This window comes from Leptosomus discolor, chromosome 2 (genome assembly GCF_034619465.1).
Source record: "Leptosomus discolor isolate bLepDis1 chromosome 2, bLepDis1.hap2, whole genome shotgun sequence".
Lineage (NCBI taxonomy): Eukaryota > Metazoa > Chordata > Aves > Leptosomiformes > Leptosomidae > Leptosomus > Leptosomus discolor.
This window is the reverse complement of record NC_141392.1, coordinates 89,688,857-89,833,035: the sequence shown is the minus strand read 5'-3', so window position 1 is coordinate 89,833,035 and position 144,179 is coordinate 89,688,857. Positions and strand designations below refer to the sequence as shown.

General features: G+C 39.9%; 1 protein-coding gene across 1 annotated transcript in view; it reads right to left on the bottom strand.

Annotated features, from left to right (window-relative positions):
* Positions 1-142,091: 142,091 nt before the first annotated feature.
* TENT5A (terminal nucleotidyltransferase 5A) overlaps positions 142,092-144,179 on the bottom strand; it is a 2,219-nt gene continuing 131 nt past the window's right edge. The window contains exons 1-2 of the mRNA XM_086461438.1: positions 143,876-144,179; positions 142,092-142,871 (exon numbers count right to left, since the gene is read on the bottom strand). The exon at positions 143,876-144,179 is cut by the window's right edge and continues 131 nt beyond it. Coding sequence (XP_086317564.1) covers positions 142,092-142,871; positions 143,876-144,179 — 1,084 coding nt within the window. The remainder of the gene's footprint in view (positions 142,872-143,875) is intronic.

Genomic DNA, 144,179 nt, shown 5'->3' with positions numbered 1-144,179 from the left:
CCCTTCAAACAGTCAGCTTTTTTTTTTGCAAATATTTATTTTTCTCATCTTGAGGCCTCCAGATATGTTTGATTTAAAGTACTGAAAAAGCAATCATTCCAGGTGGTAGAAACTTTTTCACTAAGTAAACAATCACAAGGATTAGAACCCTAAATGTGTTAATGTTGCATTATACTTGGTGGTAGCTAAAATCTCCCCAGTAACTAGTTCAAATGAGTTGTCAAGTCAGCTGGGCAATTTCACATAAATTTTTGTGACATTTTACTAACAACTCTGATAAAGAAATGGATCTTGTTAGAAAGTGGGTGTCGATTTCTAGTGACAAATTTTGTTAGTATGAGAGACATTTGCAAATATTGTCTGTTGACTTATTTTTATGCAAAACCTGCTCTGCATACACACGTGCTTTGTGCAAATAAAAGCTATTGAGACATATACATTCAGATCTTGGTTGCAGAGTTGTGCAAATGCCTTTTTAAAGCCTAAATAAACATCTTTGCACACAGTGGGCACAAGAAAACGATAGAGGTACCTGTTCTACCACAGTAGTGAGTTCTGGGGGTCTGCACGACGTGTTTTAGCAATGGCATTCCAAGAAGAGGCAACAGTAGCCTACAGCCAAAACCCTTTGAAGGATTTATGTGCACAGCTCATTGAGAAAAACAAGTGGAAAGAACATGAAAGAAAATCCCATAAAAGCTCCCTGTTAAGTGAATGAAAGTGTATTTGTTCCAGGAATAAAAATGACACTGGTGCCCTCCAGTAGCACAAATGGCCCACAATGTCAAAAAAGTTGATATATTCTGGTTTTATTTTGCAAAAGAGACACATGTATCAGAGGTGTGATACACCAAGACCTAGACAGACAGAAGGGCAGCAGTCCTTCACTCTCCATTGATACTAAAAACTAACAAGATGAGCTTGAAGCTCAAGCGTTCCAAAACAGTTGATCCTTCACCTCTTTGGTTACCATCTTCATTTCACAGTCTTACCTGATTAACTTCAGCTCTTGCACAGGAAGTAGCAAATCGCTGCAAGATCCAACCCAGTATAGCTGGCTTTTTCAAAATACTCTGCTAAGATCAGCTAAAGCTGTGCAAAACTTTCTGTAAAAATTTAAAACCTTAAGCACTGACCTGATACATTCCTACCAACCCAACAATCTGAACCAGTTTTAGGGAAAACACATCAACTCCCGGAGAACCTTTATCCATCCAGAAGAACATCAATACTGAATTGGAGCCAGGACATCTAGTAAAGGGAATTTCTTACAGTGATCATTTCAGACTCTATAACCATGCCCCATTCTGTGGCTGCAGTGAAGGCAGAGTGCAGGACAGCCCAAATTTCTCAGACTCATGCCCAAAGCCAGAACAGTTCTCAGAACCTGAGAGACTTAGTGGCAAAGAGTGTGCCAAGCCACCTTTTATTCCCATCACCCCCCTCACATCTGCTGATGCGAATTGAGAACGTGGCCAGCATCTCCATTCTGGAGTCACCTCTCATCTCAATGAGATGTTGGCTACCTGATGAATGTTTCACAAAGAGCCATTACTTATGCACTGTAATATTATGCATGTTTTTCTTGAAATTTCATCATTTTGGGACTTCTAGCACACTGTTAATGGACAATGTTTAGTTATGTGATAAAAACCTTGTTTACATCCCGAGAAAGGAGTACAGAGAGATGGAGGTGAGTGGGGCAGGAAGCTCAAGTAATACCCTGCCAGGCCCATCACAGGAGCCATCAGGCCACCTCACCAGAGAGGACCTAAAAGTGGGGAAAGGGGTGGATCTAAATGATTTGGGGAGGAACAACTGCAGGAAGATGGAGGAGCAAGGGAATGAGAAAGGGCTGCTCACATGTAAACAGCTGCTAGTCGATTCGTTTCTCTGGCCATGCCCTGCACCTGGTCAGAACAGTCTCTCCTATCTTCTTATTAAATTCCTTTCTAACTCTTCTCCTAGGTAAGGAGTCTCTATTTGATGTGCATTTATACGTTTGGGGGGTGAGTGTAGCAACCAGGATCAGACCGCCGGCTGGGTACACACTTGTATATGTGTATGTATAGGTATTCTCACTAGTGGACCTCCATCCTGGTCTGCTGGCAAGTCATGAAGGATGAAGTCATTAGTGCTGTCTGTGTTTCTCTGAGTGCTCTGAGTGTCTTTTAAAATAGAAATTTACCACAGGAAATAGTTACTATATGCTTTGTCCATTAGAAAAAAAAAAAAAGGCAAAATCCAATATTGTATTATAAACAATACATTTAGCTTTGGGTTGGTGTTAACCAGTGATACTGTGTAACACCACTTCCAGATCATTTGCATACTTGCTGTTTACCACGAGCCCAGCTCATCAGGCAAAATACCTCTCCCATAATGCATCCCAGTGTTTCCCTGGATCTGTAAGGCTATGATGACCTTTCAGACAGTCTTCTCATCCAAAAGGGTGCTCAGATGGTCAAATAAGAAGAGAGGTTTGGTTATTCTTTGACTTGGGTAATAATGTGGCTCTTATCCCTCCAAAGGTGACTACTTCTAATATCTTTCAAATGTATAGAGAAGTGACCTGGAGAAATGTGATGGGTTACTGCTTTTCTAAACTGAAACTATTACTGACAGTAGTTTTAAGCAGCACAGGATTTTCTAGGCAAAGAATAAAGTATTCCTGTTCCCATCCTATACAAAAAATTCGACTATGTGCTTAACACTCCTAAGAAATTCACTTGAATTCTTTGAAGACTGACATCTTGTCCTCCTTTCTGCACTAAGAAAATAAACCAAAAAAGAGTTTGAAATCTTACAAGTTGTAAAAGCAAGATATTTCTTAAGATCCCTAAAAGCAGGAAAAAGTCTGATCCAGCAGCATTAGGCTCCAAAACAAGAAAAATTTTGCAATACAATTAACTGTTCTTTAAATCCTTATCCTTTTGTTTAGGGCGAGCTGAAATTATGCTTTTTCTCAAGGTTTGGTTGTGAGTTTTTTTCAATAACTGGAAACGATGGATGGAATTTTTAAAGCAAGAGTTGGAGGGTTGTAAGATGTGAAAAGCAACAAAATATGGCTTTGATATGGCAAAATTTTCACCAGGGAGACTAGACAGAAGCATACTGAAAAATAAGTACATATTGTTGGGTGATGAGCAGCACAGTCCTGTACTTGCTAAATAATATTCTCAGCCATCTCAGTAACATTTGGCTTGCAAGAAGCAGCAGTGATTTGGCTACAGCAGATATGCAGCAGAAACAACATAGTTGGTGGTCCTAGCTTTTACAGACTGTTTCTTTAACACAGTCAAATAGAATAAATTCTAGTGATTTATTGTTGGACTAGATTTCACTCTCTGGGCAACATGCCATGAAGTTGGGGTCAGGGCTCTGTAGGCTGCACTAAACATATCTTTTTCAAACCAGCAGGCACATCTGACTGCTAATCTTTATGCACTATCCATTAGAGTCTTACTGGCCCTACCCTACCCGTTATTTACTGCAAGCCTCTAAGCATTAAGAAAGTAAAAACCAATAATTGTCTACCAAAAAATCTCACAGAGTTTGTTCAGCCATGGTCAAATGGATAGCTGGCACTGAAAGTCAGAACCATGTGAGAGGGAGCAGAAAATACACCATTACTCATGGGTTTAAAATAATATGTCTAGTTAGTATTTCACATCACAAACACCAGTATCTTAAAATGTTGGGACATACTCCTGTGATTCAAGTATTCTCCCCATGTAAAGGCAGACCTGACACAATGAACAAGTTGCCGGCAGAGTACTGTGCTGAGCCTGTTGCAGCCCTGCCTGCTCTCCTGAGGTAAGGCAACAGGCAGCAAGTTCCTTTGGAAGAGCAAATGTATTCTGAGGTGTCTCCACAAGGGTCAGAAAACAGAGCAGAGAAAGCTGTCACTTCAAAAAATGACCATCAGCTCGTACTGATTGGCTTTACGGTCATTGTATAAGGGAAAAGAAAAAAAAAAAGACAGAAATCTCTGCCTGTAAGGAATAAATTAATAGCCTTAACATCACCAAACTAGGTCTCCTGGAATGGCAGATTAACTCAGCACTGCCCTCTGAATAATTTTGGTGCCAAGATGAGATAAAACAGCTATCTGCATAGCAGGCAGCTGTGCATAAACTGTCCTCACTGGGCACATCAAAACTACCTGGACTGCAACTCCAGAGTTTTGGCTGGAACTTTCTACTGCTCTAATTACACTCACTAATTTATATCAATAGAGAGCTTACAATAATAGCAAAGAGTAAGATGCTAGCCAGATTTCCAGCTACAATCCTTATTTGACAGGAAGTTAATATGATTAGATTCAAATTATTGCAAAGCTATGTAAGGAGTACTGGCAGCATCGTGTAAAGCAGAACTGTAGTAAATGATGTGAATAAGAAGAGGCTCAGGCTCCACACAGCAGCACTTTATCCAAATACTTGTGATCAATTACCTGGATTCTGCAGTCATCCAGCTACTCTGCCACAGACACTCAAATCCACTATCACCTGCTCTATCTCCCAAAATAATTAGCACCATCAATCACATCTTCTGAAAACATCTTCTTAAAAAGAGCAAAGGAACAGGGAGTTTTATAAAGGAAGTTATTATGTGTAAAAAATATCAACTCATTATAGTATGTAATTCCAATGTGTTGTACACTATTCCTTAATGTGTGTGAAAGAGCCATGGGAACCCACAAGCAACCTTTCCCCTTCAGTTTTTCTTAAGAAGTGTGACATTGAAATCTTCTCCCACACCACTGTGCTCGTTAGGATGAGGAAGACTGCAGCCAGAGGGAGTATTGGGGCTGGTTCTCTAAGAAAAAAGCAACCCACACTGGTATGGCAGCAGCTTAGCAAGTAAACAGCGTTAACACACAGACACTGCAAAGCAGCTTAATTCCAGTCTATTCCTGGTACTTCGTTGGTGTGTGGTGGCAGCTAAGGCTAAATATTTTTCATACCAGTGCTTATATCAGAGAAGATACGTTACAGTTTAGGAATTCTTTAGGAATATATTAGTACCAAAATACCAGAGATAGAAACATGACTTGTAAGTAAAAAGACGAATGAATTAACATTGCACATAGTCAAAACATGATAAGATAAGACAAATGTGGCACCTAAAATCAGGCCAAATTCGGTCCCAGAAAAAGGTACTCCGTTTTAATCTTACACTTTTTTCTTCAAAACTCAGCATATTCACAACTGATACTTTACCCAAGAATTTAGCTATTTTCTCCTAGCTGGAAAAACTGCCAGCAAGCTTTGTTTCCTGAAAATTATCTGACAAATATTTTCAGATCCATTTTTTGTCTTTAAATATTTGTAGACCTGTGGAGCCACGAAAAATATTTAATATTAATTCTTTAAATGTTGTTGACTAATACAGCGAAACTGATCAGAAACTCTCTGTGGCATTCTCTCTCTCCTCTCCAGGGGACATGTTCAGCCCATTCTGACACAAAAGGTGTAATCTGCTACATCCTGAGAACTGTTTTCCGTTAATAATCCTAACATCACTTTTTCGAAGCATCTCATGCTGTAAGACAAAGAACAGCCTTGACAGATTATCATGATACCAGAAATGATAAAATAAGGCACAATTAACCGAAAAGCCAGAGAAAAGACTTGTGAATTGTTTTACTTTTCTTTATGCAATTTTCTGCTCAGCAGAATTTTTTTCTATTTTTCCCCCTATTAGGAAACTTCTATCACCACCACATGGGAAATATCTTCCTGGGTAAAGAAAAATTGGTATATGCAAGACAAGCTTGAGATATGTAGGAAACATTATCAAAACCTTAAATCAATTTAAATTAAAAAAGTTATTTTAGTTATCACAGATCACAGAATGGTAGGAGTTGGAAGGGTCCTCTGTAGATTGTTTAGTCCATCTCCCTGCTAAAGTGGGTTCAACTAGAACAGGTTGTACAGGACTGCATCCAGCCAGGATTTTAATATCTCCAGGGAAAGAGTCCCCACAACCTCCCTGGGCAGCCTGTTCCAGTGCATCATTTAATGCTGTCAGTAACACAGCATCATGTTAAATTTGAGAATGAAGGAATACAGAAAGTAATAAGACACGTAGGTGGCAAAAATATAACTAAGACAGAAGTAAAATGTGAAACATTTATGATTTTACATCATTCACTGCACAGAAAGTTTTGAGCTTTGTTAGAAATAAAACTACTGGAGTTATGATTAAAATAGATAATACTAGTCCTCAGTAAGAGAGGCTAAACAAGTGTCTGGAGAGTGAAATAATTTACAGGTTTGACCTTTAGATTTGTACAGCTGTTAGCATTCAAGAATAAGGTTACTCATGTGCTATAAAAATATTCTAATGAACTCAAATCTGCACTGAAGAAACTCAAGGTAACAACCCCTAGTTGTTTTAAAATGGGTCCTCTTTGTGGATAAGGCTTTAAGACGTTGATCAGATCGCTATAGACCTTTTAGAACTTTTGCCTTCATTTGGTAAAATCAATTTTGCAAAAATACTCTTGCAATATTTGAGGCAGCACAGAAAACGTTAGTAGAAATCTGGAGGAAGACCATCTCAGCACTTTCTCCTCTGGGCATTTTACACTGTGATAGGAGGAATATAAGCATGAGAGGAGAAACCTTCAAGGTGTGGAGCAAAGCATGAAAGGTGTGGATCTGCACAGCCTTGTAGTATTATTGACTATAAAACCAGAAGAAAGATATCTACTCAGCCGCAAAAAAAACAAGGTAACAATGATAATCAGAATCTAAAAGATAGTATGTATTGGCCTATACATAGAGAATTCAAAGATAAATATTTGAGACTGTTTTTTCTTTCAAGTAGGCATTAAATAGCCACTTCGGGGTCTTGGAAAAGTTGCTGTAGATGAGGCAACTCCTAAATAAAAATGTAGTCTCTTTTCATGAGGAACTTGCAGTGTTCTCAAACAAATCCTTTATCTGAGATAATTTGTTACAAAAGTGTATTGTTAATATTATTCAGACAGAATTCATATAACATGTTTTATATCTGACATTTAAACGGAACACATGAATTATGATGGAACATAAAGATTTCATTATAACTTTTTAGCTCCCTGATAGCTTAAGACAGCTGTTCATAATAGCAAATCTTCTTGAATCTGAAACTTGCTTTCCCTAAACTTTCATCAGTGAGTTTGTTTATGTTTTAAATTGACTGTTTCCACAAACATACATCCCAAACTTTGTTACCTGCATGCTCCTGAAAAACAAACATGAAACAGATGAAAGTGGAGGTAGAGTTTTATTCAAGGAAATAACTGTAGGATATCACGAGTTTCCACCTCCCAAAGGTTGAGTGGTTGAAAAGGAAAGATTAATTACCCTTCAAAGGTGCCTATTTCTATAAAGGGAGCCAAGGGTAACAAGCTTATACTTAACTTGTAAATATCTGAAGGCAAGTAAGAAACACCTCACGGGACAGATTTTAACCCTTTGTTGTAACTGCCTTTCTAGTGTGGCATGCAGGAGTTGATTAAGGACAAGACAAACACAAGATACCTCGGTAAGAACGTCATTTCTCAGTACTTTTGAAAGAGGTATATAACAAACTTAAAACCTTCCCCAGTCTTTTAAGCAGGAACATAATAAAACACTGTAGTAAACTGCCCAGGAAAAGTGTGAAATCCTCCAAGATATGAAGTCAAGCAAACATCTCACTGGAACACCATAAGTAGTGCTAATCCTGCATTAAGTTTGACTGGATGACCCATTAGGCTCCCTTCCTTGCACGGAAGAAAAAAAAAATCAAACATAAATCATTAATTTTGCCAATCTTTCCAACACCTTCGGTTTCAATAGTTACCCTGACTATTCCAGCTAGAGCACTGCAGATCTTCTCTAACCATATACAAGCCTGTATCTACGCAGATCTTATTCTACATCTCTGGTCTCATTGATAGTTTTCGTAAGAGATTTACCTTTTGGTATTCAGAAGTTTTCTGAAGGGGAACCACCCGTTTCTATTCCCTGTTCTACATTAACCTAAAGCAGTGGGGACCAAACTCTCCACCTCCAATACATATCTGTGTTGGTATTATAGAAAAAGAATGCGCTTATTGTATTTGTTTTTCCACTGTGTGCTTTGTTAGAAAAAGTGGTAGCAAGACTGTCAATAAAATATTTATGTACAACGACAGCACGCAACATTTTCTATTCTACCTTCTAGAAGGGAATGGCACTTTCTAAAGCCCTGTTGGAGGTGTCTTTGACTCAGACTGAAAGAAAGGCAAAACTGTGGTTTTTAGGTCTCTTAAAAAGATGTATCCTGTACAGTGAATAAGTTGGATCACCTTTCTGTAACCAGCTTTCAGAAAAGCCCTGTTGTGCACTTTGCTCATAATAAACCACAAGAAAATGCTTGTTAAATTACAGGTGTGTTTATAGATATTAGGTAGATTATTGCTACATTTCATTTTCTGCTTCTAAAAGTTGAAACAAGTTTACAGCCCAGGAGCTCTAGGGGTTTGTAAGTCAAAATATTCCTTCACAAAACATGGCATTATTAAGCTAAATTTTCTAGAAAACTTCTGAGCTTCAAAATCCAGCAGGAGTAAAGGGATGACAAGAAAGACTATTCCCACTTTATGCAAAAGATATACAACAGATATGACTCACTAAACTGTGTGAAGGATTATCCATAATCAAGATTCATTTACAAGTGACTAACTGCTCTTCATGTTTGAAATACCCATTGCTGGCATCACATGCACTTGTGATCAATTTGCAGCAGATAACAGCAGCAGAAATATCAGAGTAAAGGTATTTTAAAAGGATCTTAAAATCCATCTCTTCAACAACAATTTGTCACCTGAACACTTCTGTATTTTGTTCTATATTCTCTTACAAGATTTCACAACACTGTCCTAAAATACAGCAGATCTAACTTTACTTTGAAAGAAGAAAGAGGTTACTGGAGTACCTAAGCTGTCCCATTCAGGTGCACATTTTGCTAGTGCAGAGATTTCTGGACAGCTGGTGTCCACATAGAACATGCTTTCATAGGATTTCTGTGCCTCATATCTAGAGCATAAAGCATGATGCAGTTCAATAGTCTGCATCTTAGGACTGCAGGATGAGTCAAAGGACAGAGGACAGACAGCATATCCTTCGGCATTTCTCTCTCTACAGCTAACCACTTCCCTCTCTCCTTCCAGCAGCTGTCTTTGCAGAGAATGCTAGCTGTGATCCCACATCACAGTACCACTTCAGGTGGTCATGAAATGTGACCCAGATTCTCAGGAGAATGACTAAAGCACCAAAGTATTGCCTCTACTGGGAGGATAGTTCATATAATTGTGAAAGGTGCTCCAGAGGAGCATCTTGAAATGTGACAGTACATATGAAAGTCAGATGGCCCTGTCGTCTCCGTGGGGTCTAACGAGCTGGTGTGACAGGCAGTGCGGAGGCAGCCTGGTGCTGAAGAGAATACAGAAGAGCACAGGGCTGCAGAGTAAGGGACTAAAGATCTCAAGACTGATATTGTCCACATACACTTATCAAGCAGCAAAAATGAACTCTTGCTTTTTTTTTTTTGGGTTTGGATCTTGATGAGATAAAGGCTATAAGATTTTCCTAGGCCATGGGGACACATTAAGTATCCATCTGTGGAGTGGCCTTTCTTCAAGTGAGAAATCATTCAAATGCAAGCTTTCCTAAAGTCAGAACACTTAGAAGCAGTTTAACAGATCGCTAATGGACAATAAACTAAAAGCTACTAAAAACCAGGCTAGCACAAGGATTAAGAAAAAATAAACACAGAACTCCAAGGGTTTTTCTGGCAGAGTGGACTGAAAATGTAAGGAGCTCTAATCTGAGTCACAGCAGCAGTTGTGCCGAATCATAGGCTAGGTGAGTCAGTAGAGAGACTAGAAGCCAAAAAGTGTGCACATGCAGGTGAACACATGCACACATGTGGAACAAATGCAGAATCATAGAATCATAGAATGGTTTGGGTTGGAAGGAGGACAACCATGAAAACAGGAGACTTAACTCAAGGAGAATCTTAGTTTGTAAAAATGAAACAGAAATTGAGTAAGAGAGGAAGAAGAAAGAGAAAGGGAGTGGCAGGTCTATACAGCCATCCTCTGACACCAAACCCAGTCTCCCTTTTTCTATCCAAATACCCTGCCTGCCTGTCTTCAGCCTACGGTGTTTGTGTGTCTGTCTTTAAAGTGCACCTCCGCAGAAGGGGCCTGCTGCTTCTTTTTTGTTTTGAGGTCTCTCAATACACAGGTGTCCCAAACAAGCCCACACTCTATTGGATCAGGAATCCCTCCAGTGCAGGGAGCAGATGTTGGGGTCGTTTTTTTCCTTTGCTTCTTTTTCTCTTTTTTTTTTTTTTCTTCCTTTTTTTCTTCTTTTTTTCTAAAATAAGTCAAAACAGATTGAAAAGGAAAGAAGTAAAAAAATTAACAAGCATGAAAGAAGTTTGCTTTCTTCTAAAAGCCATTCTGGACCAGTCTACATCAGAACAATTTATCTTTTAATCACTAATTAATTTGAAACTTACTTTGAATTGTAAGCAAATGAATAATAGGAACATACGAACTTTGCAGCTTACTCCTATGTAGAAGGGACAGGTTGAGTTGGATCACATTTTCCCTGGTCAAAATAAAGAGCAGCACAAATGCAAATGAAGAGTATCGATGTGAAGTCAAAATTACTGCCCCAGAAATTCTGTTCCTTTTTCAGCTGTTTCAACCTTCATTCAATCCTACTGTTTGGTTTGTTCCTCACTATCGTGAATGGTTGGCTTGTAAAACAGAATTTCAGGGTTTGAGGATTTTTTTTGTGTTCTTCATAAATAAACAATTCTGAATGACCATTTCAAGTGTTTTGGAGAAAGCTTGGAGTAAGCCAGCAGCTGCTCTGTCAAATTTATTATGAAGCCAACATGCAAGCTTTTCTGTATATCAAAGCAGGAGGATTTGATGAAGTCTCCAACTGTCTTCTTCCTCATGTCAAAAACGTAATTTTATTTTCAGCTGCTACAAAACAGCCTCAGGATTCCCATCTCCAACTCCAGCTTTTGCACAAAGTACTTTTTACCAATATATTTTTCTTTGCTTGTGACTGTCTTTAATGACTTTTGTTTTTCTCCAGTGAAGAGAAGGAGGCAGTGAAATGACAAACTTCAAAACAAAGGCATCATTTATATATGACATATTATATGTTAGAAGAACCTGAAGACCTCTTTGATTCAAAGCCAAGCATTCAGAAGTCAAGGAAGGACAGAATGAAAATTGCATGGGCAAATTTATTCAGGCAGTACAGGTTTTCACTACCTGAATGCACACAATCATTTTCTGTTGGACCCCTATTGTCACTTGTCTATTGTGTTGTGCTTGTTATTGTGTGCTATGCACAACCTGGTTTTAACTCCTTAGAAGGAAGTTCCTTTTGGGAATGTTTTGGTGGTGTTTCTCATGTCTTTCCTCCTCACTTCAGCTTTCCCCCATCTTTTTTGGTCACACCAGACAGATTCTGCCTCCACAATGTGCAGGCACTAGCAAGGTGGTTGTGAGTAGGCACTAGTTTTATTTTCTATCCCAGTAACCAAATTGGAAGCAGGTACTCATGCCCAGACCACACGTGATGTATCATGTTCAAGAGGAGCATGACCTCAGTGCACCAGATGAATGAAGTACACCCAACCGTCCTATGGAAATAACAAGTGCAAAGTCTGGCTCTTCCTAGGAGCTAGGAAAGAACTGAGTGAGATGAGTAAGGACAGACTGCCGAGCTCTGGAAAGTCTCCCAGCTGTGTGTAAATTGCAATATTTCTGAGGTGAATTGGGTTAGATAATCATGAGGTGTATGGCAAAGACGAGTTTCAAGCCTCATTATCAAAGTATAGAACTGTAAAAGTTCCCAAAAGAAGGGAAATACCAAAATCATTACCTTACCCTCAGACAAGGCTGTTTTTCTCCAAATATAAAATATAAAACAAAACTTGAGGCAAAAGTATGGCAAGGAAAGTTTTAGTCCTAGCTTGGCAAGATTAAAAGCAACTTTAAAAGCAGGGTTAAAAAGAGTTTGATGATGGGAAATATCAAGCAGGCTTAACCATATATAATACCACTAAGTTTGCCTGCCAAACGCAGAGATCTTCTTACAATACCTCTTGTGGCAGGCAGATACTGCTTTTCTAAAACTCTTTAGGGTGTTTTAAAATAAAATTGTATTCAAATCAAACAGACATTTTAGTAAAAGCAGTCCTCTTCTGCATGTTTTTCTAATTCCTAATCAACTCTGCATGTCCTATGAAAGTCCAAAAGCAGAAAAATGTGTTGGTTTAGCAGTGAGTAAACATGTCATAGACTTTCACTTTTTGAGCTTATAAATCACATAATATACTCTATTTCTGCAGCGTTAGAAGGTTGCTCAGATCTCCACAACAGTAAAGTAGACCTAATCTGTGCCCCAAAGACTGCGCAGTCTGGGTTGGCCCCAAATATTTTTCCAGCGTGTGAAAATCCTACCTAACAGAGTGATATCAGCACATCTTTCCAACAGAAAGGAGAAAGTGCATTATCTCACCAACATACTTGGGTATCTACATTTATATCAACCCTGTAGGTTACAGACCAGTTGAAAATCTGGCACTTCAGCTGGAAAACCAAATCTGGTTGACATAACGAAGATTTAAAATCACAAGAATTTCACTGTCAACCTCTGCTTCCATTTTTCTTGGGCTTAGCAGATTCTCTTGCTTTTTTCCTGTTTAGTCTATAAAGTTTACTGGAATGTCAGGGTGGGGGGTTGTTAGTCAGAATCAAGTTGCATGTCAGCCAGAACAGAATATCATATTGCTTGCTAGGTAATGGCTTGCTCTCTTTAGTATTTCTATAACGCAGGCAGGCTTTCGTTTCTGACTGCAGTTATCTTCAGTATGAGCCAAGTAGTCTTGTGGCCTTTTTTAGGTGTGAGGCACAAAAGTCACAGGCATCCATTGCCATTTATTCCTGTTTGTGTAATTTTCAAAGAGAAAAGCAGATTGTCCTGGAGTCTCAGTGCACTAGATGCTACCGTTTCATGGCCATTACTCAGCACATACGGGGCTCTGTAAAATCCTCACAGTGGCAGGACCAGCCATTTGACTGCTTGTGGTATAACTGCAAAAGATCCACCTTTCAGAGAAAGCACTCATAAGATTTGAACTGGAAAGTCTTAACTGCATAAAACCAGCACACCTAAACAGCTCCCTGTGGGGAAGAGAGCAACGAACAAGGGACGCCTTAAGATAAAGCACAATGGTACTGAGCCAAATCTTACTGATTGTGCTTTAAAACCAGGCAAACTAATGCTTGAATTTGTTTTATATTCTTTCTGCACACCTGTCTTTAAACATAGTCTTCTGCAGGAACAAGTCTAAAATACTTCAATTTTCAACTAGCCATGCACCCTACAACTCAGCTGGGCATAAGGAAAATATGTTTTATTGATGATGACCCACATTTTCTGAAGAAGAATTTTTAAAGAAAAGGGTAGGCTAAGACAAATACTATTTTTTTTTCTCACCTGCCCAACAGTTATCGTAGCCTTCTTTTGCTTAGTCAGCTTGGCTTCTAATAAGAACAAATAGGAAAATTTGTAAATGACTGCTTTATCAGTGAAGCTATCAGCAGTAGAGTCCTAGGGAGAAACTCTCCAAAACCACAGTGTAATGCTTAGTTTTTTGCAGCAATAATGGAGGCACATCTTTAAGAGAATCTGCTTGAATTAGTTTATTGCCAATGTTTGTGAACCACAACTACAGAGCTCAGCATGTAACCTCCATTGTAAAGTGAACACTTCAGGGGGAGTACAGACCTACCTAAATGGCATACAAAATTATTGCAATTTTTTAAAGTTCTAAGCCTTCTTGAGGAAGCAATCTCCTCAGCTTCAAACACTGTGCATTTTATATCCTGTAGCAATAAATTCTGAAAGATGTCAATAGTGACAGAAGTTTTTAAACTGTCACCCTAAATGTCCTCAGTGTGTTACGGCAGAAAATAGTGCTACAGGTTGGGTTCTATGAGGGAAATTTTCCTTGGTCACTCTCTTGCCAAGAATAGATACAAAACAAATATTATTACAAATATTTCTTCTGAAGCTGTTTCCCAGACTGCCAAAAGATTTATAGCATTTTCCCCATTGAGAATGGCTCATGTATAAAAACATCCCTATTCAAGCAAGTCAAATGAAAAGATTTTTTCTATATGAAATATACATTGCAAAAATGCCTCATATTCATAAAATATAAGTATTAATTTTCCAAGAGGAAGAGATGGTTGACACATGCCATTCAGCTGAACAGGCAGTGCTAAAGGCATCAGGGTGCTTTGCAGAATACAAGCTAAGCAACCTGGCACAATACTGGAGCAATTAAAAAGTTCACCTTAAAGGACCTGTTGCTTTTACCTAGCTCATGAGTAGTGCATTTTCTTTAAAATTCCTTCCAAATATTTTGCATTCTTCCTGTTTTACAGGTAAGCAAACCAAACTATATGGAAGGTAGAAAGACAGTCTGTAAAGATCAATCTAGTTGAGCATACACTGCATGGCAGATGCAAGCTGGCAGGTGCAGCAGATCCTGTGGTCCTGGTCTCCTGTGCAAACCTTAGTTGCATTCTGCCTCCATGTTTGGCCATGACCTGCCCATGAACCATCCCTTTATCCCAAAGTTTTGCCTTTGGAAGAGAACAGTGGTACAGGATCAGGAGCTATAGTGAACTCCAGTAGGTCCCTGGGCTCCAAGGTCAAGAGAGAATACTGAGATTACCTCCAGGGCTCATCTACCCCACAGTTCAGACATAGCCACTATCCGTGTTAACAGCCCCATGCTTGGCACCCTCTTCAATTTTATGGAAATAAAAAATATTCTTGATTTCCACCAAGATGGAACATGCTTCAAACATTTCCTTAAATTGAATGACTACAGTAATTTCAGCAATGTAAATCAGCCCTGCTAATCAGACTATTTTCCACAATCTTTCCACAAGAGTAATTTCATATCACTAACTTTATTCCAGTTTCTGTTTTCTGGTTTTGTCCCTTAAGATGTATACCGCTCCCCATACCTTGCCTAGTTTTAAATTTCCTAACATTTCCCAGTAATCTTTGTTTCCACAATTCACTAGAATGTAACATTTTCCTCTTTACAACAACTCTTCATGAAATATGAATGCTACAAATCAGCAAACACTTCAGGCATTTTGGGAGATGCACTGTTTGGGCATGGTATTTGGAATGAACCCAGTGAAATCAGAGCATTTTGCAAAACTGAGTAGTTCTAATGTATTTATGCTTTGGCTACTATAAATCATTTCATTGATTTGCTTCTACATGAAGGAATAAGCTTATATATATATGTACACACATACACACACACACATACTCCTTGCTAAATCCTCTTAGGAGGAAAGAACCTCTTCAGGAAGATGTAGTAGTTTTACAAATAGAAGTCTATGCACAGTCTCAAAGGTGCAATACTTTGTCATCAGTGTGGTTGTTTTTTTCCTGCTATGAAATGTTTCTGTCATGAAAAACAGAGTGGAGTGATATCATAACACATCCCCAGGGCATGAATCGCACCACCAGCTATTTCTCCACCAACTGTTACGTGAGAGAGCAGAAAAAAAAGATCCTTGGACCACATGGCAGCGCCCACTTAATATGGAAGTCTAGTATAATGTGAGATGCAGTAAACAGTGCCTTTTTACCCCCATTTTCTCAGTGGAATCCTAAATCTTTGCCTTTCCTAGAATCTCTTTCACTGTATGCTCTATGTAACCTCCATGTACTGCTGATCACCACAGCTCCCTCTCGCCCAGACCTAAGTGCACCTGTCTGGAGAGACACATAGTGCATGTGCAATTTTTATCCTAGCCTTATCAATACACAATTTAGACAGGAAATTATGCATTCAAGATCACCAGGGACATGTCAATACACACTATTTGTGCTTTAGAATATTGAATTTGGTATGAAATTTCAATGTCACATGTCAAGATCCTGAAGTTGTGGAAATGTTCCTTGAAGGATTGCACTCATCGTTCTTAGAGCTACGTGTGAGTAAAAATAAGAGACGTTACCTTATTCAACACAGAAACTTCGTTTCAAACGAATGCATTTTTAAGTGCACAGCTCTGACTTTTTCTATTTCCCTCATGAGTTTGCCAGGGCATCCAAATAAGGTGACAGTGAGTCAACATTTCACAAATCTCTCTACCTCTGTGTCTACATTTGACTCATGTGGTATCTCTAGGACTGGGAGCAAAGGTTGAAATCTGAGTCCTGCTTGCACTTTTGCTGTTCAGTTCCCAAACTTCAGCTTTTGACGTTGATCTGTGTTGCAGAATCCACCATAACGGCACATCTTAAACCAGCAACCCAGATGCCTAACATATCTGCTTTTTGATTGTAGAATAAATGTGCCCAAACAACATACGCAGGACTTCACACACATTTCTTGTTAAATTCCCCCGCTTTATTTTTTATCTCAAGGAAATACTGTCATTGCTTGAACTGCTGTGAACGCAAAATAATCACAGATGGAAGAGCCACCTGAGTACACATTGTCTGTGATAGTTTTTGTTGATATGAAGTACCTGACCTTAACTACAGTAAGCACATTTTCTTACCCTCTAACAACAACAGGATGGGTTTACATCTTCACTGGAGTTTGTCAGCTCCTGATGCAGGTAAACTGGTTTAGCAATTTCACCTGAAAATGCAGACATTGCAAGCACATAACACATTGTGAAAAGATATGCATATTTTGACAGGAGGGAAAGAAAATCTTAACTGGAGTCTCCCTATGTGTGTAGATGTCTGGAATATTTAATGTCAGGTCAAATCTTTAAGGATAAATTTCTGCAAACTGGATGGAAAAGCATTAGGATTGTCCAGTTCTCCATGCTCTGAAGCATTTGACAATTGTGAGATAAAATCATTGTGACACCCCAAGCACTTTTTTGGCAGGTGCTGACAGTTCCATAGTAACTGGGAACTTAGTAAGAAATCCAAAACTTGTATAAACATAATCACACAAGTCAGACTGCTTCTTCCTTCAGTAGCTCTATGACTGGTCCCATTCATTGAATCTGTATCATTTTTGTTTTGAAGGTAGCCAGATTAGTTCAGGCTCCCTGTCATTGTCACAGGACAGAAAGACAGGATTATATGATGTGGTGGAAAGGGTTATTTCACATCCAGAGCTTAAAATTACTTCTAGCCATTCTTGTGTTGTTTAATTGAATTATGAGAACAAAATATTTTTAAGGTGTTTTGTTTTTCCTGTGATGTAAGACAATACTTTCTATATTCTTATTTTATCATTACTACTGCACACTGGATGTAGCCACTAAAAAAGCTCATGTCATTCTTTACATGACATCATCTGTAAAAAAGCAGAAGTCTCAAGCAGCTATTTTTAGCAGTAAAGTTTTTAGCCAATCAGAGGACTGCTGCAAATTATTAGATAGCCTCTGTAGTCTAAAAAATTCTATCCAGGATGACTTTTATGGCCTTTACCATTCTCTTTCCTACCTGCTTTGGAAAGATAAACGAAAGAGGTGGAGCAGATCATTCAGATTTTCTTGCAGATTCCCAGGTAAGTCAGATCCACACACAGTCCTAGCTGCCTTAAACACAACAAACCTGCATCTCTACCTGTTGTGTGAATGACGACCCTGACCAACACCTCTCTTTTTGAATTAGGACCAATATTTTTTGGCTCTTGGGACACCAATTTTTACTCCTGAAAAAGGGTTTCCCTTTTGCCTGTCTCTCACCTCCTATTTTGCTCCTTTCAGTTGCTGTTGTGACCTATTCAGCCTGCAGTCTCTTGCCTTCAGCAGTAATAGCCCAACAAAACTTTTGTCCTCCTTGGTCTTCATTTAAACAGGCAAGCCAAGAAAAATACTTCTTCTCACTCTGGTGCTTGCTAGAAAATAGTCTTCTCTCTATCACCCAGTTTCAGACTCACTCTAATGCAACTAAGAAGTTACTTAAAGAGGCAATTCATTCTGCCTTATTATTCTCCCTCAGATTTCTCCAAGGCCATTATCCCAATGCTGGTATCCACAGACCCAGTTGTGTATTTGTTTATATACCGTCATGCACCTCTTCACAGAAAAAGAGGTATGATTCCCAGCAATTTCTTCATAGAAACTGTCTTCTCTGCCTAATTTCTCATGTCTTTAAGAAAATCATCCCAGTAATCTTCCTAAAGGTTTGACTTTGACTGTCTGGTGAATCAAAACAGTGGGAACCCGATGGAGTTGTCCCTTTCTGAATGACTGAATGTTGCCTTACAAAGTGTGATTTGTAAAGACATTAGGTAGTGTTCGTATGTTTCTGGTTCCTTCGGGAGTGAAGCTCTTAACATTGTGGTGTGATAATCATCACTAAGAAGAGGTGCTTTTTCAGTGACATATGTAAGGTTCTTAATTCATTATTTGCTGTAACAAAGCAAAAACATATTCTATCTGTTCACTGAAAGACATAGGGAAGGACACTAGTCCATACTACCTTCAGTTAAAACCAAGAATCTTAAGACTGGGATAAGAATGAACAAAGGCACAAAAAAAATGTTCTCACATCAAGCATGCTAGTATGACGTCCAAATGACTTTTATGAGTACTTTAAAGTGTTTGCTCTCTTGTGCTTTACCCAGAGCAACGATCACACAGAATCAGGTGTCAGTTTTGTTTGGGATCCGGGTTGGTTTTGTAACAGGCAGACCTGTTGCTAGGCATTTCTGTATGAGGGAGAGCAAGTTTAAAGAAACATGTCATGCACATGGAGACGGACTGGCAAGATTAATAATGTTGGATAGACCCTGCAAATCCCATTGGGGAAATTCTGCTAAAGGGGGAAAAAAAATCCCACACTGACATTGGTGTGAGAAGACACAGGAGCTATCAAAATGAACATAAGAAATGCCCCGTGGGTCAAACAAGTGGTACATTGGATCCAGCATTACTTCCAAAAGTAGCTGAAGGAGATGCCTTACAGAAAAAGCATTCAAGCTTCACCCTTATCAGTAATCCATTCCCTTCCTGCTCTCACAGCACACATGGTCATTGGGTTAGGGATGTTGTTGTACAGCACATTCCCTTCAGTATCTGTTTATGGACTGGTTGTCCAAACAGTTAACCTTCACACACAAACAGAGGTTTGCTGATGACCTCTTAACTGCCATCTCTACCAATTATTACGAATGCCCTGAAGGTAAAACTACCCTTATCACAGCAGTAAGCACTTCTCCATCCACAGGACCACAGGATGGTGTCAGTGATTCTCACACGCCTGTCTGTACTCCTCTGGGAAGCGCTGTCTTGGCCTGTCCCATAACTTTACTATCTGTGCCCACTAACGTGATCTTAGCCTTATGCAGTGGCTGAAGAGGAGAGACTTTAAAAAGGCTGATCAAGTCTTCTGGCTTCCTTCTGCTCTCTATTTTACAAAATACTTTCCACGAATGGGAACAACCTTGTGCTGTCAGGTTTCCATGTCTTTTCCCACTCAAGAGAAAAAGCCCCACATTAGTGCTTGGTGGAGGTGAATCAAAATGTGGCTGTTAAGTAGCAGCTGTGTGCCCATCTCTCAGTTCATTATCATTGCCCTGTCCTAAAGTCTATATACTTCAAATTAATCTTACAGTCGTGCCAGCAGGATCTGGGATTAAGTTCTGTGCCAGTCAAGTGTATAACCAGTGTAAACACACTTTCCCTTTTCATTGATGGATAAGAGAAAACAGCTCCTTCTTAGCTTGTGATGCTGCCCATCTGGAGTTCTGGATAAAGAGCTTATTCAGGTGAAAAAGCACCGCAGCCTTTCCTTCTCCTGATGTCCAGCAGCAGAGACCCAGGGACCCAAGGTCCATTCTGTAGCATTCCAGACAGGAAAAACATTTTAAAAGATTTTTTTTTTAAAGAAAGTTCTTCCTACAAGCAAAAGTTTGAATTGCAAACCAATCTGAACACATTTTATGAACATGTTTCAAAATCTCATCTAAACACAGGCAAGGCATTAAACAAAGTATCTTACCAAAGCAGGCAGACAGAATATTCAGGAGTCATACACTTACAGAAAAGGAGAAACTGCCAAATAAAATAGATCAATAACCTGTACATATGCATAATGATACAATCTACTTGTTAATCTTAGATACAATTCAAGGCTTCAATTTGATTTTCTACAGTCATAAGCAAAGTACTGGAATAAAAAAATAAGTTGAATATGTTTGTTTGTCTAATGAGATGTTACACTAAACATGCCTCTAGATCTAGGCTACTGAAGAACAGAGCACCTAAAGTGGCCTTGGGAGGTTTGAATCCTCCCATTTGTTTCTACTACATGTGTTGGCATCATAAGGGACAATCACAATTCTGTCACTCACAGCACTTCCTTTTCTCTGGCTTTAAGGTATTCAGTAATGCTTATATACTTCTAGGATGGTATTCAAAATACTGTTTTCTTCTCTTCATGTCCCCTCCCTTTCTTTTTCTACGTCAGTGTAAGCTACTTCTCTTTTATTTACAAGCTCTTCACAGCATATTGGTGTGGTGTCTACCACTTCTTATTTAGTAACCCCTGAGATCAACTGGCTTACAAACCTAAACCCCATTACCCATTTATCAAATTTTTAAGCAGGAAAGGTTCTGTTCACTTTGGAGGATGCATCAATAAACATCTGAATAGACATGCCAACTTTCTTCAAAGCTTTATCCCGTATATCTCTTTTGATGTGAGGTCTTCAGAAACATTGATAAGGGCACTTTGAAGGCTGACTGTCATGACTGTCTCCCTGATTCTGTTCTTGGCACAAATGCGGACTTTTAGTAATGCACACAATCATATAAAACCTAATCCGTAATAGGAATTCCAAGTTAATTAGCAATACAAACAATCAGAAGTTCAAGTTTGAAAAAGAAACCAATTACTTTTTTCAGTGAAAAGTACTGTCAGGTAAAGATTATGACTTGAAATATATTTCCTAAAAGAGTATAATGACTTATTTCTTGCCTTGCTAATTTCTCTAGGTAGCAGTGTAGGTGTGTTATACACACCACTTTTTTGTAAGCATAGCTCAAGAACTTAATTTTTTAATTAATGTTCTAGACCCTATTAGAAGGTGGATATGAATATCCATCTCTATTTTCACAGACAAAGAAACTATAGCAGAGGAGAAATGTTTCCCCTCCAGTTGCGTGGCAGAGCAATGTAAGGGTCAGGAACAGAAGCTCTGTCCCCTGATTAGCCATCCTGTCCTCTGCCTGCTGTGTCATGCAGAGATATATCTGTATCCCCGTTGTAGAGCATGTATGCTAGAAAGGATGGATGTCTTTTAGCTTCAAATTTTGAATAGTGGGGTTTGCCATAAATGTCATACAGAAGTGTCTTTTCAAATCTAAGGTATTTCTTAAGAACCAGAAAAAAAATACTTTTGGTTTCCAAATAATGAAAGCTGGATTTGAGCCTTCTATGTTTTTTTTTCTAAGAAGAGAGTGGATATTTCCTGGGACATAGTCCTTATTTATTAGGTCTGTCAGGCTGAGGTAAAAAGCTCCCAGCAATAGAATCTGAAATGACTGAGTGAAACTATTGAGAACTTTCAAGTAACCTTTTTAAACACTAGTGGCTTACTTTCATGACCAAACTTACTGAAGTATTTACCTAGTAAGTTCATAGTACATTTTGGACTATGTACCTTTTATTTTCCTTCAAAAAACATTGAAAACGAATGCCTTCACCATATCACAGACCATACAAACAAAACTGTGATACAGATAGAGATACAGTCTCTGAGGAACTTTTTTGTTTTACTTAATTTATTATCTCGTATCTGCAAGATATATGCCGTTCCCTGGATGACTGGTTTTAGAATTAGGTAAGCAAAACCTAAAGACAGTTTTCTTGGCTATGAAATAAGCAGCCAGAAAAAAAACCTCTGGGGTTTGTGCAGATAAAGTGCTTGAACTGGCAACTTGTGTTGTTACTTCTGGAACAAACCTAGGCAGGAAGGAAGACTAGTTGTAATTAAAGGTATTTTGTACTCTAATAAATAGGGCTGCATATATCATTACTAGCAATTGCCGTTGAAAGGGTGTCTATAGTGAAGGAAGGGTAGGTCACTGTGGAGCCAGGAGAGTTTAGCATTTGGCAGAGATTAAGGGCCTTGCCTTCTGAAGTGGGTAAACTAAAAGATTTCTAATTTTTAACAGATTTCTGAGTTTAAAATATATAACATTATTTTATTTTATTTATTTTTTTAATGCCATAGGTTCAGGTTTAGTGATCATCAAGGTGGAGGTCTCCCAGGACTGACCACACAAGCTCAGTTGCTCACACTCCCAGGATGGTTAACAAACAGCAAGGTTTTCCAGTTAGACATTACAGTGTGTAGTAACTGTATGCTGTAGTAAGCACCACACTTCTTACTGTGGAACCAGAAATGGAACTTATTATTGAAGGGAAACAGAATGGCACATTACTAAAAGGCCACAGGGCTGGATGTGCCCTTCCATTGATACCTACAAAAGTGGAGAGAAACTATTCCAAATCGTAGCCTTCCCCATATGTCTGCAGCCCTTCTAGTTTCTCTAGGTGGCCAAAACTGTCAGGCAGAGGCAAAGGCCCAAGCTCTGATCTCTTTCTAGCCTTAAGGTCACATTCCCATCTTGATAAGTGTAAATATCCAATAATCCCAGCACTGGTAAAAGCTCTCTGAGCTTCTGCTAAGACATGGTCCTAAAATCTCTCTCACAGATTCTCTGTTGGATGTATATGGATGTGTCTGACACTCTTTGGACCCTGAAACTGATTTTTCTAGCATAATAATCTTAATATTATAATAATAAATCACTAGCTGCAGAAAGGTTCAACTTAGATAATATGATAGATTTTCCCTCTTTTAACACGTTAACTAGGTGAGTGTTGTTGTTTTTCAGTGCTAAACAGCCATGGGGATATTTTAGAGGTGCCCACACACATGAAGACAAAGAGTGAAGCTGTCTTGTATTTAAATCTCCAAGCAAAACAATTCAGTATGAAAAACCTTCAACAAACCTTGGAAATGAACTTGCTCAGTGTTTCATGTAGACATGAAGCCATCAACAGCAGCAGTCTGGAGTTAAATTTTTATTGGCATTATTTTCTTATCCATGAAGTTCAGATAGGTAGCTAAAGACACAGGAGTGGATTTATGCCAAAGTAATAAATCAGTTGAACAGATAACGAAGAGATGTTGGGATATTAGGTAAAGTCTACATCACTCAACTCATGAGGGAAGCAATCACACGTGCTTTCCTTGGGCTAACTGAACCGTAATATTATGTTATTTTCGAGGATAATACTTTAACATTCCCCTTTAGCTTCATTATGAAACGCTTGAAGTCTTTAATAATCACTCGGTGGGAACTCAGGTAAAAAGCAAAACATAGCGAATTCAAGCTAAAAGCTGATTTATACAGTCAGGTTTTAGGCTATGAATAAAACATATAATACAGCACAGCAAGTTTGCTATCTTAAGCATTAACTTGTTATGGAACATTGTCTTGAGTCACCATCTGAACTTAATCTGAACTTCCAAAAATCATTTTAATATAGATACAGTAATTTATAGCTCTTCATCTCTTGCAAAAAAAAAAAAAAAAAAAGCAAAGCCCAGCCCTGGAGACCCTGAGTTGAGGCTAATACACTTACTTGTGTCATGGATCCTATCCAGCTAAACCCCCTCCTCTTTACTTCTGTAATAGTAGCCAATTGGTGAGCTTTGACAGCACTGGTTTTGTTGCGCTTTGCCATAATATATTTTTGCTACAAAAATCACTCTAGCAATGACAGAACCTTCCTATGTATTTACACCAGCCCACGTTATGTTTATATGTATTTGTAAATACGAACAGTGCCTGGGAGGTGAAATAATGCCACTGTCAAGACAAAGCACAATCTCCTCACCCTTTCCTACATGGGGGTTGGTTAAATCTAGAAAGTTCCTTCCAAATATTCCAAGGAATGCTACAAAACATCTGGTGAAGAAAAACTCTGACTGGAAATCACAAGAAAAGACATACATGAAGCAAGTAGACTTGTCTGCCATGTGCTAGAGAGGACTAGGATGTTTAAAAAAAGGGGGACAAGTTTTCCTAGCTTCTACTACCTTGAGTTTCTCACAGGATCTCTCCTTGTGAGTTGTTTAATTCAGCTTGCAGAAAAGCATTTCTTGAAAGTCATAAAACTATGTGGCTTTCCAAATAAGAACTTTTTCTTTTCTTTTCTCTGAGTTGTGCATGAAAACTTGCAGTGCTGCATGGATTTGATGACGAAATAAGCTAGAATTTATTAGATGACAGAGGAGCTTGAAATCACAATAGCTTGTTCTTACACACAATGATAACTCTAGATGAGTCAAGCTGATGAGCACAGTAGTGGACGATCTCAGGTTCAGCTTTTCATTTGCTATCGTATAACTGGAAGCAGTATTTGGATTCATCATGCTGAACAGGCATAAATATTTGAAATTATAAACAGCTTTTAGACACACTCCTATTGGACAGGCATAATGTTTGGGCTATTTTTTCAGCTAAAATACCAAAACTGTGTAACCATGTATCACCTTCCAATGGACTTCCCTAAAGGACTGGGCATCATTACACTAGCTCCCATTGCAAGACTGGGACGTAAACATAATAACCAGTTGTTCAGACAGATGTTGCAATAAAAACTGGAATCATATATGTCTTCAGTCAATTTACAAATCACTTATAAGCATGACCAGGTTAACTATTAACCAGCATTCCACTTGAATTTCATGCAATATAAAAGGGTGCATTTGTCTTTTTCTTTTTTGTTTTGTTAATCTCCAGCCTCCTTTCTTTTACAAAATGATGCCAAAAATCTGTTTGTTTAGCTGCTTGCATGATTCTTTAAATTCCACTCAGTAAACATTGCACATGGAAAAAGTATAACATTGAAGACAACTGTAATAACATCTCTGCAGTGCATCCACCCATCTCATCCGTTTCATAGCTGTATTGCCATGACTTGCACTTTCTTTGTAACTTGAAAATGAAGCATCTTTATCTGCTAGCATTGCTCCATTACTCCCACTATCCAAGTGGCTTATTCTTCAGGTTCCACTTTCAATGTCCAAAATAAAAGAGACATAATGGAATCCCTCCTCCCCAGTACAAAAGGCTGCTTCTCTTAGGTGTCGGTTCCCATCTCTGAGTTTGCTGTCAGTACTCCAGACAGATAAAAAATGGAAGTTACTCAACATAGTCCACCAAAATATCAGGATACTCAACAGAACAAAGGACATACTGGGTTCATCCATGATGATCCAAACCTTTCTTCACTCCTTATTCACTTTTAAAATAGAGAATTAAATAGCAATGATGATTTTGTATGTTATTAAATCCATTTTCTTTCAATAGGATCTGTTTGAGACATTCTGAGTTGGCGGTTTCATGTGGGATCTTTCAACAATACTAAAATCCATTTCTAATAGACAGGAGAGAAGGGGCAGGGAAAAGAACATGCAGAACTATTATTCCATCATATTTCAAGGACCAGCTATGACATGAAAGGAAAGGGTGGGGACAGGATCAGTGAACAGTCTTTCATTTCTCCTGCAAAGCAAAACAATTAAAATCACAAACTAGAGCTGGTGAGAAAGGGGGAAAGGAGGCAAAGAAGAAACAGGAGAGGGTACTACTAATAACATTTTTAGGTGTTACTTGTAAAAAACTGAAACAAAGATCTGAAAACAGAGTTTAGGTGGACCTGGGAAAGGGAAATGGTAACAGTAAACAAGAAACAGACTCCGCAATATGAATAAAGGCTGGTAAACAGAGGCTTTACATCCCTTGCAGAAACGGTCTCCACAGGGATCATTTGTGTGAGGAACTGCCGTTCCTGCCCAGGACATCTCCTCTGGTTGGTCTGCCATGCCTGGAGAAGAGGGCAGGAGTGCACACGGACCTGGCTGCTCCATTTCCTTCCCCAAGGCACCTCCTTGAATGTAAGGCTCACCAGTTCCACAGAAGGAGGACTCAGATTCAGTAGGTGTCTGTGTCCCAGGCAAGGGTGGCCTCAACTGAACCTCTGTTGTGTAATACACAGCTAGAGCACAGAAATAAGAGAATATTGAGGAATTAAAAAGCCCATCACTGATTTATGTTGCCTGAACACATGTCATGAGCACCCCCCTAGCCTTGATAGAGAATAGCCAATTGGAAGATTGGCACCTTGTTCACCCAAGCGACACTCCTGCCTTTTCCTGGCTGGAGGTCTCTGACAGAAGACAGCAGTTCTTGTCAGTGAAGGTAAAAGAACACTCCAGCATGTGCTGGATTCTTTTCTCAAACAAATCTTGTAGATATCCCTAACATACAGGGAAAATGTCTGAGATCAGCATGGATGAAGTGGAGCCAAGTTCTGCTACATCTTATCCTAACAAGTCACTTCAGCAAGTGGACACATTGTTATGCTCCCTTTCCCTGGGCAAGGCTACCTGAGAGCAAAGATGTGAACTGTTCTCATCTGGCTGCTGTCAGGTATCAAGGAAATTCTGAGATGAAAAGAGTAGAGTTTATCACACAGAATCATCTGTGTTGGCAATGCCCAAAATCAAGGTATCTTGCTAAGAAAAAAAAAAACAGGTTAAGGAAGGAAATGTTAAAAGTAGGGATAACGCAAAGCATGCAAGGCAAAGATAGCTTTATATTCCGTGTACTTCCTATTTTAGTGTCAAAAACATTGGCATCCCTGGTGGCCCCCCAGTTAGTTTTCTGATGTATCCGCCCAGACTGAGGACAGTCGGCATCTCAGTTCCTTGCTCTCTGCCACTTGGCTAGTGGCTTTTGTTTCCGGAAGAGGAGCTGCACGCAGTTTGGCCTGGAGTACTTGACACATCACTGGGAAAAAGACCTTCTTACACAAAGCAGTGACCCTTTGAAGTGGTTCTTCACTCCTCCCACTGGAATCCTGGCCCTAGAGGAATTTGAGGGGTGACACCAGCTGACTCACCATGCTTTGAGTGCATGGAAGTACACAACATATTCCCCTGAGCCTGAGAGCTGCACTTGGAGAAACAGCTCATCTCTCACTGAATGCTCTTCTGTCCAAAACCTTGTTGCTAGCACATTTCCAGCACTCAGCAAGGCTGTTCACAAAATAATGGAGGAATTCAAAACTGTGGTTGTGTGAGCAGGGTGAAAGACGAGCTGTTGACACTGAGCAAGTGACATAAGGATAAATAAGATCTATTTGCCACTTTTGTAGAAGGGAGTAACAAGATGATGGACATGAATAGAAATGATGTCCTTCATAATTCAGAGTTTTACGCTCACTGCCAAGTGCTTTGACTCTCAGAAAGCAAAGCCACAGGGATCTCTGATCTGCTGTCACTGCCTGTATGCTGCAAGCCCATCCATATCACCCCACTGTTCTCCAGCAGAGCGTAGTTACTTCTGCTTTGCTGAAGCACATCTCACAGGAAGGCAGTTTGCATCTGAAGACGCAAGAGGTGGAAAGCCTACCACTTCTCTTGGTACCTAATCTGTTGCTCTTACCTCATGTCAAAAGGTACGTGCCTCACTTCCTGTTTGAATTTGTCTGCCTTTGGCTTGAAAGCATCCTTGTTATGGCTTTTTCTTCTAAAGAGCCTTTTAACGCCTGCTGTTTTTTTGAACATGCTTATGCACCAGTCAAGTCACCTCTAAATCTTTCTGTAATTAAAAAAGACTGTACACTAGTATTTTCCAGTCCTACTGCCATTTTTAAAATCTTTTTTCAAATTCAATACCAAATCTGCAGACAAAATTCCAGACTCTTTCTCATTGATGCAAAGCACAAAAGACCATTTACTTACTCCTACCACTCTGTCCTTTTATTTTTTTTTTTTTTTTGCTGTACCATCAGGGTGGACAAGTCACATCACTTTACGATTTGTCTGTTCTCATCCCTAAACGTACTACTGGCTGCCAAACCAGTTCCCTATTAGTCTGTATAGATTACTTAACAAGGTCTTAGACAAAAAATTTTGTACAAGTCTAGGTTAAATTTTTCAGATTATTCTACCTTGAGTCTTATAAATTTATCATTCCGCCAGTCATTTTTTTGCTAACCACAGCAAAAATAGCAGATCATGACAATAATGTTTTGTCACTTAACAAAGACAACTGCATAAGCCTTTCATTGTACACCTCGAAAAAGAAAAACACAGCTGAAAGCAGAGCACTTGGACAGCAGTGAGAAAATGACTAGTTAATATTTTCTTTAATACAAAACCCAGATAACTTTAGATGCTACAAATCATGAGGAATATAAGTAAGCTGGGTAACATTCATTTTGCTCTTAACACAGATACAAACCTTAATACTAGATTGGATTAAAGCAATTTTTGAGATCTTCATGAAGTATGAGAAACAGTTTAGGAATGGATATAAGCTTGCTCATTCATTCTTTTCAAATTAAATATCTTTGTTAGTTTTGTTATAAATTCCCCCGTTCCTTTCAGGAAAAAGAAAAGAAAAAAAAAAAAAAAAAAAAGGCAGGGAAATAGTATATTAATGGAAAGAATTATCTCATTTTGTCAGAGAAAAAATTCCTATGATGTCCAACTACAGTATCTTTCTTTTCATCCATAATGCAATGTTAACTGACTTTTTGTCAACGTTGACCTTGTTAAAGCTCTTGAATAAAGTCCTCCCTGGGCTATATGGGCTATGGGAATCCGAACTCAGATCTCTACTGGAGTGACAGTTAGCAAAAGCCTCATAAACAAGTGTGAGACAAGGCTCTAAATTTGAACTTAGGAAATAAATGGGACAGAAGCACATAAAATGCAGAGCTAAGCATGCTTCACGTGTGTCTTCTAAACTTTTCTTTAACTGTCCTAACGTTGTGTTCTTTGCAAATGCTCTTTCCACATTACATCTCACAGACAGCTAAGTAACATTAAGCTGTAACTGAAAACAAATTTGGTTTGTTTAGTCTACAGAAGGGAAGCCTGAAGACCTGATAACAGCCTTTAAGAACAGAAAGGGCTGCAGCAAAGAGCAAACAAATAATCCGTTCTTCACCTCCTTGGAGAATGGACAAGGCACAATACATTTGAATTATAGCTAGAGAAATTCAGGTTGGATATCAGGAAAACCTTTTTATCTGTAAGAATCATTAGGCGTAGGAATAGATTGCCTTGGGTGATTGTGACATCTCTGTCACTAGGAGCTTCTAAGGAGGGGTCAGACAAATGTTTGCCAGGGGTAGCAAAGGCAGAGTTGAATTCTTGAGGCTGAATGTAGACTACATAACCTTCCCAAACCTCAGCCAACTCTATTTTCTGTGATCTTTTCCTTTACTCTGCCCATTTATATAAGGGAATTCTGCATAATTATAGAAACTTACCAGTTCCATAAATCAATTAAAATGTGTCTTTATTCACAAACTTGCATGAAGAGAGAGGAGTAAAAGAACAAGTCTTGGAAAAGCATATAAAGACTAAAAGTTAATAGTATATTGCATAGGCATGACATTACTGTTAATAGCACCAACCCCAGAAACTCATAATGCAACATTACAATAAATATTCTTTGTAAAAAATATTTCACAACTCTAAAGCAGCAAAGGCATCAAAACCTGTGGCTTCATACTGTATATGTACAGCTTTCACTTGTAAAGCATAATATGTCCTGTACTCCACACTTTCTCTAGACAAAGCTTAAAAGTTCATAATGAGGAGAGAAATAAATGTGCTGTAGGTATCCAGACCAGATAACCGACTTGTAAATATGCTCCTCTCCCTCCCAATCCAAGGAAAAATATCTATAGAGCTAAAGCTAACTGTTTTAAACATGGTAACTTTTTTTTAAAGCCACAAACCTGATTTACGATTCAGACAGACATTATTGCCTGAAAAACTAGTGCACAGTCTTCTGATGCAAAATTCTGCAGGAAGGTAGTCAAACCAGTCCTTTACTCGTTCATTTTGTAGTCTTTCTAAGTAAACAATTAGACCATTTCTCTTTCTCCTCAAATAGCCCCCAGACTGTATCACTGCCACGTTTGTATCGACAGTATCATAATACTCAGGATTTTTTCTCAGAAACATCATTTTACGCTGACCGGTGGCAACCAACCAGTTCTACCTACTTTTGTGTTTGTTTACAAAGCCTTCAGATCCAAACAGAATTTCTATAAAGTCTATCCTAGAACCAAAGGCAACGAATGCATAGGCATACTAGTACCTTTTATTTGGGTAGCTGAATCAACTTTCTTTGATGACAAGCTTGCTTTTGGCATTAATGAAGGCAAGTATAGTCCCAAATTGGTCATTCACAGCACCAATCAATGGCAGTTTAGTGAGAACAAGGACTGCATTATAAGGACAAACATTTGGTATGATTCACATCTTATGCAATATAGAAATAAGCTTAAGGCAAGATTGCTTTTGATGCCTTAGCCAGTCATCCCTATAATGTGACTTGTCATAAATCTTCCTTGCAGAAAACTACACTAAAGTAAAAGCAAAGGGAACATGAAAGTAATGGCTACATATAACATGTGAAAATCAAATATATGAAAATTTAATAATTCATATATGAATATACCTGCTACATTAAGATTTTTTTATATTAGTTTCAAGTCCTTGCCATTCAAACCTTTTTATGTAACAAAAAGTGTCTACCTAAGACGAATTTGGTTTAATTTCCAAAATAAAAATAAAGTCTATCTTTAGGAAACATATTAGTTAAGCACTCTGCTCCAGCATTCCCAGAAATCTACCCAGCTGCCTTCCTCACTGCTCTGAATGCAACTGTGTATGCAAGTTTCCTCACTTCTTAGTTAGCTCACTGGAGTTATAGACAAAAATGGCAGTAAACAATTTTAAGCTTTGTATTCATTAGCATTAAGATGCTTATACAACTTACTGTGTAGCTACTTAATACTATTATAACCCTTGTCTTTCGTCCCCCTTCTATCAATTCTTTTTTTTTTTTATTTTATTTTGACCCTTATCCTTATCTTCTAAATTCAAAATGTGCCTTTATTTATACATGCAGGGGTGTAGCTCAGTTTTTGCATCTGAAGGTAAGGGATTAGCACAAGGACTCCAGTGAAAAATCTGTTCATCTTGTGGGAAAATACAAAAAGTTTCACTTGTCTTCTTTGTGAGCTGACATATTCCCTTAGTGTCTTGGTGGTTGGGTAACAGTACTTCATGCATCTGGCTTCATTTTCTAACCTTTAGGCCTTTGATACTGTTGCCTGTACTTTTGCCAATGTTTTAAAACAATAAAGAAACTGGAACATCCAAAAAACTAAATACAAGCCATGTTACTAATGTTTGCAAACTGCACCTGGCCTGTGTTTTGTGCCACGTGAGTCTAGGAGCTATGCAAGTTTGAATTTATAATCTAAAGCATATAATTCTTACACTAAATAAGGAAAAATAAATGTGTTCAATGTTTGCAGTGAAGTGTAGATGGACTTGCGTATAGAAGCATTCGCTGAGTGTAGTTACATGAATAGGCCAGCCTTAGGGTCTCTACAGAGGCATAGTCCTGTCTAATGTCAGTGGAAAAGTATTGGAATATTGGAATAATCATTGCAAACTATACTGGAGATGATTTTATCGCCAGGAAGAATATTTTCAAGAAACTAAACCATACGGTCAAAGAATATGTTTCATTGAGAAGCATATAGTTGTTTTCACTTATATTCCATATAGTTCTCTGTCCTGCAGCAATTGTACAACATACAGTAAACTATCACGTCATCTGTCTTCAGGACAATAACATGGAAAGTTATTTATTGTGCGTTCAAAACCAGTATAATAATGTCTACATAAATTCAGAGAACAATGGGTGTGAAACTGATTGCCACAAGCTGTAAGCAAAAACGACAAATCTATAGTCGGAAAAGAGATAATCCGACAAAAAGTCATGGAAAATGATGGTGTTACTATCAATACTTACCTGCTTGCTAAAATTTTGTATGCCAGGTGAGCTAGCAGTGGTTATGGACAGCGTGCAAGAGAGCTGCTATGCTTGCCAAAGACGTCCGACAGAAACAGAATTTTAATGCCTCTTGAGGGTGTTGTTGTTCTTCACCCCTGTTGTAAAATGTGGGAGATTTCAGCTACTGACCAGCTGTCATGTTCCAGCCTCCCAACAACTCTCTCTGTTTCTCTGATGAGTGAAGCAATCCCTAAATATGTACATACATATATATGGAGTTTGTATCTCTCTGGGAATTAGATCTTTAAATTTAATTGCAAGATGCTACTTTACTGCTATAAACACCCACCAGTTTTCCCCAAACTACTCAGTCTTGGAACTATGGCACATTGTTTTCAGGAAAAAAATGCTTATCAAGCTTATTTTACATTTCCTAAAACCAGTTACACATGATCCTCATCGAAGGAGGCAGTGTGTGCTGGCTCATTTATGAAAGAAGCTGGATTATTGATGATAGAGTACTATATGACCCTGTCCCACCAAATAAGTGAAAGAATCCATCAGATTTTATGAAAAACAACTTTTCTGTGATTAATTCTACAAAGAAGTGTCATTACATTTTTCTGAATGATCTTTCCTTATTTTCATGTTACTTTTATTACCTATGCCCCTGAAGAGATGTCTCCTCTTTCTATATACAGAAGAAGGCGAAGGTCTTACCAAATGATGATCTTTTTCCCCTGACAAGCTGGTCTCACCAGTGGTCTCGCAGGATCTCTCCCATGTCATTGGCTGAGAAATCTCAGCATTTACAGGCACCACAGGACAGCCAGCACTGCCCCCACCATGCCTCGCAAGATGTAATGGCTGTGGCTGTAAATTGAAGGCATCCTCTTCCTGTGGGGACTCGTTTATGTTGAGCATAGACTAACTAGTTGTCATAATTTTCCAGTTCACAATGCCTAAAATAATGTGAGGGTTGTGCTGCATGCAGTCTGGCACAGCTGTGTTTTTCATAGCATGACACCAAGGATATGCGCTGCACTATCACATGGGATAATGTGGGAGTAATGCCCTAGATGGAAGGAGTCAGTCTTCACGTGGGCTGCATGAAGGAACAGACCCTGGAACAAATTATTGTGCCAACTGTTTCTAGATCTCCTTTTGAAAGGAAATAGCTAGGTCACTCTAGAGTGTAGAAAACAGAAAATCGCTAGTGTGAATACAGATGCACCCAACTTCACCTTCAGTAGGAGCAGACTTTAGGCCACATTTGAGCACCACCAAGAGAACAAATACTCTTTTTCCTCACATTCTCCAGCTTTGATATTGTTTTGTGATTTTGCCTGTTCAGTATTCCAAGTAGAGTAGCTCAGAGGAACATAAACTGCACTTCACTGTAAAAATGGTGAGGCCTACAGTAATTGTGGCTGTTTACAGATTAACACCCGGAGACACAGGCCAGCTGAGAATTCCTACCCTTCATACCAAGATATCACTGCTGAAGGTAACATTCTTCTCTTCAGGTGAAATGTTAGACAATGTGGAAGAAAAGTTAATGGCATAAGTCACTTGGGCTTTGATGCAGGGTACTGAAAACTTCAGCCTAGCCCTGTCTCTGACTGGGACCCATCTCCAGAGAGCGAGGTGTATGGGTGCTGTCTTCTCAGCAGCCTGTCTTGTTCATCTGCTGAATTACGAACCAGATAAGCATTTTCCAGCTTAGTCATCTCATTCCTGCATATAATAACCAAGCCCAGAGGTCACAAATGCATGGGAGGGTCTCTTCTCCTGGCACGCAAGACTAGCCAGTGACTGCTGACAGAGCTGTAAGTGCTGTGTTGCATGCTGTGGTGAAGCAAAGCGGAGTAAATCCAAACAGGTAAGCAGCACAGGCAGGAAAGTCTGAACTTTACACTAGAGTGATCATTCTCTCCTTCTTACCTGCCTACACAGCACTCCAGAGCTCTGGAAGGATTAAACATATCTTTGCCAATGGGCTGTCCTTAATGGCTGTATCTACAGTCACATTTCTACTTTATCCCACACTTCTGAGTCAAAGTTCTTCAGTCTTTGACCTTCAGGCAAGGAGCCTGGTTGGAGAAGACTCACTGACACCCTCCCTCGCAATAGCCTGTCCTCCACTTGGACAATTCTCATGATTCAGGATCTCAGAAACAGGCTGTGACACTCCTTTTCTCCAGCTGGAAAAATGCACCTGGAAGATCAAAGAACATGTTTCCAGATGATGGGACTCACACCATCCCACCAGCTCCCCTCTGGGACACTCACAGATTCAGCAGGTGACTGCTCTAAGCACCCAAAACACCACCCTCCAAACACCTTGCTCTGGGATCCAAACCTGACTCCTGTGCTTTTCACCCTCATTAAACACACTTACCATCTCCATGGGGCTTCACTCTGTTTATATCCTCTTCTCCTAACACTCAGCTTCTGTGTCAGCCTTTGGCGAACTGCCCACTGCTCCAGACCCGCACCCCCTTGATCACCAAGGCCTCAGCCAGCCCATTGCCCCAAGGTGTTTCATGCTCAGTAGTTAGGATTTAATGACCACCTTGTCAGGTATGTCTCGTCAAGCCAGCCTGGGCTGACAGAGAGGTATTCATGACACAGCGATTTTCATAGCAGTAGCTCTGTAGTATCTTCATGATTCGAGTTTACTGAGTTCACTAAACCAACATGCTGGCCACACTGGAAATAAGCTGTTAAGGATTATATCTGCATAGGGACTGGTTTTTTAGTCTCTATCATTTGGTTATGGTGACATCTATTCTTTTGCATTTCTTAAAACTATCAACTGATAATGTTAGATAACTGCTTTAAAACTCATAAGCACTGAAGATACAACAGTAACTAGTTTGATTTTAAGCCCTAATATATATAGTATATAGTTTCAAGTCAAGCAGTCACCCTAGTTTTAGTAGGAATGACGTCCCACGTCTGGAAACCCCTTGAACATCCTTTTTATAGAAGCATGGAACCAAATCTCTATCCCAGGAATACTTGCTCTCCATTTGATTTTATCTTAATGCTACAGGTGATTATCCAATATTAGAAGATATATGCTGTGCTGCTATTTCTTTCAAATAAAGCTGTTTGCTCTAAAAATAAAAAGGAGCCTGCTTTCCTTCAGTTTTGCATTATCCCCATCAACTACATGAAATTTTGAGGTTTGTTTATGAACTAGGACTTTAGTTCAAATACTGCATATTTTTTTTTAAAAAAAAAAAAAAACAGTATGAGAAGTTGCCACACTGGGAATAGGTTTATCTGTTGTGGGGAGCAGTGTAACTTTGTCAAGCTTTCTACCCTAAGCAAAGCTGCAACTTAGTCTTTGACCTATTCTCTTTCAGATAGTAGCTGTACATTATGGATTTCACATAACCTCATTATGATGATTATGGATGGGATGAAATAGATTATCTCCTCTAGCTAACGCACTTTTACTAAGATACTAGTTTTAATGGTGGAGATGGAGAGTCCTGACACAAAAAGGCACACCATTAAAAGTTATTGTTTAACAATTTCTAAACTTATTTTTTATTATTATTTTATTCTTAGTAACAATTGAACAAACCACTGGTTTGTCTGTTTAGCTACAAGGGCTATGCAGTTTAGCTTTTACTCTATTTTATCCTGGAAGATGTCCTGTCAGCCTTGGTTAGCAGACCATCTTAGTTTGGGAGCTAAGTCTACAGCATCCCAAGTCAAACTCTGCACTCTGCATGTTGATGTTTTGTCTTGGCAAACTCTTTGTTTATTTAGTTTCCAGGCAGGCACACAGGGTTGAGGTAATAAGACCAATGAACACATTTTCCTCAGGACAGCTGATCTATCATTTACAGATGTGCTCTGGCCTTTTTTGATCTCAAACATTCAAAACTCATTCTTGCAAAAAGCAAAAAGTAAGAACATTTAGTGTGTTTCTGGTGCTGTTTCTTCTTTCTTCCTTTCTTTTCAACACATAAACCCAATTAAAAAAACCTAATGGCATGGTTTTGGATTCAGGATTAAAGCAACTATGAGGCACTGTGGACATGGATTGTGCTTGCAATTTGTGGAATTTGTGGCTATATGGAAATTAAATTTTTGCTGGAAAGGCTGACAACAACTACAATATATTTAGTTAAAACACCAGATGTACCTACTTCTTAATTAAATACTTAGACTGACATTCTTTAAAATGGAAAACACATGCTCTTTGTAATTCAAATATATCCATATCAGGGCCCCTTTCTGTGTGTTTTAAAAAGTCATGACCTGACACAACAGTGAATAAAAGAAAACTTCACCACCACTAAAAGAGGTCAGATTAACAGGGGTTCAGTTTAACAGTGTTTTACATGACTGTCTTTCATGCATAAGAAACCACCTGCAGCTATTCAGGATCTCAGGCAGTGTGCAGCGTACTCCACAGATCTGTGAGCCTCGTGGTCCCTCTGAGGTCATCATGTGGCTACCCTGCTGGAGAAGAGGAGAATTAATCCAAATCACAGTTTCCCAGAGCAGTACCTCGTGGAGATGTAGCTGACAACTCCTTTTCATCAACTTCTTGCAGCTTGGGTCTCTATAAACTAGAGAGAAGAATTTACAAATTTCCAAATCTTCAGTTAAAAAACAAGCAAATAAACAAACCCCACCTTTACAATTACAGCAAAAAGTCCTTGCATAGAAACTACTTTCAGATAAAGGTAAAAGATGTTTAGTATCCTGTCTGACCCCACCTCAGCCTGAAGCCTTGATCCATCTAATATATCTGGCTTCAGCAGTCTGACTTCCGAATTTCAACTGATTTCTCTCAAAGTCAACGTTGAAGCTCTCTCTGATATCACTGGTCCAGGAATGTATCTTTCCTTACTCCAACTTAAGTACAGGAGGATGCAGGCATCCATGGGCTTGGGGAAACATTGGAGTCCCCAACCCCCACAAAAGCATGAAATACTAAATTAGGTATGTCAGGAATAGAGGAATAGGCATGATAAGTTTGGAACAGTAGCTCTCTTAACCTCACTTATAGCAAACAAATTCACTCATGGTACAAAAGTACTCATTAACACACTCCATTTTTCAAAACAAAAGTAAAAAGAATGAGATATAAACCAGAAAAAGCTCCAAATTATGATTTTCATGTTAAGCTTCTGCAACATCTCTAAGCTGGAAGTCATAAGTTTTGTCCTTATGTGTGTGTGAAATCATACGCTGCTCGAACATGTTTGTCCCACAGTGGATGAAAGCCATGTTTTAATACAATGTGGAGCAGTGTAACTGAACTCATTCACAGCACAGGTTTGATCTAAGCCATTTTTCGTCAGTTGTGCTATTCTGAAAAATAGTTGATGTTCCTTTTGACTGAGGTAATTAAGATATTTCTGAACCAACTGCAGCAATGTTTGTGTGAGCAAAGTGTTGGCTGCAGTGGATGCACTGATCACTATCAAAAGCCGAACAGTGAACCTTCAATATGACTTGGGGCTTCTCTTCAGGGCTGTGGTAAGTTAAGGTTCTCACTAATGTTTGTTTGTATTACAGGGTGCAAGAAATTGAATCATTAGTTACACTCAGGAAAACAAACTTAGAATTTCCTTGAGTAGCCTGGTTCACGTGACCTTGCTTGTACTTTCTTAGGAAATTTTCCTGGAAAGCTCAGGCACCCTAACTCTCTGCAACTTCAGTTTTTCTGATGGATTTGCTCCCAGACCAAGCTGTAGTTTTCATATGGCTGGATGGAAAATTTTCTGCCCTTTTATTGGTGAAGCATCTGGCCTGTGAAGACTTTTCAACAGATGGCCTGTTTAGGGCTTCACTGTTCTCTCAGAGCTGAAAAGAACAGTTATTTCTGTTTTTCATTTTAGCTGCCTTGCCTCCCAGTTCAAGCCCTGTTTCAGAATCTTGCTGCAGACTTCACAGTGCCCTGTACCAAATGCAAACTAAGATAATTCTCAGAGAAGGAATTCAATGCCTCATGAGCCAATTTTATTAGACAGGAAACATTTGCCTATCAATATAATTATTGTTTCATATTTCACAATGTCCTAGTACAAACATTTTGTTTGGAAAAAATTTAATTCATCTTGGAAAGCATTCCAGTGATATCTCTTCAATTAGAAAGAAGTTACAGGACCATATTTCCTGATTCATCCTGTTGCAATGCAATTGCTACACACAGTGCTAAGTCTGCTGAATTAGCAGCACTATGAAAGCACTGGCTGTGATCACTATAGATCCACAGATTTAAACCAAATCGTGTACCTTCAAATGTTAACACAATTTAAACACACCAAATGAGACAGTGAAATTTTCACAGCAATTTCTCAAACCCTGTACACATAAAATAATTTTCTCTTAATTGGAGAAGGTTTTTGACTTGACTGCTCCATGTCCCCACACAGTGGGTTTTTTCCTTTTTCAATACATGCCATATTATTTAGAGTAATGATTTTTATTATTTCATTGTGAATAGTCAGATCTGAAAACTTGTAAACGTCCCTTGCAATATGAGGCTCGAATACACTTGAAAGCACGGATGCTAAAAATCATAGTGTCTGTTGCCATTTGAGAAAGATGTTATTCAGGCAGAGAATTACCCAGCTTCCACTTGATTTGCAGAATAGTTTTGCAGTGCAAATCCTGACAATGAATCATGCTAGCAAGTGCTTTCCTTCTAATCTGACTTAGTCCTTGCTTCTAAGAACAGTAAGAATGTAACATACTCATTACAGTTAGTCAGATAAATGGAAATTAGACCCTTCAGACCCCCACTGCGGTCAGTGTAATAAAATGGCAAGCAAAATTCATTTTACTGCATGAGGCACGAATGTCCTTTGATGGCAAAATGCAGATACCAAACAGTTACCACATCAAGCTACGTGACACCTGGACATGCTCAGTCTGTCCCACCAAAACTCAGAAGGTAACATATCACCATTTTTTTCATAACACTGGGAAGCTGTAAGACAGAGAATGCCTAATCTTGAACACCAATACAAATCATAATCATATAATCGTAAATGTTTTGCCTCTGTATTTTATAATTTTCTAAAATTTGTTTTGTATAGGAAACTTGTGGGGTAAGGAGACATTTCTTTTTTCTTTTCTCTTTTTTTTTTTTTTTTTTTTTTTTTTTTTTTTGGTGAGGGGGCAGGCTTTGGTACTACATGATCATAAAGGAATACCTATAACTTGAAATATCTGCCATCTTATCCAACAGAGTTACACCATTTTTTACAGCTGATAATCCAAATCACTGCTTGTCACCAAATATTTACCTTTCATTACTGTCTAAAATACTTATAAATATACTTCAGTCATCTAATCAGAGTGTTGATTATTCCATGCCCTATGAATCAGGTGACTGATAATACATCAGAAGTAAATAATTGAGAATAGGGAGGACTCAAAATCAAAATCAACAATCCATGACCAACTCATAGGAAGAAAATTGTTGAACCTACTCAGTGGCACGTTGTGATTAATGCATTTGCTTGTATGATAAGCTTCCAATTGTTTATAAGTATAAACAAGCATAAAGAACATTAATTTGTAATATAAACTAGTTCCAGGGTGCATACTATCTGCTAAAGTGTATGCACGAACATGTATGCAAGAACACATCTTCAAAAGATAGACCTTTTGTTTGAAGAAGGGGTATGAACTATTTCTAGTAGTGAAAACCTTTCTATTATTTCTTATAATCAGTGATAACTATACATTCTTTTTCTGAAAGGTGTTACTTCCTAACCTACCAAATCAGATAAAGTGTTTCCTGAACTGGCATCAAAACAGTTTAAGAAAATCTCTGTGGCTCGGTGTACATCTGCAGGGCAGATAGTCTGCTCCCCCACAGCCTGCCTTCGGTCACCACCGAAACTCTTTTTTTGGTGCAAATCTGCCAGCCCATGGCCTGCTCAGGACAAATTCACTGAGTGATTTTGGTCTTTGTCTTCCCTAGTGTCAGAGAGCCATATGAAAGCAAAACCGTCTCAGTCCGTCCCTCTCAAGTGTCGATTTTGCACTTGATGATAAATTCTCCCCATTTACTGCCACTGATTTGCAGGGTTACTATAGCTGCACAGCTAAGGTTAACATGTGTTTGTTAGTTAATTGATTTTTTTTCCAGGCACACTAGATTTCCCTGTGCCTTCCTGAGTATTCAGTGTCCATTCTGTAGAATTGCATGACACTGAAGACACATTAGAAAACTCATAAATCCTCTCAGTTCTGCAGAAAAATTAAACTACGTTTGCTGATAATGTCTTATGGCTAGCACTATAATATCACCATTTCGATGAAATCAGGATGAAAAAGTCAACACAAGAGTCAATACAGGAGTCACAAATATAGGTAAGTCCCATCAGCTAGTAACGCTGAAGCAGTCAGAGGCAAATAACAACTCTGTATTTCCTTTATCTTTCTTCTTCATTTCTTTCTTTTGTAAATTTTGACCTCTTTTCTTTTTTTATGGTTCTTCTGAGTTCCTTCTCTCCCTCTTGCAATCAGGCATGGCTTATAATATACAAGGACTCAGGAAAATTGTTACAAGGGCAATCAACATTAATGAAAACATCCAGGAGCAATTTAAATTACTTGAAGACTTAAAATTAACACTTTCAACACTTGCCTGCAAGAGGAAGAAGAGTTATCAACAGAAAAGTGATATAAATGATAGAGTATTTTATTAGTCTGCATTTTTTATTATGATCCAGGTTTAAGTCAACTGGAGAGAATATTGAAATTATGGTCCAAAAGAAGACTTAAATTGTCCTTTTATTATAGTGCAGAGCATTGTCAAAAAGTAAGGTAACATAATATCTTAAACTACGTCCCATATTTAGGTATGCAGAAAAAGGATGAGTAGGAAGGAAGGGAAAGTGTAAGAGGAATTTATTAAACCCCATCCAAATGCTGCAGCTGACTTTAGTAGGCTGAACTTAACATTCCTGATAGGGGAAACACACACACACCTGAACCACTACTTTAAACTCTAGGTGTTTCTACACTTGGAAGTTTTGTTTGTTGCTTCTTTGTAGAAGTATACCTACACACAGTGTGATCTTCTTAATCTGAACCCACGAACACTCCGTCGATCAGGACCACCTCATTTTATATTTAACCAGCTAAAAATTCAACTAGTTAGCAACAGAAACATTGGACAAACACACACACTCACAAAATATGTAGGGCTGTCTTCCGAGGAAGCTCAGTGGATACTTTGAACTATTTGGCAAAATATTTAGTTTAATGTGATAGGGAGTTTAATGAACACTACACACTTGTGGGCCTTCCCTTTCTTCTTCATGAGGTGGCACAGAAGCACCAGTTGCACATATTCTCTAAGTGCCTAAACCATTTGAAGGCCTGCTTTAGCACATCAAGAATCTGAAGTTGCAAAAGGCTTCAAACCTAGCCAGCATAGCTCTTGGGAATGTTTTTCAGGAAAAGATCTAACAACAATGTAGAATTACAACAGGCTCCAGGAATTTCTGAAAAACTGCTGGTTCTACTTTTCTTCTGTAGCAGTTTAAAACTGGTGGGCACAGCAAGTAGCTACAGTAGAACCCACTAGCTGTGGGAAATCCTATGCGAAGTCCTGGGCAAGCAGAATATGATGAAGGCTGGAAGGATTCTTTTTCCCGATATTTAGTTTGGTGGCAAGTCAGAGGACAAGCATACTTTGCATGCATCAAAAAGTATACAGATGTACAAAAGCCTTGCCGAGATGTGATCTTGTTTTAGCCTCTCCTGCTTTGAGGAGAGAGATCTAAGTGAAAAAATGGGTTCTTAATCACTTCCTAATTAGAAAAAGAAGACTGTAAATGGCCATAATTGCCTGAAAACATCTCATTTGGGGAAATTACAGTAGTCCAAATTGCAGAAAGGACTGCAACCTCCATGTCTGTCTCAGACTCTTCTAGAGAAGAAATCAAGCAATGAAAATGCTGCCATCAGTCTATGATGCATTTTGCAAAATAAAACCCCTCTTCTGCAGTTTAACGGATAGAAAGGCAGTATTCTAACCGCATTTAAGCACTTCAAGTAGTTTTTTAAATGATCTCTAATTAAAGTGCTAACTTCCTTTCATAGTGTAGGAGACAAAAAGTAGATTTTTTGCCTCAGACAGATCTTTTTGCTTTCAATGTGCTGGGTCTTCCTGGACCAATTTTTCCACAGTCTTGCATCCACACCTTTTTTTAATTTACTACAATATATCTATATTTATTTCTAAATAAATTCAAAAATAAACATGAATTTTGGGGAGAAATCCCCTAATCTCAAGTAGCTTTCCTGTACAGATTCTAAATAATCAATTAGAAAATTCACTCTTTGTCATTCTTTCGTCACATGTTCAAAAGGCAACCAGGACAACATTTTCAAAAATGTTCATGTGACTGAGGGATCTAAGGCTCATTGATTTAGGGTTCTTTGAAAGTGTCTTTCCATTAGAATGAATGCAGTTTTTAAAGTTCATGAACTCTTTCAGCCCTCAGTGATTCTAGATGCTCTATGAATCTTGTGTCCACTTAGAAGCTTGAGACACTTATATCAATACTTCGGAATATATTTAGAAATCACCTCACTTGGAAATTTTTGGTTTATGTAGCCAAATAATTATTCTACAGCTGAAAAATAAAACATGCTAAGACCAGTCCAAAGAACAACTAATCTCACACACTAACTCACTGATACCAAGCCAAGACTGCAGAAAAAACTCCTTAAAAAAAAAAAAAAAAAGAAAAAATTTATAGGGATTTAGTAGGTCACACAGACCATCTGCCTGCAAATCAAGGCCTATTTATTGCTATCAGGTCATCATTGCTGTGAACTGTCTAGCTTTGACTGCCTTGGAAAATTTTGCTCTCATGCTTCCTAAAAAGGCCATTACCCTTCTAAACAAACATGATACTTAAAAATTATAATGTGATAGATAAGTATATGGTACTACTTTGAGAGGAAAAAAAGATGTTGCTTTCCTATTACAGAGAGAATGAATATACGACACTTCGTATTTTCTACAATGATATAATTAAAAACTGCAGTTTTGAAATTAAATTCTTTGACACCAGGAAGTACCTTCCTTTGATATAAACCTGTCTGTTTTCCCCTCATCTGTAGCCTGACTTTCACGTATAAATATGGCCCAGCATGGTAATTATTACTGTTTCATAAGGTGCTACAATTTCTGGTTACATGTGCCCCACTTGGACTGATCTGTAATAAAGCTAGAAAGCATTGAAGGGAAAGAGACTTTTTTTATTTAGCTTTTTGGCAGCCGCCTGTTTAAGTTGTGACTCAGAGCACCAAGGGATCAATAAAAACACATTTATCTCTCCAGTTCCTTAAAATGAACTCTAATCCTACTTTCTGCATTTCCTGTTTGCAAGAGGGTGGGAAGAGATTCCTAGGCAGCAGTGGGAAAAAAAATCCCCCAATTTTTCAAAACTTATTCTTAATTATAGATTAAGAAAAAAGGAGATTTCAAGGTATTTTCAATAGCTGAAAAAAGACAATTCTCTTCAAGTTGTTAGAGATGTAGTTCTAGATTTTGAATGAATTGGTCAGAAATTATTATATATAAATAAAATGTTTTTGCACAAGAGAAAAAATATGAAAACAAGAAACACATTGCTAAGAGAAAACAGACTAGCTTCTGACTACTGCAATCTTCCTGAGGTTTTTAAGTGATAAAATTTAAGGTAGTTTCACTTGAACCTGGAGATTCCTTCAAAACCATTTATGTCGGAAAGACAATAGTGAGGATTTGGATTATCACACATTCTGGTATTACAGTGAAGTAGGGCAGGAAGAGGCATTTCTGTCCATAGAAACCTGCTGACAAAAAGAAAATGTACATTTTGACCTTTCCTCCAACAATTCTGTCTCAAATAGTTTGTGAAGATATGATAACTCTACTATAATAGAAAAATATTTTCCAAACGAAAGGGAAGAGAAACTGTCCTTGAGGCAGAACTGCGGCACAGAGATATTGGGATATGATCTCAGGATCTGATCACAACTGGCAATAGATCATAACATAATTTGACACATGGGTTGAATCAATTTACACACAAGTTTAAATCTCGGAAGCCAGCACTCCATGGGATAGCAGAGAGGATGTCCTTTTTTGATATAAGACAAATTTCTGAGTCTGTAAAAAAAAGTGTGGCAATTAAAAGCAATGGATTTGCCTCTGGCTGAATGCATGAACTCATCATGACTCTATTATTAATTTGTAGCTTCAGCAATGCTGCTCCAGATTGATCCCCCAGAGTCAGGAGGTCAGGCTAAACTTGTTAAGTGAAAACATAATGGTCTTTGCCTTGCAAATGTCAGTTGCTTTCCACCTCTTCTCCATCCTCCACAAGTTGAATTTAGTCAGATGATGTACCTGGGTACCCAGTGATTTCAGCATCTTAGCTTCTAACCTCCTTCGCTCAGTAATTCAGCAGTCTCCACAATGGGAGTTTTTGTGGATTACCTGATACAACCTTAAAAGGAAAGTTAAAGTTCAGAGCACTGAATTACAGAAATTCTTGAGTCTAAACAAAGCAGCAATAACTTTATCATATTGGGGTAGAGCTGAACAAGTACATTGTAATGAACTGTTGATTTGCTTTAGTTTCTCTGCCCATTAAATAGTCTTAAAAAGATTAGTCCATAAACCGATCTTCTTAATTCTAGATTTTTAATATTATTATTCTTTTGTCTGTGTGTGTGCAAAAGCTTAACTTTTAGCTAGTAACAAGGAGTTCTTTGGGTGTTCAATATTTGGCAGTCTAGTTCTCGAGATTAACTGAGATACTAACAAGTTATGTAGCACGTTTTCCTTCACCTGGCTGGATGAGAATACAGCCTCTTCCAAAACAAATATTCACATACGCAAATGGAAAAACAAACCAGATGATTAAAGTCCATTTCCTTAACACGTCAAATGCTCGTGGAGGCTAAAGACAAAGAGACATTTGAAAGAAATGACCATAAAAATATTTATTTTAATATTTTTTTCCATTCATCCAGCCTTAATTACAATGGCAGAGAGGTAAAAAAAAGTACTGTTGTTTTAAAATGTACTTGTGAATGTAAGAAATATTTATTATACAAACACACCAAACTCAGACCTGTCAGACTAGATGGCCACTATGTAAAATCAGCATGAAAATATTGGTCTCCGCAAAATTTCCAAAGAGACACATAAGACATGCAAGGGAAAAAAAAAAAAAAAAGTGAGTTACTTGTAAGTCATTCTAGCCAAGGAATGAAGAGATACCAGATCTATAGGGAGGCAGAAACAGGTCTGAGATCCAGAAAACAAGGTCGAAGAAGCTGAGGACAGATCAGATCCCAAGTTTATGCTGCTATAACTAGAAACAGAATCTGGCCCAGCACTTTGTGGAAGGATGCCAAGAAAATTCTTGTTGTCTTGAGTTAAAGCTGTAGGTGGTTAACAGGAAGATTAAGGTCAAATAAGGAGACCCTTATCTGGCCTTGGTTCCATCAGATAAGACATACCACCAGGCAAATGGCAGTCAGATTTCAAGATTTAAATGGGTGCTCTTCACTGGAGTTCAAGACTCTGTCAAGCAGAATTTCTAGAATAACATGAGTTTTTCCAAATACTGACATTTAATCATTCTTTATTAGTGTGCCAAGCTATTGAATTAAAAGCAGTGTTCCCATCATAAATTGAGTTCTCTCTTATTCCCACTGTGCCAGGCCCATATAATATATATCACATGGGTGAAGCTTGAAAGAGGAGTGTTTATTTAAGCTATATCTTCCCCATAGTTTGAGTTTGTTTGCAATCTGCAGTTGAGCAATGGGATTGAGGTGCTGAGAATATGTTGGTGGGCTGGTCAAGAGTGACCTCAGAGGAGATAAATCAGTAGCACAGATAAATGAGCTTTTGTGAATCTTTCTCCCAAGTCTTCTATAACATATGTTCTGGGTCCTCATTCTTTCATAACAAGAAGGATAAAAAAAAAAAAAAAAAAAAGAAAGTGCCTAGTTCAAATAACTAACTGAAAATCTCACAAAAAATACAAGAATCTGTATATTTCAAATATACCTGCAACTCAATTTAAAGCCTAGGCTTTCCCATGGTCCTGTTAACCTGTGTAAAAACTACAGACTTCACGGCTGAATTTGCTTTAAATGGACAGTATGACACTCTTAAGTTTCATAGATATTTCATGAGTGAATTCTGTCCAATAACGTATCTGGGGAAAAAATGACATGGTATTAAATTACTGCCCTACATAGTGTATTCTGGCTGCCAGTCATCAAGACTTCAAAGAAGAAAATACACTATTATTATTTTCCTTTTGCAGATGCCAAAGCCCAGATTACTGTCTTATATTCAGCTGCTTTTTTGTTACTCCCATTAAGCACCTTGCCCAAGAATATTTTGGATTACTACCAGCCTTGGGATGACAAAAGCTTAGCTTCTGCTGAGTGATTTCCTTTCTCTGTGTCTTGAAATCACTGAAGACAGAGTCCTTACAAATATTCATCTCATGGGTGAGGATTTCTGTGGGCAAAGTAAGTTAGACAGAGTCACCTACATGCCGTGCATATAAATGCAACAAGCATTCGCCGCATAAGGGTGCATCCACCTGATGTTTGATCCTCTCTCAGTTATGACCATAACCTCACCCAGAAGCAGCCTGAGGTTAGTATGCACACCAAGTCCTGTCCCGCAATACAAATCTAAAGCATCCGTCTTTTTGCCATGTCAGAATAAGAGGGAGCTACTGATGCAACTCATTGGCCTCAAGAAGGTGGCACTGAAATTACATTAGATGTTATAAAGCCAGCAATCATTTCCAGGTCTTTGCCTGTTGCAATGAGTCATCTATCTACTCATTCCACCCACTTCCACCCACTTCAGCGCTGCCTTTCCCAAGTATTTAAGAATCCCAACAATCGAACATGTCAAAAAGTCACACTGTCACTCTACCCATAATTTTAGGCAATTAAACAGAAGCCTGCTCATCTGTGCAATCCCTTCAGGCTAATCGTTTTTCTACTTACTAACAAATCCTGCCTTCTAGTTGAACCAAGGAGTAGAGGCACTGAACTGGCTATGCAGTTCTGAATTAAAAGGCAGCTTGCATCTTCCCATCTTGGAGCATGGGTACAGACAGCACATGATAGTCAGCACTGGCACCGGAGAGAGGCCCATTCTCTGTGGATAAAGCATTCTTTGTATCACCACATATACTTTTTCTGCAACATAATGAAGAGATCGCTTCAGGAAGCTATAATACTGTCACATGTTAATGCTTCCTCCTCACAGAAGACAAAGCACAGAACCCAACTGCTGCACACTGCAATGAAGCCCAGATATTTATTTGCCAAGATAATAACATTTTTATTACGGCATTACTTTTTTCTGGAAACTATGTTTTCTTATATCAGAAATGCAGACAATAGACGTTGCCGCTGTCTCTGACAGATGATTGTTTTGGGGAGGGGTGTTGATGGATCTGTTGATTCTACAGTTTTATTAATGCTCACTCTGGATATCATACCAAAAGAACTCTTTATTTAATGTCACTGTAATTCAAAAGAAAGTTTTTCTACAGAAAGAATATTTTTGTTAAAATGTTAAACACTTTGAAAGGGGTATGAAATATTCGTTGGGTAAATACAAGATCACTAGCGTAAAAAGATCACATAGAAAGGGGAAATATGGGGGAAAAGAAAAAATCAATACTGTCACATACATATAATATGCTAAACTATATATTAAGTTATTTACAAAGAAATGTCTTCTTTCAGGATAAATATGAATAATACCTAATATTTGGATAGAAAAATGCGTTTATTTTCACCTGAACTGCAGAACTGCACACAAGTAGACCTTCCAGTAGTAAATATTTGATCATTTCTGTAAGCATTAATACTGTTTAAAATATTTCCAAATACAGGAAAAAAACCATTAACTTATTCTAAGTAAGGAACATCTACAAGATTTGTCTAGTTCAAATCTGTCAAGGACTGTAATCAGTTAAGAAATATATTTGAAAACTTAGTAGAAAAATAAACACCAAAACTTAAAGAACTTTTGTTGTCAGTTTGGTTCTTCCAAAAAGACATAGCGAGCAATGCAGCTTCACATTCTCTAGTCTTTTCTTTCCAATGGAAATGAATGTCTTTTATAATATTTGAAAAAAAGTCCTTCTGTGATCATCAAGTTTTGCTCTAATCTAGCTAGGCAGTCAAAGTCTTCCAGGAAAGACTGGATCCTGAGCCTGAATGAACTCTTAAACATTCCCTTTTTAAAGATAAACATACACTCCATAAACTTTTCATTGTTCTAAACATCTGTTTAGACTCATGAACAGCTTTTTAGCCAAGTCCAGAAATAAGGAGGTTGACTTAGTACATGCATCAGTTCTTTACTTCTTGCAAGCAGCAAAAGATTATTTCTGTAGCCGTAAAGAATAACAATAATCTTACACAGAAAAAGTCACAATCCAAAAAATAATAAAAAGATTAGCTTGGTTACTCTCCTGTTTTCCCACCATTATATATATATATATGTGTCTCTGTGTGAGCCCAACCATGCAGGGTCTGAAAGCAGGTGGATCACCCCCTACATTTCTTCTGAATGAGTTCCTTAGACAATGTATTTTAGTCTTGGTTGTTTTTCTGGCTCAATGCAAAAAAAAAAAAAATAAAAAATTCAGGCGAAACAGAACTGCAACAAAAAGACCTAAGAAAAATATTCCAGATTATCTTTTAGGTAAGAATGTAGGGACATTGCCCCAAAATGTATGTGCCAATAGCTTCATACATCTTGTTCAAACTTACCCTTGGCTATGCTAGGAAATTATTTTAAACAGCTTTTTACAGTGTTTTTTGTTGATCCTAATTTAAAAGCTTCAATCTTTTCACAATGTTCAAGAGCATTGTTCAGATCTATACTCAGAGCCACCAAGTCCTCTGCTCACTAGATTGTCCGTGAGTTAGACCATGAGCCCCATGATGCTGAGACCTAAGGATTTGAGAAATCTAGTGGTCAGTGAGTCTCAGCACAGCTGCCCACCTTTTAAAGAAGATGAGACAAAGCAGAACAGGTAATATAGATGTGAACATGACAAAAGAAAATGAAACAAACTGCACGTGTTCGATATTAAACCAGATAATGAAAAGTGAAAACACTTTTTTGTTTATTTGGTTAATGATGATTCATTGAATGACAGGGTTTACAAGGGCCTGATCAGATAACATGGCTTAACAACAGTTTTTATAACTGTGGGATGGAAAACAATGGGACGGTAGGAAACACATGTTTATCTAACCCTCACAAAGTTGTCAAGTAGGTCCATCAGTTATGATATTTCTCTTCTGAGCTTGGATGAACTCAAGGTCTGCCAGGGCTGCACATTATCCTTTCTTCAAAATTCGTAATAACTGAGACCAGGGAAATGCTGGGTCTGTCCTAGTGGCAAAGAATTGAGAGCCATTTGAGGAACAAATGTGAGGCTTGGCACCTTGCAGTCACATGCCTCCAAGGAATGTATCAAAAACGTAAATTTAACTTTGTTAAAGATGCTATTGTTTCTGTGCTGGATATAGTATGGAACAAAAAAGAACCTCTGAGAGAACACGTACAATTTATTCAATGCTGTGCCCCACCCTTGGATTAACATTTTAACTTTCTGTTATTGGCAATCTCTCAGCCAGAAATTTTCATCCTGAGAAACGTAAAATGAAAATTTAATTGCTGGAACAAAATATGTTTTCTAGCCCTGAGACCACAAAGCAGAGCAAGGCCAAAATGCAGAACACTGGGTGCCAAACTAGTGTGTAGCTGAGTGCAGTTCCTTCATGAATTTTTTTTAAGCTCTGCTTTTCTTTCAGGAATGGCTTCTGTTGTCCCTCACACAAATGAATAAATGTCACCACTCAGGTGAAACCACTAGTAGCTCAAGGGCTGATCTTCCTGTTTTTTTCCATAAAGACTCTAGGACTGACATAAACTGTAGGATTTAATGGACTTTTTTGTGCACTTGAATATTCTTTCCAATACTTTTGGCTGGTATGTGTACTTTCCTCACTGTCTCATGCAGTAGGGCAAAGTTTATCAATTTTAAGCTCTAATCATTTCAGGCCATCTGTAAGGAGTGGCCTTCCTTAACATTCTTGCAAATTAAAAAAGAATTTTTAAAAGCAAGTAAGTGCATGCTGCTTCTTCAGGGGTGTTTCTTTGTTTTTTATTTATTTATTTATTTAATATAGGACAATAAAGAACAAATAATAAAAGCTGGTCAGCTCAGGGGCTTTACTATATAACCAGATGCCAGCTACTCTGACTAGAGGAGGCAGAACTGAATTTTGTTTAAGGAAGATTAAGTTTTGTTTTCCTTGTGTATCTGAAGTGTGTACAACAAACAGAAATTTCCTTGGTGAATTTCTGTGTTCCATGTGGAAAGAAATGAGATGACTGTGTGCTGACTACAACATGTAGGCAATTTTTTCTACCTTACAACCTTCTTTTCCAAGATCTCCAGGGTCTTTAGACACATTTAAAGAGTTCAGCTTCTTATGCTCTGATACCACAAAAATAGAAAATGCTTCGCCTTTTTATGTTACTGATTGTCTGAGATTGGAGCTCACAATAGCATAACTGAAATATCCATTCCACACTCAAAAGAGTGTTCAGTGACTTGTCTGTCACAAAAGTTACATTTTCTGAAAATATTTATTCCCTATAAATAGTTATTCTCCCTAAAAGATATTCAAAAATTTCATGTTTGTATTGAAAAATTATTTTGAAAATAATTTTTGGTTTGCTTCTGAAAATATTTGCTATCTGAAATGTGACCTTTCTCCATTGGAAAAGGAGGTCACATGGCACTGTATGATTCACATACCTGAAGGAATAAGCTTATGCCCTTTTCCACATGAGTTCTCAACCACCATAAATACAACTTTTGCTTTCTAAGCTTGCAATTGTTACTTGACTCTTGACTTTTGCTAGATCTGTAAAAATTCTTGCCAGTAGATTTGTTTTTAGCAAATACTCTAAAACAAATAAAGAGAGGCACAAACACTGCCAAAGTGAATATGTTTCAAAACACAAAGAGATATTCATATGTGTTCTGCAAGCATTTCTCTTTAAATATCTGATACAGAATCTTTTTCCCTGCCTTGCACATCTGGCTGCAAATCATTCGTGCGTTATGACACATGCTCTTGCTTGGTACCATGCCACTGCATACAGCAACCACTGCCAGACCACTGTTACTTTTCAGAAAGAATACTTTTTTTCCCATACGCATCCTACAGTTCAAGCAGCCTGTGCTTTCCTACAGAGAGGTCACCTGTTTCTACACCCACGAGTTGCAGCTGCAGATGGCAGGAGCATTTCAGCAGTTAGTTCCCAGGACAGACCTGACAAGGGCTGGAGAAAAGCATTTACAGTGGGAAGCCTTCAACTGTGGCTGCCTTTCTCACTGTAAAAGAGCTTTCAACTAAGAGTTGTCTGCTTCAGAGCACAGCACAAGACTTATCATTGTCTGGGCTGTTTAAGCTCACCGAATATCTCCTGAGGGTCTTCTATGCATGAGTAGGTGCTGCACACAGGTGCAGTGCCCACCCTTCAAATTCCACTTAGCCAGCCCCAGACATCGTTTGTCACCTCCTTTTTTTAACTTTATTCCTTTCTTTTTTAAAAACCAATGAGTAGAGAAGAAATTGAATTCCCCAAACAGAAGATGTGGGGTTTATATTTCTGTTTTGGGGAAAGGAGAAAACAACCCAGAAACAGAGCCTTTTACTGTCTCTGATGTGAATCTTAGTGTTACTTTTCTGTATAATAGCACCTGAAAAGTCTTAATTCATCATACTTTCTTATTTTCTCAAACTTTCAGAACCTCCAGTGAGGGATTTCTTACATGGTAGTCTCTGCTTTTTTGTTTACGCTACGTATGACAGACATGCTATGCAGCTGATATTAATGTATAAATAATACTAACATTTTGCAATTAAATTAATGTTATCATTTCAGAGCTGAAATATCACTTGGTACACTGCAGTTAACTCAGGAGATACAGCTATGATAGCATTATTACCAAATGGCCTTAGATTTGTCAGTTGTAAAGTTCCTTCTAAATCTCACATTATCTATTTACTTGAAATACAGCCAAGTGAAGATGTATTTCATTGCACTGGATTCCAGAAAGCTATCAGCTGTTTCCTACAAAGAGTTCTGCTGTGTTCCAGACTGAAGGTCCATATATTCAGCATCATTTCTCCAAAAGCTGCTGGCAGCAGATGTTTACAGAGCAGAATAAGAACAGAGCACACACAAAAGGGTTCTGCCTATGTTGTAATCCCCTGTTCCTGGCTATCAGTGGGAGTGTCTGACATGAAGCTTGCATCTAAATGGCTGCATGGAATAACCACAAACAGACTTAATCTTCATTAATCAATCCAGATAGTTTCCAGCTCTGTCTATACTTTTGGCCTCCAAAAAGTTCCACAAGGATTCCTACAATTTAATATGCATCATAAAGATTTCCTTTTGTTTGCTTTAAACCTGCTGCAGGATAGTTTCACTGAGGCCTGCTAGTTCTTCTTCAATGGAAAATGATGACTGATCACTCCTTGCCCACGTTTTTCACATCATTCATGATTTAACAGGCCTGCAACATACCCCTCCCCAGCTTTGCTTGCTGCAGTTTATGAAAATCTGATTTAATTTGCTTTTATATGCTTGTTTTATACCCTTCTATACAACAAGTTTTTTCTTATATTCTGATTCCTACACTTTTTTTTTTTTTTTTTATTAAGAGATGTTGCAGAAGAATTCAATCCCAGTGAGGTGCAGAGAACAATTTCAGTGTCAAAACGACTCTTGCAAAATCTCCGACATTACCCATTCCAAAACTATGTCAAGGTTTATTCCAGCACCTCACATTATTTCTCTAGGAACTGAAAACCACACCCTTTACAACAAGAGTTTGGGAGGGAAAGATTAGCTGTGGCATGTCATGTCCTAGATGGTCTGCATCATGCTAACAGATGAAGAGAAGAATTTCCATGTCCAGGCTCTCTTCCTTCACTCCCAAAAAGTCCCAATTGTTCTGCAGCTAATTCTGTCTTCTGATTCAAGAGTATCATTGTGAGCCTGAGAGGAACAGGAGTGATCTGTAAGGGGCCTAGATACTCAGAAATGGGATTATTAATAATAATGATAACTCTGATGGCTTGTGGTATAAAGAGTAAGCACAGGGAAAGCAGAATAACCAGAAATACAGGCAGGGAATACATCACAGATTTCCTTCTTAAAGTGCATTTTCCACTGTATGTCTGAATGGATGAAGGCTTGCACACCTGACTTGGCAAAACATTCCAGCATTTTACATGGCAGAACAAACCAACACAAGTTTTTCTCCTAATGATTCAGTTAAATCACCGTCTCTTAATCCCTGCCTGATGCTCCTAGGTATGTTAAGGGCAAGGATATACCAACCCTGTTGGCCTTTTCAGGATTCCAACATCTCATACTTTATTCCCTGTAGTCAAACTTGCCAGTCTTTACATATTTTGCTGTCTTCAAGCTTTCTTTACAAGCACCGCTCACCACACCCTCTCTGCACTGCTTACTTTTCTTCCTGCTCAGTGATGCAGTCCCTTATCTCCAGGACAGAAAAAGTCGAAGTCAGCACATCAGGCCCATTGCTTTCTGCTTGAGTAATGCAGTATTGGCAGGCCAATATCATCTTGAATTATTGGGAGCTGGACTACACTGCAAACTCACACCTAGAGTGTTAGTCTCTATCACTTCTTTATTTGGGGAGTATTGCTTTCTACATTTCCCCCTCACTCTAAAGCTGTATTTAAGTTAATTTTCCCCCAGAAGTGCTAGAACTGTCTTAAACTAAATTGAATGTCTTACGTTATTTACCACTGGTACTTTCAAGGTGAAATCAAATTGAGCATATGATTTTCTCATTGTTTATATAAAATAATTATTACACTGAAGGAAGCATCTGAAGTTCTGTAGTTTATATAAAAGAGGCAGAAAAATATTAATTATATTAATATACCTAATTAGTGCTGCCCAGATAAAAGCCTTGGGGCAAGGAGGCATGGGGGGGGGGGGGGGGCAGGCAGAATAATATCAATAAATGGTCATGGAAAAGTTAAAATTTTCTCAGGGTCTAATACATCTAAAATCATGGTCTGTGTCATACCCACTTTTCTAAAAATACGTTCCACCTTCTGTATTCCTTTAATTTTTATATCTTCTGCCCTCTAAATCCTGAGGCGAGGAAAAAGAAATATCACCCTCAACAGATAAACCTTAGTCACTGAAAGAATACGGAACAGAACAATAAAGGCATTCCTCACCACTACTAGACTGCCATCCAGGAAAGAGATACTGCCAAGGACGTGTCCCAGGGCGTGGCTCATCTGGCCTTTTTTTCCCTGATGCACCTCCCCTGTGAAAGCACTGTCATGTAAGTTACCATTTAGGTTTACTACAAAATAGCAAGACTTCAAGAAAGATTTCTGTAGCAAGAGAGCAGTGACCTGCTATGTCATGAAGGTGTTGGTTGTTTCACTACAAGAGAGACAAGCACCAGACAGAGGTTTCTGACCCAAAGGACAGCAAGTGCTGTGAAAGAACTGAAGCAGCTACTGTTAAGAAATTACATTTGAGAGGGTCAGTGAAATCGGCACAAATCCATGAAGATGATAAGAAGAAGCTGAAGCTTAGAAGAATAAAAAAAATGGTGTATGAGGGGTGAACCAAACCCAGGCATGATGTATGGCTGACTGCCCTACTGTCCCTGCTTTGGAGCACTGGAAAAAGAGTAGTGTCAAAGGTGGAGGCTCCAGGAAGTGTGTGGGATGTGACCACAGCACCAAGAAGCATTTTAAAGAAAGGAAGGAGTTGTTCTTTAGGCTTGGTTTTTTTGATTTTTCTCAAAGTGAAAGAAAGTGGGGGGGGGGGGGGGGGTTGTTTAGCAGAAGGTGTAGGGTAAAAAAAGAGAATGGTTTGGTTTATGGTGACCCAGTGTCTGTGCTTCTGAATAATCTGTTGTCTGCTCCTGATGGAGGAAAAGAAGCACGTAAGGTTACATAGTTTCCCCATTTAAGGTGGACAGTTAATTAACATGGGCAGTCTGTTGAATCTAACAGCAACCACATCTCCTTAGATGTGGTTGCTGTCAACTGAAGATGGTATGTGAAGCTACGGAAGCGCTACAAGAGAACACTCCACAGAAATTGAGAGAGGAATAGGAAAGGATGTCCAAAAGAACAATAAAAAGTGAAATTTGAGAAAGCATCATAAGATGTTATATAAAAAATGTAGAATCGCCAGTCTTGCCAAAACTTCCTAAGGTCAGCAAAATGTCACATCAATCTTATCATGAGACTGAACTAGAAGTTACCTAAGTTTCTACAATGATATCTTCTGTCACAGATCTGCTAAGAAACATTCATGTGTAAATAAAACAGTCCTTTTATTAGCTCCCTTAGTTTTTCATTCTGCTTACAAAACAGAATCAGAAAAAAACACAGGGAGATTCAGGATGTTTTTCCTTCTTTATCCTTACATATTTACCATAAGTAATGAAGTGGTTGATCATGACTACCCCATCTCAGTATCAATAAACCAAGGAACTGGTAATGTTAACAGTAAAGTAGCAGCATGCACTACATTTATATGCAAACATATGTGAGGAAGGACACTATCTCAGAGAGAAAAGTTTACAAATACAGTCTGCTTACCACAGCTGAGTGAGTTTGGACTGAGATGAGAGTGAAAATAGTGAAAAAAACAACAGTAGTAAGGAACTGTTATGCATCTCCAGGGCAGGATTATAAGGCAGAACAGGAAGCATTTATGCGTGAAAAAAGAAGACTTGTAAAAAAGCCCAGACATTGATCATGGGGATTTCAATTATGCTGACATTTACTGGAACAAAAGTGACAAGTAAAAGCATGTTCTCAAAGCACTCAAGGTTCCTGCCATATGGAGCTTTCTGCAAAGTCAACCAAATGGCCGCTTCTAAGCAAAGCTGAATTCTAGGCTCTGTCTGCAAAGTGTCACGAGAAGGTGTCCAAGCTGGCTCCAGGTGAATTAATTCAGTGACTGAAAGCACTACAGGTTGCAGCCACACAGTAGCTCAACTGAGTTTATTATCCATCAGCTTTAGCAGCACCTATATTTCCAGTAGCTTTTGGAGATTTGCTTGCAACAGGTGCCCGCAGTTGGGCGTACTTCATAGCACTGTAAATGAGAGGAAGAAGTAATATAAGACAAAAAGCAAGAAGGACACTTCAAAATATTTTCAGTTAACTAGCTAGACAGGAAATTCAGGTCAGTGAAAGAAGGTGATTAATTGAAAAACCCTCATTGAAATTATTGCTTTCATTTATCCTTGCCAAATTCACCAATGTCACTGAATATCCTCTACTTAGAGCAGACATGAGAATAGTTCTAAAAAAAAAATAAAAGAAAATAATAATGGTAAGTGTTCCCAGAGAACACTGAAAGGGTTGTTCAAAGAAAGTAATCATTGGCCTTGCTCCTGTACTTTCTACCTACCTTGGTCCTGACAATTTCAAGAGATAGTTCTGCAACTCTTTTACCAGCAATCTTTACTGCTGTATTCAGAGATTCTCCCTTTAAGATCAGAGCACAGGTTGGCAAATGGGGTGGGATCAAAACAAACATACGGCTAACCCTCCTTATTGTATTGTAATGAAGTTATTCAAGTTTCTAAGCACTCTACTGAGCAGGGTCAGGCCCCCTTGAAACAGGGGCAAAAAAAAAAAGAGAACACTGATACTTTTAATTTTTCAGATTTGTACCTACATAATTAGGGGGAATAAAAGAAGTCTCTTTTTTACAGCCTCCGACTCTCAGTTTACAGCTAACTTTTTCCCATTTGTCCTTCTGTCTATTTTCCTTCACCATGGCAAGTCTTTGCACCCAACTAACTTGTACCAACAATTGCATTTAAATATTTAAAAATATTTATCAAGTGCAAAGTAAACCCCACCTTGAAAAAACTTGATGATAGCACCAAGGGGGAAAAAAAAAAAAAAAAGGTGTTTTGTTTTTATGTAAGGCCCAAGAGCAGAACCGGTGTTAAGCGAAGAGGATGACAAGTGGCTCAGAGCAGAAAAAGCAGCTGGGGTGATGCATTTCTCTCATGCAATCTGGTTCCTAGGCAGAGAGAAGAAGAATAAGAGCGTAGACAAGAGCATCCCTCCTCCCGAACAACTCGGATTATCTGGATGCTGAAAAAGGCAAGAGGTTCATTTTATCACTTAGAAAAACTCACCAAAGTTTACAGTTTTTTCAGCAATGCAAAGCAGGTCACTGAGATGCTCAAGGAGGAAACACCAAGTATAGATGCTACTGAGATCATGTGCTAACGGCAATAATATCAATAATTTAACTTAGGCTGTGTATTTCATCTCATCAGAGAAACACTACTTGACCTTCTCTAAACTTTGGAGACTACTCTTTGCCAAAAGTCTCATCTTAAAATATCTCTGGTTGTAATTTATTTCAAAAGGATGGAATGGACAGACAAATACATGTGTGTATATAAATATATATATATATACACATATATAGAGAGAATCATAGAGTCATTAGGTCGAAAGAGACCTCTAAGACCATCAAGTCCAACTGTCAACCTAACAGCATCATGCTCACTAAACCATGTCCTGAAGTGCCACATCTACACTTTTTTTTAACACCTCCAGGGACGGTGACTCCACCACTGCCCTGGGCAGCCTGATCCAATGTTTGACCACTCTTTCAGTAGAGAAATTCTTCCTAATGTCCAGTCTAAACCTCCCCTAGTGCTACTTGAGGCCATTTCCTCTCATCCTATCACCTGTTACTTGGGAGAAGAGACCAATACCCACCTCACTACAACCTCATTTCAAGTAGTTGTAGAGAGCAATAAGGTCTCCCCTCAGCCTCCTCTTCTCCAGACTAAACAGCCCCAGTTCCCTCAGCCGCTCCTCAGCAGACCTGTTCTGCAGACCTCTTCTCCAGACCCTTCACCAGCTTTGTTGCCCTTCTCTGGACATGCTCCAGCACCTCCATGTCCTTCTTGTAGTGACGGGCCCAAAACACAGTATTCGAGGCGTGGCCTCACTAGTGCCGAGTACAGGGGCACAATCCCCTCCCTGCTCCTGCTGGCCACACTATCTCTGATACAGGCCAGGATGCTGTTGGCCTTCTTGGTCACCTGGGCACACTGCTGGCTCATGTTCAGCTGAATGTCAACCAGCACTCCCAGGTCCTTTTCTGCCAGGCAGGTTTCCAGCCACTCCTCCCCAAGCCTGTAGCGCTGCATGGGGTTGTTGTGACCCAAGTGCAGGACCCAGCACTTAGCCTTTTTGAACCTCATACAATTGGCTTCAGCCCATCGATCCAGCCTGTCCAGATCCCTCTGCAGAGCCTTCCTACCCTCGAGCAGATCAACACTCCCACCCAATTTAGTGTTATCTGCAAACTTACTGAGGGAGCACTCGATCCCCTCATCCAGATCATTAATAAAGATATTAAACCAGACCAGTCCCAATACTGAGCCCTGGGGGACACTGCTTGTGACTGGGACACATGTATGTATATGTACATGCACAACAAAGCTTATGAATAACCATAACATAGCTCAAACCTGAAAGAATTCAGATAAATGCACATCAATGTGTTAAGAAAAGGCTATTGATCAAAGTAGGCTATTGATATAAGACTATTGATCGAAGCTGGCAAGAGGATATATTACTCCTTAAGCTCAAGTTTGTATGTGAAGAAAATTAGTGTCATTACAAGATAGATATACCAAAAAAAAAGCTGATTGAAAGTGTTTAAAGGAATGAGAGAGAATGAGCTGACCCAAAGATGCACCTCAGTGTGAAAACAAGGCAGGTGTTTTAGATCTCTTTATAATCAACAAAAATAACTCACTAGACTGGAGTGGGGGTAAGCAAAAGGAGCATCCACAAGATGTGTATGCACACATGCAACGATTTCATATGGAGCTAGTTTCACAAAGCTCAGGTTTCGATTAAGTGTTTTCAAGACCAATTGTCCCAGATAATGAGGATCTAAGATTCACTAAAGGTCTGAATGAATGACTTCAGAGTTACTGATATTCATGTGTAGCAAGTCCTGGAACATAGGGAAAATTCTAGAAGAATGGAAAATTATAAATCTTTCACAAAAATGGCACAGTGAAGTTCAAGGTTACCTGGCATCAGTCTCAGGCGTGGTGATGGAACAAATGACATAGGATTGTATTAAAGACAAACTAAGCAAAACTAGCAGGTTTGAAAGATAATCAGTATCAGCCACTATGATTCTACAGAAAAACGGTCACACAACAAACCAACCTGATGTCAGTTTCTGAGTGAAAATTACATGCTTGGTTGATAAAGACACTTGTGCTTTTTTACATTTAGACTTTTTAAAAATATAAGCCATTTGCCTTAGCAGTATTACTAAACAGAAACACATCATCAGGGATATAGATTAACAAATAACTGAATTGTGTATCAAAAAAGTCATCATTGATTAGGGAAGGAGACATAGTGGCATTTCTCCAGGAGGTCTAGCACTAAATGATGTGAAGGTCTGGATGGTCATATAAAATATTTGGCATTTTGATCCAGAGAAACACAACTATATATCACAGAATCACTGAACTCTGATTGAAGGGCATGTCTGGAGGTTACCTACTCCAGCTTCCTGTCCGAAGCACAGCAATCTCTAAACACAAGCTCAGGTCAGCTGTAGCTTTGTCTCGCCGGTCTATCCCATCGAAGGACAAAACCTGTTCCAGTGCTGCACAACCCTCTGAATGAAAGACTCCTTCCTAATGTCATGCCTAATAAATGTCCCAAAATTCAGGTTTTGGCCTCTTTGTACCATCTGACATCAACGAAAAGACCTTGGCTCCATCATCTTTGTGACTGCCTGCAGGTACCTATAAGCAGCTATTAGACTGTACCTTAGGTTCCTCCTGACAGGTTCAGTAATCCCAACTCCTTCAACCTCTCCAGGAAGTTCACATACCTGAGGCCCCTGACCATCTTGGCAGCCTTCTGCTGATGCCAGCCAATCTCTTAACAGTCCTTTTGAATAGGTAAGCCCAAAACTGGATGCAGTCTTCCAGTATCACTAGTGCTGAGCAGAGGAGAAAAATTACTTGTCTCAATCTGTTAACTCTACTTCTCCAACTTGTCAGGGCCACAGGAGCACTGCAAGCCCTGATTGTCCCTGCCCAGAATTTATGTTACGTGTCATTATTTTGCCCTGGTGTGGAAATGTGTGCTTTTTATTGGCAGCCATGACATTCCTGTTGACACAGTCCTTAAGCTTGTCTTGACTGAAGTTCTGCCATTCACTGGTCAACTCTCCAAATTTAATGTCGTGTTTAAACGTTCTTTTAATGTTCTTTTTCAGTTTTCTAAGGAATTTTATCCTCTAGACTGTTGATAAAGTTATTCAATAATAGGGGCTTTGATATTTATCCCTAATGTACATTGTTTATCCACTCATTACTAGATATCAAGTCATCATCTAAACCTGAAAGTCCAGACAGCTTCAACCCACCTAAAACAGACCATTCACCCTGTCCGTATGTTCCTCAGCTTCTAAATGACAATTTTGAAGGAGCCAGTGTCAAAAGACATACTGAAGTCAAGAAAACTTTCATCTATTGCTCCCTGCTCATCCACATCGAAAGCCATTCAGTCACAGAAAACAGCCACGCTGATGAAGCATGTTTTTGCCTTGGTAAATTTGGAAGATAACTTCTGACTGTCTTTTTATCTGCTGTACGCTTGGAAATCAATTCAAAGAAGACATACTCCATTATATTTCCATGGACTGGGATAAAGTTCACCCACATATAGTTCCCAAGTCCACTTTAAGTTTCTGAAAGCTGAGTGTAACACTGTATTTTCCAGCCATCATAGACCTCCCCTTATAGCCATTATTTTTTACAGGTAACAAGAAAACACCTTGCAATCACAGAACCAAGGAGTCGACACAGGAGAGCACTATGTCCTAGACCACAAAGGATTTAGCCACAGTCAGAGCTTTGAAAAAAAAATTAAAAATCATGATTTCTCTTGCTAAGTCAAGAAGGATGTAGAAAAGGGCAGTGATAAGAAAGAAGAAAGAAAATATGACACTGTCTGCATATGGAACATTTTTTAAAAGTATGCTAAAGTATCCTGGAATACAGCATATGTTTCTGCTACGTCTACTGTAAAGGGGATTTTTGAAAATATTGGGGAATGCAATAGATATCCACAAAAATGACCATGAACGGTAACAAATGCCTTGTAGTCAGAGTTTTAATGTTGAGTTTCTTTCAAAGATGGTGGAGCGAGTTCTATGTTCTGTAATTAAAGTACACATGGGCCTTTAGAAAGGGAGGACTAGGGGGTTAACTTCTTTAAATTTCCATGAAAGGTGTAACAAGAGCCACTGGATGAAAGCTTTTCTGGATGGCCTTATTTAATCAAGTTCATGACACTTGGCTCAATATATTAGTAACTGGATTAAGTATAAGCCACCCACAGTTCAGGGAAGATGACAGAATGGCTCCTTTTGCCCGTTTACTCTACGAATCTAAAATTTATGGTGGTATCAAAATTATTCTGAGAATGTTAAATATAATATAACCAGTAAATCTATAACAGAATATCAAGTGTAATACTTCTAATACTTCTTTCAGAATATCTGACCTACCGAACCAAAAGACAAATTAAGTGTAAAATAGACGACATTTCTCCTCCAATAAATTAAAAGCACGCAATTTTTCATGTGGCAAGATGCTAGCACTGTGACAAAAATACTGAAGAATTTAATATAATAGACAACTTAAAAAAAAGACTTATGCTTTCAAGTCAACGTGCAGCTCTAGATAAAACCAGAAACAATGCTTTGTTGCATTAGGAGAGCAATAAAAAAAAATAAATCACTAAGTTGTTTATGTAATAAGGGTTAGGATTGGGTATCAATATATCCCAGTGGTCAAGTAGATACCCACACACGTTAAAGCACAGAAAGCTCTTAAAATTTTAATTAATAACTATTTAAACAACAGATCACATACAGAGTTTTCAAAGAAAAAAAGTTATTTTATTAGCAAGGATAAAACAAAGCAGGTTTTTTTAGAGCAATACACTCAGCTGCCTTAACTCCTTGATAACACTTGAGACATTTCCCAAGGCAAGAAGTATTAGTGATTGGTGAATCAGTCTTGGCAAATATCAGTCTAAATCAAAATGACAAATACATAGAGAAGTTTAATGTTTCAGGTTTTTCCCGCTGTTTTCAAGTGACCTCAGATTTTCAAACTGCTAATGAGATCTCAAAGGAGAGTGATGCAAGCTCCTCAGAAATTGTTAAAGAAATACTGACAAAAGGGTAGATATCCCAAAATATTTTTTCCTTATACCAGACTATGATCAGATGGCCAGCCAGTGCTTATGTAGTTTCTGGATCGCATGCCAAATAGGGGACAAAATAAGGGACACAAAAACATGGAGAGCTGCTGGAATACCATTCGAAGGAGAGTGGTGGAGGGAGTATTAAAAAAGGACAAGAGAAGCAGGATCTCAAGATTGAAGTTGAATCACAACGTATAAAGCTGTAAGAAACACGGTTTCACTCACTCTGCTTTTCAAAGAACTCCTTGTTTTCTAAGGAGTAGCAGTGCCCACTGGCACCCCAATGCCAGGTTAGCTTTTGAATCGTAAGTCTCAAATGGCCCTATTCTTTCTTGGCATAATTGCCAGGCAGGGATAAAGGGGGAAGACTTGAACAGAAGCACAGGCATGTCTCTGTCCCCTCACATACACAAAGAAACAGAGCAAGACTATAGCTAGATTAAAGAACAGCAGAAGGGGCCAGGTTCGGTCCCGTCAGTTAGAGGGCTGTGGGAATGATGCAGGGACAGCAAGATGCCCATACATTCAGAGCCTTTCAAAACCCTTTACTTCTTTTAGACCACAGATCTGATTTACATACGTAGTACAGTCCCCATTCAAAGAGTGTGAGTGAAATTTGAGCCAAACTGCTTTGTTTTCCTACTTGCCTTGTACCACTGAAATTCCTCTTGCAGTAAATTACTGTAGATAAACAGAAGTGTCTTAAAAATTAGCATCTGATTGACAACAAATTAAACCCAGGCTTTTGCCTCAGACAAATCCATCCAGGAAAAAGAAAATACTATCATAGTTTTACTAGAATACTTTACTAGAAAGATAGCATATAATTTAGACTCAATTCCCTAATGGCACAAAGATTGATAGATAATTGTATAATGAAATTCTGTGAAAACCATCAGTAAGCGCATTTCTCGGTATTCATTTTCCCAGTGTGTTATTTACCTTGCCTTAGCTATTATTAAACCTACAATGCCAGGTGGGGAAAATTAGCATTGCTCCACTGCGAAATGTTTCTTTGCTTCTTGTGACTTAAACACAAAATAAATTAGAAACCAACAACAACATTTAATGCCATAAGCTGTGTACAGATGACACCACTGTGAATGTCAAGCCTTTCAGCAGGTTTAACATAGTAATGACTGTACTAGAGCAAAGTTAGAGTAACTGAAATGTGCCACTGGACTCCAATCAACAAAGCACAGGTGTCCAGTGCCTAAATGTTCCCAAGTGGCCTCCAGCCAGAAGTACCCAGGTCTCCTGTAGGTTTCTCTTATTTACCATCGCTATGCAGATATCTCAGGTGCATTTTGGCACCCAGTGCACAATGAGATACCCAGTTTGAAGGGAGCTGAAAGAAGACCAGTTGTAACAATTAGGGGACCCAAACAGCATTATCCCCCTATTTAAGGATATAGACACACCACTGGAAAAAAAATAAAGATTCTCATCCTGGAATAAAATAGGTCAATGGTCTTGTGAAAAGGGACAAACTCCTATTAAAAAAAAAAAAAAAAAAAGGTAGAAGGTGACCTGGATAAGAATCCCCTATGAACTCTTCTCTCTCCCCTCCTGAAGTCCCTGCTCACAGATAAGAAGTAGCTCCAGAGCTTGCTTAAACTTGTATATTTTAGCTCAGAGCTCAGTAACTAGACCCTAGTAAGAAATCTCCTTTCTTGCTCTCATCTCCTTTCCCCCAAGAGGACAGGACTCTAACTTGCCTCTGACTAATGACAACTAATGAAATTGGCTTGTGTCATCTGCTCTTGTTATACTTTTCAAGAAATTGTAAGATGATTTCAAATGTGTTTCTAAAATGGCCTTTCCACAGGTAGACATTCGTGATTTCAAATTTCAGGTATCATTACAGATAACACCATGGCCAAGGTTTTTCCATCTTCAGGTTCTGAGATCACAGCTCAGTAAGGAATTTGTTCCCATACATTTTTCTAGGGCCTTGGCATAATCTTTTTCTTCACAAATAGCCATAACTACTTCATCGTTCATCAATCATTTCAAATATAACGCTAAAGCTCTAACAACCATGTGTTTTGTTTTGTTTCTTTTTGCCTCTGAAATACTTTTATCTTGCTAATTTATTCCCCTTTGCACAGAAAGGCTCAATCTTAAAGGCTTGAGTGACTCAGATCTTTGATAACACTGCAGTATATCCCACCCACACTATATTGAGTTCACACTTCAATTATTTTCATAAAGTCTATTTATAGGCCAAAGTTTGCTGAAGTTTGTAAGACAGATAGCTGGAGTACTCCATTACAAGCCTGGGTTCTATTTAAAGCTTTCTAATGTCAGATAGTTGCAGGTAACCCGAGTAAGAATTACAGTAGGTTTGCATAGATTGTTGACAAATGCTGACTGTGAAACTATAGAGAGAAAAATAGCTAATTCACACAAAACACATGCATACTTCATGAACTTCTACCTTGGTTTTGAACTGGGTGTAGAAAGAGATTTTTACCTTGGTATATAACAGCATCTTCTGCAAAATGCCAAATCCTATTTACCAAACTGATTTTGCCCTTTCTTTCTTCAGCTTTTTCCTTCTACTGCTACAAATACTGGTGAATTCTTTCTGTAATTTATCCTTTCTGTCATCTATTCTTGTTTGTTTGAAGCATGGATTTGAATCAAACAAGGTGGCAAGGGGAAGAGGCTCTCTCTTTAGATAAAAAGGGATGAAGATGAAGGGACTGTTTTCTGAACTTTATTAGCTACAGACTAATTCAGAGTCTACAAAATTTTAAAGGAAACCTCATTATTTTCTTCACTAAGCAGAGTGCCTTTGACACAAGCACCAAAACAACAATATATCCCACAAATTAATATATGGAGCTTGAACTGGTAGACTGGATTAGGACTCAAAATTTGCTTTTTTACACAAACTATTGTATATTTACATATTTGTGAAGTAAGGGCAAATAAAAATAAGAATAAAAGTTAACTAGCACATGCAGAATATTTTCTGTGCTTGCACAAGCCAGCCTTTATTTTCTTTGCACAAAAGAAAAAAAAAAGTATTTATTTAGTTGTTTTGGAAGGATTTTTTTATTTGTTAGGCTAAGAATATATCTGCCTTTTGAGAAAGCCTTCTAAACGTAAGAATTCACCATATGTTTACATTTCCAGCTTTGGTTTACCAATACTGCTCAGATTTGCCACCACTATTCTTTACTTTCTTCCAGTTCTCAAGCAAGAGAAAGCATTGGTGCCTTTTTAATTTGTAATTAAACATCTTTAAACTGAGTTAAAACCTGTCGGCTTCGGGTTTGTTTTGCAGAGTTTTAAATAGCTAAGGAACTGCCTGCTGGCAAAATGCAATGTAAGCGTTCCTGCTATCAGTGAATGATCTTGAGTAAAATACCCATGCATGACTTTACATGAAGCATCAGAACCTCCCTGTTCTTCCAGAAGGGTATGACCTCATTAACCTACACAATGTAGTTAGAGATGTGAGAAAATATACATTTCTAAAGAGTGGAATGAAAAAATAAAGCTCTTTGAAGAAATGTGATGTTAATAGCTGGCAGATTAAATGGACAAAATGTACTTAAGAAAGTGCATCAGGGCTTAATAAAAATAAGCCATCAATCAATTTTGTTCAGTCTTTATACTTAAAGCTATCTACTGCACAGGCATTAAAAATAGTCCAGTTAAACAGGATGCAGAGCTATTTAAACGGAAATACTATTAGTACTGGGATCCAAGACAAGAGGATCAGACTCAAAACTTGTCTGGTTATGGCATGTGGTATGACCAAAAAACTATTTCTATTTGCATGTCTCAATGCAAACCTCTGGTACCCAGAATGAAAGGATTCTCAGTTTATCCATCACAATCTCTGGATTTCAATTTCACAGAAATGCGCAAAGGGTTTTTTTCTTTTTGATTGAAGGGGATTTTGTTGCTTCATTTTGGTTTTTAAACAGTTTCAGGGCTTCATTTTTAATTAGTTTTATTTACTATGTCTTTATTAACCTGACATTACTTATCACTCTATTTCAACTGTTGCAGTACAGGAATAGGAACGATTTTTAAAAAATTTTTTTAACATGTTATTTTTTTTCTTTGATCTATTCATTCATTTAAAACATTCCACAGAGAAGAGTTTCTTAAAATCTTTCAAGAGGTTGTTCTTGGAAAATGGTTTTCCACAGTTAAAGGATTTTATCTCAACATTAACAAAACCATACAAAGAATTTATCCATCATCCATCTGTGGGCAATTGGCCTGCAGAAAAAACATTAGTACAAGTTGTGGCATGATTCCCAAGAAGGAATCAAGATGCCTCATGTCTATATCCAATTTGGGCAACAGAAGCAGCAGAGTCAAACAAAGATGAGAATATATGCAAAGTAATGTAACTGTAAATGACAGCTTGTATCATCACGAGAAACAATAATTGGTGTCCAGGTACCACAACAGGACAGATTCAACTTCTCAAAGTTCCTTCTTATCTTACAGCTCACACACAAGAACATGATGTGCAGCTGAGGACTTGGCATTGACCAAAGAAGAAAAGAGGATTTCCAGCTGGATCCACAAAACGTTTCCTTTCATTAAGGAGCACAGTGTGGTTAACATCAAATGAACTGTTCAAATGGATTAGCAGAGATCTGACTTCCCCTTGTAACAGATACGTGAAGAGTATCCAGTTTACAGCAATACCCAGCTATCCAGTAACATCTCTGAATAACAAATTTGTGGTGTAAAATATGAAGGTAAGGGGAAAGGAAAAATGTCAAAACAACAAATAGTTTGGGGGGAGGGAAAAAATTACACTCCCAAGCCTCTATAGATACGACAACTACATGATCAGTTAAACCATTTTTTTTTTTCCTGAAAATGAAGTTTATAACCCAACAAAATGCAGTTAAAGTGGCTGATCTTCAGCTGCACAAAGGTAAAAAGGCTTTTTAAAGACTAACCATAATCTACATGGAAAGGTTTTGAAAAAGGCAGCCAGAGACTTTGTAAGTAAAAATAACTGGTTTAGTGTCAAAGCCCAAATCAAACCAAATCACTTTAATGGTGAGAAAGCTTCGGAGGAGGGATAGCCAGCCAAACTCTGCAAGTAGAAGTGCTTGCACCAACGTACGTGCTTCAACTGCGTATCCATTTCAGTCTGAGAGCAGTACGCACACAGAGAGGAAATGAAAGAGGTGGGGAGGAAACACATGCAAAACTGGTCACCCACCACATATTTGAAAGCCCTCTTAGGACTGACTTATCACATTTTATTGAGAAGACTATGCTTTCTGAGGACATCGGTACAGAGACTGTGCTGTAGAGACAGCTATAAAATCTTTTTTTCTCATAACAGTGGAAAAAGTAGAGATTGGGTGGGGGACGAGGAGATAAATGGTACAAACAGCTAAGAGAGTTGGCTTACGTCCTCCTGAACTCTTGCCATAAACAATGTCTGGGAATGGCCAGAGGGTCCTCCAGGATAGGAACTATGCTTGTTCCAATGGCAGAAAACTGGAATTTCCAGCATGAGCTCTGTGTGAATTGCAACAAGGTCATGCTGCACAAACCTGTGCATTTCTGAAGATCCAGAGAGAACAGAATTGAAATGTCCACGTCTAATTTCGTCATTGTTATTGTCCCAAATCCTCAGTGAACTTCAGAGAAAACTGACTCAGCAGATCTGACAGATGACCTCAGAATCAGGTGGGAAAGGGTGCTGGGTGGCAGATAACATTGTTTTTAAGACTTACCACACCAAGGCAACCCATTTTTTTTTCTCTCCTTTGTTCAGCATAGCTTACTGCATGTCCTATCACCTTGTAGAATCAGTGGTAACACCACAATGACACATGAATTTACTTTGAAATATAGGATTTGAAAATAGCAGGAATACAAGAACAACTTAAAGACTGTGCTTTCAAAATCTTCAGTGAATGTCCTCAGATGATGGGAGAATAGTTCTTAAAAACATTCTGCATTGTCTTTGTTAAAATAACGTCAATGTGATATAAATAATGTCTTGTTCTCATTTTATGAAAATAAAGGATATGCTTAAAACTCCAGAAACACTGAGAACACTAATAACATTTGGATTTTATAATGATGAATTAACAAGTAAACAGGAAACCATCATTTTGAAAGTCTCATGAGGCAGATAAGGAATGAGAGAGTTCTGGCCCAACATATATCTCTTCACATAGCTCTATGCATACCTAATAAATACACTTTACATAAACACATTCATGTTTGAGCACACACATATGTGAAAAGTATCAAAGAAACAATTTCCAGACTAGCTTGATTAATAAACACAAACAATTTTAATGGAAAAAAGCACTAGGGTAGCACAGTTAAGTTTTCAAAATATAAAAAGTGTCCAAATAAATTTGCACAGGAAACCTTATATTTTTCTTCTCTCTGCTACATGCCAAGTTAATGTTTTATTCAAGTGTCTTACGCTTATTTCCCCCCAGAGAGTCTCTGTCTATTTAATGCACAGGATGGACTGTTCTCAAAGAAAAAAAAAACACTTAATGAAAATAGATCAAAATAATTAAATGTTTAAATATGTAGTCTCATGGCTTATTTACATGGCATTATCAAAAATCTGTTCTGAAGGCAGAGTAAGTTTCGTAGTGGCTTATTTCCATTGAGTTCATTAGCATAAATTGTATTTTACAATAAAGAGTTATTAGTTAAACAAAAAAACAAAAAAAAGCCCCAAGCAACAAATGAATAATTAGCAAAATAAAAGTGTGGGTTACAACTCACAACCAAGTCACAAAAGGCATCTTCTCTCCTTCAGCAATCCCACATCCCTCAACTTTATCTGCCACAGAGGAGGAAGGGATTCTTCAGGGAGCAACTGCCTTAATGACACAGCTCTGATTCAACCTCTTGCACAGGACTTCCTTGTGAAAAAAGAAAAAAAAAAAAATGATTAGTGCTTCTGCAGTTTAGAACTGCATAACTGTGTGTGCACATGCACACATGTAACTCCTCCAGAAGTTGTACAATGGCAGCATTTAGCGCTAGGCTTTCAGCTGTCTTGTTTCCAAGATTCCTGGTCTCCTGCCCCACTGCCTCCTTCCTCCCTCACAGTGCTGACACACATCTTGCCATCTGCACAAGACTTCTTTCCCCCCAGCAGTCTGGTCTCCTCCTCTTTTCTATTTGCACGTCCTCGAATCAAGATTGTAGTGCTTTGTGCCCAATGTCACAGCAACTCCTGGCCAGAAGAGGTGGGTTCAGCCTGGCTCTGCTGATAGGACATGGGTGCTGGCAAGGGGTAGGAGCACAAGCAACAACATCATCAGAGAAATTAACTGCCAGCTGTCACAAGTCTGACCATCTGCAAGTAGGTTTTCAAATGCACAACTATGGGTACATTTATAAAGGAACAATCACAGGAACCACCTTCCATGCCACAAACACCCTCTATTGTCCTTGCTCCCAAATGGGGCAGGTAAAACAATAAATATATTTCTATAAGAGAAAAATGGACAAAATTCTACAGAAGTTTCAGCTTTTTTTAAGTCTACCTATTAATTTTTATTACCCACTATCATTCCTTCCTCTCTTCCCTCTTCCTGTCACCCCCACAAAAAGAATTAAACATTTAGTGTGGAAAACTACAAACAAATAAAACTTTGGAGAAGTTATAAGCCATTGAAAACAGTGTTTTATAATGCAATGTGCCAAGCAGCCTTAGCTATAGCCATTTCTACTTGAGCTGCCTGTACTAACTGTAGAGAGAGCGCAAAGTTAATCCCAAAGTCCAAGTCACATACACCATGTAGCTGCATGGCTGGAAGCATGAAATTCAGCATTGGGAGAAGTGGCAAGCACTGGGCAGGGGGCAACCATCACTAGATCAATATCTGGTGTTATGTGGATTGCCCAGAGGAGTGTGAGATGGGCGGAGGCCTCGTGGTCCCAGTCCCCCATTCTTTTTGCTCTGAACAAAAGAAACCACTACCTCCCGCCCATGCAGGTGTAAATTGACAGACTTTGTGGCATTAACATAAGCAATAAGATTGTCTATAGTCATCCCCACCCGCACGTATACCCTGGTGATGTAATGTAAAATTTCGAGTATAAATATCACCCCAATTTCGGCCCAAAAATCAGGACAGGATCAACTCGGAACCATACCGACGACCGGACGGATTTACAAATTCGCTCCTTCTCCGTCCCCCCACTTGGGACGCCGTGTGGGTAATATTATTGACCTCAGCTAACGCTGAGAGATATACTTTTCCTCCCCAGGTGTATTTCACATTTTCTCCTCAGGTGCATTTCTGTGCTTCCCTGAGTGTGTCCTTGGTTCTTGTTTGTCGCGACTTTGCTGTCTCTTGTTCCACTGTACCCCTGTTACACAGGCTTGTCTGTTTGCCAAGCGGCCGGGCCTACAGTGGGCAAGCTGTTATTGTTGTTGGTGTGTATGTGTGCACGTAGTGTGTGTTGTTGTTGTTATATTAGTGATAAACCTTGTGTTATACCTGTAGCTTTTAATTTACCACCGGCAATCCAAAAGAACCTGCAAATGTTACTGTAAATAAACGATTACTATTTGTCTCCCGATTTGTGTCCGTCGCATATTTGGTGCCGGCCGCACAAGACAGGATTGACTGCCCCGTTTTCGCAACAGTAACTAACTGTGATAAGTCAGAGTAACAAGGAGAAACCATTCAGACCCTGCAGTGGCAGGAACAGTTAGCATCGGCTGTACAGCATTTGGGAAATGCATTAGTCAAGAAGTTCCAGCCCTGTGGCCTGTGGAGCACTTGCCTGTCATTCATGAGGAACTGCTTGGTTATGTGACGCTGGATGTCCTCATTTCCAACTGCTAAATTGCATTAAAAGACAGATCAGGTTTCCTACTATTTGTCTCAATGTACACAGGCCACTGTAGCGTGTTTGGAGGAAGGGGAAGTTGGCGTCCTCACAGACAGAAGAGAAGCACGTTTGTAAGGCAAGCCCTCTCAGAGGATGCAGTCTGTGCTGTGAAGTGGTGGGGAGCCTTGCACTGGACCATTATGTTCACTAATATTTGTAGAATAATTATAGATGAGGAATCCTTTCCCACACCCTCCTGCCTCCCCTTGGCAGACTTGCAGCCGGATTTTACCGCATCAGTGCGGAAAGAGCAGAGTCACCCCCTGTGAACTCAGGTCCTTACTGGTTTCTGTGGGAGTCCTCCACATGCATCAAGAAAGTTGCTTCTATCTTTCTCCACTGCAATAAAAATAAAAGCTCCATTAGGGTCTTACGCAACTTCATCTGAAAAACCTCTCCAAGAAAAAAATTACACCAAAGGAAGTGAGTCCCTCCTTCACATCATTTAGACCATTCAGCATATTCATTGCAGTTGCAATACAGGCGATTTATTGTAAACATAGACAAGAGAGAAAGGGAAACAAAGAAGCAGAACTAGCTATTACCTCATCCACATCCATACACAGAAGAGAACCATAGAGCTGAGGCAGGGAGGCAGACAAAGAAGTGGTAACTCCTTGGGCTATCTTGTACAGACAACTGTGGACAAACAGGCCACAAAGTCAGGATTTCTCAAACCGGGATGAAATAGGATGAAATTTTTTGCTGTCATTTACAACCCTGTCTGTCTTTACTGCACACCTTGCAATTTCTATGTGAATAATGCTCATCTACATAACTGTTGGTGCAAGACACAGTGGGCCTCTCTGTGTTCAAAGGATCATTTGCTTTGCAAACATGGAGAATGAGAAGGGGGATCTGTGATCTTCCTCTTTGAAACATATCTGACAGGGATGGTCAGAAAAAGAAAACAGGAAGAGAAAATAGCCATCAGTGCAATGCGTCTGAATGACCTAAGGAAATTTTAATACTTGACATTGCCCAAGTGGAAAAAAATCCCCAAACATATATATATATATACACACACACACGCATAGAAATGTAACATAAAATATCTATATTAAAACTTTAATATTTTTAAAATTCGTATATATACATATATACACATTCTTGCATAAGCTTATATGGGCATACATACACAGTAAAAATTTCAGTGACTACTGTAATTTTAGACACTTTGTTAGTATCACACATTACATAAGGTATCATAATTTTCCTTAAAATTAAACTTAAAATCTAATTCCTGTACCTGAATTCATTCCGACATTGCAGTATTTACCAAATACTACTTTTAGAAATAATTATTGAAGATCTCACAGTGTGAATATACATTTTTATCACTAAAGAAAAAAAGGATTTCCTACTGAATTAATTTTTTTTTATATACAAGGAAGCCTTAACTGGTTAAAAATTGTGAGCAAGCAGTTGCTAATTTTCTATTCAATAATTCAAGAATAATGTTTTCAGTAACATGACAGTGGATATGAAATTTATTAACACATTCTGAATCTCAGAAAAATCATTAAGGCAATCACACAGGAAGAGTCAAACATCCAAAATCTGTCAACTCAGAAAAAATCGTAAGACAGTTAGATGGCTAATCTGGAACTGATGTTTCAGACAGGGACGTGCTTTGAATTCAGGGTGAGGGTTCCTCAGCCGTAAAATGTTTCTCGTTTTCAGCTAAGAACTGCCTTAAGTGACATATGGGAATAAAAAGACATGCTATTTTTTTTGAATAAAATCATCTGCTTGCCTGCTACAAACCAGAAATCCTACAACATTTACATGAGTTCCATAGAAGGGGGCTTGTTTTTCTCCTCTATGTGGACGCGAGGAAGTGCAACCTGGAAGCCAGAGGCATATATCAGACTGTGGGTTTGGCTCTGTTTCCAAGTCTGTCTTCAGATCAAAGATAAATAAAGGCCAAATTGAAGTCTTGATTGGATTGCCATAGGTTGAAAGCTTTATATATCGGGTTTTATTTTTATTATTTTTAACCAGTTCTTTTTTCTGGTAGAAAACAGAAGTTGAAAGATTTCCCCTGAAACATCTTTTGATGTATCAAGGTCTTGACTCATTTTATCTAATCTCAGACACTCACCTAAAGCACTAAGTACTCTACTTTTAGTCAGTGGAGACTATCTGCCTTCTTAGTCATTCCAAAAGATCTCTGTCAAATGCAGACAAAACCTTGTGTGATTAGATTTATAATTCAGTTGTCCCAGTTTGGTTTGGATGAAACCAAAGTCAAGAATTCATGGTACGGTTTCTAGCTTTTTGTAGTCCTAATAAATTTGAGTATTGGCTGAGGGATGAAAAGAACAATCCAAACTGTTGGATTTTGGTGTCTGTTTCGTTGGTTTTTTAATTTGTCAACATAAACCAAGAACAGGCTCTTAAAGAAGAGTTTACCTCAGCCATGTGTTTCCCTCAATTTCTCAAAAGGTTTAGGAATCTCATATTTTTTCCCTCTAACCACATGCAGTCATGATTGCTCTACAATGTAGCCTGATGATATCTAACTAAATGATATATTTCAACAAGACTATCTTCGATGCAAATAAATAATCCCAGCCTTTCAATAGCCTGTCTTGGCCCAGAAGATTAGTGCAGAATATGGTGCCATTAGTCAGGCCACCTTGCATGTCTTTCTGTGATGGATCCTCTAGATATTACAGGGCATAACTGAGAAATCATTCGATTAGATTCTAAGCCATAATACTTGCCCTTTGCTGTAGGTAAGGCTGTGTGACCCAGTTGGATTGACATCAAACCAAAGACTTGACAAAGGCTCCAATACTGTGAATGTCTGCTTCACAGAGGGACAACAGTCACAATGCTCATTTACTGGAGCTGAGTAAAAAAAGGATGAATCTGTAAACAACAGCAGAATAACAAAACAAACTGGAAAGAAATAAGCAGTTTGCTAGATCCAACAGAAACATTTCATAAAGAAATCAGGAATCATGCTAATTTTTGCTTAAAGGTGTTTCGAGTTTGACAGCAGCCACTTTCTTGATCACTGAATGAACAGCCTGGCATTCATTCATTACATAACACCCCAAGTCTCAAAGGCAAATCCAGAAGATATACACTGTGTTTTCCTCTGTATGCAGCCATTCCCTATGAGCTTGACTTGGCAGTCCCAGAGGCAATAGCTCTCTAGTGATTTCTTCGCCCTCTCCCGGGGCCTGAAATAGATGATGATGGGGACACATGGCATTGTGCTAGCCATCTCACAGGCCCATGGCTCTCAGGAAAAGGTAGAAACACAATTACAAGAGTCAACACTGTGGGGGAAGGTGCGGAAGGGTTTCCACAAACAGATGTGAATGCAGAAGCAGGGTGAGGGTGGAGGTGGGCAGCTCAGCCAGGGCTCCCTGGCACACCAGCACACTCTAGGGATAGGGGAAGCACTGAGATGGCCTCTCACAGCACAGACTGAGCACTTTGGGATGCTCACGGATGCCCTTACTGTGATGACTTTCTCACACATGTTTCCTTTCAGAGTTTCTGTGATCCTACAGTGCTTTTGCAGTTGTTTTTTTTTTCCTGTCTCATTGCAGCACCTCTTCTTCCACCCCTGTCTCTGCCTCCCTATTAGGTCTACCACTCTAGTTACATCCTCAGTGGTTGTTTTTCTTCTTCTTGTGAACCTATTAATGCATGCTTTTGGGATTTCCATTTTATCCTCAACTAGACAAAATAATATATAAAACAAGCCAAGAAAAGAATAAGTTTAAGTGCTGTCACCAGACTGGCTGTTTCCATCTTTCCTTCCTATGCTATAAACTTGTGGCAAAGGCAGTGTCCCATATGGGATACATGCATGCCCTATGCATCTCTACTGTAAAAGGGGGCCATTCTCAGGCAAACAGTCTTTTTAGATGATCCCGTAAGTTAATAATAATAATTAGAGCACCAATCAACTTAAAAATATATCCACTCTGGTTTCTTTTTGTAAGCTAGTTAGAAGAAATTCTATGTATCTGCTGTGTGCATATATATCCTCACCGCATTTCTCCTATCATTGCAGCAGACATTTGGCATGTAACTTTAGCTCTTTGCTTTGGATTTGCAACAGCATATACTGGGAGATGACTTACCCAATGGCATTCTTTAAAGCCCATTAGAGCAACGAGCTCTACCCATGAGTTTTATATGCCTCCACAGTTACTGGGAATAGAATTGCCTAGGGACATTGCAGAGTCTACATCACAGGTTGTACACGTCTGTCTATCAAGACTTAGGCATAACAAGGTACTGGTCTTGGTATGGGAAAGTGGCCTGTATCAAACCTTCTCAACATTTTTTGACTGTTCCTTCAACTAACAAAATTCTTCATGCTTCTCTGTACAGGGATATTCAAGTTGCATACAAAGTCATTCCCTGCCTACTTGAGTTTTCAAAAGACCCCATCAGTAGGTGTAGCAAGCAAATTCAAGGCAAGATGGATGTTTGAGATCCTTAGATCTCAAGCTATAACACTTTTTCATAAAAGCAATGGCTAAAGTGAAAGGAGAAATTACTCCAGTCTTGGTTCCAGTACTGATCTCCTATAGCAAGCCTAATCAATTTAAGCTAATTGAAAACTTTAATCTATCTTCGTGTCCTCCTTCACTTCAACTAACCAAACTTAGGCTGAAATAAGTGTGTGGTGGGAGAGGACAAATTACATTAAAAAGAAATCTTTTAAATTTAAATAAAAAAGAATATATTAAAAGAAACTGCTGATACAAACAGCGATGTTTTAAACTGTGCATTTCCAGAACTCTTTCAGTGGAAAGAAGTAGAAACCACAGAACTGGTTAGTCATCAGATTGTAAAGTTTTTTTAAAGTGGTTCCTGTTGTTTTTTATTGTTGTTTTCACGAGAAGAAGCTTAAAAAAGTTCAACTGATGACTGAGATTCGAGTGAAACTTTAAAATTCATGCTGACTTTTTAAGGAGCGAGTTTGTCATTCCCTGAGAAAGACAGACAGACAGAGACTCTGAGAAGTGGCAACTGGAGAAAGAAACTAAAATACAAAAACATACTACTTTCTATGTGAGAAGGCATAAGGGAGCTTCCTTATTTTGGTCACTTCCTCTTCCTTCTTTCTCACCAACAAACACACACACACACATATGCATAGTATACACACCCCCACAGACAGCTCCTGAGCCTGTAATCCTCTGCTGAAAATCTCTCTCTCCACTTTAATGAGCTGAATTCTCTTTGGAATGAAAGAGATTAAATAAAAATTCCAGCACAACAGAGCAGGCAAGCCTAAGGCAGGAAGGAATGGCCAGGACAGGATCATGATAAATAAATAAATAGAAATGCAGAAGTAGAGTCAGATCAAAATTTTCATCAAAATATAGTCCTTTCATGTCCCCGTTTCCAGCTTCCCACTAAATCAATTGAGTTCTGCTTGGGCTCAGATACCTCTTAGGGACTGACCTGTGAGGTCAGGGTTTAAAGATTGAAGAGAGGAAATCTTACGAGTAAAAGCCCTATCACAGAAGTCTTCACTTTATTCAATCACAAAAGAGGAAGACAGAAAAGAAACAAACACCAAAGTATTTCAGGAACAGATTCAGTAAGAACAGAGTACTAAAATTAGATTAACGCTACAGCTTATTTAAATTTTGAGTGTTTGGAAAACACTGTATTGCCTAGCACCATACAACACAGAGGAATTTAGGAACTGTTGACTCTGCTTAATCAGGATTACACGATCTATTCAGTCCTATGTTTTATAATTCTTTAGTTCGTGACTGGGACTGTTTGCTGCTTTTGCAGTGCCAGTAGGGAAGGTGCTGCAGCGCTACAAGTAACAATGAGATCATGACACTTACTAATCTGATCTGGGATGTCAAATCTAGTCCTCCAGCACAGAATGTAACCATATAGCAGAATTTTAGACCATCCTACGGCTTTAATTCACCAAAATAACACACATCCACCCTATAATAAGCTTCAATCCTTTCACATATGAAATAAGAAACCTCAAGAAAAGCAATTATGTCACCAGAAAGGGGAAAGATTCCTGCAATAGCAGGCAATTACTCTGGTGAAAATGCCCAGAGATCAAGAGAATTCATCAATTGCAGCTGCAGCACTCCGACTGAAGTTTTGTGACTGTTCCTACAAGAAAAAGATGATGATCTGGCTGGAAGCTTCTCACCAGCTGGACCAGGGGCCCAAGTAACTCCAAGCACAATGATCAGAAAAGAAATACTGCCAAACAGCAATTCTTGTCAATTTGAGAGAAAATAATTTCTGGCCTATAGTTTAACACCAGATATATGAGAAAGATATATCAATGAATGATCTGAGATTGAAAATGAAGTAAACAAAGAAAATACCCAGAAGACAACATAAGCAACTAGCAAAACAGGGCAGGAAGGATCGCCCTTGCAGAGGGCTGCTGGAAACTATAGCAAATTGTGTTTGCACACAATCACAATCAGCTATCACCAAGTCTGCTTCCACACCTCCCCTGAGATCATGAATAAATCCAAACACCAAAAGTCTTAAATGGGTTATAAAACTGACTATGAAAAATTGTGTTATCTTTTCATACAATTGGCTCCATGTGATGAGCAATCACCTAGTGTTACTTGTGCTTTATGATTATTATTCGTATTTTACAGGACATAAAAATGAACATGTGGCTGGTGGGGGAGAAATTCAAGCAATCTTTCCACTCAGTAGATTCAGTGATCCTGCCTCTGGATCCAAATAGCACTTGAATGGTGAGAAACACTTCTGTAATCTGTAATTTAAGCCACAACAGAAAATGTTAAAGAAATTCTCCTTACAATTTGCAGAATCTTCCTTTTAATTTAAAAAATTAAACCTTGATAAGCATATCAACATATTCAAGAGTCAAGTCCTCACAAAGTCCTTGGTCTTATCTAAAAATAAAAAGCAGGACACAAAACCATTTTATCTGTGACAAACTTGCAGGAGATGAACTGAAGAATGCGATTTCAAACTTTTAGTTATCTGCATGCAATCTCTATCCAGATCCTTCAGATGCATTTGGAACCAAGTTTAAAACTACTGATATGTATAACCAAGAGCACTGCCCTTGGAAATATCATTCTGCTTTATCAGTACTGATAAAGACTCAGCCTAAAAAGTGATGTAGTTTGGGAAGCCACAGTTCAAAAAAACACATAGTTTAACTGAAAAGGTTCTAGAGGGAAAAGAGAGAAAAATATTCAGAGGGGTAAAAACCCTGCAACTCCAAAATGCAGGCTGCTAAACCTATGGAGAAAAGACAAGAGTGTCAAGAAAGGCACAAAGACAGTGCATGACTAATTAAAAAAAACCTGCAACGAAGGTGCTTGTGGTGGACAGGATAAAAGTTGCATAAATTATACAAAAAAGTAGCATGGATTTATGCATGTTGCAGCTAGATTTAGGGAAAAGCTTTCTAATTAAAAGGACAGTGAACTACTGGAATAGATTGCACACTCTGGGTCTTACATAGTTGTATCTATAAGTGTAAACATCTCTTAACTTGTTTAAAAGCCAACTTAATTAAGTCAGCACAGATCCCTGTGTGGTATTTCATTGAGTGAGTTAAACTAAAATCATAGACTCCTTGGACTGGAAGAGATCTCAAGAGGTCACCTAGTCCACCCCCTGTCCACAGGCAGGATCAGGTTGTCTCACGTCATCCCTGACAGATGTTTATCTTTCCTGTTTTCAAAAGACCAGCAAGAATGGAGAGTTTATAACTTCTTTAGACAGTCACTAATTGTCTGAAGGTTGACTTTTGTTAATCTACATAGCACAATGTTACACAGCCATAGCAAACTAGCAGCATTCACAGTCAGATATCAAAGTGATAAAAGCAATATATTAAGCAATGGTGATTGCTTTTTATCATGTGAACATATTTATTACTATCTCTTAACAAATTTCCACGCACCCGTTGACAGATGGTAATGAACCAAGTGCACACACAACCTATCACAAATGTGAAATAAAGTAAATTTGCTTAAACTGAAGTTAAGCCTTTTACCTCTATTTGCCAGGGGCTAAAACCATGCATGTGATTAATTACTTTTCCTCAGTTGGCAGTTGGGTAAGTCAGGATAACACTATTTTTCTCTAAGCTCATAAGTTATTTACATTATAGGTTCATCTACATATCGTTATTTGAGAAGAACATTATTCTATTCAGAGTGCTAGTATACTTTCCTTTTTCTGCATCCTCATATGACCATGTCTGTTGGCTCTAATCAGGCTTTCATAAAGATGCAAAAGAAATACATCCTATCAACTACAGCAAATAACACTCCTAGTCATGTTTTTTTCCAAAAATACTTCGCACACTTTTGACACAAAAGGAGAATGCGGTCACCAGTACCACCAAATAACACCTATATATCTGCATTTAGTAGAGAAAAACCATGCTGGAGAATCATAGAACAGCCCAGGCTGGAAGGGACCTCAAAAGATCATCTGGTCCAAATTTTCTTGGGAAAGGGAGACTACATTAGATTATCAAGCACCCTGCCCAATCGCATCTTGAAAACCTCCAGTGATGGGGACTCTACCATATCCACCAGGAGGTTGTTCCAGTGATTGACTGTTCTCACTGTAAAAAGTTCCTTTCTTATGTCAAGATGAAAGCTCTCTTCTCCTCAAAATTCTTCCTTTTGAGTTTAAATCTAGCTCACTTTGTAGCTGCATTAGTGCAGCATAACATACACGGTGCTATAATGCATCGCCTTGGCTATAGAATAATGTAAAAAGCATTTTTTAATATTTGCAGACTCTTGCCTCCCCACTCAACTGACACCTGTGAACACTCCTAATGCCTACACTTCCCTATGTCATTGTGGTACTTTCCTTTCAAATAAGAAGACAAGCATATAATATATTTTTCATTGCATTCAAGTGTACTGACAAAGACAACTTCAGAGACAACCCTGGTAACTTGCATTGTCCTAAAAAGTCAGTATCCCTTTGAACAATGTTAAGGTATCTCAAAGTCTTTCTTTTGCCTCCCTTAAAATTTGCTTTGTGATCTTTTTTACTTTTTTACACTATTAAAAAAAAAAAAAAAAAGATTTTTTACATCTTAAAAAAATAGTGATCAGTAATGGCAAGACCCTTTATCTTTTCTTTGATGGAAAGATACTTGGCACGTATTACGTTTGTTCATGGAGAACTTTTACAGCTCCAAAGAATGAGTAAAGAACTAGGCTTTTTTTCCTCCAAAAGACTAAAAGTTATACAATTGACATTTTAAAAATCCTTTCATTCTTTCAGCTCTTTTAACATTCCACTTTCACCAATAAGAATGAAATTCTAAGCATTAACTAAGAAAGTAAATCTATTACACAAAAGAACAGGGTGAAAATGTTACTAGAATATTTCACATTTTTTGAAATATCTAATAAACAACATCAAAGAGGTTACCTGAATATTAAAACACAGTTAACAAAATACAAAATATCATCTTCAAATTTTAAAATTTATAAAGTTATATTAAAACAGAGAAACATTGGTCTATGTTGTAGACATCTTAGCATTTCATTTATATCACACATTTTGGGGGGCATGATGGGGGGAATCTGGTTTCTTACAGAAACACCTTAGGAAATTGCACTGTGTTCGTCAGTGCTAACAATAATTTCCAAATCCATCAAATTTAAAAGAAAAAAAAAAAAAAAAAAAGATTCAGCCTGAATAGAGGAAAGACATCCAAATTACTGCCTGGACTAAGGATAAGGCAATAATCATTTTGTGAAATAAGAAAGATGCTACGATGTGCCTATGGGTTGCCACCAACAGCCATGGAAGCAATAAGATGCATTGTCCTTTGCAAAACAAACAGGAGGCTATGTACACTCAGCAGTCTGGAAAGCAGGACACCAGCCCATGGGAAACCAGGCCACTGTTCCCTGACCAGTTAAGCGTTGTATTTTTGTGTCATTTGAAAGGAGTGAGAACTTTCCTTACTATGATTTTTGACAAAGCATTTTCTTTTGTGAAATTTACTTACTTTTTAATATGTTGGTACTTCATCACCATTTAAGCACAAAGTTTCCAAAAAACTGGACAGACTTGTCCTGACTTTCATAAAGAGATCACATATAATACAAAAAACAGTTCTCAAATGCAATTGTATCCCATGTTGACTGGAGTCCCTTTCACTTTTGAAGGGCAGCAATGTGTTAGAAGTTTATGAAAAACACTAACAAAGATAATTGCTCATGTAAGGATAATATGAAAACTTCTGCTGTGTTATTCTGTTTATAAGTTTTTTGGGAAAAAAAAAATGTTTTAAATTGATAGCTTATATCTGGAAGATCTTCCCCCTAAAATCACAATGCTTCTAATAAATCTATAATCCAGGGGCAGGGGGAGAAGGACAATATCAATTACATCATTACATTCTACAATGACAAGTTATCCAGAGCAAACTAGTGACTGGCTATTTAAAATTGTGCTGCTTCTTTAAGGCAATTTATTCTCATTTGTTCTTTTTAGAGAAACAAAAACCTACTAAGTCATGCCATTTTTATTTTTAGTTCTTTAACATTGATGTTATGAGACAGGATGATTCCCCAAACCCAGCTGACAATTTCTTTCTTAAATTATTTTTTAAATATTCATCAGACTGATTAAATATGCAATCCTTATAAAATTTATTCAGAAAAAGCCAATTAGATCAGTCTAAAATGCAATCGACAGAAGGCAAATAACCTCATAGATTATTTTTTCTGTTATCATGAATGTACATCCAAAGAATTATTGAGGGTAACACTGATGTACATTAGCCACAAGAAAGGTTATTTTGACAACTTAGAGTCACTGGGATGTTTCTCTGAACGCTGAAGTTGAAGCTGCCAGTCCTGTTGAAGATAAGCCTCAGAAGTGCTGGATAACCATCTTTATAGTTTACCTGACACTGGCTAAATACCTAAGGACAATCTTTTCCCTTGCTTTAAAAAAAGAAGACACAAAAAACACCCCCAAAATATTCCTTTTTGTAGCTGGTTTGCATTCAGGTTGTCTCCTTGATTCCAGCTTTTATCTGACAATAGCCCCCAACACTCTTCAAGAATGTCATCTCCATAACACTCTTTAAGGAAAGCAATATAAAAGAAGGTGCTTTCTCACAGAAAAGGGGTGCTTTAAATGCATATGGATTAAAAAAAAAAAAAAAAAAAAAAAAAAAAGACAAAAAAACCCCAGACGATGGATTTAAATCATTAGTGGTAACAAGGACGTTCCTTATCCAGAACCAGAAGTCTTTGGCAAAGATTTTGCCATTTTTATTGTCCTTTGGATTATAACAGGGACTTTGCCAGAGTTTGGAGGGCTATTTTCTTCACCTGTTAAATAATCTGAATCTGACAACAACGGGCTAATGAACACTTGACAGAAATATAAAAACCAAAACCCAAACTTCTACCAGGTGCATGAATTGGTTGCAAAATACAAAGTTTGGCTTGGTTGTTCAGAACTGAAGTGGATTTGAGATTATTGAGCTCTAGAGCAAAACACGTCAGCATTAATGAGCTGTGTATTTTTAGTGTGCATGAGGTTGCACATGGGTAAAACTAACATGGTGAAATTTTTAAGGCGTAGATAAGTGTTCCCAAGACACTTAACATCTGAGTATCTGGATACACATCTCATACCCAATTGAAAATCTCTTTCAACAAATCTCGGTCACTGAGGTGCATGTTTATGATTTTCTGTGATGATTGAAAATTATCAGAATGTATCTAATCAATAAGCCCTGGAAACCCAGAATCCAGATGTTTCAGCAGGCCATCATCAGAGGAACTACCAGCTAGAAGAGCAAAGGAATGCACAAAGCAGAGACGACTAACGAATGGGACCAGCTTAGACTCACGTAGATGGGAGACATACTTTTGCACTTGTGACCTGATGAGTAGACAACATATACCTTTTAATTGTCATCCTCTAATTTTAACATGGAAACACATTTCTGGATTCTTTTTCCAGACTAACTCTAAGCCATATAACCCTTGTATTCATATAAGGTATCTTATGAATGTATCCCATGCATGTTAGTATTCTTTATGTCAAAGAAGGTGCTTTCTGCAGATTACATATTTTTTCTTGTGTCAGCTTTTTCTTGTGATAGCTTATTAGTAATTAATTTGAACACACGTATGCAATTTAAACATCCTGTTTTATGGTCGTACAAGATCAGTAAAAGAACTACAATACTTTACAATAGACGGTATACGTTAAATGGAGATGTTTTTGCAGGTCGATGATCACCACAGGCCTGGCCATGTTTTTTGTGTCTGGAGGACACGATCATGGCTTCCCAGACCAAAGGAGATGAAGCAAGCGTAAAGCCTTTGCCCAACATTTCACACATCACTTAGTAAGAGTCATCTCTGTGACTCAATCTTGTTTCCCCATTGTGTGCCAAGACTGTTTATAAGGCACTTCTAACAAGAAAGGTCACTTTTAACCTCCTCTGCTGGCAATGTTGAAATGCACATAATATTAATTTAATGGCTGCAAACTTGCCACCAAAAAACTACACTGAGACTGCACAGGCCCCAGAGAAGAACCTTAATGATTTATTGGCTGGGCTACACTTTGGTGGGAGTTAACATCAATTCACTCCAAGTCTGAACTTGATTCTTTATGTATTTACTGTGGGGTCACACAGAGTAGTTATTACATTGGCCTCACTGCTTGCTGATGTTGACCAGAGATCGTGGCTCTCTGCCTTTTATCTTCTCTCTCATAGTAAAGACATTCCAGAAAATTAAATCAGGCTGTGCATCTTGAAGAACCACAAGTTTGACAGATCATGATTTGAACATAAGCTGGTATTGTCATCTTTTTAACAGCTTCATTTTTATACAATCTGTATCAACAAGCAGCCATAAAACTAATTTTCTACAGAACTACTAATTTTGTACTAATTGAAACTAAAAATTTCACTTTTAGATCTATCTGACTGAAAAAAAATAAAAGCGCCAAAAAATATAGAAAAAAAAAATTTCCCCCTTGTTTTATTTAAATATTTGTAACAGACATAAAGGCTTCCTGGTTTTCCTCAGTGGAATAAAAAGAACAACACATGCCGTCTTAAGAGCTATTCATTCCTATGAGCTATTATTAGGGTAGGCTGTTCATTTACTGCTCATTTGTGTGTGGATAATCAGTGTTATATGCCCAAATTACATGTATTCCCAGTTTTTCTAGTTCACACAGAGTTCCAAGCCACCACTTCATTCACAGTCATCTGTTATTCCCCTTCCATATGACAGTGTACAAGGGAGCAGGGTGGGGGGAAACTAAAAATTAGCCTAAAACCAACTGTTTTGATGAGCATTACGTGGGATATTTGCACCTTCAAACAAGCTAGCTATTTCTTCAGTCAATAGGTCACAGTTCTAATGCAGATTATTCATGTGAGCTGTCTCCAGAAGAATGAAGAGGTTCTTCTTTATAAAGAAGATTTATGTTGCTTCACAAAGCATCTCCTTCCATGATCTCCCTGAGTTCCCTTTGCTATCGACAGCATTACAGACTAGTGAAACAGAAAAGAAATGTAAGAGCCTGGACATCAGGTTCATAACATTAACTCATCAGTCTTCTTTCCCCACTTCCTCAAATCCTGAAAGACTAAAAATTAAATTTCCTGAACCCAGAAAAGTATGAATGGTCGTCAGAGTATTCTAAAAGAGTATTCTGGGAAACCTCTGTAAAGTAAATGGTAAAACCATTGCCTCACTCCATTTATCTATTTATTTATTTTAAAGAAAAACAGTATTTTATGAAGATAAAAGGATCACTAAAAACGCCTTCACTTTCTCCCCTCAGCTGCTTCACTTTTCCTCTCTGAGACATCTGGATCTGGTGAAGTTCATATTAGTTGATAGACAAGAATGAAATACGTACACTTTTGGCTGTAAGAGTAAGGCATATTAGCAAAGATTATGTTGTCCTGCTATACCACAAAATACAATGAAAGCTACAAAAATGGAAAACTTTAAGCAAAGAAATAACTATTGTTCTTCATCTTTACTTACACATATACCAGGTCAGGCCCCCCAAGGGCTTTATAACTAACAAGGACAAACTGCAGATGTCTGAGAAAGACACTGAGGGGCCAGAAAGCACATCACACTCCATCAGAACTGTCTTCCAGCTTCAAGTGCTTTCTGGCACAAAATTTTCCCAAGACAGTAGTAGTTTCCTTGAATTTAATTGCCAAGATGGATCTTCTTTTGTGAATTTCCTTGATCAAATTTGCGACATAAAATGATATCCACAGTGTTCCATGGTAAGGAGTTCTGCAGAGTTATTGCACAATCAGTGAAGTATTATCTCACCTGTCAAGTCACTGAATGCTCCCTAGCTCCTCTAGTGAGTAAGACTGAACAGTTGCTCCCAGTTCATCTTCTCTATAGTGCTTACACTTGTACGGACTTCTTTTGTCTCTTTCCAGGCTGAAGACTTCTAGTCCTGGGCCATCCTTTTTTCCCTATTTCTTTTCCAGCCGTAATAGATCTTTTTGAACTAGACAACCTGAAATGCCAAAAAAGCGTTTCATAAGTAAAAGAGACACAGATTTATATAACATTTTGTACTCTGATTCCTAATTCTAGCATTGTTTGCTTTTCCCCTCACCTCCCTGAGAAGCAATGAAGTAATGCTTTTGTAGACTATTTCTGGCCCAAGATCCTGTTCCCAGAGACCAATACAGATTGGCCCAGAGGTCACACAGAGCACTCAGGATTTAAATTGTTTCTCCCTCCACTTTAAATTTAACTGGATCAAACTTCGGCTGTTATTTTATTCTTTGGTATCAGCAGGTGCTTCTATGTCTCTCTTCACTCAGCCTTTACCATTCTAAATCATTTGGTGTCATCAGCAAATTTTGACACTTCACTACTGTTCAAACCAGTTACTAAAATGTTGAGCACTGCAGATCCCAGCACAGATTCTTGTAAGCTCCCACTAAAGCTCTGACTTTTCATAGTTTCCTAGCTTTTAACAAGTTTTTATCCTTCTAAGGGCATTTTCTCTTATACTGCAGAAACTTGATTGATTGTGCCTTGATTTTCATGCATGCAGCTTTTCAACTGCATTAGGAAAACCAGCTAAAATATATTAGCCAAGTCTCCTTTGTTCATAAATTCTGTTATAAATTCTTTAAAGGAGTTCAAGCATTTGAATATTCTGTTTACAAATACCACATTTGCTTTTTACTAGTAGCCTGCTTGCAGAAAGAGATGACTTCCAGCCACATAAATTGGATCGGGACCTTTTATTTGCCCAAATGGTCTTTGAACTCAGTATTTTGCTCAGAGTTGTAAGAAAACAGCAGTTTCATCGGCATGAATTTATTCAAAGTGGCAGGATGCTGGCAGCTGGTCCATATAGGCTATTTTGTCTGAAGGAGCAGCTCTCATGCTGCAGTCTTCTACATTTTGACTTTCCAGTCCCATATCAATACAAAGACACAAAAATTCATTCACAAAACTGATTGTTTCTAATGGGTTATTGTAAACAAATAGGCTCAATACAATGTGAAATGAGGGCATGAATGATGCAGTGACAAACAAAAGACAAGCCACCACTGCCAGAATTTTTCAAGAAAGAAGAATAAATGGAAAACACTTGGATTCCTTGATGACATAGACATTTAAATACAGTCATCAGGATGCTAATGAAATTATAGTTTGGAAGCAAAAAATCAACCAAAATAAAAGCTGAATACAAGCAAAGTGGGAATCAGAGACTGAGAAATAACCATGTCAGATGTAGGAAACCCCCTTATTGTGTGACTGAAAGCCTGAATAAGTTATTCATCCCATGTGCAATGTTATTTACTTGCTTGGTTTTATTTAAAAGGTCTGAACTGGAATTTCTTTTGCAAAAAGTGTCAGGAAAATATTATTTATATATAAATAAAAAGAATGCACTTCCAAAAAAGTTCTAGGTAAGTCCCCCCAAAAACGCCTGAAGTGGCTTTAGGTTCCAGAATGATGTTTCCATCTCTACTGAGAGCATTAGGATTGTTTTTTGCACCAGTCAAAGCATGAGATGTAAACTTGGCTGACCTACTTTTGAAAAGCTACGCATACTGGGGTGTGTTCCTTAGTAGCCTCCTTTTTTCCTAGTAAAACCTAGTTAAACATATTAAATAGAAATCACTGGCATGATAATTAGTCCTTGTTTCCTCAGCAGACTTCTGCTCCCTGCATGCTGCAGCAGAGAGGTGGGGCACTAGTGTGTGCCATGTCATCTTGGTCTGTGCAGAAGCCTCCAAATTAATAATCTACTGCATTAACCTCTGCAGTTACCACAAAAAGTTTTCCCACTTTATTCTAGCATTATAAGGACTGGTTTGGAGACCTTCTTCTGACTTTTCAGAGGTGGTACTGAAAAGGAGAAGTTAATTCAGCCCCAACAGAGAAACTTCTGAGTAGGTTTGCAAATGAGCCATTTTCTGTCCTGCCTCTGAAAGCTCAATGAATCCCAGAAGAAGATGGAGGGACATCACCAAGAACTGGATGTAGGTACAGAGAGCATCCTAGAAGTGACACTGCCTTCACTCAGAGGTGCTAGTTTAGAATAACAGTACCTGAGAGACCAAGTCTGTTTCATTTCCTATAGATAGTGGAACCCTTTCCCTGGATACAATATTACGCTATGAACAAGATACAGGCTATAATAAATGGCATCTACTTTATAAAACTGGTTACATGGTTTTCTACATTTCCCATATTTTGAGGAAGTGCTCTAAAATATTACCAACTGTGACCCCTCTGAGTTAAGTAGTGTAAAATCTAACTCCTTGGGTACACTCAAAACACAACACAGAGCCTCGGGTGAGGATCTCTGACATCACCTGCTGTGGTCTGCCACACCAACTTGTCCATGAGTAAGCAGTCTGTAACTTTCAGTTTACACTAGTTATCACCTCTTTTCTTCGCTCTTGACAAGTTTATGTGTTCCACCAACCCAATGTGGTGATTGTACCTCCACTGTCTGGAGCCTTTCTGCTTTGACACATTGTTGTCACACAATTCCTCTCTGTAGTGCTGATCTGCCTCCCCTCAAAACAGTTGCTTCTGTTTCCTTCAGGTCCACAAGCACTACAACCTACTTTGGTTGTATCTCACAGAGAGAAGAAATCCTAAAGGCATTCAGGGAATGGCTCCTTCGATTCTCCTCATCACTTTTTTTAACAGAAAAAAAAAAAATCCAAAGATCCAAATTTTTACCTCGAAAATTCAAATAACACTATGATTCCCAACAGCTGACTTCTACCTAAGATGGAAAATATTCCCCAGTGTTGAGTTAGACTCCAAACATTCTCAGCTCTGAGATGACAGCACCAAGCGAAAGGATTTTATTCAGTTATTAGCCATACTAAATCCTAAAGTCATCTATTCCAACTGCAACAACTTTGTTGTTAATGGACAGTGAGGAGGACTGTTAGCTAAAGGGAAGGGTGGCTCTCAGAGACCAGATGAGGTCTGACTGCCATACTCTGCTGTTAGATCTGGTGACGGTGTGACGATAATAGCAAGGCTCTCTTCTGTCCAACTCAGTCCCATCTTCCTGATGTTTCTTCCATCTTCCAGCTGCTGTATATCCTAGTCCCTCTTCATCATTCCCTCATGGCCTCTCAGATTGCCTTTTCCACACTATCACGTTTGACTTTTACTTGCCTGGCTAAGGAGTTTTGAGCTGGCTTTACTCTCTGTGATTACAGAGTTTGGGTGTTGGTAGTTCAAGCCTCCACAGGTTCCTTCCATCCCCACCCTGTTTATTTCAGCTTCCTTGCATGTACGGGCCCTGTATAGGTTATAAGACCTCTAAGAAGGTCAAAACTCAAAAAAACATAATTGAAAGGGGTAATAATAGGTTTTCCTTTCTTTCTACCTTCTTTATTTTCAGTCCATCTCAGGTATCATTAGTCACACATTAAGTGCTTGCTATATGAAGCAGAAACGAAACGTCTGGCAACAGATTTACTGTAGTATTTTAAACCTTATCTTAAACTGAAGAATGCAACATAGTCAGTCTGCCCACTGAACACAAAGGACAGAAGAGTATATATTTGTCAAGAAGTGTACATATTTATCAGGTGTTTATATAGATTTCTGAAAAGATACGTTCTACCTCAAACTACATGTTACTGTTACGGGGGAGTACACCAGGCTCTGTAGTGTGTGTTCAGAGACTGAACACAACCATGAATAGCAGTCTTCTATGATTATGAAAAAAATGAAGAAATGTACCTGCAAAAGTTGGCATAGAACATGTTTTAGCAGTAAAATTGGATAATGCACAAATTATAAACTGTTCCCTGAAGGCACCAAAGTCAGAATATCCATCAATAGCCCAATTCGTGACATTGTTATATAGGAAATCAGCTCAAACGAAAAGCAATTATATATAGAAAATTGCTTTGAATTGAAAGGAAAAATAAAAAACAACACAGAATTATTCAAATCCACATTCTGTCAGCATTTTTCTTGCATCTGTCAGATTCCAGTAAACACCTTTCTAATAGCTTTAACTCATCAAATGTTGAATATATTTTATCAAGAGTTTCAATGTATTACTAGCAAAAGCAACATCGAAACAATTGCTTTAGCATGTACCAATACTTTTAACTCATATATGATTTTAATCTGCAGGGGACAAGCATGCATATTTTCCGTCTGTAGATACCCCAATGAAAAACTAGCAAGAATCAAAATGAAATACTTCAGATTACATCAAAGGATATGAGGAATATAAGCCCTAGTCATATGGAACTGAATTTACAGAATGGCACTGTGGACAAATTAAATCATCACTGTAGTATCTGTAGTCTACATGACTGTAAAAGCATGTATTTGAAAAATAATATCTAGCGGAAAATGGCGCCTTTTGAAGCAACCACTATAAATGCCTGGCTATATTTCATAGTAAATCCTTCTTCCACTAGGGTATGACACATGGTTCATATTGCAATACTTGCATATGTTGATTGCTTTCTAAGGCAGTTTATCCGGTTAAGAATAGATAATCACATAGTCTGTTTCTTCAAATTAAAGCTTCAGAAGGATTATGGTCTCTTTGAATTTTGAATTAGTAACATGGAAAAGAGAACAGAGATGTTAAGGGAAGAGGGTGCTGAGGACAAGAGCAATTTCATTTTCCATGTAATAGATGCATCACATTCTGAGAGCAAAATCAGATGAGAACTGGTAGAACAGCAGTATATAACACCCTAGACATTGTTTTCATATCCATTGGAATGTAGTGTTTTATTACCATGCCTTGGAAGTTAACATCCAGTGGGAAGCTAGAGCTAGGTAGGGAAAGAGAAACTGAGAGAAAATCTCCAAGGAAAAGCAAAGCAAAGTTCTTGCATTGACTCATATCAACATCAGGTACCACATGTTGAAATGCAAAAAGCTCCACACAGATACTGTCTGTGTTTTTGAACAGTTACCATATCTATGTCATAAATCTTTAGGCAGTTAGCTTTTACATGAACTCTAAAATTATTCAGTCTCAAGGCAAGGAATTAGTTGTCCAGCTGAAAGAGTGCATAAGTAACAAGGTTATCTATCTAGCACTGCTGTGCAGTGTTCTGTGCATATTTTAAAAATTTCATATTAATTCAACCATTTGTCTTTGCACAGCATATCCCAAGCTGCTGGATGAACAAAGCACGGTTTTGTCAAATATTGCAAAACTTGCAATTTGGTCACAGCACACAACTAGATCAAAAAGTACATGGCCTTTATAAAATTATGTTAGAAAAGATTTAAAGCCTGTTGCATGAACACTTCTTTGGCTGCTACAATATCAGCAACGAACTGAAGAGACATATCCTAATGCCAGCACGTTAGGTACTACCCCTACACTCTATATGACCCTGTAGTCAAAGGAGGGGGATAAGCTAGTCCAAACTGGCATATCTATCACATGATGCCACTTCTCCACTTCCCAGCAAAGAACTAGCCAGCAAAAATCTTGCCAGTGCCATCCGAGGCCTCTAACACCTCTCTGCCTACACAGAGAGCCCAGTTTTAAACAAATATTGGTGCTAAAAGTTTTGACTGGCAATACTGGCTCGTGCAGTGTATAATTTCAGGGAAGTGGAAGCAGAGTTTCTTTTACATTATTATTTTAGGGCTCTATCAAAAAATGTCCCAAAATAGAATAAACCTGACTTGAGGCTGTGACCTGCAAGCAGGAAATGACACACAACATGGCAGAAAACTGCTTTAACAACAGGGCTTGAATATATGGTCTCTTGATCTGGTACTCAGATCCAGTGTAGCAGAAGCTAACTGAGGTCAAATGAGCAGTTTTTGCTCGGTGTGGTAATTCTATAATGCATACAAGACAAATTGTACAATGATTCTGGGAAATAGTAATTTCTATTTTTTTTTAGAAATTGCTTATAGATTATATCTCTTGCATACATTTTAAAGTTCCCACAATGTGTAGCAATGTTCAATTTTCAGTTGACACTACTGGAACATGAAATGTAAATCGGGTGTGCTAGCAATTACTGATTGATTATTTTCAAAAGTGATGATGTCCGAGATTTTATGTATTTTTGGTATAATCAGTGCCCTACACACCTCAGAGAAGCACTTTTTTATTAGAATTTCATAAAAGCAAAATATAGTTCATCCTTTAAATATGTTAGGAAACATTGTCTATTGCAATTGCTCATTGAGTTCCTGGAGTTTTATGTTCCCAAACCACAAATTTTTTTTATACATATACAAACACATAAAATAGCCGTACACACATAGCAAAATTTTCAATACCGATAAAAAGAGAACTTGAATATTTGAAATCATGACCAAAACCCATTCAAGGTTAGGTTTCCTAACTTATGGCATGGCGGTGTCTCAGCAACAAAAGCTATTTAAGGCAGGAAATCAAATTTTGTCCAGTACTAAATATTTAACTGAAACAAAATAGGAAATCTCATCTGTGGGAAGATGTGGCTATGGGTGGCAAACTCTGAAAAGCCTCAGACACTACAGAAGACATATTTGGCATCAGGCAATGCAGAATACAAGGTTCCTTGCTATTGCATTGCTGCCTGCCTTGCCTTAATTTCCATTCAGTCTCCTCTATATTCATTCCTTCATGCTGACTGCCAGGCTATCTAACAATCCTGATTTCTGCACTTCTAATTGTTAGACGTGAAACAGAAGTCATTATTCAAAGAGAAAGCACAATTTTCCCCCTCAGATTTTCGTCAGGAGCTCGCAGCATGAATCGGTATTGCTGTTATCAAGCACAGGAAAATAAACAGTAGGAGAGTAGCAGAAGAGCCTATTGCTATTACTATGGAGTCCATGAGAATGGAAAATATACAGTGTAAGAGACAAATGCTTTCTCTTGATGGTTCAGATAAGCTTGTATCATATTTCATGGTCTGTTAGTGGCAGCCAAAAGTTAGAGCACTCTTTGTGCACCCCCTAAGCCTGTGTCAGTTAACTAATCTGTTAACAGGGACTGTGCAGCAAAAACACCGAGGAAATTTGTTTCAATTCGTTAATTGGACCAAACCTGTTCCTTGTTACACTAGATTTTTCCAATATGATCTATCCTCAGGGCCTCTGCTAGAGTTGCAGATGGACAATAGCTTGCCCTGCAGACTTAGCGTAACCAGTAAAAAACAAGGGTTTAAACTGTCTGAGAGGTAGAAGAGCTAGGGATTGCAGGGTGCACAAATTCAGCACATCTCTGCAAGAGCATCTGTCAGCAAGAATTCTTCCTTGAGCACACCTGGCAAGAAGCAAACTCCTTCAGATGCACTGGCAGCAGTCGCTCACAACTGAGCCCACGTTGGCACAGCTCACTGCAGAGCAATTTCAATTTGTCTTGTGACAGAGTATGTCAAGGCCTTTTATTTTGCTAATGAGCTCTGTATGCCTCTTTTAGTAACACTATCTGCTGTGTTGAAATGGAAACTCTATTGTTCAACTACTGTTAATTTTTACTTGGAACTTCTCTCCAAGCACTTTCAATGGTGGAAAGAGGCAATCACTCTAAGGGGTGACCTCAATCTATCAGGAAACTAGTTTATTTTTAGACTGTGTTTGTTAGTTGTGCAAATGATGCGGCAAGTTGAGTTTGCAGTTTCCCAACGAATCAATCTGAGAATCATGCACTAGCAGAGCAACATAACGTTAAGACATCCCCTTGGCAACAAGATGACTTACCAAACTAAAAGGCAGAGAAACACATGTACAGAAAGAAATCTTGGGCATGCTCTCATCCAGCTTTAAAATACAATAATAATTCAAAAGCCCAGACATTAAGGACGTCACCTGCAGCAAGCAACCGCCCTGTGAGGTAAAATGCTTAGGTAATACAGCAGCAGTGCATCAGCAGGCAGCAAGAAGTCACTATGTCAGATGTTCAGGGGCAAAACATCTTCTCTAGTACATCTCTCAACTCTATTAAACAGCATGACTACTATGTTTGGGACACCAGCCCTGTGGCCACTATACCTAATTTACTCAGAGGTCACACATGACCACAGTCCCCACTTCCTCCTGCTGCTGCCATCAGGTCTCAGTTCCTTGATCATGTCTGCAAGGCAAACCGCAATAAAAAGTGCAGCTTGTCATGTCCCAAGAGGAGAAAGCCTGGCACATACGATTCAACTCCGTTAACTCCTCACAAGTAACATGATTCCTTTCTTCACATCCTAATCCTGCCTGAGAAAACCCCTTAGAGTCTTGTATGATGGCAGGACTTGAGGGAACTCTCTGTGACAGTGCTCAGGGCTCTGAGTGGTAGATGGCCTCTATGGTTTCTCCTTCATGAGCAGGAGATCTAAGCTAGCAAAGTGTTACCCCTTCTCTCATCAGCCAGGTGAAGCTTATCCTTCAGGTCACTGTCTCAGAAAGTGCCAGAGAAAAGAGAGCAGCCATGCACTATAAAGGCCAAACTCTTCCTCAGTCTGTAATAAAGCTATATTGTCTACAACACTTACAAGACAACACCTATTCCTGTGGCTCTGAGTTTTTTGTTCTGTAGAGGGCAGAAATCCCCTACAGAGAAGGAATAAATGGAAAGAAACACATACCACCATGTCTCCTGGATCTTTGTATTTGCACATATTTCTTTACCGCTTATGGGCAAGAATCCCCTCAGGAGACCTGTTTCCTACTATAGGGGTGGAGCACAGCATCTCTCAGGCCAACCAAGCACTGTTGTTCTTTCAAGGAAAGTCACTGCAGTATCATTCCCAAATCACAGTCTACTGCCACAGGAGCACAGCAAAAATTTGCATCATTGTTGCTTGTTTTCCCTCCTTTCTGCACTCTGAACTCTATGGAGCAATCAGCTTCCCATGACAGCAGCAAGTTATTCATTAAGACAATTTAAATACAGGTTGGTTGCAGCAGACAGGCTATGCAGGAGCTCTACAAGTACCAGTGTTTATAGCACCTGAGTCATGGGCTAAAATAAGTTTCAAGGAAGGAAGCTACAAATGCTTTATGATAAATACTCTACACACACATTTTAAAAATATAAAACAAAATTTTAAGAAGTCCTGTTCAGCTGGGCTGAACAGCAAGTTGGCACCAACATAATCCCGAAGTAGTGATGTTTGTTCCACAACAGGATAACGTCTCAAGGGCAAACCCTTCCTGATGTCAGTGGAAAGGGAAAAGGCTGCAGAGAAGTTCACCTCTGCTTTCTCTTTCTCATTCTTAAGCATTCAAGGGCCGCTAGAAAACAACCCTCTGTTTTTCATATCTGCACTACCTGAATTCAATTGTTTTTTTTTCCACACCTGCTTTATGGCAGGACCTCAAAAACATAGAGGGCCATAGAACAGCCTGGGCTCACCCAGCTGCATAAAATCTGTTGCTAAGGAAAGTGGGTGTTAAATTCTCAAAGGGCAAAAAGAAATCGCATCAGCAAGCTACAACACCCCCCAAAGTCTGTGGAAGGTGTCCCTACTGACAGCATTAGCTCAGCTGCACAGGCCCTTACTGCCCACAGTTTTGTGGTCCATAGCTCACAATCCTCCTTTCTAACTTCTCCCTGCTGCACTGAGCTCTGCATTTCCTATGCCAAAGTCTATCAGGAAAAAACAAACAAGGATATGTCTCACAATTGTTGCTGTCATCATTACACTCATAAATCACTGCATGAAACTATGTGTACTCCTAAAGCCTTTAACACCATTTGCAGAATGCAAAAGCATCTGTATCATCCAACACTAAGAAAATAAACAAAAAAAGATGCAAAGGGTCAGTCAAACTAGTCGTGAATGAGAGAGCCTTCTTCTGCCATACTTGATTCCTGGACCCAGTTATGGCAGAGGAACACCTTCTGCTTATGACTGTGATGTCTTAGGGCTAGTAATCCTATATGGACATTCTGGCTCTGTTACAGTCTATCCACTGACTGAGGCCATCTTCCCATCAGTGAAGTCATTCTGTTCACATCCCAGCATAGTCTGAGTGCAAACTAATACTTCTGTAGCAGAGACTACCAGGAAAGCATGCCCTCAATGCTAAGGCACACAGACTAATCTGACAGTCCATATGCACAAGAATTCTCCTCTTGAAAGGAGGATGCCCCATTATTCAATTATCTCAGTAGATGAACCCGCTGTTCCCATCCTCCAATTTCATGCTATGAAGCAAGACCACTCCATTTATTGTCAGAGACAGAGAAAGGAGGGAAGAAAATAATATCAAGTAAGAAAGTTTGGATTCAAATATATTATTAAAAAAAAAAAAAAACAACCAACAAACAAACAAACAAAAAACCCACGAAACCCACAACAATAAAACTGGACAATCAAGAGTTCTATGTTTGGTCACTCTGTTTCTCAGTGCAAGCTAATCCTTTGCTAATACAACACATATGACTTGTAGGCAATTTTTGTTTTCTGAACTGGCATTTATCATTCTGACATTGACAGATGTCAAGCCATGTTGTTAGCTCTCAAAAAAATAGCAAAAAACTAGTTGTAATTGTCAAGCTGCATACAAAAGAATTCCATTGCATGAAGTAATTCAGGCATGAATTGGAAAAAGCAGAGAATTAACCTGTGCTTGAGCGCTTTTCTCAAGGAAGTTTGCGAAGACGTCACAGCTTTGCTATAATTCCAGTAGGTTACAGAGTTACAGGTTCCTGACACAACAGCAGCTATTTCTATTTGTCTGGTGGTTTACTTATGGTAAAGGGGTATTATTAAGTTACACTTTTTTATTCCAATTACTGCTTCTAAAAATCTATTCCTTTTCCTCAATAAAATGTGCATAGGCATGACAGTATTGCATTTCATTTTCAGAAGTAAAACATACATTGGCTGAAGCTCCTGGAAACACTAAAAGGAGAAAGCAGCAAGTCAGAGCAACCGAAGCAATGTAAGAGTTTTAAGAATGTGTATTTTTCTAATCAAAACAAGAATACCCTTTTAAATAACAAAAAAAAAGCTCTTACCATAAATTCCCAGATGCTATTTTTTAACCTATCTGTATCTTTGCCCTGACTGTGCTAGCATTCATGTAGGTAGCGCAGATATCATAAAAGCACACTTTATCTTGGACTGCAGAGTCATGCATGCAGTACACAGTAATTAATTTAATTTTTCTTAGTCGTAGATTCACTGTTTGAATCACATCCCTAAGCTTCTGCTTTCACACTGCACATCTAGATGCTGCTACAGCTTAGTCAGAAACCAAGTGAACTGTGCTCGTTGTTGACAAACCAGTGCAGATTCTAGAGAATAAGCAAGTCAGCTTGTGTGTCCTGGCTCATGGATTTCATCTGCACACATTTGCTTGCCTAGGGCTCTTATGCAGACTTTTTATTGTCTCGGAAAAAAAAAAAAAAAAAAAAGAAAACTGCAGACTTCCTAAGGAATAAACAACAGTTTCACTACCAACACCTTCTAGCTCAGAGAGAGCCAGAAGAGTCTGTAAATTCCTCGAACAAAACATTTGCCTCAGAGAATGTGGAAGCTTACCCCCATTTTCAGTGGAAAAAACACCTTTTCTTGAAACAAAACAAAACACAATCCCCGCCTCCCCCCACCAAATCTCCTGACGTGGAAAAATAATAATAAAATTTATATATGTATTCAGCCCTTAGTAAGGCAAACTTTCACCACTAACAAATACAAACAGAATTAGATGTGCCTTAAGCAGCACCTGCATTTTACTGGGAGCAGTGACTACCAGAGGCATCACGCCAAAGTTGTCATCTTATACAGAAGGGGTCTTCTCTGGTCACTTTTGTGAAAGTTAAACATATCCCAAGGGATGAGATTCAGACCCGCTAAGCAAGTGCTTAGTGCAGTACTTAAAACATGGGTCCCAGTGTGCACAAAAGCATACAGGATCCCTGTGCTGTCTGAAGGAGATTCCTGAATGCCTTGACATGGAGAGAGCTACATAGGGACATCCAGGAGGAAAACGGTAGATATTCTGACAGCATCTGAACTTCTGGAGCCCAAATCAGTCCACACGAATTTTCATCCACTTGGGACTTGAGTCGTCCCTTGCGTCACAGCTGATACAGAACCATGACTAGGGGAGGTAGACCACTGCCTTTTTTGCATCATGGTGGTTAGAGCATTCATCCAGGCATGAAATGGAAACACCATCTTCAAATTCTGCTAGGCTAAGGAGATCCAATCCCGTATCACCTGTCTCCCAACAGACCTTCCTAGTGACTATGCCATTCTTGGTTGATGGTGTTTTCTCTTCCATTCTCTTAAATGGTCAGCCAGAGCTCAGCCATGAAGCTGAGGTTCACTCCACAAGAAGGCTAAAACGTGATACAAACCACAGACTCTGCTGCATACAGGCTATGATGCCCACGGGAAAAAGACAAACCTGAATTCTGCTTCCTTCAATTTTGAAGGGTTTTGGCTTTGCCTTTTTTTTTTTTTTTAACCTAGCAGCTTGTCTTATGGAAAATGCATGCATAATCCTGGAAACTGAACCTTTCAAACACTGTCCCTTCTGGCTGATCTGCCTAATGAAGAGATTTCTAGGGACTTCTAGAGAAGTAAAATGCCTGAGACGCCTCTGTGAATGCAGGTCTGTGAAGTACAATCACCAAAGTTAGTGAGGATCAAACAGCATTGCAGCAGTCCTCCAGCTACATTCCCCATCCATCTGCCTCCAGCACCTCAAATAGGTGGCCTGAACCTTCTCCAAAGATCTCTGCTGAGCACAGCCACTGTGGGTTTTACTCTGAGGTATTTTTGTTTAGCCTACATTGTTAACATCACAGATGTTGTAACTGATGAAAAGAAATGTCTTTTCTCCACTGCTAGATCAAACTAGATATGAGGAAGAAAGTTTGGCAGTTTGAAAAAGAACAGATGTTACGCTAGATGCAAGCTTTGACTAGCAAAAATGCACTGAACTCCAGCCCCTGCTAGCATCTACCAAAATGAGATTATAGATTTGCAGCCAGCATGAATGACAGTTCAGGAGAATATAATCAAATGGTAGGATTTACTATTACATCTCATTCTTAAGGGGCAATATATAACCCTATGGAGACATATAAATACTTTTGTTTACAGTGTAAAGTCGCTAGAAGCCACAGGACACTTAATGTCTGAAAAATCAAACCCAATGCTAGGTATCAAAATCTGAAAATATTGTTTTCACCTTGTCAGATATTTGACATCACTGGAATCTGGCAGAGAGCAAGTATATATTTTTCTCATCATTTCAAGAGTAACTCTCTAGGACTGATACATTCTTAATTTCCTCACTCCTGGCAGCACAGTTAATAGCTGGTACTGGCAGAATCCATACATTTGCTACAGTGCCTGTTTCACTGTTTATTTATTGACATTTTCTGGCAAAACTCCAAGTATTTAAGACTTTAAATTTGGTGACTTTATAAATGAAGAGATCAAGAAGTCCATGGATAAAAACAAATCCCCTAAAACCTTGCCAAATATACTATGGGATTCCCTAAAGGCTTACTTGAGAAAAAGAGATTAATTTATTTTTCCTCATCAAGAGCCAAAACAACAGAAAGCATAACACTGGAAACTCTAAAAAAGAGACTAAAAAGTAAAAAAGATCTGTTTGGAGTTAACATTACCCATGACATTTCTAGCATATTAATCAAATTGATATTTAAAATGCATAATGTAAGTCATCTCAGAGAACGTTTCTTGACAAAAAAATTACTCTGTACAATGATGGAGTAAGTCAAGGAAATAACAAGTAACTGTATATACAGACTCTAAGAAAACATTGGTAACAAAAATGAAATAACAGATGAGTCCAAGTGATGAAAAAAAATAGTCTTCAGATGCAGTATCAGAATCCAACTTTGGCACATGTTCATTATGATCAGGAATATTATTTTTTTTAAGAATTCAAAAAAATTGGCTCTAATTTTTTTGTCTATAATTTATGATTAAGACATGCATTCAAGATCTCTCTACTGGAAGAGTAACTCTAAACTAAAATCTATTTCCTTTGTACAAATTTTGTTGATTATTATCACCATTTTCATATATAAAGTTTAAAATTTTAACTATACTTCAGTAATAATAAGTAAACTGATAATAGAGAATCCCATCTATCAGACAGTATAGGACTTCAAACTAACTTCAGTAGAATTTGCCTAATATTTTTTTGTCAATAAAAAGACTGTGGTGGTTTGGCCCTGGCCAGATGCCAGGTGCCCACCAAAGCCATTCTATCACTCTCACCCCCTCAGCTGGACAGGGGAGAGAAAATATAACAACAGGCACATGGGTCAGATAAAGACAGTTTAATGAAACAAAAGCTGCATGTGGAAGCAAAAGCAAAACAAAAGATCTTATTCTCTACTTCCCATCAGCAGGTTATGCCCAGCCAATTTCTGGGAAGCAGGGCTCCAGTACGCATAGCGATTGCTCTGGATGACAAACGTGAAACGAATGTCCCCCCCTTCTTCCTGTTTTCCCAGCTTATATTGCTGAGCAGACATCATGTGATATGGAATATCCCTTTGGTCAGTTTGGGTCAGCTGTCCTAGCTATATTGTATGGCCTAATGTTTTAATGAGGTCTGAAGTCCTGTAATGGGAAAGGTTGACCATCCCATTGTGTGTCTTCTTTTTGCTTCAAAGTAAAAACAGTTTTACTGGCTTACTATTAGTAGGCTTTTAATTACATTTTGATGAAAGGTCAGTTACAAGAGTGTAAGAAAAGGTATGTATTGCCTGTATGCCCCAATTCAAAGACCCTCTTTATACCAAGAGCTGCAAGCAGAACTCAGATTGACAGTGCATTTCAAGATACTAGCCTAAGCATTTGATAAGAAAACACTCTCTAAATGTTATTTGGATTCATGTGTGCAAAAATGCCAAAAGACTAAAATAAATCTTAGGTAGAAATATTAAGATTATTGAGTATAGAGTACTTTCACAGATTTCTAAGTTTAATTCCTTCTTAACAGCAGTCCCAGCATAGTCTACATTGAACAAACATTGTCCTTCAGAGTGAACATTTCCATGAGAAGCTCCAGCCTCTGATCACACAAGCAGGAGACACTGACATCTGATCACACCTAACACTGTCAGAGGTAAATTTCTTACCTCTGGTACTGAAGTTTGGCTCTTGCAGAACACTACAGGGGAGGCTGGAAAGGATGGGACTTGGAAGAGAAGAACTCCTGGTCTCAGCCTACAGCAAGTCAAACTGGGCAGTGTCCCAATTTCTCTCCAAATTATAATTAATTTTTCACTCTTCCTCTTTGCCTGTCTCTGACCCAGCATTAATACCAGAGCCTTCACAGCTTAAAGCACAAGTTTTACATCTGCTGATCTGAAAGAAACACCCATCAGGCTCATCAACCCTCTTATTCTTCTCTCTCCTCCTCTTGTCACCCCAACTGTAATCAATCCTGCAATTGAACCTGAAAGAATTTCGGGAGCTCTTTACCCTTTACTAAAACCTGCCCTAGATCACATCAATGGGGTATGGCCACAATCATCACCGTCTCCCCTGTCATTGTATATGAATGTTAGCACTGCAGTCACACTGACAACGCTTGAGGCCACAGCATCACAAGCACAAGGAGACATAGAGTTGTATAGCCTTATTCCACCCCCTAATGAGTCTGACCCCAAAGCTTGTCCACCTTTCACTTGCTATATTGCTTCCAGGAATAAACATGAAATTAACTTTACAATTTTAGTTGATCAAAACCCAGAAGATATCAGGGAAAAAAAAACAAACAAAACAAAACAAAACAACAGCTTTCCTTTAGGCAGTCAGTGTATGAGAACCAAGCACGACAATCGGCAATCCCTGTACAAAGGCAATTGGGAGTTCATAAGGTATATTCAGTTTGCCTGCCATAGCATCAAAGTTCGAGACAGAAATGAGCAGCTCAGATCTGATGAGCGCATGCCCATACTTGACTTTCTCAACAGTTGTAAAGGTTTTGGAGTCTCACTTAAGTATCAGAAAGTCTGATTTAGGTACCTATTACATGTCATCTGAATATGGTCCCAGTCACCTAAACAAAAAAGCATTACAAAACACACTGAGGTATTCTTTCAAGTTTTCCCTGCAGCTTCTCTGGAAAAAAAAAGATGCCAAGTAAATGAACAAAAGTAAGATGAATCAATCTGCCCCAGAGGGAAAGCACTCCACTCCAGCGAGCAGCAGACACAGCCCACGGCAAGAGGTGCTGCCACAATATGACCCAGTGACCCACAATGAATGCTGTGAACAGCAAGAGCTTGGCATGGGCCAGCCCACTCATTGAAAATGCTTTCTTCCAAAATAGAGTAACTTGTCTTTTTAGAAATGATAAATTAGGAAAGTCATAACACTTATTATTAGAAAAAAACACAACAGGGTGATTTATATATTTGCAGAAACAGATATAATGCTTAATGTTATTCAACACATGTATAAGACTTATACAAGTCCAGATTTTCCTCCTATCTTTCTTCTGTGTGAGCTTTTGATTTCTCTTACGTTTAACAGACAGTTTACGTTATTTTTGCAAAGGCACTTAGTCTACCCATGCAGGATGGAGGAAGGTGGCAGATGATAAATGCAGGAACCCTACGTGAACCTTGCCATTCATGAAAGATACGGACAGACAATTAACTGGACTTCATGATGGCTAGATGTCACAGGGAAACGGTGCAGGTAATACTCAGGGGAGATAAACAATATATTCTGTTCTCTATTCCAGTATCTACTGCAGGTTTCTCTTTCTGTGGCTTGAATATAGTCTTTCCCCTCATTTTTCACCATACTCTCTCAGTGACGCTACCCAGCTGAAACTTCTTGTGTGCTTACATATCAGATTTTAAGACATCAAAGCTCTCATCAAGACAGGGAATAGAAAGTCAGCCTGGGAATCAATGGATTATTACTCAGGGTGATTAATTTAAGACAACACTGTTATGTTAAATAACTATTTTAAGACTCTATGATTCAATTTGATTTCAATTGCTTCTTGTTGAACTTGTAACCTTTTACTCCACCCTCTCCCTCTTGGGCCTGCTCTTACTGAAGTCACTTGGATCCCTGCCATAACATATACAGGCTGCAAGCAATGGCATAGAAAAAGCAGCACACAAAGACTGTGTGACAGAAAAGTTTGGCATTCTTTTCAAGGAGAAACAGAATAATCACCAACTTGGCATTTGAGTTTCTAGAAGCTCCCCTCTCCCCACTTTTTCTCAGATATTGAATCAAAATACAAAAAAGTAAAAATAATCTTGATTTAAACAGTACTGCTTATAGTATCACAGCTTTTGCTGTAAGGAGTGTCTCAGGTCTGGAGTAATAGACATGTCAAACTCAGGAATGAAGTTCACTGGCATATGTGAAAACTAATACAGCCTCTATCCACACTTGGTTTAATGACTCTTAACCAGTGCCATGTTAGTAATCACTCATTTTCAAATACTGTCATAATTTTTACTTAAACATTACAGAACTCAAGGGCAGAAGCACCAGAGGATCTCAGAATTGTATTATGTGGGTCCAACTTCTACATCTAACAATAATTCATTTTAAGTCAGACCTTCCCTCGCTTAGCTTCCTAGTAACAGCTTCCATTATGATACAATAAGGAAGTCAGGGAAAGGAAAGTCAATTGCATCGAGCTAAATCCTTACTCACATCTCTAGATGTTTGTTCTTTTTTCCCCTCCTTTGATTTCCAATAGCATCAGGTTAAGAAATCAAGAGTTAAAACGCACTGAGATATGAGGAAGTCACTTCCCAGAGCTGTAAGTATCCAAAGGAGGAAAAATATATACATAAAACAGTATCTCCAAGCACAAAGCAAATGAGAATTTCCCAGCCTTCTCACCAGTTCACACATACCAATCTGGTGAGAGATGGGAATGTACTCCATGCACAGAACTATTTAACCATTATAGATTTAATGTGGGGTAGGAAAGGAATGAAAGGAAAAGTAGTAGTCTGTAGTTGCTTCAGTGAGATTATTTTGACGTAAAATGGAAATGAAAATTTCTTTCAGTACCTACTGAGTACAGAGACAGAGGTCTGGTTTGAAAGAATCCACTTTACATAACAATTTTTTATGTTACCGACTCAGCCTTCCCTGCCTCACTAAGTCCTCATCACGCCTTACTTGCTTGGCAAATACAAATAAATAACATTGGTTTTGAAAGACTGAAGTAAGCCAGGGAAAGTAATTATGTAGCTTGATAACTGTAAACCACAGCGCGAAATTTAAACAGCTAAACAGCATTAGATCATACCCAGAGTGCAGAGTAGTGAGGGTCTTTGACTTTAGTGCAACCGGCAACACAATTAATTTAGAGACACCTAGTGAGCTGGAAGACACCCACCTGAGTGCAAATTACAGATTGAGAACATACACGAGGGAGAAGAGGTGTCAAAGAAGAAAATATTATGAAACATTTTTCATTATTGAGTATTTATAATCTCACTTTATCTAGAATAATACCAGCTCCACATGAAGCCAGCTACATAAAAGTGACAGTCAGTTGGATCACTGCACAGCTTCCAGGTATCTTAAACTTATCCCTGACTCAAAGTATTCATGAAGCAGCAATTTAATACCTGATCATTATTTTAGACTCAGAGGTCCCAGCATGCTCATTTCCTTTCAGCTCTTTAGCCATCCCATTTAGCTATACCTTGACATATCCCTCAGCCAAGAGGGACAATTTTGATCATCTGTTCTGATTTTCTGGATAAGAGAAGCCTATTATACCAGCTCACCTGTGAGCTGAACTGCATGCCCTGAATTTTTCATGGGGACAAATCTTCCAAAAGCCTAGTGTTCCCCCATTAACTAAAGCATCTCTGGATGGCTTGTTGTTTTTCTGCAACCTGCACTCCACAGAATTCATCTAATACTGTTACTAAACTCTCTTAAGAAACTACACAGAAAGTTTACAAATGTGCTGAACTTCACCCCTCCAGCTCCTGAATTATCAAAATCATTCAAAGCAGCACAGTCTATCATACAAGAGGCGGAAACCCTGTGTCACAAAGCAGCAGTCTGGTTCAACAGAAGAAAGACTATGTAAAAGGAAAAAAAAAACAACAACCAACCAACCAACCAAAAAAACCCAAAGCCATTGATCTGGTATTCTGGAGACTCTAATTGGACTCAGTGAATGCTCTTCACCCCAATATACTGTGAAGACAAGAAGACAAAACTTTCATTTAGACATTTTTCTTCTTCCTATTGGCATATACAATAAAGTCATGCTTGACTGCAACCGTCGTGCTAGGAAATGTAGATCCATAAGCCCTGAGAATTCATTTTTCAGTCCAGTATCTAAGTATCTGAATCACAGAAGTTAGCACTGAGAATGAGGAAAAAAATTTGAGCTCTGTCACTGGAAACTGGGAAAAATAATACATCCTTACCACAGATGGTATTATTACTTAGCAATTAATGGATAGAACACAAAAATTTTGGGCACAGTTTACTTAATGCAATCCATTTTTTATTCTGAATATATCGGTCCAGCTTCTTCATCTACTTAGGCACAAAACATCCTTACAGATCACATGAACAGCCAGAATAATATTTTCCAGACGTAAAATTAATGGCACTGGTTGGGTTTTGGTGTAATGGGTAGGGCTGAGACAGAGAAAACGCCAGTATCTCTTAGAACAACTTCTGTTCTAAATTAATCCCCAGGACTTCCTAGGATGCTTGATGCACTGAGAGGGCTACAAAGGTAATTCATCGTTTCCAACTGCTGCTGACTCCAAGGCTGTAGCTGCTCTCAGCAGGATGACATGCATTTTTCATCAAACGGAATAACATTTTCAATTATAGTTTTGCCTACCACAGGACTACTTAGGGCCTGATGCTGTGAAGTGGTGATTAATCTCTGCAAGGTAAGAGACTAATCCCAAAGAAACCAAGAAGTAGCTCCACTTGGCATACTAGAACTTGAAGTTTCAGTTGTGATCTTGTAGGTCTTTTACCAGACAGACCATTTTGATGACCGAACTGCATAAACCTTCCTTGCATCGCTGAGCAGGGTTACTCTTTTGGTCCCAGATCCTGCTGCCAAAGTCTCATCAGGCATTTACTCTAGCAACCGTAAGCTATCCATATTACTTCATAGACAATCTGGATCAGCAAATATATGCTGCTTATTAGAGAAACTTAAGAATGCTGCCTGGAAAATAAGACAGATCTTTTTCTCATTCCTTAGCTTCTTGCCCATCAGAGATGTTTTTTTCACCATATTGGTAGTTTTCCAGTCACTGATCTGTTCAATACATTTGGAAAAGGTTTTTTGTTGTTTTCTCTTTTCTTCTTGAAGCGGTCACTTCAGCTGAATTTCACTATAAGAATTTCAATTGCTTACAAAATTATTTTCTTTATGTAATTGTTCTTACCTTTCACTGCCCTCCTCCAATTTTTCAACTACAGCAACAGGTTATATTTTCCCATACCCTGGAAGAACATACACCACAAAACTTTACAGTCTCTGTTGCCTTCTGCATTCACCTTGAACCACTGTCCCCCATAAACCTGAAGGAAAACTGGACTTTCCCTCTATTCCTACACAAATCATTACTAACAACTCCACTTCAACCAACTCATGTCTTCACATTTCACAGATTTTATACTTCTTTGCCTACAGGTGAACTACATGGTCAGTTTATAAAGCTCGGTAGTTAATTTGTCTTGCAGCAGCACAGGCTGAGGAAAGTTTGTTAATATCTATGCTTTTGCATACATAGCTATATAGACATTAAGCTCCCTAAGTGGACACAGTATTACAAACAAAAGCACACATTATAGGATGTTGTTGCAGAAAGACTTACAAGAACAGGGTTCCTCCCCAGAGTCTCTGGAAGCAGATAGATAGAGAGGACAGCATGAGCAAGGAGGGCAGCCAGCTGTAAGAGGTGAAGGCAGAAAACTATAATTAACTGTCTTGAGTGTGCCTTCAGGTGTTACACCAAATTTACAGCACTAGCAACCCCATGCTGAAGGAATGCTTCTGCAAGAGAATAATTTTATATTAATAAGTTAGTATGAACTAAAAATAAGGATGAAATTGTTGTCAGAGAAAAGAGTGCAGAACTGTCTGAATGTCATCATATATCCTATAAAAGTGGTAGTACTGATTCTCAAGACCTGCAAAGGTGAACAGGAGACATAGCGGTAAATTCTATAGCTTGCTTTAGTTATCATTACCTCCATTATGATCTTATTTATTTTCTGTTATTTTTATTATGGTTATGCTTAGGCACTTCAGTATGACTTACACATCTGGGAAGGGCCTGTTGCAATATCAATGGCACTACTTCTGCCTCCTGCTTTTTTGGGAAGCCTTTTTCCGTAGGCATGCTCTGAGAATACCTATCAGGAGGGGGAACTGATCAGCTGTAGTTGGGCAGGGACTGTCATGTCTATTAGTACAGTTCCTTAGACTTCATGTACCCAACAAGTTCCAACATGTACAGAACATGGTGAAACCACAGATCTTTGAAATGTCTCTATCCCTACAGTGGTGTCACAACCAAGTGCTAGTTTTGAATACATACAGTTTGGACTTGTGGTGGCATTCCTATTGGGGATCTGGCTCAAAAACTATTCTGGATCCTGAGAAATGCAAAGACAAAGGCAGAGGGGTGACTGGCATACAGGGAGTTTGCAGTTAAAACCAGCTTAATCAAATCTACCCCTGAGAATCATGTGGTTTACCAAGTAGCAGTCTCCTCCCGGTCATCCATAAAGGTGTTAAACAGGATAGCACCCAGATGTAGGAAAAACACCTGATATTCCTTCCCATTTCTACCATTAACAAGAAAGGGGAAGGAAGCCCTGGTTTGGTACACCTGACACAGTTACTGGCTGTCAGAAAGGACTAGAGATATCATAGATGGTCATTTACAAAGAGCTTTACAGCCCCCATACTTCATATTGCCTCCTGTTCCTATTGCAATATCTTCCCAGCCTATCCATGCTGATCTGCTCTATCATGAGGGTTTTCTGGAAGAGAGAGGTTTTTTCCAAGGCAAGCATAGGCCTCTTATTCTCATGATCCTCTTGCTTTTGCTTATAAACGCAAGAACAGTGATTTGCAATCCCAAGAGCACATAAGAAACAGCCACTCTGGCCCAGACCCATTCCCACTCAAGATCTGTCACTGAGCAACCTCTGGTATGCGGCTGAAACAGCCTAATGTAATGAAAAAGGCTATTGGCTTTATATTTTAATTTAGCCTTCTCATATATCTCCTATGCAGCCACAAAAGACCCTTTTTCATTTTTAAATCAGGTAGAAAATCACCATCTTGACTCCAGTGTAAAGGATGAAATATCAAAAATATCAGTATCCACCTAAGTAATTTTTAATGAATTGAGTCCTTTGTCCAACAACAAATTAACTTGTCCTTTTGGCAGAGTACTACAATCTAATCTGTTCTTATTTTTGGATTAATTTCAAAAACTGTCTCTCTGCATTTGAGAGCTTTCTCTTATCCTTCTATGAGCAATTTTTCTTTCTTAAAATAAACTTTAAACACTATTTTTACCTTCCTGTCTAATTTCTGCTTAGGGGAAGATTCCTTACTCTAAAAGGCATAGAGCTAAACTGAGAAATCCTTGCCAATGTGTAGTTTCATTTACATTTACCTTGCAGAAATATAAATGGTATATTTCTTGTCCTGATTTGAAGTACCCAAGCTCTGAGGTACTCAGTCCATAGGTTCTAGTCTGATATTTATATTTTTTATCAGCTGGACCATGCCATCCTTTTACCATGTAGACCTTCAGGAAAGTAGAAGAAAGACATTGGTGCTGTAACATTCTTCCAAAAAATTCCTAGTGTGTACCCTTGGATTATACTGCTTTTTAGTCTGGAAAGCTTGGACTCCGCTTTTTCATTATATGTAACAGCTCAAATAATAAACACAAATAAATACATAGTTTATGCACTAATTTACGAGTAAAAAAAAGTCTTTTAAAAAACAAAATATATTTTAAGTCTGTCTACTCTCACAAACCTTATTTTTCCTGTCACATCACAGTTCATGACAAATTCCTTTGTCTTCTTTTCACGATACGCAGCTATTTCTGTTTCTGTTCACCCACTGCCAGACTCTGATCTCAGTGACATTGGTGTAATTCCAGTGTAACTCCAGAGTGGCCCCCAGTGTCTGGATGAAAGTCTGATACTCTTGGTTCGATCCAGATAAAACTGTAGTAATGCTTGCTGGCAGAAGGCAGCATTTTTGGGGATTTGACAAGGACTGTGACCAGACTTCAGACAGAGGGCAAACATGTATATCTAGCTGTTGTCAAGACAATCTGCAGTCCCAGGGTCTGTTGGGTTTGGCTGCGGAGGGTCTGCTGTCAGTCCCCTGGGCAGGATTCACAGAGTACGTTCTCAGGATCCTCTACTCCAGCTTTCGTTCCCACTGCTGTCTACTGCCACGGGACAGGCCCCAGCCCCAGTGCACTGTGCGAGAGCTCTCTGGGCCAGCTTCTTCCTCTTTGGCACAGGCCCTGTCCTACCCTTAGGCAATCGTCTCTTGCAGACAGTGCTCTGCTGTGGGTTGAAGAGGTGGGCTGTGCCCTGCAGAAGATGGGGACTTTTTCAGAATGTTGCAAGACATCACAGCATAGACATATAAACGCCCATTCCAGCTATTTAACTAACTTAGTCACACCCATGAAGACTACAGAAAGCGTGAGAACCTTTTTAAAAAAAAGTGTAACAAATTACAGTATTACATACGTTAGACAACATGCACAGTAACTCTGAACTATATCTTTGTGAGCTTTCTGACTCACTGATGGCACCATCCCATCAGTGTCTGTGGAGGCCAAGAGAAACAAAACCAGTTGTGCTCTGACTAAGCATATCAGTCTTCAAGGGAGAAGCTACTGCTGGAGAAGACCATCTCATATTTTTTTCTACAAAAAACTGGAACCTTTAACAAAAGCTAGTGGACCATGCCTGAATCTGAGTTGACGTCGACAGGCTGGGACAAATAATGAAAATCTGTTCTGTTCTTTTCAACCTCATACAACCCATCCACTGTAGCAAAACACTGTTTAGTATACCTAAAAGACCAATGATGTTTTTCCTAGTTGACACATCCACAGACATACAGATTTGTCTCATTTATTGTGGCCTCTCCTCGTATTCCCCTTACCATACTTGTTTTACATTAAAACATTTCCTTTTACTGACTTAGCCGCTGAGATTTGCTTCTACTCAAGCTCTGGATCAGCCTATCAAACTAAGAATTACGTTATCTTGACTCTTAAACTGTAGTGCTTGCATGTCACTGTACTGTTACTGCTCTTCAGTTTTCATAATGAATACCAAAGAATTATTTCTGTAGTATTCTGTTCTCTTTCTTTATCTAGTGTATTAAACGGTACTCGGGCAAACACAATATGGTGCTCTAGTTTCCACTTTGAAGGATAAAACTGTTTCCATTTGAGTTTGGTTGTATGAATCAGTCCTGCCTCCAGGGTCCTCACACAATTTGCATTTCCACCTAGATCATTATTCTCCCTGAGTTTTAACTGAAGTATGTATCAAACTGTAATTTTTCCATTATGTTCGTTGACCAGACACTGAATGGACTTCTAACTAGTGAAGAAATTTGAGCTACTTACATTACTAGTATGTCTATGCCAAATGAAATCAATATTAGAATAATTATACTACCATAATTCAAGAACTTCCTGATTCTGTGGGCTAGTGGAGGAATCCCAAGACACTCCATGCAAATTATCCACATGACTGTCATTTCTATTTTTGTGCATGCCACCATAACGAACAGCAATAGCTGACAAACACAGGCTGCTCTGGCAAACCTCAGAGGGTGGTATTTCTTTCATGCTCAGTGGGCCCATTACTCACCTGGGAATTACAGCCCTTGTATGTTTCAGCTGCGCTCCACAACACAATTTTGTGAATCAAAGGCCTGACACAAGCTTATTCCAACGTCTGAAAGGGAATGGCAAACTTCACAGGAATGCCCCAAACTCCTGGCCAGGGTCTGAATTCAATATATCAGCCAGAGACTGGCCTGTAACTGTCATGCTAAACTCACATGCTAAACAAAAGTTGTGGGACTATGACAGCAGCAAATTCAAAATATTATCAAGCTTGAAGACAGTCGAGCTATATGTGTCCTCTTGCTTGCACTGATTATTGCTTGAGTATCTATCAAATTACAGCAGTGATCAAAAGAGATCCAGTGTGACAGCTGTTGTACCTGCTACCCTTCAAAAAGTGTGATGGACTCTTAAAGCTGAAATTACACACACGGCTTGTTACTGGATCCCTTACTGTTCCTCTGCAAACAGACATCAGTCTCGGAAAATGTCTCTCATTTCTGCTGGCTTTGGAGCTCTTAAACTCTTTGTATGGATAGAGGTCTGGCTGCTGCAGCTGGCTGGATTAGGCTCTTGCAATGTGCTCCATACCTTAAATCACTCCATAAGCCTGACTGTGGTCAGTAGATGACAGCCCAGTTCAGCTTGCAGTGGAAGTCACCGGTGATACTAGTGTTTAGCATCTGCTTTGATTGTCCAGGGACAACAAACTGGAGTTTTGCTCTCTAAATACTGGATGACTTGGATTCTGCTTACATCTTCCACTGAGGTGCTACCACTGCTCTGGTTAATGTGGCCACAGGAGCTGAAGTTCCCATAGTTTAAAATAAAGTGACTTGCTGTCATGATGTTGTGATGGCCCCTTGGCTTTGCAATTTATTCTACTTGTTTGAACTGCAATATCTTGTATCTGTTCACTTGCAAGACAAATTTCGTTTACAGGAATAGCAAATGCCAGACATAAGTTACTATTTATTCCTCACAAATGAGGTATTGTTTAGCTGATTTTATTTGTATAGAAGGCATATGTGAAGACTTTTGGTTTACTCATCCTGTACCATGCTTTCACAGTAGAGTATTTGGAAAAAAAATATAGGCACTTTTAAAATGCTTATAGTAGTTACAATTCAACATAATGAATTGCAGAGTGGTGTCTATACAGGCAGGATGCAGATGGGTGTGCAAAGTGCAGCTCCTGGTGCTGTTCAGCTGCACCCTGCAGCATGACCATACGTCGACCCTCACCCTGCCTGTCTCCCCTGCACCTCTTTTCCCAGAGCCTGGGCAGACAGAACCAACCAGCTTCATTCCTCCAGCGTAAATACACCCTCGGATTCCCAGAGGAGTCTGACAAGGGCTGAATCAAGCAGTGCAGGAGGAAGAAGGATAACATACCCATGCAGTTGCTGCAGTCTGGTAGCCCAGCTCCTGATCTGCACTATTTCCGTTATTACCCAACAGGATCAAAGGCTCAGTGCATCCACTACACCCTCCTCTTTTTCTCTGTCCTAGTTCAGGAAATCGTATCTATTTAGCAGAACATTAGTATGCAAACTCAAGTGTCATTAGAGCTGTCTAAATAAGGCTGGAGGTGGATACGCAGGTACCCAAATAGCTGTGGGGAGGTGTCATGATGATACACAAAGCCCGGTACTGAAATACAATAAGTGAGGGGGCAAAGTATCCTAAGGCTTGAAAATGGTCTTTGGAGACAGCAAATTAAAAAGTCCAACTTTACTCTAAAGAAATCGGAAAGACTTTATGGCAGGTTAGCAAAAGATGAACCTGCTGTGAAGTAGAAATTAAGATACTGATTAGCATGAATCATTGCTTATGTGAGCAAGTACAACTTATTTAGTGTCCATGCAGTCCTGAGACAAACCTATGAAGACCATCAGAAGATTAAATTAATCTCACTTCATTTTAGCTACCTAAAAGTTAAATTTCTAGTCTCAGCTGCAAAACAAGGCGCTCTGTATCCGAAGAGGAGACACACAGAAACCTCCAGCTCTATGTCCTCCCCCTGCTCTCACCTGCCCACCTGGAAAGGATAGGATTACCTCTGTAGACACCTATTGCCTTTCATCAATTAGAGAAGGAATACAGACACCTGGATGCCAAACTTTCAGGTCGATCTGGTTCAGCCAGGTGAACAATGGGGTAAGGGGTAAATTAGGTAGGGGTGCAAAGTGCTGTGTCGCTGGGAGCAGGCAGCCCCAGCTGGGCCCACAGCCCTTGAGCACTGGCCTGGGGGATCAGCCAAGCTCCACCCAGCCAGCCCAGCCGGCCAAAAGCAAGGCGACACCCCTGAACCGCTGAGCTAGCAGATTTTGAGACAGCAGGGAGCGACTTCAAGCACCGCTGAGCAGCTGAGCCACAGCAACTCTAAAACTGAATGAGAAGGAGGATTTTTACCTTCGGCCACCAGTGTTGTAACAGGAGCACATTTCCAGTTATAACATGCTCACTTGACACCTGCACTCATTCAGAATACTTTTCCTTACAGTGCACTTTGATCATTGCCTTATCCCCATACAAGTTAAGCAGCCACAATTCCTTCCCAGTGTAAGACCCAAGCTAACTTCAACCTACCTCTGCATTTACAGGCCATCAGACACAAATTCCCCTCCACTTTGCTTTCTGCCCTAAACTAGCTAAACATTAGCATGAGAGATGGCAGATTATTGTTAAATAGTTCACTGTTTTGCCACAGAACTGAGTGATAAGGGTAGCCTTGCCTGAAGGCTTTCTGACTTTGCACATTTTAATCAAGAATAGAGGTCAATGATGGAAAATTAAAGTTCCCATTTTTCCAGAGTGTGTAATTTATCTTATAATTTAATCGAGACTAACATGTTGGGTTTTATTACATAGCATATAATTTGTCATAGAAGGGCCAAATTTCCATTAGGATTTGAGTGACTGAAGACTGTCAGGCTGTCAGTAGATTTCCAAAACCATTTAATGCTTTTGAAAACACCATGAAATATGTTCAAGCCTGTAGACATCCTTTAAAAATCAGGCCCAAACTGCCTAAAACAAAAATCGGAGGTAGTTACACAGTATCAAATCAGCAAAGAAGCAAATGTGAAATGCATGAATTAAAGAAAGGAGGGAACAGAAAACCAGGGCTGCAGCCAAAACAGAAACCAACAAGTGTGTATGAAGAAAGGAAATCGAATGCTTCCCTTTGTCAGACAAAATCACACAGTTGCTTTCATTCCTTGTAATTATCTCTGTCGATCCAGCCCTTCCTGGCTGCTCCCACAGAGACAACCAGAGGTCCTGCACTCTCTTCTTACACCACTTTCAGCCAGAAAAGGGACTGGAAAACTGCTGTGTCTGGCTTTCTAAGGCTTTTAGGTAGGTGTCTGCAAAGAAGTCGAGCCACTGGCATATCACATCCAACACATCATTACTCCGTGGCTATACTCAGTGCACATCTTTGGAGCCACACCAGTCAGGAGGCCCAGTGTCAGAATTACACCTTAATTCTCATCATAGTAGTTATGTTGCGGCTAACTGGAAGATACTTTGCAGACTTCAAAAGGGTAACTGAAAATGCCAGGAGGCAGCACACTGCAGTGCCTGCTAACATTTGAAGAGCTTGGGTTTTTCCCTCGAAGACCCATTTCACTGCAGCAGCAATGAGTAGTACCATGACACACTGCATTCCCATCATCACTCTTGCTCTCAAATACATGCTGCAGTTGTGGCCTTACTGGTCCATGTGCTTCCCACTGAAGTCGGACAGGGAACGACCATTGCAGGCTCACAGCTGGCATGAAGACTCCTTCAGCAAAACAAGTAACATGTCATCTGCATCCCTGCTCATACTCCTATTCCCTACGGACACACAGGGAATGAAGCGTGAAGGTACACAGGCACCCAGTGGGAATGCAGCATAATTGGAAGGGAAATTGAATTTCTACATTTTTCTTTTTGCTTCCAAACAAGCACAAAACTGACTCTGGGATCCCTTACAGAGACTACATGAAGCAGAAGGAACCAGGAAAGTATGCAAAAGAAGCTAGGCTCTACTAATGTCCATGAGCTAAGAAGCAACACTGGGAAAGAGGCTACACCAGAAAGTTGTTTATGTATCCACAAGGCTTTTGTCAAAGACAATTGTCTAGTAGACTCACATCTCCCGAGATAGGTTGTGAAAAGTGTTCAACTCCAGAGCCTTTCTGTGCAAAAATTAAAATCAAAAGATTTATGCTTTGGCTGTTGTGACGGAAGTTTACATGAACAGCTGTCTCCATCAGGAAACTGCTTATTTGGATTCTTCCATCCATGTCTTTTGTGTCACCCAGAAATCTTTTTAATATTGAAGGAGAGGACTGTGGAATTTAGTCCCAGGTGTCCTAGAAATACCCTTCAGTCTGCACAGATCACTGCAGTTAACACAAGGTCCTGTGTGTCCAGGGCATCTCAAACCTACAGCACATGCAGAGATGATGTGCAAAGGAGCAGTAAGTCAACCTAGTCTCATTGTGGTCCTCTGTACTACTCCCACAGCCCATTGGGGTATGTCAGACTTCCTTCACATCCAAGCATAAGACCTGCCTAGGAAACCCCCCTTCTCCCCACAAATCATTACACCTGAGTCCCAATCCACCTTGCATGAAGTTGTTGTTTCTAGCTATTTTTAATACTCTAGTTATCAAGGACAAGGAAAGTGTATTCAATTGCACAGGGAAAACAGGAAATAGAATATAATCATAGAATAGTTTGGATTGAAAGGGATCTTTAAAGGTTATCTAGTAAAACCCTTCTGCAGTAAGCAGGGACATCTTTAGCTGGATCAGGTTGCTCAGAGCCCTGTCCAACCTGACCTTGAATGTCTCCAGGGATGGGGCTTCTACCGCCTCTCGTGGCAACCTTCAGTGTTTCACCACCCTCAATGTAAAAAATTTCTTCCTTTTATCTAACTTAAATCTACCCTTTTTTAGTTTAAAACCATTACCTTTTGTCCTGTTGCAACCATTGCTAAAAATTTGTCCCCATCTGTCTTATAAGCACCCTTTTAAGTACCGAAAGGCCACAATAAGGTCTCGCTGGAACCTTCTCTTCTCCAGGCTGAACAACCCCAACTCTCTCAGCCTGTCCTCTAGGAGATGTATTCCATTCCTCCTGGTCATTTTTGTGGCCCTCCAAGCTGGCCATGCTTCTTTTGATGCAGTCCAGGGTACAGGTTGGCTTTCTAGCATGTCTAGCCTTCCGTATGGCAGCATCCAGCAGCAGTGTAACTTCGTTCATACTCAGTGCTGCCTGGATGAAATACATAGCCTTCTCCTGTTGGAGATAGGGGTCCAAGGATGATGCTGTGAACAACTCACTTACTTGATAGATGCGTGAAACAGGTCCCTGAACAGATGATCTAGCTTTAGCACTGGGAAAGCATCACACCACACCCATGCAGTGCCTTGGTCAGGTGCAGCCAACAGGGTGGAAATATGTTGCCTCTCTGCAGGCTGTGCTGTGGGAAGCCCTGTGAGGAGCTGAGTACAGGGGTCACTCTGGCTCCATCCCCCCACAGCGATTTTATGGGTCCCGGCAGGACTTGTATTCAGTGTAAGCATGTGAATTTAGGGGAGGGGCAGAGGGGATAACTCCCTGCAAGTGGCCAAATGTAATAAACACAGTCACTGACCATTTTTTAGAATACGCACATAATAATATATTTTATTTATATTTTTACCACCCCAGTGGGACTTTGGCAAGTAAATCAGATTTTCCCACCCTGACTCAAATAAATGTTCAGGAGTGGAAATAACAGATTGCCTTTGCCTGAAATAACCATGTTTATTCCAGGAGGATGTCAGCTGAGCAATCCTCCCTTCTCTGGACCAGTTGGATCTTACAAAGTTTCCCCCTTTACTTCCTGAGCTCTGTAAGGATCCACTTGCTTTGGGCCTGATCCAAATTCCACCAAAGTCAGTGAAAAGTCTCTACCTGGCTCACATATATTTTTAACAATCCCTCAGCCATTAAGGCACCAAGAAGGATGGGTGGGTAGAGTCCAAACAATTCTGGGCCTCCTCAGAAAATCTTTGCCGATGTTTCAGACCTAATCCTTGAAATGTCCCTCCATTAGGAATGGACACAGGGGAGCAATCCCCAGGAAAGGGGCCCTTAGGCCCCACTGACCTGCCTCCTCCTCCCACAGTAGGGTACCTTTGAGGCCACAGGCCCCCCAACTGCCAGAACAGCCATATATGGTAATTTGCATAGCAATGACAATGGCCTCCTGATGTCATGAGCTACCTCACTGCCTTTTTTTCTGGACCCTATAAATACTGGGCCTCCAGCAGCTGGACCACATTTGCTGAGCTTCTGGGCTCTCAGACTCCATGCTGGTTGGAAGAAAGAGGTCCCACAGCAGCAAAAGTGAGGGGTTGATCACCTCTGCGTGGGCAGGCAGACAAGCAATTACAGGAGGCGTGAAGGAAGAGGTGGTGGATCCACCTGAAGATGAAGAAGAGCTGATGGAGGTGGATCCACCTCCAGGATGGCTCCCCTGGCACCACAACATTGTGCCAGGGCTCTTCTCCATGACATCATTGACATGGTGCCTCAGGAGCACCCGGCCAGCTCCCTACCATCAGCCCAGCCTCCACACCTGGCACTAGCTGGGACGCCTATCCTCCACACCTGGCCAGCCTGCAGGCTTATGTATTCCATCTCCCCGGCATCAACAACTATTTTGTTGGTGGCCGCAGGTCTTGTGAGCTCTTCCTTCCCATATCCCACCCTCTCCCCTACCCCCTGAGTTTCTGAAGGGGTGCCGTCTCCTCTTCTCTGAGCCCCAAGAAAATAGGATGAGACAACATGGCTTCCACCACGCTGCTGCACTGGGAGAAGTCTCTCAGAGGGCCATTGAGGTCTCTGGGACCTGAAGGTGAGGTTTCTTCAGCCTGAGGATGAGAAGGCTGCCCAACGGGTGGAGGTGAAGCTAGACCCTCCAAGGTGGCGCACGAAGAACAGCAACAGATCAAGAAGAGATGTCAGAGAGACAGCTGCTCCTCTGAAGGAGCAGAAGATCGCAGATCTGCCAGGAAGAAGTGCTGGCCTTCAGCATTAAGACCCCTTCTAGCTGCTTCGTTAGTTCTATTCAAGATTGGGCAATAAAAAATCAAAAACAAAACAAAACAAAACTGAATGTTATTGAAGACAGGCTTTATTATTTTTTTTCTCTATTACTGTTTTTTTGTCTGCTTAAGTCAATCTTAGACATTCTTTTCAAGTAACCAACACTTAAAAAACCAGTAGGCCTATATTAATTTGGTATTTGCTTTATAATTTATCAGAACCATATCTACAAAAATCTTGATATTTCTATAAAAGGTCATGTTACAAACTCCATTGAATTGCATGATTGGATGTAATGTGTGGTCACCTTAACCAAAGCCTATTTAAACTACCTCAGTTATCTAAATTGACATATACTCCTTCCATTAACAGATGAAAAAACCTCTGTAAGTAAACACAAGCTATCAAAGGCATCCAAGTGCCTTTCTGCTTCTGTCACTCTAAGAAGTTTAAACCCAGCCAGGGGCCTTGTAAACCATGGAAATAACAAAATTTATGTTTTAAAAAATTGGTATTCAGGTTTTAGTAAAGCTACTTTTAAGTTATTTTTGAAAATAGAAAAGCCTTGTTGAGTTGGTCTTTAAAACTTTCAATCCAAGAAACACAAATACACGTGAAACCAATTTTTTCTGTTAACTAGCAATTTCTCTCCTTTAGTGTGAGGACTTGGCTGAAGTCTGGGTCTCTACTAGTGTGGTTACACTATGATGTATAGTATAACCACATATACCAGACTGCATAGCTGAGAGAGACTCTGAGCTCTGCAGGAGCAAAGGCAGGACACATGTTTTTTTCTGGAGATTTGGAACTGGAGATCACCTTGTCTTTATTTTTTCCTAAAATATAATCCAACCTGAATGACCTGGAGGAAAGATCTTTAACTAGTGTTTTTAAGAGGTCAAGCAGAAAAAAAAAAAGTCAGATATTGAGAGTTACCAGCATTTTAATCTTGAGGAGAAGAGAGCTGTGGGCACAAAGCAGGAAGACCATACAAGTCAGTGGAGAATGAACGTACAAAGGTTTGCATCCATCCACCACCTTCATCGGGCAGTGACAATGCTGCTGAGGTGTGGTACACCCAAGGTATCCAACTTGCCAATGCTCTCGGCATCATGAATTTTCCCTCAGCTGTGAGAAGGAGCCAGGGCTGTTCAGCACCAAGGAACACCCGCTGCTTCCCAGACTGTTTTTGCACATCCCTTTCATCTGCCAAAACGGCCAAGCTGTTCTTTGTGGGCTAAGTGTGACAGCCAAGAGCCTTGGTCTTGAATCTGACAGGATCAGGTACCTCCAACTCATACAATTTCACCTCAAAAGATTGGAGGAGAAAACAAGTCTAGAAAGGGTGGGGTTTTTTCCCCAAAACACTGTGCAGTTTATTAAGTGCATGATGGGCTTTTTTCGCACCTCACTGTAGTCAGTTCACAGGTCTTACAGCAAGGTAAGTCAGAAGCTAGCAGAGAAGGCATCAGAACGAGAGTCACTACGCACGATGGTGCCAGAATTCTCAGGTTCATGTGTTGAATCATGAGTCCCGCTGGTATGAAGTCTTATGAAAAAAAACCCAACCAGAACGTGTGCATTTCCAGAGACGAGAACACAACAAAACACTGCTTAAACAAAACACTCTTTCCATCCCAAGTCTTGCACTCAACACAGTTCCTGAGAACTCACTTAAAAAAGCAGTTTCTGAAATGTCTCTAGAAGGGAATGTGCCATCTTTCTACTTCATTTTAGTCAGACTGTTCAACATGTCCACCATTTCCTGAGCTGGCTAGTGTGGGGATGTACTTCCCTGATCTTCTAGGGAAAAGTTAGATAGGACTGCCGTTATTTGGACTTCCAGGCTAACAGCCTCAGCTGTTACTTAGGGCTTTGCTGCACAGAGCCGGACTGCTTACTTGGATCCATGGCAAGGTGCATAATGAAACAGCAAATCACCTACATTGTGTCTCCAGAAGTTTTGCATAAACAGAAAGAATATTCTTTCTTTGCCTTCTTCCAATACATTGATGACTTTTCTGTGAGTGTGTAACCAGATCTGCATGAAATGATTGGTAATAGCAGTCTGAAGTAATGGGGGGAAAAACAGCTTTTATTCTCTTGCATAAAATGTCAAAACATGGATCAGACTGGCTGAACATCCAGAAATTCTTTCCATCTGATCACCATATTTGCCAGCCATTCTGGGATGTCTTTTTCAAAAAATGAAGATGACTTACAAAATTGTCTAGCTTGAGTAAAGTCAGATACTGTTTCCAATAGGAGGGGTGAGTTTATTTTGGAGTTTTAGATTATCTGTTTTTAAAGTCTTCTATTCAGAGATTGGTTTTCATTCCAAATAGTCAAAGATGCTTTATATCACAGCAAAAGGTCCCTAAAAAGTGTCTTCTTTGTTTGTTTAAATGAGACATTATCTTATTCTTAGCATTTAATGTAATCTGTTTGGAGTCCATTAGATCTTGTCCAAGTTGCTGATCACGTCAAATTCCAAAATATTTAAAAAGAGGCCAGCAACATCGCAAAGATTAATAAACAAAATATGACTGGCCAACTTTATGGGCAAAGCAAAGTGCCCATTTGGGTATCTTTTTTTCTTATGTGGGTAAAAGGAGGGGATAAAAAAGTTGATTATCCTTGCAGAGGGCAACTGGTGAAATTGTAACTTTCATGGTAAATGGCTCTTTAGAAATGAAACTGCGAGGAAGAAAAATAAATGATGTAAAATCTTCAAAGATTTACCAAAAACTGTCTGTTCAGGGTTATTGTGTGTGTGTGTGAATCAGAATGAAAACCAATAGGTATGCTTACTTAATAAATTCTATATTGTGTATAGCAGCTACATATGGTGGTGACAAAATTCTGTCAGAAGCTTTCTCTGCTCTGTATCCACACTCAGCAAACCCTCAGGAAAAACAAAAGAGGATTTCGAGTGTCTGTGCTGTGTGTGCTTAGCAAATCTGAAGGTTGAACAGTTAGAGATGTGGCCAATGAGAATAAAAGCTGCTGTATGTATATACATGCTGCGCATACATGCTGCACTAAATGGGCAAAAGATATTTGCCATCTGGAGAAGTCATAGATGGAAAGTCTTTGTGTGCTGAAACAGACATAAAATAGGAAATCTGACATTATTTTTCCTACCTTCAGCAGTGGAGTTTGTCAATGTGTCCTTTTTTGGGAATGCATTTTAGTGTCAAGAAAACATCCAACCTTCGAAGCCCTCAAGTTCTTAAAGTTACTGCCTCTCAGATGAAGCACAGCACATCTGAGAGCATCTGCTCTGTTAAATGCAAGTAGCCCAGCTTGAACCCAGAAGAAAACCACGCTCTTCCTAAGCAGTCACCAAACCCTCAGACTAGTTCCTCCAGTTAAACCAAGCCTATGCTTCCCCTTCACTGTCCCCATCACCTTTTAAGGCTTACCAGGATCACACCAGTGCTTAAAAACACCAGTTATCACCATACAGTATGTTTTATTCAGCAGCACAACTGGACTGGGTCCTTCACTGCTTAGCTTAGGAGGTGACATGTGGTTCACAGAATCACAGCATGGTAGGGGTTGGAGGGGACCTCTGATCCAGTCCAACCCTCTGCTAAAGCAAGTTCACCTACAGCAGGTTGCACACAACTGTATCCAGGAGGGTTTTGAATATCTCCAGGGAAGGAGATTCCACAGCCTCTCTAGGCAGCCTGTTCCAGTGCTCTGTCACCCTCAAGGTGAAGAAGTTTTTCCTTATGTTCAGGCAGAGCTTCCTGTGCTCCAGTTTGTGCCCATTGCCCCTTGTCCTGTCACTGGGCACCACTGAAAAGAGCCTGGCCCCATCCTCTTGACACCCGCCCTTTAGATATTTGTAAGTGTTGATAAGGTCCCCTCTTAGTCTTCTTCAGGCTAAAGAGCCCCAGGTCTCTCAGTCTTTCCTTATCAGAGAGATGCTTCAGTCCCCTAAACGTCTTCGTAGCCCTACACTGAACTCTCTCCAGTAGTTTCCTGTCTCTCTCTTGAACTGGGGGGCCCAGAACCGGACACAGTACTCCAGATCGGGCCTCACCAGGGCAGAGTAGAGGGGGAGGAGAAATTCCCTCGAACTGATGGCCACATTCTTCTTAATGGATCCCAGGATACCATTGGCCTTCTTGGCCACAAGGGTACATTGCTGGCTCATGGTCAACTTGCTGTCTACCGGGAGCTACAGTTCCTTCTCCACATAGCTGCAGGTTGATCCCCAACCTGTTCTGGTTCATGGGATTATGCCTTCCTAGGTGCAGGACCCTACACTTGCCCTTATTGAACCTCATTAGGTTCCTCTGCACCAAACTCTCTAGCCTGTCCAGGTCTCATTGGATGGCAGCATAGCCCTCTGGTGTGTCAGCCACTCCTCCCAGTTTTGTGTCATCAGCAAACTTGCTGAGGGTGCATTCTGTCCCTTCATCCAGGTAACTGGTGAATATGTGGAACAAGACTGGACCCTGTACTGACCTCTGGGGAACATCACTAGCCACAGGCCTCCACCTGGACTCAGCACCACTGATCACAACCCTCTGAGCACTGCCATTCAGCCAATTCTCAATCCACACCACTGTCCACTCATCTATCCCACACTTCCGAACCTTACCTATGAGGATGAGAAACAGTGTCAAAAGCCTTGCTGAAGTCGAGGCTGAAAACATCCGTTGCTTTCCCCTCATCTAGCCAGCCAGTCATGCCACCATAGAAGGCTACAAAACTGGTCCAGCATGATTTCCCCGTAGTGAATCTATCTTGACTACTCCTGATACCCTTTTCCTCCACATGCTTAGAGATAACATCCAGAATGAGCTGTTCCATCACCTTTCCAGGGATGGAAGTGAGGCTGACTGGCCTGTAGTTTCCTGGGTCCTCCTTCTTTCCCTTTTTGAAGATTGGAGTGACATTGGCTTTCCTCCATTCCTCAGGCACCTCTCCTATTCACCCTGACCTTTCAAAGATGTTGGAGAGTGGCTTAGTGCTTAGAGTTTGACTCAGCCTGGGCAGCCACTGGTTTGGCAGAGGTGCAGTTCCTGTGGTAGCAGTGCACACATTTTTGTTTCACCCTTGTGAGACACTGGATCTGTATCAAGCAGCTTAGGAACTGAACACCTTTTGGCCTGAGACTCCTGCTTCTAGGGGTAGTACCCCACTTCATAGTGGGCTGCATGAACCAACCTCTGAAACCTACCAGACTTCAAAGCCATGGGGAGCCAAGGCTGGACGAGCTGAGCAGCCTGACAGGTGGGAGGAAACATCACTTCTTTGTCAGCCTAGCCAGAGGCTTCAGGCAAGGACCGAAGGCAAGGCTGAAAATGTTGTGGGATAAAAGAAGCTGGAGAAGGAGAAAAACCCATGATGAGAGCCACAGAGAGGCCAAATGTCGAGAATCTCATGCTTTTAGATTCACTGGAGAAGGTAGAAGCCTAATACGAAATAGAGGTATCTACTTTCACTAGATTACTCTTCGTGGGTTTGTAACAAATTTTTTCTCTAACAGGAACATTAGTGCATATACTATATACAGTAAATAGTATGTCATATAAGCCATGATTTTCTCTTGTCCTCTGCTTCCCCAGATGTAGTTTTGGGCCTGAGGATAAAAAGTCAACCCCATGAATGTAGTAGCAGCTGATTTTATTCAGTTCTTCCCAAGGAAAACAGGTGGACACTTCAACTAAATTATTTTTTTGTCAGAAGACAGATTTACAAAGGAAATGTTAACCTCAAATGACCTTAGACTAAAGAGTAATCCAGTCCCGTCTATCCTTATGCTTTGTAGCAGCAGATTTCTATATGAGTAAACAAGCCAAGATCCAGGTGTTGACACCTATAGAGAATGATTTGAGTGCTACAGGACACTATTTTATGCCTAGAGACTATCTAACCTGAGTACTTGAAATAAACTTATGTTTCTAAGATTTAGTATTAGTAACTTTTCCATAGGAAAGGTGATATTTCAATTGGCAATTTCCAATTGCAAATAAAATACTGCAGCTGGAAAAATATACATACAGGAATTCACAAAATTCCCATGAAAATGAGAGAGGAAGTCTTCTCCTAGTTTGAAACTGTATGTGGAAAAGACATTAGATACTGTCATAATCTGAATTGAAGCCTGATACCTTTACCCTGTGATTAATGCGGAAAAATAGTGACTTAATGGGTAAAAATAATGTCTATATGAGCAGTCTTCAGCATTGTATTTCAGCTTCTCAGAATGTGGAACTTTAGATACTGCAGTAGAGCACATCACTGGAAAATTCAGCCTAGAAATGCCACTGTTTATAGAGAATATCCTAGGGAAACATAAAATCTACTTGCTTTCTGTTTTCTTCCTTTCTTCATAGCAGGATTTTAAGGTTATTGAGATCACAAGAAAAGAGAGATAACACAGAATCTTTTGGAATTATTAAGATTCAGATATTTAGACAAACCCTAGAAAAAGATCCAGATTTTGAGATGGCAAGCCAAATCCAAGCCTTCTCATATCCATCCATGAGGCAGGTGACAGTCAGTATCTCACCTGATAAATCACCAGAAGAAAGTCCACAGATTCATGTACTGCTTTGGTGTTATTTCCCAATAATCTGAGAAGAAATGCCAGATATTCTGATCTCACGTAAGCGAGCATGCATTCTATACTGTGCGAACACTGCAAGTAAGACCTGGAGCACAACCAGCAATCCTACTTAGTAACCAACAGTCAAACCCAATTGACTTCAGACTTTTGGGTCACGTATTTGGATCCTGTGGATTCTACAACTCCTGGTTAGCAAGAGTGGTGAAATCAAATGCATACTACTCTAGGGCCTAGAAGAACACAAAATTATTGTGGCAACTAGACAGAAACAGTTGTACACCAAACACGCTGAGTTCTGGAATGCAGGGCTGCTTGCAGACTCTTTTTTTCTCACAATAGTAACTGTGGGCATCTTGGAGGTGCTGAAATTAGCAGGAGTCTGCAAGTAATCATGCGCTAGAGTGCTGGACGCCCAGCCCTGGCAGAGAGGAAGCAGAGGAAGCCAAGGCCACTGCACTGAAGCCACAACTAGTTTTAATTGCTCCAATTACAGAACAAGAAACAAGTCCAGGTTCCATTGAAGCCAATGGTAAATCATTGGATTTGGCCCTACAGATCTATTTTTCTCACTACGTTCTTGCTTTTCAGAAAATGGAGATTGCTTTTAGCGATGTTGTAATTTCTCATCAATCTGCTGTTGTTATTTCTAGGTAGTTCTACAACCACGTATGATTCAATTTATAGAATCAAATATTTGCTTTGGTGCAATGTTCAGTTTTGTGTTTATTATCTTTCAGATTTCTCAGTGTTTATGCTTACAGCTCTTAGCGATGTTCAGTTAGTTTTTCTCATTTTCCTATGTAACGCCACCTGCTGCCATTATCAGCTTACCAGTAAGACCTCAGGATTATACCATAGTCTCCAGTCTACTCAGCCGGCTAAAGGAAATTTTCAGCTCAGTTTTCACTGTGAAGAAAAGAATTTGCTGGATAGCACATGCAACCTCAGATGTGAAAAAGTCTGGTGCTCAGACTCCCTGACACAAAGTACAGCAAAGCGTTAATAAATTTTGCTGAGTAATCAGCTCTAAAAGGAAGAGGGGATTTAAGCCATCCTTTATTGGTAGAAACTCCAGACAAGTGAGCAGCTCCCACAGGTTTTTTGTGAGGGGTTTTGGTGTCTCATGACCTATTGAGTTTTGCATTTTTATTGCCCTGAGCAAACTGCTGTGGTTCTCATTACAATTTATGTATAACCTGCACTGTTTGCAGCCAAGGCCTAAAGATGAGAACAAATCTCTCAGGAATTAAAAGTGGTGAAAGGGTAATCTGACCCCAGAGGCTAACAGGAGGAGAGTGACTGGGTACAGGGCTGGTTCAGGTAAAATCTGAACTGCCACCCATTAACCAGACCAAAGGAAATGGGACACTGGAATACAGTCTCCATCAAGACTGTTAGAAAAAGGGCAAGACTACAGATGCCACATGATCAGGACAGGCTCTCAAAATTAGACCCGTATCAATAAAAACCTGGCCATTCCTTCATCCTGTGCCCAGATGTTGAAAAGAGTTTTTACAGGAGTGAGATGTCCTCCCAGCAGTTTCCATCCCTTAGTCTTGCTCTGTCAGGTCACAGGACCCTGCAGCCCTATGTTTTTTTTTTATAGGCAGTGAGTTATCAGTTCTTGGAGTCAAAGGCTGTGCAGGGAACAACAGATCAAATGTGTATTGCGCATATCAGAAGTGAACTAATTCTGCTCTGATAGATACCAGGTTTCAAACTCTGCCCAAGCATCTAAGGAGGAGGCAAAAAAAATTCATTGAGTGACCGGGGATTCTGGCATAGTTGAGAGTTAAAATGCAATGTGAAATGCATGTCCCAGATTAGTCTCCGCAGCACCCCATAAACTGTACCCACTCCTCATGGTAGCAGCCTGATTTTGTTGTTCACAAGCTCCTAATCATTTTTCTTTCTTCACAGTCTTTTTTAGACACAGAGATCCTGAAACACAGAATAACAGTGCAAAAGTGAAAACAAACGAACAAACAAAACCACCTCTAATTCTGTTTGGGACAACTGTAGCCCCCAAAATAAATGGAAGAGGAACACTTAGCTGCCAGAAACACCCAAACCATCAGGAGACACTATGAGGGACATGACAATAGAGCTAAAGGAGGTGGGTTTGCTATTGAGCTGTTTTGGCAGCGTGGGGATGAGAAGAGTCTAAAAATTATTTCAAGGCAGAAAAGCAACAAAAGGAGTGCAAGGAGTGGGAGAGAAAGGAAGAGATGGGAATTTATTGCACTGTTTTGGGATACTTAATGGTCAGGACTAGACTTGGAATGTATCTGAGGAGCTACTGCTTTAAGAAAGAGTGCACAGTACAATATATGGGAAGCCACGTAGGGGAGATAGCAAAGCAGTTTCAAAAGCAGGATACGATGCAGGAAGTAAATCCTCCATATCCATCTCCACTAACTGTATGTATGAAGCAGGTCTGCAGGACTGAGCTCCAACATGCCAATTCTCACACCGACATAGTTCAAAAGAAAGAACAAAAACCCAGACAAGGAATGAGCATTTGATATAATTTCTTCCACTATTTTTTTCTTGATGCCTTAAGCAAAATGCCTGTACCTTAAACCAGCCTTGTCCGGTTTCAACGTCAAGCCAACTCAAAGGCTCAGAAGCACTGGGATTTCATGGGGCAAACAGACCTGCTGGCTTGAAGAAGTCTTCACTCTGCAGATCCTTTCTTTCTGTGTCTGCTGCACAAAGTTTTTAAATACTCTTCACCTCATGGCCAGATCCTGATGAGATATATTGATCCCTTGCCTGTACTCATCCTCAGCACAGATTGTTTCTTGTTAGTTTGAGATACGAATGCTAGTCATGTGTCAGCTTTGGAATACAACAGATCTTCTGCCTGGTCCTGGCAAGGAGGTGTGGGACATTCCTTGCAGCTACCTGACCAGCCAGGGAGAGCAGAGGACTCTAGGGGCAGAGGAGCTAACATGAACCAACTTTCTCCCACTCCACTTGAAAGCTTTGCTACAAGAGAATATGTTAGTTATTTATTTTGCCTGGCTGTGAGTGCACAACAGGGAAGAGTTTAAGGACAGCCGATACTGTCTTTGGGCAAGGGGATGATGCAGAATACTCTTGCCCACTCTTCCCACCCCATTTTCTCTGATAAGGGGATTACACTGACAGTTTTAGAATTGCACACTAATAGCACCGAGCACCCCACCAGCCCTAGAAACAGGCTATATAAAGGCCCTTCGCCACTTCACCTCTTCCCCATCCCACTGCACTCCAGCAGATTCAGATATTACCAACAACAGGTTGGGACTCCAGGGAAGAGCTCAGCAATTGAGCAGCCATGCAGGTACTTGCAAGATTTGATGTGGTTTCAGCACACTCCGCAAACCACCTGGCTCATCAGCAGGGAAAATGCTAGTCCACAGCAGGTCTGTAGCATCATGAGGGAGGGGGCCAAAGCCTTCGGTACTTCCCTGGAAACACCTCCACAGAGATAAAGGTTTCTTGCTAGGAAGCTAAAAGTCTCCACATGGTCTCTGCGACAGCGGGGCTCTGACAGCAGACATCCTTTTGCAGATTATTGCCAAAAATCAGATGCCTGTAAAGCAAGCCGGGATGTGTCTGCTGGGGAAAGAAATCCCCCTGCCTTTCAAGGGAAGTTAATAAATGTCAGCGAAAAAATCTGAAGACATAGTAATGGCTGTGAGGATTAACTTTCTCTTATGGCAGCAGTGCCAGATTTTTTATTGGAGATACATTTTTCCTATTTGTGGTTTGGGCTTTTTTTCCTTAAAAATACATAATCAAGGGTTTATAAGTGAAAGGCACACGGGGAAAAAAATCAATTTGACACACAAAATTAAATTTCAGCATCAAAAAAGCTTGGATTTAGCACAGAAGAAAAAAGAGTATTTCATGCAGGCATCCTGCTGCAAAAATGAAGGCCACTGGAAATTAATGATGAAATAAATAGCATTAATATATGAGCAGTAAATAGGGAGGAAGTTTGGGCCAGAAGAGATTAATAAGGAATATACATTTGCTTTTGCTTTGCCCCCAAGATGTATGAGCCTCATTGTATTTTATGGATTTCAAGGTGGACAGAAAGTGACAGAACAGCAAAGAAACTTCCTGAAGAATTTTCACTCGTAGCTCGCCTGGGACTCTTTCCCTCAGAGATGGGAAAGGTTATGTATGCTAACTGTGCAGACAATATGCTAACTCTGCAGTTTTCGGTGATGAGCAGAGGAAGTCCCTACAGACAGCTTCGTTGGCACATGCTTCCTTCCTTCAAGCACAAGACAACCAGTGAAGAGGATTTGGCTTTGCACAGAAGCCATTGAACTGCGACTGAATAGGCCTTCGCTAAGTAAGTTGCCTTTTAAATCTTTTAATTAAAAGCAGCGAAGAAAAACTTTAAAGGCATTATCCAGTCTTTATATACGCACAACCACATGCGCACGCACATGCATACACGCACATGCTGCCAGAAAAATTTGCTATCTCAAACCAAATTACCACACAGCTCCAGATAAATATTAGACTATGAAATGTCAAAAGACACTTTACTTCTACATCGACTTCATATTTTAAAACAGCTGAAGCACATTTAAAATAATTTGTTCTGTTTCAGATGGAATAAAATGACTCAAAAGAAGCCAAGAAAAAACGAATTATGTAATTATCATTAAATACCTTATTGCAGGACCAATTTTTCCCCATCCCTCATCCCCTCACTTCATTCTCAAGTGGGCTAACCTAAGCTGCTTCCTGTCCCCATCCACCTTTTCAAGTTTTGTCCCAGAACAAAAAATGCTTTCCTGACAGAGCTCTTGACTTACTCACCATCCCTGCTCCTGACAGAGGCCAGCCATAACCAGGGGTGACCCCAAGAATATCTGAGACCCTGGGCTCTGCAGTGTGGCAGGTCACCTCCATTTCCTTGATTAGTCTCTTTCCCTACATAAAAGGGGACACCAGAGCAGCTGGATGGGCCCAAGGAGGCTGTAATCCCATGGGAAGCCTACGCTGGAGCAGGCTCCTGGCAGGACCTGTGGATCCGTGGAGAGTGGAGCCCACGTTGGAGCAGGTTTGCTGGCAGGACTTGTGACCTCACGGGGGACCCAAGCTGGAGCAGTCTGTTCCTGAAGGACTGCACCCCATGGAAGGGACCCACTCTGGAGCAATTTGTGAAGAACTGTAGCCGGTGGGAAGGACTCACATTGGAGAAGTTCATGGAGAACTGTCTCCTGTGGGAGGGACCCCACTCTGGAGCAGGGGAAGTGTGTGAGGAGTCCTCCCCCTGAGGAGGAAGGAGAAGCTGAGGCAATGTGTGATGAATCGACCGTAACCCCCATTCCCTGTTCCCTGTGCTGCTGGTGGCATGGAAGAGGTAGAGAAATCGGAATAAAGTTAAGCCCAGGAAGAAGGGATGGGTGGGGGGAAGGTGTTTTTAAGATTTGGTTTTATTTCTTGTTACACTACTCTGATTTGATTGGTAATAAACTATTTTCCCTACGTTGAGTCTGTTTTGCCCGTGACAGTATTTGCTGAGTGATCTCCCTGTCCTTATCTTGACACATGAATCTTCTATTGTATTTTCTCTCCCCTGTCCAGCTGAGGAGGGGAGTGATAGAGTGGCTTTGGTGGGCACCTGGCGTCCAGCCAGGGTCAACCACCGCATCTGTCATAAGCAGTGTATGAAATCCCATATCCAGTATTCCCACCAGGTGACACCTGGTTTCTTCCTACAGCTCCACCAAAATCCAGCTCCCTTTCATAAGCAGAAAGTTGACATAATCCATCTCTATTGTAAAAAAGATTTCATAAGTCACTTTTCCCCTGTTGCACATCCAGCAAATTGGATGAGCACCAAAATTAGGTGTGCATCATGGCTATCTCACAGGTCAAGGCCAACCACATGGTGACCCTTTGCCTGTCCACACTCATTCCAGGCTCTTCTTGCCAGTGTCCTGCAAGGGCTGTAGACACTGAGGATAGATTCTGCCCATGAAGCTTTGGGGTAACCAGAAGTAAATAAAAAAAAACCCTAAGCTGTACTTTCTATTGCAAGCCTCTTTCATACCCAAGGCGATAGGGCAGAAGGTTTCCCCCAGCCCATCTGCTTTTTTAGGAGGTTGGATTTTTTTTTTAGATTTCCCAATTTTTGCTTTTACTATGTCTAGGAAAAACTGTATCTAAAATTACTGGTGCAAAATACATACATCTGAGCCAAACCTTTCCGAATAAGAATGTTTCTGTCTATTGCACAACCAAAATGAGCAATATTTGAAATACTTTTCAAAAAAAGCTATCATTCTGGTCTTTCTTGGCATGTTATTTAAACTATACCTAACAAACGGATTCGTTTAGAAATCCATATGTCTTTTAGAAAGTAAATAAAGTTCTGATTTGAATAAGTTCCTATAATCGTTGCCAAGCTCTCAGGGAAAATGTCGACTAATATTTATCACAACATCAGAGACATGAGCCAAACTTTTGCCAATGCACTACACTATACTTTGGGGGGTAGGAGGGGTGGGGGTGGGGTGGGGGGTTGGGGGTGGAATTGTATATTAAAGAAATAGCTCATATCAGCCAGCTATTGAGCTGCATGGGGGAGATCACCCACAGGCTATCGTCTCTCCCGATGGACAGCATGGCACAGTGGGGGGCAGAACAGGGCGTTGCAGGCCTAATTCTGAATTTTTTGCCTTTTGTGGGTTTAAGCCATGTGCGGGCTCATCAAGTTTATGATGGGTGTTTTACAGCTGAACTATAAACCCTGCAAACAGGGGATGATGATGGAAACACTGACTACCCCATAACCACAGTACATGGCTTTCACGGGTGCCGCCATAGTCACAGGCTTACAGCTGAGTTTCCAATTATTCTATTGAATTACAGAAAGGGCTGTTATTAGGCTCCCCTCCCCTCGATCTCATTATGTACAGTGGTTTGCCATCATTAAACCCTCTTTCTAACAACTTTTGTCTATAAACTGCTTAGCATATCAAGATTTTTCTGAACACTGCAATTTGATATATTCAGGAGGTAATACACATTCAGTGAGACTTGTATGTCCGAGGATAATGATTTCCTGCAGTCAGTTTAGGGCTGGGACATTGTGGATTTATGACAGCGAGTGTTTTGGGGAGGTGGATTCACTGGCCAGCTGGTGGAGGTAGGTCTGCAGGGTGGAGTTGATCTTTGCTTATTAAGAAAATTCCTGAGCCTGATGTATTTGTCTGGTAGCCAGCCTAACTTAAAAAAAAAAAAAATAAATTAAAAAAAAATGTGATGTCACCCACTCATTTTGGGGAATCTCAGTTTCAAGAGATGCAGAGTACAGGCTCAGCTTCTTCATCATGTTTGCAACTTCTGGCTCTGCAGTCATTTTAATGTTGCTGCATGTTACTCCACAGACATTTCATTTCACCTCCTGAAGTAATTGCAATTCAAGATGGAGGGGAAACAAATGCACCTGTTTCTGCATTGACTATAGAGAAAGAAGACTGATTTCAGTTCTCCGTGACAAAATGTATCACATCAAGCATACAGCTTTTTAAGAGAGCAAGTGAGTTCAGTTATTCATGAAGGCAAGCTAAGATTTTGACATGACAGTCTTAGCAAGTGAACAAATTTATGGAATTCAATATTATTTCATGAAAATTGCCTCTTTGGGAAAACCTTTTGCAGTATATCCCATTTCTCAGAAAAGCAAGAGCTTGCCTTAAGGAAATGAGTTGACTTACTGCGAGACATCTAAAAGAAAAGAATAAGCTCATTGAAATCCTCAAGTAGAGAAGCTCTAAGGGAAGGGACGTGCACAGGGGTGTTTGCACAATGCCTGGTACAATGGATCCTAACCTGGTCATGCCCTTTTGTTGCTATTGCAGAGCAAACATTTAACAACAAAGAACTAGCAAGCAATGCTAGGGTCAAGCTCAGCTACTGAATCTGCATTGTGTGTTCCCTACATACCTCCTCGAGCACTGAGGTAGCTGCTACTGCTGCATCCAAAAGCTGGCTAAAGCCAGAGGAAAAATCTCCCACTGGCACCACCAGTTTTTGCTCAGGTGTCTGGTACAGAATTTCATCAGATGCTTCCTGTCATTCATGGACGTTCTCACTGCTGTGGGAGGACATTTCTGGGATGATGGAAGATCATCATCCCATAGGAAAAACTCCCACACAAATCAAAGTCCAAAGAGCGAGCTCTTGGCAGTGGAGAATATCTGCTAGGCACCTTTGTGCTGCTTATAGAGAACACCGTCTGAGCAGTCAAAGAGCACAGTTTAAAGAGTACTTCCATGTGCATTGATTGGTAATGTACACCTGTGACAACTAAAATGCAGGTAATGCACCAGGTGATCTGCAGCAAATATGACAGCTGCCCACAAAACTCCAGAAAACAAATGTATCATGTTCAGTATTGAGCCAATACTGTGTGTGCATTTCATAGGGCTGCCAGTAGTTCTTCACAGCACCTGAAGCCCATTTCTCTCTCTTCTTAGTAAATTACCCTTGGGATGGCCACCAGTCCAGCCATGCAGATCCTCTGCTGCCTATTCGGTTGTTGTCATGCCAGGGACACCAATAGCTTGATTCAAGGCAGATGCTGCATTCCTCATTTGTGTATAAAATACAGATAGTCTTCCTGAAGTCAAAGAATGGCAGGTGACAAGCAGCATCTCTAAGACCCTAGAAACAAACCTTGGACTGTCTAGGTTTGGGTGAAATTTGGTTAGCTTCAAGTTCTTGAGAATTCTGTGAAATTTGAATAACTTTATGAAATGTAGCATATGTAAAGACCTATAGTGGCTGCAAGAAAGCAGCACACAGCACAAATGCCTCTGAGCAGCCCCACAGGGGTCCATGACTTCAGCAAAAACAGGCAAGCATGAGTTTGGCAGACTAGCAAATCACGCCTTAAATATTTGACATTATTGGTGACAGAGGGTTGGGAAGAAATGAAAAGCATGTCAGAAAGCTCAATCTAAAAGTCCACGTGATTAAATTTTATAGTTCTATAAAAAATGCAAAAGAGCAGTTCACAGCTGGTGAGAAGGAAGGCCCAGGCTCTTTGTTTCACTTCCACCACTGGCTGACATTTATAGGGTTACTTATAAACAGCACTTACATAAATCAGTCAAGTCACAGTTCACACCACTATCATAAAGACAACTATCACGTATTTGTTGTTTCCTAAATGACAAAGCCTGAAGTGAGAAACAAGATATGCATATGCTTCTCCAGTGGGTAATTTAGCCCAAAGCCAAGTGTCTGGTTTGCACAGAGTATGAACTGCCTGCTACAACCCAAATAAAATCCTTCAAGCTGAGGAAGAGCTTCTCTACTAGTTCGGATGCTGACATTTCTAATAAGTACTTTGCAGTGCATTTTTCCCCTGATGTAATCATAATTGTTATTCCGCTATATTTTTAATTCATTTAACTGTTATTCGGCACTTCTTGAGATGTCCAAGTAACTGTTTGTACAAGCCTGTATGCATAATTTGCCCTGTCATGAAGAACTGCTAGTGAGAACTTGGATTGAAAGATTTCAAGAGCACTTCACAGGGACACCAGGGACCAGCAGTGTTATTGATAGTCTGAAGAGCAGATGGTTCTGGTTCCTCCACTTCTGCTGCAAAAATCAGGATATGGCAGCAGAGGAGCAAGCACAGAACAGCAATGCAGAAGTGAGAGCAAGAGAAATTACTCAAGAACAAAACATTAAAAAAAAAAAGACTGTGGCTTTACTTTTTCTTCAAAGCATGAGTTAAATTAAGAATGGGTGCAATTACAGAAAGATTTCCTTGTGATTAGTTTTCCACATCAGAATGTGCTGCAGGAACTCCATGAATGTCTTGGATTGAGAGAATGACCCAAGCAAGGGAGTCACAATTAAAATGAGAGCAGTCCTGAAGAGGACTTGGGGGTGTTGATTGACGAGAGGCTCAGCATGAGCAGGCAGTGCACTCATGCAGCCCTGAAGGCCAACCGTATCCTGGGATGTATCAAGAGGGGTGTGGCCAGCAGATCAAGAGAGGTGATTCTCCACCTTTGCTCTTGTGAGACCCCTCCTCAAATAGTGCGTCCAGTTCTGGTGTCTCCACCATAATAAGGACATAGATCTGTTAGACAGAGTCCAGAGGAGGGCCACAAAGATGATCCAGGGGCTGGAGCACCTCTGCTATGAGGACAGGCTGAGGTCACTGGGATTGTTCAGCCTGGAGAAGAGAAGAGTCCAGGGGGACCTTATAGTTGCCTTCCAATACCTGAAGGGAACCTACAGGAAGGCTGGTGAGGGACTTTTTACAAGAGTGTCCAGCGACAGGACAAGATGAAATGGTTTTAAACTGAAGGAGAGTAGGTTTAGACTAGATCTTAGGAAGAAGTTCTTCAGTATGAGGGTGGTGAGACTCTGGAATAGATTGCCCAGAGAGGTCGTGGATGCCCCCTCCCTGGAGGTGTTCAAGGCCAGGTTAGATGAGGCCTTGAGCGATCTAGTCTAGTTGAGAGGTGCCCCTGCCCATGGCAGGGAGGTTGGATTAGATGATCTCTAGGGTCTCCTCCAACCTAAGCCATTCTATGATTCTATGATTCTATGAAGGCCATGCAGCCACTGAGGACACGAGAGTGCTCTTCAAGCACACCTTTTCTAAGAGAGAAAATCGTTGCAGAGTTGTGTACATCTCTCTCAGGAACACCTGCTTTCCCACTCCAGGCACCTCTCATCACCTTCGTTCAAATGATAGAGAGGTAACCAGATCACACACTGACAAGAATAAGCTAGATGTCTCCAAAACATATTCATTGTCTACTGTCTTTAGCTGTGATTTTAGAAGTGGCTGTTCTACACCCTCCAAGAGAGGTGCTGAAGAGAATAAAGTCTGTCTAGGTTAGATACAGAGACCTTCACTTTTTAAAAGTGCTGGCTGTTCTTGATTTCTCTGTTTTCAGGAAGACAAGCTTAATTAGAGAGTTGCTCACCTAGGAGAGTTGTTCACCCCCAAGTCCAACAGAAGGCAAAGCATGTTCAAGCATACTATCCTCTAGCAAAGAAGGAATTTATGCACTCCAAGACATTATGGGAATCCAAGGGGTGTTTTTACTGTGGAGAATATCCATGTTTCGCACACAATATTTAAGGGTGTATTTAGGACATAGTTTTTTTGCCCAAACAACACAAAAGGAAAATTTTCTGGCGTGTACTGGCACTGCACATCCTGATGAAATAGCAGCCACATCAAATGGTGGAATTGTGCATCTACAAAGCAATCATTCTGAGCAACCTACGGCTATGTAAGCATGTAGGAGATGAGTCTGATCATCATGTTTTATCAGGCCTTTGAAGGCCTAGTATTTCTCCTCTAAAGTGCAGATTTTGATTTTGGGCTCTTGCTTCTTACATGTGGACTAGAGCCCTGCATGCAGAGCTGCTTCTGACACACTTCTATAGATATTTAGGGGATTGCTGCAAAACTACACCAGCTCCAATGCAATCGTGCGTAGCTATAGACTGCATTACCTAAGTCCATATGGCCACGTGCACTGAATTTTACTAAAAACATATAAATAAAAGGGAGAGAATGCTTGGTGGTAGTTTCAGGAAGGCATGACCAGATCCATGCAAATACCTGGGAACAAGGTGCACATGACTGTGCTACAAAAATCTCTGCACAGGTTTCATGGGCGTTTCCCAAGAACAGGTTTATAATACTGAACTCAGCATTATTAATTTATTGCATTCCAGGGACTGCAGATATATTTACTAGAGGATTTCACCTACACTTATCTTCATTCCTGGGCAAAGGTGTTGCTGGGGATTTTTTTTTTAACGTAATAAAATAAAAATATGTTGCTTCAGCCATGAGAAACTGAAGATGGTTAATTACTTTACAAGTGACAGCTTTCCAGGTCAGACTCATTTTAGCAGGGCAAACACAAGTTAAAGACTTGAGCCATTTCTCCTCTCCTACTTTAATTTATCAGCATGTCCTTCAGCTTTCCACGGTGTCATCGCTCAGATGATTCTCATTCTCACATCTTGCTTTTGCCCACTCTCTTCGCAGTCCTGAATGCTCCTCCCTCCTTAAAAACACAACGTACTGAAGTGCAGTGTTCAGCTGGCTGTGTCCCCATCATACTCCTCCTCAGTTTAGGAAGGAGGACTCACAACACTCCAAGGCATTCATCTCTCAAAAAAATCCCCCAAAATTTAAGCAGAGAAACTGGAATTAACTCACTCCAAAGCATAAGAGCATCCATCCAGGCTTGGATTTTGAGAGAGAAGCAAAGGCATTTGGATTTAGATGGTTTCCAATCCTCCGATTTCCATCTGCATCTTTGGGCGTTGCAGCTGCCTTTGTCAGACTGCCTAAAAATGTTTTATAACTGAGCAAGTTAACAGAAGGAAACGTTAGGCCACATCTCCCTCCCTTTCCTGGCAGTAACGTGGGAGGAAAGGCGATGCCGTACGGGCAGGGATGCCGAGTGCATCCCCCGCTCCCGGCCAGGCTGGCTGACTGTACCGTCCCGTGCCCGGCGGGTTTCAAAAGAGGCACTGTGCAGAAGGCGCCCAGTGTTCATCAAGGGGCCTGCTCCTGCGCCTGGAAAAACGAGCAGTCCCAGCAACTTGTTTGTTTGTTTGTTTTTACAGGGGAATATGGGTTCACTCATCATTACAATAAGCACATTCACACTAGCGCTTAGCCGGTGTGAGCCTTCCAAGCCCAGCGCCGGGTATGAATGAGCCTAGTAAGAGCTGCAGGGTCTTAGTCAATGTTTTTCAAATTTGGGTCAGTCTGAGGCGCCCTGGTTGAAAAAGTATTGCCACGAGCATTGTAAATTAATATTTTATATTCCCTTGAAGTGCCTTTGGAGGAAATTAGCCTTCATTACAGAGGCATCTACCCTGTAAACACAGCAAACAGAAAATACATCTGCTGACAAGGACAGCACTGTAGGGCAGGGAAGGAGAGTAAACCTTGAATCTGCAGGAAGAACTGGACTGATTCAGCAGCTGAATCAAATGGGCACGTGCATCCCTGCTCCCCAGCACCCCCCCAAGCTGCAGTACCTGCAGCACCCACCCACTACAGACAGCCCTGCCTTTACACTCAGGGAGTAGCATCCCATTGCCCCCAGGACCTACCAAAACAGTAAACTGAAGGCATCAGCACCTGTCAAATACACCTCAAGGGCATCAGGACCCTCACTGCCAGCACAGTGGTTCACAATGCACATGTCACGGGCATCACGAAAATATCCCGGTACTGGGATCTAAACTGGGAAGGCAGCAAAAGTACAGGGCTGCTGCGGCGCTGTTTCGGTTTTTGGATTTCAGACCATTTCCACAGCCCGACCAGCGCTAGAGCAAGTATTTTTGGCACTGGCTGGGGAGGTTCCTCTGCAGCTGAGCGCAGCCAGTCAAACTTGGCTGGCACGAGGCAGGGCTTTTCAAAACGTCTTGTGCGCCAATCGGAAAGCGGCCGAACGCTGCTCTTCTCAGAAAAGTGCTGCCCTTGTCCTTTTCTTAATGAAAGCGAACTTGGTATTCAGTAGGAGCAGGCCAGGGCTATTTCAGACATGGAAGACAGCAGACACAAATCAATAGAAAAAAATAACTTCTTTTTATTTACAAAAAAAAATCCAAATATTGGATGCTGTAAACAAAATTCACAATCTGTTCCCTCTAAAGTCTGTTTTCCATCAGCTCTTTTTCTGTCTGTGACAAAGCCTATAGTCAAAATGTTCCAAAAGAGCAATCCAAGGAGCAGTTTGCTGCAACAGGATGCCTTGCAGAAGGCAACAGTTGTAAGGAAATCTGAGGGAAAGCAAATCTGCACAGACTCCTACAGACTGCAGGAGCCTGCAGTGCTTTAGGCAAGCTGTCTTGAAATTTGCAGGCTTTTTTTTTTTTTTTTTTTACTATTTATTTTGTTAGCAAACCATTATTACAACAGCAAAACAGTACACTGATTCTCTTTCTTGCAAGAGAAACTCTCTGCATAAAGAAAACCATACAAAAGAATATATTCAAATAGGAGCTGAATATGCAATTACAGTTTTTCCTTTTCTGTGCAGTTTTATCTAACACACTTCATTTTCTCAAAAAAAAAAAAAAGCTTTTTTTTTTGAACTGGTAGGAGCTTCTGACATGATACAAACCAAGCATTTAATAAGAGGTGTTTAGAAGATTTGTGTGAAGGCCTTTGTGCAAGATAAAAAATATTTTAAGTGCAATAAGAGAAACTAGAAAAATATCATCTTTTTGGTCTTCTAATTGGCCTTCTATTTTTAGAATAAATGTTCTTGCATTTGGGAGAACGGCTACATCTAAGGAAAAAAAAAGTCCCATTTCAAAGCCCTCGGTTGTTTCATGATCGCTACATTTAACCAAGTTTAGTGCCCTGTTGGTTAGCAGTAAATTCAACTGTGGCACAAACAGTTTTACTGTAATCAGGTCAATGTTTTTAATCAGTTCAGCTCTTTAAAAGGGGCACTGTCTCTTGGAGGGCAAGTTCTAACCTTACCTCTGATTGGATGGCAAAAATTAAGTCTACAAAGCAAAAAAGCTGTCGTTAACTTTAAAAGTACCAGTGTGCTGAAGAGGGGAAAAAAACGGTTAAAAAAAGTCAGACTTTATGGAGGGGAAGGTGTGCAAACCGCAGAAATAAACTAGCTTTGAAAAGGGGTTCTTATTTTACTCTTGGCCTGAACTCATGCCTTCTTCCCACCTCTAACACCAGGCACCTTTTAAGCTACCAGTCACAAATAAAACTAAGCTCCACCAGTTCCACCACTTGATCTTTAACATATGCAAAACAGATCCAGAATACCTATATAATATATATAAAAACATATTATATATGTATCAAAATGCAAACGCTGAAAGATGCAGTTTACCTCAGAGCCCTGCTGCATGCACTATAAGGTAACTAGCTGCTGTCAATCATAAAAAAAACCCAACAATACAATAAAATTTGAGCTGAGAAGTGAATCAAAACTTTCTTTCAAGCAATGGAAAAAAAAAAGGGTCCTTCAAAGGAAAAAATACATCATGTCATGTACTATCAGCCTTTCGTGGTTGTGGCACAGCTATAGATTCTCAAACCCTTTTACAGAGCGGATGACTCATTTATTTGCTGCAAATAGTTGTGGCGAGAGAAGACATACCACATTACCAGCTGATCCTATTTCCCCAGCCCTCCCCGTAGCTTCCGCTAGCAAACCCTCCCAGGAGCTGGAGGCAAGGGGAAATAGCAGGCCAGGAGCACCCAGCCCGGACCCCTCTGAGGGGCTGGAGGGGGACCTGGCAGGGACCAGGGGGTGAGAAGCCTGGCGGGAGGCTGCAGCCAGCACAGGACGAAGAGAAGGGGAGACGGGGACGAGGTCTGCGAGCCAATGCCGGGAATGGCAATGAACCAGCTTTTATGTTTCCTGAAGGGCTCACAGGGAAGGTGCTTCGGTAAACAAATCGGGTTGCTATTAAATTGCCTCCAGAGTGAAAAGTACAAAGCGCGACAAAAATAGATGTACCTTACTCACTCCGCAGGGAAAACATACTGCCAGGACACCCATCCTCTCCCCTGCCCCTGCCTCCTCCAACACCAGACCCTGCCTGCAACCAGGCGAGTTTTCATTCAAAAGCCTGAATTCCCTTTTCTTTTTTTTTTTTTTTCCTCAGTAAAAAATAGCAAAATATTAGAGTCAAGTGTCACTTAGTCATTAGGTTTTCAAAGCCCAACAAAGAATTTAACACCTTCAGAGATGGCACTGAAGTGAAAACGACAGCGGAGGTTGATTTTTTTTCCCCCTGCCGGTCTTTTGGGAGAGGAAATGAAAGTGAATAGTTATTGTTCCAATGTAAAGTGATTCCATTTAAATAAAGTACAGTACTGAAATTGTAAATGCAGTGTGACAACCAGATCAAAGATGTTTAATATTTGCATAAAAATATATATATATAATATATATATATATAAAATATAATTTTAAGCAATCGTGCAACACTTTAAAAAGGGTTCATTTCACATTTGCTAAACTCTAGTGGTCCTGGAATGCGTAATGCATTCTATTAAAAATACTCCTTTAAATATTAACAATTAGTGTTCAAATCACCAACTAATACAATATTCTTTAGCTGTCAGGGGGTTTAAATAAACCTATCTTTGATCCACGTTCCACTGAATTACACATCATGGAGGTATGCAGTCACAACATTAGTGGGTTAAATGTCAAAATGGCATTACAGTACAAAATAGTTAAAAAAAATCAGCTAGTCATATGTTTCTCCATCTGTGGAATTAATATGGCTCACAAGCAACCCACTGAACTACTGTAATTCTTGCAATCAAAGACATTATCTGAATCCCACCTTAATCCTGACTGGTTCATTTATTCCAAATTTCTCAGGTGTGGGTTAAAAATTCACTGCAAGGTGCCCACTGTCCTATGACATCCTGTTGCAAACTGGAAAACACATAGTACTTTATTTAAACATTCCTTAATTGCTACATTTTTCCTAGACCACATTAATATATATATTGTGTGTGTATATATAGATATACACCTAAAACATGTACATATATACACACACAAACATATATACACACATACACACACGTACCTAGGATAATAGCACACCGACATAACATTAACTCTATACAGGTATTTGCCAAGAAAAAAAATAGGGCATTTCCTCCACCACTTATTCACAAGCTTATGGGTTGTTTTTTTTTTTAATCCTTGTGTCCCTGATAAAACAAAATGCATGGTTAAACCACAAAACTATATTTTTTTCTCACTTCAAATTTTATGAAGGCATCAGGCACTTTTGATTACTGTTGGTGTGTACAAATATAGCAACATCTTTTCTTTTATATATATATATATACTCTACTGTATCTTCTTTGCTCAGATAACTTATTTGTGAAATCTTTGGTCCTTGAGTATATTCTGTTTGCCACAGCTGGTTTTCCTGCATTCTCACATTTTTAAAATGTGAGGCACGCACACAGCTGGAAATAATGGACTTTGTCATCGTACGTGTTTCTGTTTTTCTAACTGTACCAATCCACTACTGTTCATTTGGAGCAAGCTGTTTCTGGTAAAGCATTCTAGTCAAGCAAGCTATACATTCTACACGGTCAATCCATAGACGGCACTTGCTGCAAGCCCCAAATGCAGTAATTCCAATATACATTTTTATTCAGCTTATCTCTGCTTTATGCCTCTAACTTTTAATTCCTGAATATATATAGAATTGTTTTTTGTGAATTTTTTTCTTTTTGTTGTTTTTTTTTGTTTTGTTTCTTTCATAGTCTCCCTTTTGCAGATCCCATTCTAGAGTAAGAATAAAAATAAAAGAAAATAAGGCTTTCCCACCTTCTCTATGCCAAAGCTATGGGAGCAGATATTGCCAACCCATATTGTCATCAAGCATTCCTCCCTCACTTATTTCAGGGGAAGCTGGTTGCTTTTAATGACAGGCCTCTTGTGCTCTGGGGTAGGATCCAATTATTTTGGGGCTCTTTCTCGATCATGCTCCCGTTATTTGTTAGAAGAACCACAAGCTTTTCCCAAGCTTGAAAACTAGAGCAGATCATCATTGCACAAAACACCCCATTTCAAAGGGACGCGTCGCCCCTTCCTACATCTTAGAAAACGTTCTCCCCACCAGGTCTACTAATTTCAGTCCTTAATTACAGGGCAGCCAAGTAGAGTATGTGTGCTGCTGGCAAGGGAACACCGTCTGAACCTGGGCAATATAGTAATTGCTGAAGTTGGCATCTGCTACGTATGGGGCTGGCTGGTAATAGCAGGTGACATTGGCCACATTGGGGATGATATTTTGCTCGGCTAGGACCCGGATGGCCAGCATGGTGATCAGATTCAGAGTCTGTCTCCTCTCATGTCCCATCAGGCACACTGTGCTCTCATTCACCACACCGTGAAGGGTCATGAGATAGTCATACTTGCGGTCCTCTAATCCCACAAAGTGGTTCTGCAAGTAGGACTCCAGCTTTCTCTGCTGTTCTCCAATGTCTGAGAAGTCAATGAAAAACCTCGAACACATGTATCTCTGCAGGGACTTAATCTCGGATTCAGAGGCAGCCCTAAAGCCCCTTACCAAAAGGTTGCAGTACTTCAGAAGACCACCTCCTCTGATTTCTTCCGGGTTTCTGGTGGCGATTATCTTGTTGCAGAGGTGATCAAAGGCTTCCTGGAAATCCCCATAGACGCTCTCACCAATGATAGTCGGGTGAAAAGTTTCAGTCATTGGATTCTCTGAGCACTCATAAAAAAGCAGCAGGGAGTCCAGCTTGATTTGAAAGGAATCGACACTGAATTCAAACTGCCGCCTCAGAGAGTCCACAAATTTCAGCTCCACATTTTTGCCACTGTTGTTGGACAGGGAGATGAGACTCCATCGGTCTGAGTCATTGCATACTTTTACCATTTTCTGCACATAAGCCTCCTATAATTGGAAAGACAAAATGAGCAAATGAAGACACAGATGCAAGAAATTTCCCCTTTGCTGCATTTGTTTGCATATTCCCCCCCCCCCCCCCCCCCCCCCAATCCTTGTGTTTCGTAAAAGATTTCGTGGAGCCTGCAGGTACAAACTGGATGCTTCATGTGAGAGCCTGGAGTACTGTCACTGCAAGAGGATAATAGGGGAGCGTGATCTGCTGGGACTGGCAATGCTGCTTCTTTCAATCACTTCTATATACATCTACACATGAAGCCCATGGCACACATTCCAAATGTCCATGCACCCACACAGAAAAGGTCACCACTACAACCAGGTAAGAAATCTTTATCGGTTTCCACTTCTCTTTCCCCTCCCCACAAAACAAGGTTGGCAAGTGTTCACCTCCCTCAACTCTGCTCTTTCAGTGCAGGTTCTACAAATCCACCTCATACTCCAAAAAATCCCTCTAAAAAATCGTAAAGGTACTTGGCAGAGCCAAATTAACTCTGAGCGAACTGTCCCCGAGAGAAGGGCACACGCCTCCCCGCTGGGGCATTCAGCCCACAAGAAAGCATGCCCTGCAGCCGGTGCTTCCTTCTAGCAGACACTAGAGCCACTGAACCTCTCCCCCGCCAGCCGCCCCGGGAAACCGGGTCCGGCAAGCCGAGCTGCCGCAGAGCCGAGCGGGGAGGTGTGCAGGGCCGTGCGCCCCCACGGCCCGGGTGGGTCAGCGCTCCCAGCGCATCCCACGGGGGGGACAGTAATTAATACTGAGGAGCCCCGGCCAGGGCGATTTACCGCCAGCTCCTCCTCGGTTTTAAGTGTGGGGTGAAAATACCACTGACGGTCCCTGTCGGTCTCCGGGGGCTGGGGGGGGGGGGGGGGGGGGGGGGGGAGCCGCGCCCCTCCGTGCACCCGTCCACCCCCGGCGGGGAAGGGGCCCCGTTCCCCGCAGGCAGGCGCTGACACCTGCCCGCTCCGGGCGCCCGGGCACAGGGCAGGATTACCTTGAGGGTGAGCGGCGTGATCTTCTCCTTGTTCACCCCCTCGGGTAAGAAATCCAAGAGGCAGTCCAAGACCACGTCCTTCACAGTCTGAAACTCGGCTTCCCCTTTGAGGTCGGCGCAGAAGATGAGGTCCAAGTCCTTGTAGCCCAGGCCGCTGTCCTGGTGGAGGACGTGGCTGGCGGCCGAGCCGTTGAGCCGCACGTCCCGCAGCCCGATGCCCTTCTCCTCCAGCCGGCTCCGCACCACCTTGACGATCTGGCGGGGCTGCATGGCCAGCGTGGGGAAGTTGCCGCGGCCGTGGATG